Raw genomic sequence first — 144,179 nt, 5'->3', positions numbered from 1 at the left:
GTCGTTAATTAGAACGTCCTGATAGCACAAATGATGGTGCTTTAGTATGCTTAAGAGTCATCGTCAGTTTTTATGACATGAAACAGGGTGACATTAAATATTACCTGGTGTCCATTATTCCAGGCATAAAGTGCTCGATCTCTGGCATTGTAGTCGAGCATGGAGATATGAAAGTACTGGTTGTGGAAAGGAATGTCTATGTACTCATAGGTGGAAGTCTTGGTGGAATAGGCGTAGTAAACCTTTGCTCCGGACAGGTGAGAGTTAGTGATATAAAGCGTGCCACAGATCATGAATGATTCCCCTGCATTCCTTTTGGAGTATTCTGTGTTCCATGTCTTCAGGACCTGCAGGGTGTCGGGGTCAATCTGGGAGATGACAACATTTCCAGCATTTTGATTTGTGGCGTAAACGACCCACATTCCCAGTTCGTCAGCCATGACATCCATGTCAGAGTAGCCCCCCCATGTGTATGGGTACATGTTGTGAAAGCCGGCAAACTCCAAAGCCCGCTGGGCCAGAACACTGCCCGTCTCAAAGCTGTACTTGACGATGATGTTACTCTGGTACTTGTTGTAGTACAGAGATCCATTGTAGACAATGTGATTTGTTCCCTCCCACTTAAACGGGAGACTGTAGGTTCTGGAAACCACTCCTGCTACGAAATCGTCCACTGTCTTGTACTCACGCACGATCTTGCTGTTGGTGTAGCTGTCCATGTACCAGACCTACAACAGGGAAGATGAGCAACCGGCACAGATGATGTATTATATTCATTATGCAAGTCTTGGAAAGCTCTCCCCTGCTCCATAACTCACCCTGTTGTTTCTTGTGGATGCTAGAGGATCAGTCATCCATGCCCCAAACCGGGTTCCAGATGTCTTTATTGTCACAGGTCCAGTGATTTTCATTAATTTCCCACACGCTGTTAATAAAGAAATGCAGCGATAAGATGTGCCTTGGTGGTTCTTGTTCCTAACTAGATTTCCCAAGCCAATTTCATGCCTGCATGTGCCATCAGAGAATGTGCACTTGGTGCATACTAAAAACAGCACTTTATTTATTTCAAAACATACTGGTGCAACTGACTTAATTTGTGATCTCTGGCTTTGAAACAAAACAATATCGGTTCAGACTATCTTCCATCTCAGTGATGAGTCACTGACAATTTATGACGCTATGCAAATACTATAAGGTGATACCAGTGTTCGACAGTATACAACATATTTACACATGTACTTACTTAGTTTGCCCATGCAGCTGCGAAGCCTACTGTCCAGACGCAGGACTCGCTGAAAGAGCTCATCATAGTCGTAGGCCCCGAGCTCCTCCTGGATGCCGGTCAGCACTGCAGACAGGTTCCGAATTTCCTCCTTGAACTGGGAAATGAGTGCAGCATCCATCTTGTACTGTTCCAGCACAGGGATCAATGGCTTCAGCTCATCCATTTTCTCCTTAAGCTCCTGCAGGAGTGATAACGACAGCAGCAGGAATGGAGAAGAAAGAGAAGTACAAGACAAGGAACAAACAAAATTACAGTTTGTTTCATACACAATCAGTATCTTAATTGTGACAGAAAAGCAAACCCAGCTTCAGTGCAGGTTTGTATTCTGAGGCTGGACTGCCAGTAGATGATAAGGAATAATGCATTATTTCCTTTTTTTCTTCTTAACATGCTAGGGTTTGATCCACAGTTATTCTTGCAAAATGAATCCGCACATGCCAAGTGCAGAATCAAAGCACGAAAGCACATCCCAGGTATGCAGGTAAAATATTTTGCAGTATATTAATTCTTTATTTCAGGCAAAAGGTCTACACACCAATAAAGAATGCACATGGTTCGGGTCTTAGACACGCTTTTCTCAAAACTTTGCTCCAGTCAATGGGACGAGACCCCATTTGCTGGTTGCCTATGGCTGCATGGAATGGAAACTTGGGAGTCCTGATGCTGACATATTAACCTCTGCCGAGGCGAGGCGGAGGTTATGTAATCGCTAGCGTTCATCTGTCTGTCTGTCCGTCCCGTTAGCAAGATAACTCAAAAGGTTCTGGAGGACTCTTGATGACATTTTCAGGAAATGTCGGGAATCTTACCAGGAACAGATGATAACATTTTGGTGATGATCCAGGAGAGATCCTGGATTATGGATTAGTTTGAAATTTTCAGTAACATTGCAGTCCATGGAACTTCAAAATTTGTTCCTCAATATCTCGGTTGATTATTGACCAATGTTTATGGAATTTGACACAGTCATGTAGGGCGGGGACCTCTATCTCACCACCGAATTTCATCTGGATCGGATCCAGAATAACGTTAGGAAAAAATATTACATTTCATTCATTCATTTTTCTGACAGCTTTGTCCGTTGCCGGGTCGCGGGTTGCGCTGGAGCTTATCCCAGCAGTTGACGGGCGAGAGGTGGGGCCCACCCTGGACAAGCTGCAAGTTCATCGCAGGGCCACGCAAAGGCAGACAATCATGCACACCTGTGTGCAATTTAGCATAACCAGTCACCTAATTTGCATGTTTTTGGTGGTGGTAGGAAGCTGGAGAACCTGGAGAGAACCGACACAGACACGGGGAGAACATACAAACTCCTCACAGAAAGGCTGCAAGCCAGATTCAAACCTGTGAACTTCTTGCTGTGAGGCAACCGCGTTTAACACTGGGCCTCCGTGCAGCCAAATATTACATTTTAACATTGAAAAGCCCATTTATGGATCGAAAAATCTGTTAAAAATTCACACCGACTCGGATTCACCTTTACATTTCATGGTTGGTGTACAAAGACACCAAGACAAATTTGTGTTTGTGTTTTCTTTGTATTTTCTTTTGCTTTCATGCCCTGCCTTAATGTGTTGCATTATAATCTATGTTCTGTGTCTGACCTCTTTTCCCTCTCGTTGTCACACCTGCTCTGATTGTCACACCTGCTCCTCATTCCCTTCGTCACCCCCGCTACTTATCCCTCCCTCTGTCTTCAGTCCTCTGCCAGTTCATCGAACCCCACAGTCACATTTAGATCACCACCATTAGGGCCAGTATGAACCGTGAAAACCTAAACTTCACTTCACTGAATTGCATGACATTTGAGAAGGAATGGCTACATGAATGTATTTCAGGTTTACAGAAAAATAAAAATCATTTACCATTGTGTTAAATTAGAATATGATTTAACAATGGTCAAGATTACCTGGAAATTTCTGGCCATGATGGATTTCCTATCATCATCAATCTGCCTGAACTTGGTCCTCAGGCCCTTCATCTGGTTCTCCATCTTCATGACATATTGGAAATCCCTCTGAGTTCTCAGGTTCAGCACCTCAATGGACTGGGACATGTTCTGCACCTAGAATAAAGCAATGCCTAATTAACAAGAGGAGCACTCAGAGTGCAGATCTTGGTCAAGTCCAAATCCTCTAAGAGAGAGGGAGAGAGAGAGAGAGGACAAAATAGGCTGCTGAGCAAGATACTGACTGAAGAGCTACTATATAAAGCTATACATGCTAATGCTAGCGATATGGACATCAGTGTTGAGGGCCACAGGTCCAGGTTCTGCAGCGCCACGGACAGAAGGACCTGCAGACAGAGACAGAAAGAAGGAACAACCAGAGGGAGAGAGAGCACAAGACTACGGGGAAGAGAGAGGGATTACTGAATAATCAGATAGAGAAGGAGGAGCTCAGTGTGTCTTAGGAGGTTATGCCACCAGTCTTGGGCTATGACAGCATATTGATTATTGTATTGATTAACTATAAGCTTTGTTAAAAAGGAAAGTCTTTAGTCTACTCTTGAACATAGAGATGGTGACTGTCTCACGAACCAATCGGGGAGCTGATTCCACAATAAAGGCGCCTGATACCTGAGAGCCCCCCCCACACACACACAATCTCCTCTTGGACATTTTTTGGAACCAAGAGCAGGCCAGCATTTTGGGACTGCAGGGTTCTAGTGGGGCAATAATGAGCTCTGTAAGGTAAGGGGGGGCCTTACGGTGCAGAGTGATGCTGAATGTGGAAAGGAAGTGAAGAATCGTGTGCAGGCAGGCTGGAACGGGTGGAGGAAAGTCAGGTGTGCTCTCTGATAGGAGAGTGTCAGCGAGGATGAAGGGAAAGGTCTACAAGACAGTGGGGAGGACAGCCATGATGGACGGCTTAGAGACGGTGTCTTTGAGGAAACGTTATTTGCACATATTAGGAGTAAGGAGTATCACTCTGCTCACAACAAAGTGAAGATTGTGGAGCGTTGTTCTCTCTCGCCACGGTTAACAGGGAAAGTGTGTTTGCTTGTTTGTGCTGCATGCTGCATTGGGGCGGTAAAAAGAAATCCATAACTAAGATCTTACCTTCTCCAGTAGCTGGCGAAGCTGTCTGCTTTTGGCATCTCTGGAGCAGAGACTCTGTTCTGGTGCCACCACTGTGCAGATACAGCGCCCATCAGCATCCTGGGCTGAGCTGTACACCTGCCAGCCCTCCTTTGGACCAATAGTCTGCAAGTGGAAATGCATAATTTAATATATTAAGGCAACTGATTTCATGTCAGTGGGACATTGGTTCATCACTTCAAAGCATAGGCTCATCCTTGTACCACTTTGTTTTTTTGTTTGTTGGACTTCTTCTTCGCGCTCATGCCGTTCCTCCAGCATCACGACCACGCCTCTGGTAACATCCCACCAGGCCTCTCTGCTCTTGGCATGTTTTCTCGCATGATGGAGGGGAGTCAATCCTTCATGATGGATGATTGAGAGGTCAAATCAATGCAGTCAATCCAATGCTGGCTCGAACGACCTCTGGGTCTCTTCCAACAAAGCGTTTTTGGGATAAGGTCAATCAGTTTTCATGGCGAGGAGCTGGCTGGCATTCTGATAATGTGACCAAACTATTGGAACCTTCTTTTTGCAAGAAGGGCGGAAGCAAGAGGTTGTTATGGGAAATATAGTTTCGGTTTTCGAACAGAATTACGGAATGAATTGTCGAGAACCGATGTTCCACTGTATATATATTGTGTGTGTATATATAATAACTTGTTAATAACTTACAGCAGAGAAATAAAAGAATCATGTCTAATCTTTTATGGTGTCACAATATTTTACTGATGAGAGTGTTTTGCTGATAAGGCAAAGACAGATTTTTCTATATTTTACATCTCTCATCATTTGATAGAAGATCAGGCTTCAAGGCTATAATGGTTTCAGAGACCTGCGCACCAAAGTCTAGTCATTAATCATCCTCACAAAAGAGCATGCCAGGGCTCACTGCTCTCCCCAGCCGCACAGCAGAGGTTTTCTATACAAAGGCAAAATCAAACACACATGCAATATGTACTGCGTGCACACGAGCGCCCGCACACACACACACACACACACACACAATATGTTTGCCAAGACAAATTCATGTATCCTCTGTAGTTCTTAGTCTTGATCTTTGCCAAGGTTTTTTTTTTATATACATCAATGGCAAAATTTTGAGTATAAAATATTTTGTGCCAGTATTCAATACATTTATATATATAAACAGATTTACTTCACATTTTTGCCAAAAGCAGATATTGACACATTTTTTTAAAACTGCAGCAATGCCACTCTGAATCTCCACAAACATGCCCTAACTCTTTTAAAACAAAAAAAATACTAATCTCATAATAAATTATGCACACCTGCCTTGGTTTAGGGCATATTATCCTTTGTATTTCTGGATTATTTGCTCTCTATCCGTATCAAACTGGAGCAAACAAAGAAGCAGACTCAGAAGCAGAACAGGGTTTAGTGTACAAAACACCAGTCCAGAAACACAAACATCAGTATCCTAGGGGGTTAGCCGAAAACAGCGACAAGCTGTAAATCTGGTGACGTGTACTCACTAAAAAACACAAAGGGCAGCACACGGCTTAAATACACAAGGCATTAAAGTGATACCTATCAGGGTGGGGCAGGTAATCTCACAAGAGGAGAAACGCATGGGGGCAAAAAGCAATGTGTCTGAAACGAGAGATGAGCGTGATTACCAAAATAAAAGAGGAAACGCTGACATGAACTGAAAACAAACACGACCATAATGAAGCCTCAAGGTGTGACAATCAGTACCCTACTGATTGAATGAACAACCAACCATAGGTTTAGCACATTTAACTTTTAAAGGTAGAAGTGTATTATCTAGTAGATGCAGAAAAGTACAAAAAACCTGTAAAATACAACTCTAAAAACGTCACCACAATAACAGACTGCAACACTTCTATTGCATTATATCAATCTAGCTTTGGATTTGATCTATAACAAAACTTCATTTTTCAATGGTATAAAAAGTAAGACTTCATGAGTACCGGTAATAACTTATATTACTGTACCTCTAAAAATTGTTTGTTTACCTGGTTTATTACTTGACTGTCATTCTGTCTATTGAATAAAAACAGCAAGTCTGTATCTCCGTCAATGCATTTCTGTAAATATTAGAGGTTCTCATCATAAAAATAATCTTAAACAATTAGAAAGTTATTTCTTACTAATTTTGTTTTCTCGTGATAACCATTTTCAACATTTTTTAGAATGTCATTCCAATTATTATAATGTATAATATTTATAATAAATGTATGCTTGACAAAAACAAACTACTACCGGTAATATACTGACACAAAAATATCATGATTTAAGTCCTGCAAAATAACCAGACCATTTTTCCTTCCTCTGTACAAAAGTCTCCTCCAAGATTGTTTTTGTTTTTAGCATCTTGTGCAACAGTTTTATGGCATCAACCCAACATCAGTGGTGGCCTGTTAAATACAATTTAGTGAATCAAGGATTATCTGACAGTCCCGTGGCCACTAATAATGAATGATTGTGACTTAATTACTTTTTATAGCTGCACAAGGTCAGCCTCACTTCTTGTGCTGAGGAATACAGGACTTTTATGAGGGACCTGGTTGAACTCTGAATTAGTTTCATGCTTCAGTGAAGCCAGGGCTGACGACTGCAGTACTTTATATCTGGCGTCTGGTCAGTGGAGTAGGGCTTATACAGATGACACAAAAGGACTGGAGGTATTGTTAATGTGAAGTGACATAAAATGCTTGATTTTATTCATATCATTTCGTTGCCAGTCACAACTTTATTCATCTATTTATTCAACCATATTTCTGTTGTTTTTATTGCTTAGCATAATGTTGCAAAAGGTTACCCTTGTTATGATGCGCTTTATAAAATCTAGCATTTATTGGTTTATATGAAGCTCCCCTTGCTTGCTGTTAAATCCAGCATAGCCTCGAGCTGCTTGGTTCTACAGTGTCAACGTCACCACTTTGGTTCAGACACAATATCACAGATAAAATTAACTGACTGTCAACCACAAAATGAAATGAAGGCTTTGGTCATTCCTGATCTACCATAAAGAGGCACCAGTGGGTCAAAGTCGTTCACAATATTGCATGACATTATGAGTATACACCTGAATAACACAATTGTAGGTGCTCATGATACCTGTGCCTCAATTCCAAATAACTTTTGCATAAAGAACAGTGAATAATTTCTTTTTTTTTTAAACTTTCAATTTAATTTGGTAAAGGTACTGAAAAGTTCTTTTGGACTAGCTTATCTAAGTGATATGACAGCTAAAATTATACAGGATAATTAGGGCATCATGAAAACAGTAGGATCTTCAACATACCTATTAACATGAATGGAAGTATTGCGATTGAACGTGACTTTCAATGGAAACAAGACCACAAGGGCTTTTTTGAAATGCTCCCCTTAGACAGGATGTTTGACTGTATTTGTACTGTAATACATGCTACTGTGTGACTGTACTTGTACGCTAACATTCTATCTAATAAATATATTCATCATCATCATCACTGTCTTTATCCATACAGTATGGTGTGGTGAATAACTAGCCCTAACCCTCTACACACCTCTGGAACTAAATGCTTCCATTCACATGACGAGTGTATTGAATGAGCAAAAGGTGCATGAATCAAATTCCGTATTGGTGGTATCATATCTCTGCGGAGGTTCATAGATCAGTTTGTGTGTGCGTGTTTACTGTCGGAAAATTGAGTTACGAATTGTTAGATGGTGTCCTATAAAAACACAAGTCGTGTCAAGAGGTCACCGGGCATAAACTTTAATGGTAGTGAATCCCTCCCTGTGGAAGATAGGCTTCACGCTCCTCACAGTAGACGGGTATCCTGTCAATTACACGCCTCATTAAACCTTTTCCTTTTTATTCTGCCATCAAAGTGCATTTTGTTTTGACTACTTTATACTTTCCATTAACTTTGTCCTCATCAACCTTTTGTGTGATTGAGGGACAGATGTAGGGGATTGATGAGTGAGTCCGAGTGAATGGATCGGTTAATACGGATGATTTGGTTAAAACTCACTTGGTAAATTATGTCAGCTGGTGATTGTCATCAGATCCCAATCACTTCCTTAACCCTGATCCATGTGTGTTCCTTCATGATTACAGGTTGAAGAATAAGAAGAATATTTCCGAGTGGATTTGTTTTAGCCATGAGATTATTTGGCCATACAGTGAAGCTGACTACGAATCGAATCTCCACTCCACTGTGGCCTTAATCTTGTGATGCAATTTATTTTGCCAGTCTCATGATGATGGCTGATTCCATTTCCAGAGCTGCAGTGACGTGAGTTTGGCAATGTGAGGAACTCCCAAAAGGGATACACAGATGTATCCCTTTTCGGTGCCGAAAAGTTAAGATCATCGATGGCAACAACAAATCTCTCATACGGTCTAGATATCTAAGGCAAGAGGGAAGCAACTCCCTCCCTCCAGTTGTATTGGTATTGTTAAATGTCGATGATTTATGTACGGACTTTCAATGGAAACAAGACCGCAAGGGCTTTTTTGAAATGCTCCTCTTAGACAGGATGTTTGACTGTACTTGTACTGTAATACATGCTACTGTTTGGCTGTACTTGTACTCTAACATTCTTTGTAATAAATATATTCATCATCATCCACAGCTCCAGCTAAAGTTGGAAAGAGGAACCAAATGGAAACTGATAAGTTGCCGTTGTCATGGCGTGCTTGCTATGAAATAAGGTTAATTATTTGTTGGTCTTCAGCCACACCTACTACAAACCCAGCAGAACAATGTTAGGTAAGGTGATAGACTGGACACATCAATAACTCAAAGGTTATGCATTCTGTTACTGCTCTATCATTATATGTGTGTATTATAACACAATGGCCCCAAATTTTCTCCTTTTAGAAGACCCCTGAAATCACGTAGATTTGCCCAGAAACCCACAGTTGCCACAATTTAGTAATATATTTCCCCTTCGTATAAGAATTTTGCTTATAGAAGATTAATTAAAATCAAGGATAGAATAAAAATGAAAATAAATGTTTCCCATTTACTAGGATTTCAGGGACCCCTGAAACCCCCAAGTTAATTGAAGCCCCGATGATGCATTGAGAAACAAATCCATGCCAGTAAAGCTAAATCTCATATCATAGCAATGCTGTGGTCCTGCCTGCCACAACACAGAGACCTAAACAGATGCCATCTATCCAGCCATCTATCAACCTGTCTAAACAAAAAGCACCTCTGCGGCATTGGAAAGAAGTGAAGTGGGAATGCGCGTGTCACTACTGTAACTGTAACGGATGATCATCCTGCTTAAACGAGTTTACATTTTTAGCTCGGATACCAGAGGAAGATGAACTTGCATGGGCAGACGGCCCTGTAACCCGACTAATGCAGACATCTAAGACAGAAATGACAAATGGCAACAGCGCGACAGCAACAGCAGCAGCGGCTGCAGCGGCAATCCTGAGACCAGAAAGGCTCCAGTAAAACAGTAAAAAGATGCTGCATGCCTCAAATGGGCAACGGGGAGGGAAAGTATTCACGAAAAACAGTCATCTTTTCACTCAGATGTGACTGTGATGAAAGATGTGTGATTAATTTCTGACAGACAAGCCTTTTTGACTCCATTGAGGAAGAGATTGAATAGATAATGCTGCAGGAACTCTGCGTATCTTGTCCCAGACAGGCTTACAAATGAATTTAGGCATTATCTTGTTCACAACCCACTGTGCTTCTTCTCTGGGCTGTGCTTCAATGCCTTTTTGAATGAACAAGACAACATAAGCACAATGAGGGATGATAATGAAATAGCAATCAAGCATTATCAGCCAACTAAAGTCAGTGGCTGGCTCCAGGCCACTCTGAGTGACACGTGCGTCAAATGGCAGAATGCAAAGTAGCTATGCTGCAAATAGAATAAATCCTTGCAGCTAAATCTGGGACAAAAAGGAACAGTGTGTTCATGAAGTCAGACTCTACAGGTAGTCGTTGACTTGCGACCTCGCTGGTCTGTTGTTTTTCCGTCTGTTTACGACATACCAGAAAGTGAGCGAGCAAATCGAGTGCGCGGCAGTTTCTGCGGTCTCACCCAAGATGTCTACCGAGAAGACATTGTCTCTTTCTACTCCTCAATTACCGTATCATGACGCAGCATAATATACTTACGGTAATTTAGCATGGTTCGACTTGTCGACAAGTCGGCTTAGGACAAAACCCTCGGAACCAAATGTGGGTGGAAGTCGACGACCCCCTGTAAATGGAAGCTTTACATATTATGTTGGAACGCAGCCTACCTCAACATAAAACCCATTAACTCATTGAGTGCCAGCCATTTTCAACTCGGCTATATGCTGAGTGCCCCAGTTTTCACTCATGTTGCCCGATGTTCCAAGCTGCTTATGCTGCAATCAGAGCACTTACATGAGGAAAAGGGGGAGAGGGTAGAAACTATGCCCCTGGTAGTTTCAACCTCACGTCTCAAATCCTGTAATTATCCTTATAATTATTTTAACATAAGATGCGCTTGACATAAAGAGTGAAAAATTGCTTAAAATTGATAATCATTATATTTGGAGCTACTACAAATTGAAGCATTTTATAATTATTTCTACTTGGTTAGGCCCGCCATTTCTTAGCTCTTTAAGATGAAAACATAATTATATCAGCCACATACAATAAGGAAGCTGTAATGGGATTTCAAAGAAAACAAACAAAACATCTGGAAGAAAAATCCTTCAGCTCCATTTCTAATTTCAAACAACATTGTATGTTTCCATTGTGATCAACAGCATGTCGTATCAGTGAGAGGGCAGAACATTGTCCCAGAAGGATTTAGCAAAACGTTGCAGTTGTGAGCTCATTTCATATTTTTCAAGTGTGATCTATTCACACGCGATCAAAACTCCTTTCAACCTTTTCACAGAAGGTAAGGCTAAACCGAAATCTTAAAGTCACATTTGCATCACAAGTAGATTATAAATGTTTAGTGTGACTGCATCTATCTGGGTGTGCATTTGCTTGCATGCAACATTCTCATGCAGACACCTAATGCACTTGCAATTCTAAAAAAACAACAACTATTAGTAGCATCCAAAGTATGGCATCTCATTTGTACACTATAGGGACATCTAAGGTGAAAAATCTTAACTTTCTGCATTTTGATGCCACTCATTCATGCACCTTTCCACATATTATCTACAAGAGGAGCATCCTAGAGAGACGTTTACTATGTTAATGAATGTCAACCTCATCAGATGATCCCCTGTAAGATCCCCTGCATCGAGGCTGCTTTCATGCAAATTGGATTTAAAGTGTCCCTTAATGTCACAAACCTCTAATGCAGACACTTTCACCGCTCAAGAACTAATGTAATGGGCAGAATTTACCTGAATAATACCCCTCCAAACATTTCTACCCATTCAGGAAGGACTATCTGACCAAATTCTGTCACAGATGCACACATTTTATTTGTATTTTTAAAGGGGTCCTGTTGTTTCCCTTTGCTACTCTTACTGTATGAAGAAAAATATCTTTTGTGTTTTTCACTCACAATTTTATGATGAATAAGTTTGAAAGGAATGTTTGCATCTCTAAAAAAGCAAATGTTCCATTGGGAAACTTAAATGTGTTCCACATGGGTTGACATGGATGCATCCATTGATTAATCATCAACGGCATGTGTGATGAATATACAAATACATACAGAAAAAGATGCCATAATATCACATTTTGTGCAGTGTCAGTTCACGAATGAGGGAAATTGCTCTCATTGGCTTCAGGTCGTTTCTGCCACGAGAAGGGAGCTGTATCATAAAGATAAATTTGTCATGTTTTCATCATGAGAAAGGAAGCAGAGAGGTAACTTTTTCATGTTTTCTCCACTGGAGCAGCAACATAGAGGGTACTTGAAAAGTCTCTCTACTGTCACAGCATTACCGAGGGTAATGTATCTTATTTTCTCTACTTGTGTTGCATGACAGAGGGTAATTTATCCTGTTTTCTCCTCCAATGGAGAGGACGCATAAAAGGTACATTAACATGTTTCAGCAAGTGGAAGGGCACCATGGGAGGTAATTTAGCATGTTTTCAATACTGAAGTGCCATCATAGAGGGTAATTTATGATATTTTCTCCACTGGAGAGAGAAAATGGTAATCTGCCATGCTATCTCCACTCAAATTCATGGAGTGATACCATCTTTTCTTCTTCGATTGGAAGTGTGCATACTTAAAATCAGCATTGTTCAAGGTAAAATAAAAAGTAAACCAATTTAGTCACTAACTTTGACAATGTTGGAAAGAAAACAGTTGAATTTAAAGTGGTCAGTTGAATTCCGACATGGTTCTGACATCAGTCTCTCTTGCCCGTCCAAATGCTATGTCCTGTAGGTGTAGCATATGATGTGTAATGATAGAACATAAATTCTAGTCATCATTTTGATCATGATGAGAGTAGCACAGTGCAATTATCTGGCTGGCATAGACAATAAGGGAAAACTACACAGTGCAAATATTTGATTTTCTCTCGAAGGCTCATTGGGGATTCACTGTGTACACTGCAGAGGTAATATCTGCCGAACAGAATACCACACCACGACAAAGGGAAAATCTATAAAATTAAGGACTGTCTTTGGCCACTTTATCCTGAGTAGATCTGGACTGTAACGAATCATTTTAAAGTTATGAACTGAAACATATGGGAAAAATAAATCATAAAATAAGGTCAGACTGACGCATAAACCTGAAAGCCAAAAGGTAGAGACAGCCAACTCATACTAAGATGAACAAAGCCATGTGCACAAAGCCTGACTGGCTGTGAGTGACAGCTTAATAATTTCCAGCTTAGTGCAATACGGTTCGCCTTTCCATATCATTCTGAAACACTGATGCAATTTGCATGCAGCTCTTGCTCCAGCAATATCTCATATTCCTCAATGACAATGGTTTATTCATTAATTTAATCAGAAACGGATGACAGCCCGAACCCGATGTGGTAAACAGAGGTGACGGCGCAAAATCATATATCGAAAATATCAAGAAACTGAGCTGTCTGTGAACATTATGAGGAACACCTGCAGACCACGCATGCGTAGTCCTACCATCTTGCTTTAATTGTGGATTAATCTATAATTATTTCTAACTGGAGAGCTCAACATAAAGGGCATTTCAAATGGCAAAAAGAAAAGCAACAAATTGCTTTTTTTGTACAACAAAGACATTTGAAACTAGCTTGCCCTCGTGATCAGACATATAGGATTCCTGCATGATAAATACTTCAATTTAACAAATGCATAAATGCATTTTCTGGGTTAACAGATTAACAACCTGATTGTTTGACAAGGACAGAATAAGGGATTCCAGCTCCATATCATGGCTGCCATTGAATGCGCTCTCATCCCCATCCTTAGGCTCTCCTCTAAAAGCATGCATATGAAATCATGGCCATCATTTTTGTTGGATTGCTGCATTGCCAGAGTTTGTGTGGTGATCTTTCAGCACTCAGCCTTTATGATGATGAATGATGAATATATTTATTAGATGGAATGTTAGCGTACAAGTACAGTCACACAGTAGCATGTATTACAGTACAAATAACGTCAAACATCCTGTCTAAGAGGAGCATTTCAAAAAAGCCCTTGCGGGCTTGTTTCCGTTGAAAGTCCTTCGTACATAAATCATCCACAAATAACAATACAAATAAAAATAAAACCAATATTAAATTACGCAATTGATGCAACGTAACATTAGAAAGACAAAAATAAAATGTTATTACACCGCCAGTGCAAACTAACACTCTCTGTACCACATTGATTTAGCCATTAAACACCATTCAAGTTGTCAGCTTTTGATGCCTACATTACAGCTTTCACAGTGCACAGCCAGGTGCAATTCAATTTTCCACAAATTTACTCAATGTAAAGCGCATAGATAGTCTCAATATTGACAGAAACGGGAGCATTAAGTGAAGAAGGGGACGGCAGCCCTTGGTGAGGGACATACAGTATATGCTGCTATACTGAACTATAGTCCATTGGGGCCTTGGGGCACGAATGAAATCATATTTGTGTTAAGCTTCACCATGCATTATTAGACTGAGGCCAATCAATAGCCTCAGATGAGATGGCTAAGGTTCTCGCACCCACAATTATTATAGACCCATTTATCTGTTAAGCAGTAGAAGATCCACAAGTGGGTGTGCAAAAGAAAAAGGGAGGTAAGAGACACAATCAAAAGCTGTTTTACAGCATCAGCGCGATTGGACTGCATGGAATGCGTTTCTGGGTAAATGAGAGAGATGCTTCATTATTTTTATTTTTTTTATTGTGCACATCTTGATGAATATGAATCATCGTTACCTATGGCAGGAAAACACATTACCCATGAAACAATAACACGTAGAATCATCCAACGTTTGCTTTAAAAGGAATCCAACCTTTTGTGAGGAGCTCACTGATTATTCCCAAATGCATTGTTGTGGGCGCACGGTGCATTAAAAACACCGAAGTGGAGCGCTTTGAGCGCATTTCTGAAGCTCCCCGTGCGGTTCCACGGCAAAATATGACAAAAATACGACGTCTGAGTGAAGTTTGTTTTGACAGCGTCCAAATGAAAGCCGAGGAGGAGAGGGGAACTGCGCGAGATCCTCTCTAAAGTGTATAACGCGCATAGCTGTGAAATGTGAGCAAATAATAAAACGGATGAAGAAGAGGAAGAAACTCACCATAGAGGGATACAATCCGAAGATGCTGAGGGAGAGGACGGGGTAAAGCACGCTCAACAGGAGCCGCATGTTTACGGCTCCGGGCAGCCACCTGGCTCCAAGGCGCAGTCCGTTATCAGAGCTCCAGCAGCGCGGGTCGCCTAACGCGTCTCTACTGCTGGCCAACCGCAGGCAGAGCGCTCCGACGGCGGCACAGCGACCACGCGTCCAACACCCAGCGCTCCCCAGACCCCAGCGCCCCATCCGAGGCGCAGCATAAAAAAAAAAAAGTTTAGAGTGAGGAGGAAATATTCTAAAATGTCAGTCCCAGGAGAATGCAGAGGAGGCGCTATCATCCATCCATCCATCAAGTGTGCTTGAAATGGCTGGTGAATATTTGACACTAAGGTTCCAATGAATTTGATCGATTAATTGATGATTTTGTGCATTTTGTTATGTATAGATTAAAAAATAATAATTCATATTTGCCCAAAAGATCTTTTACTGCACAACTGACATATAGTAATTCTGGTCTGTGCAGGATCAAAGCGGGTTTTGCAGAATTTCACACACTAATTTTCCCACTTTATTGGGATTTATTTGGGATCTCAACACAATCTTGCTTGCCTTCACATGTCATGAAGCTATTCACTGGTGGAGTATTTTCTTCAAAGGATGGCTGTATTTGCAGAATCCATGGATGGATTGATTTTGGCTGGGGTTCTCTTTGATGATGCTGCAGCATCGACTATATATTAGAACAGTGGTGCCCACACTTTTTTGGTTTGAGAGCTCAAGTCAAAAGAAAATGATAAACATATACTTTTTATGACACAATACAATGCTGCACATTTTTGGGAATTACATACTCTGATGATAAACAATAGCTTAACAGCAAACAAAGTGCAAATTAAAGAAATGTCAATATCATAAAGATGAGCAACAGAAGAAGAACACAGGGGTTTTCCAATCCTGTAGATTAGAACATTTACTCAGTGGAAAAAATTGATCAAAGAGAAGAGAGACCAGAGCAGAACCCGGCAGTGGTCGATATCTACAATCAGCACCTAGTAGAGAAAAAAAATCAAAGCACATGACCCATTTTTTAAAGATTATTTGATTTTTATCAAGAAATCCATCAATTCTGTTTCGGATTAGGGTTAGCTAAAAGTTGAAATAAAGTCCCATCACAGTCTGCACCCCGTATGTTGCAACATTAGAGAAAGTGAATGTAAAATCCAAATCAGGCCCTCTATCTTGATCTGCCTGGGTCCTCGCCTCCCACCTCGTTTCATGAATAACATAACCCCCTTGGGTTTAGACTTCGTGACTTCATGCATGCCGAGGGGGCTGTGACACCTCTTGAGGCAGGCAATATAAAAAAAGCATCAATAGATTAAAGTGTGACGCAGTCATGCTGCAAAGAGAGCTGGTGTGGACAAACATGAGGCACAGCTGAATGGGGGTGGAGGTGATGAAATGCCATCTCTGGTCATAAAGCCCGATTTTACTGCGGTTTATCAGCAAACTGCACCCGCGGACTGGAGTCTCTGTTAACAGTGGCAAACAGACATATTGATCTGTTGGTATAGCTGGAACAGGTCCACGTTATATATCTTCTATGAAACACCTCAATGCGCTGAATTGTTATAAACTATAATGATCATGGGTCATATTTCTTACTGAGGTGCTTCATCTCCATCAGTTTTCATGAGTTCTATGTATTTTGTGTATTTCTAGTTCGATGGTGCTGTTGTGTGAAACCTTATGAAAGAATGAGCATATTAAAGTAATTGTTGCATGTATGTAATATACCAGTACATTACAGACAGACTATGCAACATTTAGAAAGTTAGTCATTTCTCCTATGTTCTCCATGTAATCTTCACTGAACCCTTGCGTAAAGTAGGTCTAGGAAATGTTCTAAATACTTAAATCATCAGGATTATATTATCTGCATTTCCCTATGACTTTGCTTGTTTAATCTGGATCAGGTGGAATGCTACCTTCGGACTGCAGTGTTCATTGTGGCAGGGAAAGTCTCCTGACAGAAAGCAACATGGAATGAAGGAACCTGCTTAAACGCTGTTGTCCATTAATCTAAGGTCTCTTCTGTCCTATTTATGTGACACTGAAAAAAAGAAATATACCTACATTCATGTTTACATACTAATTAGAGGAGTGTGGTTGTATTTGGGTGAAATATTGAAATAATTATCGGAAAAAACGAGTCATGTAATGTCTGTTGACACCACTGTAATGGCGTTTTAACAGAGCAGCGCTACTTGAAGTTACTTAAAATTAAATAGACCCTCTCTTCATTCCCTCAGAAGAAGATGACATCTGCGCTGGCTCCTTTTGTCAGGTGTAATTCCCTTAACACATATCTTTGCTAATGCTTGTGCATTATGCACCAGCGCATTAGAAGGTATTTAATAGAGGGTGCTTTTTGTTTTCCAAATTAAAAGCATCCATTTACTCTCTCTCCTTTTACACCCCGGAACAGCTCAAAAACCCTCTTTAATCTTCTTTTACATTTTTCCTGGTGTCACTGAGGGCAGTCAGATTATTCAGTTTTTTTTTTTTTTATCAAAGACTGTGCAATATGGACAGAACCGGAGTGATTAATGTATCAAATATTCATACAGACCATGTCCTGTTCGCACTTATTGAAATGTTTGAACATCTGTCTGAGTGTTCAACAGCTTATCAGACGTGAGCTGCCGGTTAAAGGTTAATGCTACGCTAAGGAATTGACGAGTTTGCATGTATATATGTGTGCGTGGGTTTGCGTGCGTTCATTTGTCAAGGGGTCATCTAATGAGTCATCTGGGGAGTCTATGCGTGTCACTGGGTGGTCAGTCCGATTTATCCACCGCTCCAAAGGCTTTGATCTGAACTGTAGAACTCCCTGTAGCATTAGCTAAGTGTAATAGTAATGCACTTTCATAACTGCAGGAATAAATCTGTTTATGCAGTAAGATGTGATGTTTTGATAATGATAATTATTGCTGATGCAGAATTATCTTTGTGATTCTGTCGAATTCCCCACTGAGGGTAAAATTAGCGAGTGCATCTTTCCTACAAATATTAAATGAATAAACTCTTGAAATATTGATTAAGGGAAGTCATTTCTGTTTTGATGGGTTTTGGTTTCACAGTGTTAGATTTTGTTATTTATTATTTTTCATGTATTTGCTAATGTATTTTGTCACGATAACAGTCATAACGATCACAAAATAAATGTCTTAATAATCTTTAATTCTTGAATGTGAAAAATGCCTATAGGAACTGCTGTTCTTCCTCTGCTGAGTCATTAGCAGAGGTAATCAGGACTCAGTTGATCGTGTGAGCAAATGTCCAGGCAACAGAAAAGGCTGTGACCATAAATAGCGGGTTTAGCTTTTAGCAGCATTCAGTTAACGAACAGAAGGAGAAAATCAATTGGGAGACGGCAGCAGTTCCTCACTCTGAGGATAATTAAGATTGCCATATAACTAATAAATATCATACAATATGTTTGCTGTTGACGTGTTAGTTTGCCATTTAAAAAGGACTGCTTGATTTACACATCAAGAACATCAAACTAAATGCTGACTTTGTTCGAGACAGAGCAAGAGACAATTATTTTTTTATCTTTACAGTCCAGACTCCATTAAAAAAAAAAAAAAAAAAGCTGTAAATGTAGATTTTTTTCAGGTAAAAAAAACAAAACAGAATCTCACAATTTCAAGTAAATAAAAGGAAAGGTGAAAAAACATCATTTCCAACAGAAGAGACAATAGAGGTTGAAGTAAATAAGATTTACTGCATCAAATGATATGAGATCATTCGAAAGTGGTTGATATCAGAAGATCTTTGGAGCTGAGGCCATTAATGGGAAGGATATCGAAAGGCATTTGTCCTGAGGAGCAGCAATATATTTATCCCCCTGCCCTTGGAGACTGGAATCTCTTGGTGGTGGTGGTGGTGGTGATCTGCTTTATCGGTTTCTCATTGCCAAACAAAAACTATGAACAACAAATAAATCATACAAATACACACAGAAACACGTTATACCCACATATTGTGTTAATTGCTCGCTCAATTAACCACAGTATTTTCAAACAATTATTCACAAAGTCAATTATGCAGCTACGGACCACAAGTCCATAATACCCACCACTCTGCTTTTAATGCACCCACACACGGCAGCTGGTGGTTTGGACTAAAGCCATTTGAATTCTTAAAGGGATGTCTTTAAGCTGCTGTTTTTGGAGGGCGCAGTTCTTCACCATCATCCCTTTTGCCCACATTATTAATTGAATATGAGTACAGAGATCATCTCCTCCTCTTGTTGCTCCTTCACTCGCTGCCATTTTCTTTTTCTTTAGATCTACTCTTCCACTTTCAAGTTGAGAAAAGTTTTTAAAATGTTTTCACAGCCCTCGTCCTTGGCTGGCAAATATACCGTACAATCTTCACGCTTGTCCCTTACCGGCTATTTAGAAAGCGCAGTGGCTCAAAGACTCTTTGGATGTCAACTAGAACTTATTGGTAGTGAGGTCCGGAAGCCTGTGGCCCTTTTTGGGATTCATCACCACACACAGTTATAATACTTTATGTGCAGGGTGGGAGTGCGCAGGACTCATTTGAACTTATTACAATGAGAGCACGTCTTTGAAGCTCTACATGTGGTGAGCTTTGTCATGGGCCCCAGTGATTCTGCTGTTGACGCGCTCTCGGGTTTTCTAACGAGGGGAGCCTTGACATGTGCCTTAGGGCTCGTTCACAATCACTCGGTGTGCCTCTCTGATCATGCCCTCCATTTCTCTGTCTCTCCTTAAAATCCTCACGGGGATTTTGAAAGACAATCCCAGAACAAGGCCGTATTCAGCAGGTACTGGCTCAGGGCTGCAGCAGAGTGTAATTTTGGTTCCACTGAATCTTTAATAGCTGTCTGAGGATTTTAAGCCGGCAGTGACTGATGCCTGGGGTCCATTCTGACCGCTACGATGGATGCCCCTTTCCTTACGGTCACTATCGCTCACTTTCACTGCATGGACCAGCATATTAATATTAATACTTGATGATATAGCGTAGGAAGAAATGATAGCAATGATTAATACTCAGAGGGCCATTATGGTTTAAGTATAGTAAGATGTATGCCTGTGGCTTTCATCTTTAAGGAATAATTCATCACAGGGAATTAAGCTGATGTCTGCCTTGAGAGGTGATTAAAAGACCGACATCACTCCATGTCTGCTACACTGGAGGTGCTGTTACAAGGCATTTGGTTAGTTCCTCATTGTCATAGTTTAAAATGAGATTGTTTGTTTGTAAATGGGAATCAAGATCATAATTTTCATGGGACCATGTTTGTGATGAAATTGCTGCCATACTGTACTGTGTCTTTGATGTAACGTGTCATACTATTGTCTTTGATGTTAGTTGGGGGGCGGGGATCATCAAGCGCTGCAACACCTATGACCTGCAAGGCGTGGGGGGGCCGGGGGGGGTACAGGATGCGGGGCCGTGAATGGTTGCCTGTGTGGCCCCGCGATCCGCTGGCGACATGTTCAGGGTGCACCCCGCCGCTCGCCCGTAGCCGGCTGTGATAGGCGCTGCAACACCTATGACCTGCATGGCGTGGGGGGGCCGGGGGGGGGGGGGGGGGGGTACACGATGCGGGGCCGTGAATGGTTGCCTGCGTGGCCCCGCGATCCGCTGGCGACATGTTCAGGGTGCACCCCGCCGCTCGCCCATAGCCATTCACGGCCCTACATACTGTATTGACAATTTAGTGTGATAAAATTTGCAAACATAAAAATGAATTATTGAATAAAAATTTGAAAATGTCTATTATATTGATGGTGTAAATATTTACATGACTCTCAAGATGACCGTTAGTTTTTATTCCACTGGGGTTTCTGAAAGTGGGAAAAATATTATTTTATAAAATGACAACGCAGTTTCCTCCTGACCTGAAGCACATTCGTGCTCGACCTCATAGATTAAGGCATTGTATTTTGATAAGTCAACATTTTTGACGCGCCATGGCTGCTAATGAACTGATTAACCTGCTAAACTACAACACGCTCCTTTAGCTCCTCCAGGAGACGTGCACGTGGTTTCCTTCCACTTCCTGCAGGACTACTGACTTAAACCTGCCGATCAGCAAATCCTTTGATCGACTTAGTCAGCACAGTCTTATGCTTGTCAATGTATTTATTTTTCCTATCTGCAGAGAGCATCCACAGCTGTGTGTGTGTGTGTGTGTGTCTGTGTGTGTGTGTGTGTGTGTGTGTGGTTTGCTTTTCAAATGTGTAAAATATGCCACATGCCACCCTGCACCAAACGGGCCAGCTGGTCATTTCCTTATGGAGTGATTTGTGCGTCTGCTGCGGAATACTTTTCACTTGTATATATTTTAGGCTTTAAAAACAAAGTGAATTAAGAACTTGGAAACGCTGCCAGATTTGTTTGAAATGAAATGAACTTGATTTATTTTTATTTTATAGAGGAACTTTGCAAGAGTTTGCATTTTGTAACAATGACTTGAAATCATGTTCACTGAAGTCTTGAGTTTCTATATGACTTGCAGCATGGGGGTTATTCTGCTTCAGTGCAGATTCAGTTTTAATGAAACACCAAAGGGCCATTGACAGAAAATACCTTGATCAAAATAAATAATTAAATAGAATGTCAAGCTTAACGTACGAGTCCATCTGATTTTATTCAACACCGAGCTCTACCATGACCTGGATGACTGAGAATCTTGTCAACATGGGCATGAATTATTGTCTCTCTCTCTGTGGCTGGATGGATGGACGGATGGATGAGAAGTACCGGTAATGAGCAATTCAAGAGAACACATTCACTGTCTGAAACATATAAATCAGAAGGTTCATAAATTGTGCAAATTTTTCAAATGTTTTTTTGTGTTGACTGTAGTATATAAGTTATTTTTCCAACTGAATCTCTGAACAGGGACAAACAGCCAGAGGAATATGGCTGCCAAATAAAATTGAATCTAAATTATCAACATATTAGTTATTGTGTTACACCAAAGTTGTATTACATTGAATGTAATACATTCTGTCTATACTCCATGGACTGGCAAGCTCCTCCACAGCTTCTGTCAGCACCAGCCTTTAGATTATAAATGATTCAAGTCTCGGCTGGACTTATTGAGACACCCTGGCCAGTCGTTTGCCTTTGCCTCATCAGCAATTATGAGAAAAATATACTTCAAATTCAAATCATATGAATGGGTTTTTGCATCCAGATCTATAATGTAATTTTCACATTATGACAGCAGAGACTCCAAAAGGTTAACTTGACCAGCCAAGAAATAGCCTGATGAAACTGCCCGAAAAATTCTGTGCTTTGTTTTCCTCAAAAGTGTCTTTTTTGCCTTCTGGTATGCTGGAAGTTTGAGAATGAAGAGCAGCAGAGAAGATTTTGTCTTTCTGCAGTAGAGACAGCATCATTGCTTTTCCTAATGGGCTCAAGCATACACAGATCGATTGTCTACAGGAGAGAGCCAAACAAAGCAAAGCACTTTACATTCAGGATTTATGCAGTGAGGATGTTATATAGGGGCCATCAAATAACGCCAGCCCGTCAGTAGACACACAGTTTGTGTACAATACATTACCCTATTACCCTATAAGTAAGTAAGTATTAAAGTTTTAAATCATGAAGCTTTTTTTTCCAGATATTCCTTCCAAGTACCTAATTACTCAATCTTAATGTTCCTCAGTTTGTTTAATGAGGTACATATTTCTAGTTGTATTGATTACAACAATACATAATTACAAGTCACTAAAGCATGATTAAACTGGTTTTGGTCTTCATTTTCATGTCATGTCAACGTCGCTAGCTTTAAATAACCCAGTTTGTCCTGACAGTAGGTTTGCTGCTCTTTTGTAAAGTAACTTGCCCAACACGGGCCTCAAAGTGACGATGAGTTTGATCATTGCTGGCTGGACACAACTGGTGGACAGCCAGCCAACTGTCAATGATGAGTGTCTCATCTGTACTTAAGCCCACTGTGACTATCAGATCTTATTGGGTAATGCCTTCACATCTTCTGAGCCACAGGAAAAGTTGAATAGTGGTAAATGGATTTCCTCTCATCTATGTTGGGAGTGTTACTGAAGATTAAACGGATCATAGGATTTATGTTTTTGTAATTATGCATGCTCATTAAATACCAACAGCTGCTGGCTGTAGCCTTCACCGGAGTACCTTTGACACAATGTTTACACAATGTTTACACGATGTGCATAACCATGCAGGATAGTCCTGACTCACCAGTCACTGCATCATCTCATTGGTAACCATTAAAGATCCAGTGTGTGGGACTGGTGGCCTCTAGCGGTGGGGTTGTTCATTAATTTACAATATTAAAGTATATTTAATATCATAATTTGGCTCATTACCTGCGCCGAGGAGGTTGTGTTTTTGACGGCGTGTGTCTGTTTGTTGGCAGGATTATGGAAAAACTGCTGGAGGGATTTTGATGGAAAACATCTGCTGGGTCTTGGTCTATTGTAGATCCTATTAAATATTGAGAGCAAAATAATAATCTGGATTTTCCCATTTAATTATAATGGAGGTTTGAAAAATATGTATTCAATTCACTCATCAAAAATCACAGTCATAAAGGGGTCCGATATGCACTGTCATGCAAAATGTCTTCTGGATCTGATCCAGAAATACCTGAATGAACAATCTTGAAGATATAAAAAGACATTAAACAGATCAATAGAATCAATCTAATGATACAAAGGCAATGTCTGCAAAAGAACTCAGAAGTAAGTAGAGAGTAACATTAGCATGAAGCTGAAGCAACATTGTTTTCCATGTGCGGTTCCATAAGTGTATTCTCTTTGGTTGCTCTTCTCCAAAGAACCAGAGTCCAAAGAAAGACGGGTAAAAAAAAAATAAACTACACAAGCATTTATTTTGCTGCCTATAATGCCAACTCGCCAGTTGTTATTATGTGGATTCTTTCAGCACTCCCTGAGAGGAAAATAAAAGGTGCAGCGGCGGTGAATCCTTTGAAGTGGCACAGGCGATCGCTGACATTTGTTTCAAGGAGAAAGAGGAGGAGCGAATACTAATTAGGTTTCAAGGAGAGAAGAGGATTGGTAGGATTTATCTGGCAGAAACATTTGTTCTAGAATCATAATTAGTAATAAAAATTAAAGGCCAGAAGTCAAACTCAAAGCAGCAGCTGGATATCTTGGAAATACCCCCATCCGCTTCCTTGACACGACGAAATGACTGATACACTTTACTGTTAGTGTGCATCTAATCTTATTTTAGCATAAAGACAGGAAATAACTTTAGAAATGCTTGTTAAATGATTGTGACATGTAGAAAGACCCAGCCCAGCTGCTAGCTGAGCTAAATAGGAGCTTTTAAAATACACATATTTTTTTCATTCTAGTCCTTTCACCCTTGGATTAACTCTGCTCAAAAAAAATGTCCACAGTTGTTCCATTTGTGATTCAACTGAATCTTGACCTCTTTGTCGCTCCTTAAAAATTAAAGGGAAAGAGAAATTGCCATGACAACATCATGCTTTTATTTTTATTTTTTTGATGCAATCGTTGTAGCCCTACTTTCATTTCAGCCCTTACCACTTCTGCATTCATCCCACTCCCTTCACCTGCGTGCCCCTCCCTGTCCATCTCCTCATTTGCAGCCAATTATATTGTCGCCCTCTCAGTAATCAAACAGACCCAGGTTCACTCATCCTCAGCCGCATTGCCCTGTAATTTATGGGGGCTCCTTGCTGTGTTGTGTATTCTGTGCTGCGTGGCTCTCCTTGTTCTTTTGTTTGATCTGCCACTTTTGATTTTGCCTCTTACAGGACCTGTTGGACAGATTTCCTGGTGTTTGACCTGGGACTGAATAATTCTGAATTCTTTTTTTTTTAAACAAAACTACTTGATTGCAGCTAATAGTGTTGCTTTTAGATTCAATCAGCTTTCAGTCTTTACACAAAAGTAATCTGTTGTCTTTCTGGGCCACCTTAAAATTAATGCTTGCAATGCCCGAATGCATGTGAAAAATGGTCTAATATAAAAACGCATAAAAAAAAATCCAACTGATAAAATAAATAAAAAGTTAATAATCATACCGCTGTTCCTGCGCTTTGCTGGAGAGAATGACTCTTTCTAACGCCAAGATAAATAAAATTGTCACATACAATTTCATGGTTCACTCACCCAGAAGTAGCACAAACACTTGCTTTTTCCACAAAGATCTGCAGGTAATTTAAAGATAAAGAATAAAAAAAAAAAAGAAAGATAAAGAAGATTCCCATATATTTCTTACATAGCCCAAACTAATATTAAGCTTTGGAAACTATTCTATTCACTGTCAGTTGTGTAAAACATGGGCATGTGCTAAAACCCTTCTACACTACTTTGTGTAAAATGAGACTTCACTCTCGATGCAAAAATACTTATCCAGTTGAGTAGCATGCGTTTCTGTGCCTCTTGAATAGAGGAATAAAAGTTAAATCCATAGCTAATCCTCCTCAGAGGCATTTAGAAATGAGCAGCAAATATTTACATAACCGTTTAATCTTCCATTCTTCACATGAAAAATTGAAACGTCTTATTCTTGTTTGCTGGATGCGTGCAGAAAAAAAAGGAAATTAGTGTTAAAGGGTGCTTTAATGGCTTCAAAATGAGATGGCGTCGCACCAGCCCAGACTCATCTGACAGTAGGCCCAAAGTCATCTTACACAAATCACTGACACATTTAGCTCACCGTTGTTTAGAATCCAGTTTTTAATATTTAAATGAACTATAAAAAGCACATTAAAACATTTTCTCATTTTAGTTACAAAAATGGGTCACCTAGAGGATTTCTCATTGCATTCACAGAAGGATTTGAACAGTGGATGTCTAACAGTTATTGTATTTCTCTCTTTTAAAAAACAAACAAAACAAAACGCATCCCCACCCAAAATACATCAACTTAATTGTTTAACCAAGGTATATACAGGGCATTACATCCTTGCATCTCTCAGGCTATTAAAAAGGTTTGAGGTATACAACCAAAATAAGTCAGCAGAAATAAAACAACAAATGGATTTAAATAGGGGGGAAATGAATGATGTCATTGCTTCCTACAGGCACAGGATCACAACATTAGTGGGAGATGTTGGCGTGCACGTGTTCAAGCGATGCTTCCGGTCGTTCTGGTCAGAAGGGCAAATCATCAAAGAACCTCAGGCTTTGGACTGTCAGTATATATACAAAGGGTGTACAGTCTAATTTAGCAATAACTGAGAATTGTTCAAATGCTTGCTTTATTTGCTTCATGACAGGTACACAGAATTATAAATTCATTTGATTGAATGACCTTTAATTTACATGTAAATTTAACCAACACTGCAGAATCTGATACACATGCAAGTTTTGAAGTGGATTCAGAAATAACAATATTGTACAAAATAATTAAAAAGAAATTTAATTCTCAAAATACACGGTCTTTCTAAGCTCCTCTTTATATGTTTTTGTTTGAAAAAAAGTTTTTTTTTTTTTAACAAGCACCATTGTAGTCGTTTTTATACAGCACCTGGAGAATCCAGAGAGGAGGTCTGTGTCCCCTGATGTTGCCTGACCTCCTCTCTTGGGATCCTCTAATTCACCCTCCGTTGTCATGCCTTCACATGTCCTTCACCTTTCCTCCATAACGTGATTAAGTCATGTGGTTCGAGCCCTACAAGGGCAACAAGTATTTTCCTGGGTTACACGTACATACATGGAAAGACATGTTTGCTTACACCATCTCTTATTCAAAACTTGCATGTGGCATAGAAAAAGTTGGAGGGGCGAAAAATGGGCTTTGGTGGTACCCAAAACGTCTCAACTTGACTTTCATTGCTGGCCCCAAGTCCTTTGTTTGCTTTGCTTTTGTTTAGCCAAGGAAGCAGACGGGCCCAACTTCAAACCCAAATTTCTGGTTTGGGTCCCCAAAGTCAGTCAACATGACATCGATGATTGGAACCTGATCGATTTTTGGAGTATTTATCTCCATCACAGTCTTTCCATAGCCCTTCCTCGTCTGGAACAAACAAGACACAAACACAGAGGGAGCCAATTACATTAAATGAATATCAGCAAAAGAAATCCAAACTGGTCAATCATTTTCTTTTTGAGCTATAAGGAAAACTTTGCTAATGTGTATCTGAGAGTTTTGCAGTCATCAGCTCAAATCACAGCCTTCCACTCCTCCCTGTTTCACCACTAATGTCATTTCATTTCAGAAGTATAATAGTTCTGTTCAGCAGGTGCCAAATGAATGAGAAACTGATTACACCCTTTCATAATGGCTCTGCTGCTTCTATTGGAAGCCAGACAGGCGTGAATCACCTCCTGCTGTGGTTCACTGAGGTAACCCAGAAAATCTTGCATGAAAGACAAATTTTAAAAGCAAACAGTGAAAGTGGGAACGCATTGTGTGTTATTATGAGCGAGGCCAGGCGATGGGCAGCGCTTACCGCACATCCGTCCGAGAGGGCCTTGATGTAAGGGTTATTGTCAAAGGACATCTCCTCATCGTTGGCACCCAGGAAACGCAGAGCCCTGTCATAATTGTCGCCGGAGGCGTCGTGCCACGCCACCGACTGGTGGCAGCTGTAGGTGAAGTTTTGCCTGGCTGAGGCCGTCAGTAGTCTGAGGAAGGTCATCTGAACCGTGTTTATTGAGTTTCCAGCTGTGTCGACGTAAGAAAGCTGCCGATGGGAGATGGAGAGAAAAGAGAAGTCAAGGTCATGAAGACAAATACAAAGAAACTGGGAAAGAAACATTTTGTTGAAATGAACAGAGCTTGTTTCTGCCACAAGGATGATCCTTTCTACTCTGTCTCTTTACATTCGGTGGGTGGGTGAGTCAAGGCCCAAATAGACCATATTTCATTTTGGTGTGGATTTAGTTTCTTTTAAAACTTCCTTTATCCTCAGATTTTCTTGCAATTTATCAAGAAATAATGGGTGGTTCTGGAAAAAAATCTATAAAAAAATAAATCACATGTCTTTTTCTTCTTCTTCTGTGTTTCTGGTGCAGATCCAAATAAAAGTCCAGATACACAAGATATAAAGAATTTCCTACGCAAAATCCAGTAACCTTAACATCTGTTTCCAGGGCTAAGAGTTTAATTGGGAAAGCTATGTTGAATTAAAGGTCCCATTCTTGTTTTTGTAAATACGTGGATAAAGAGGATCTATGAATCATTTAATATGTGTAAATTAAAAGAAAAGAAAAACGAACTGAAATTGAAGCAGTGGATTAAGCAATTCTCTTTTATATCGATGGAGACAATGTGCTGACCCAAATCACACTGGAACAAGTAGAATAAAATATTACAAATTATACTGTGACAATACCTAGAGTAATTAGAGGATATAAAACTGACACTGAATAGCCACTGTTATCGGTTCACCCTTCTAATTCATGGCGGTGGCTAATGGGAGGAGGGTAGTGTTAACATAACAGGTCATCACGCTTTCAAGAGGAGCAAGTTTCGGTGACTGTTTCATAACTTCATTGGTGCTCCTATTTTCAAGCTGTGAGACTGTAGAGAGGAGAAAGTAAGAAACTATATTAAAGATGGAACAATCGGCCGAGTACAGAAAACTTACCATTTTACCACGCTTGAACTCACTGAACCATGATCCAGGGATCTCTTTGGGCCATGAAGATATTCTGACCTGTGGAAAAAATAAATAAAAATCATATTAGAATGCTTGTATTGATTTTGTTACAGATTGTTCAGTGAATCTACTAAAAAAAAGGGTTTTCCATGAAGAACAAAATAAAGGGTCCCACCAGGAGGTAATGATAAACCTGTCTGTAATTTCAATATCCTTGAAATGTTGTTTTATAATGGTTATGTGGTCAAATAATCCTTTTTGGTTGTTTTTCTTTCGTTTGGGCAACAGTGCTAACATTGCCCTGAAGCATCTCAAACGGCTTCTTAGACAACTTCAGGTTAGTGCTCTGCCAGTCCTTGATGCCTTGGTTTCCAAGGCATGAAGTGATGAATCACATGTGTGCAGACTAAAAGTCACTCACTCCATTAGACTTCTTATCTGGGTAGATGCAGGTTTCGCCCCCGGCAGTAAAGTTACAGTAGACTTTGAGCGAATCCCCGGAGCAGCCTTGGTTCGGATCAATCCAGTATTCGCCTGAGGAAAACCAAGCAAACTCAAACATCCTTATCAAACAATTGCCCAGAGAAAATGGCTCAAAGCTTCTTTTCAAAATTAAGCAAGCCAGAATCAATGATCCTTTCAGAAATTCTGCTTTGGAGCGATTTTCCGGTCATTTTCAAGGCTTATTCACTGCTGGATAAAATATTATGCCTGAAGTAATTTAGACTCATCATTCTTCCTCAACTCAATTCAAATGGGGAAGGACAAACCTAAAACGATCCATACTTTTTTTTTGTCTTATTGCTCCACTTTACGTGTTGATGTCCTCTAATCATCCAGAAGTCGTGTGAAAAGCCTCAACTGATCTGCTCAAGCATCGGCTTGTCAAATATCAACAGCAAAACAACCACCAGCTTACCATCGGGGAACTCTGGGTGGCAGAGCTGCAGATCTTTGCACGTCCTGGCTGGGTTGTTCTGTGTGCCCATGGGGTATTTCATGCGCTCAATATCCTGCTTGAGGTTGTTAAGAGAGCCGAAGATGTCCTCCATTCCCTCGCCGTAGTCCATGATGGCTGCATCTGACTGCATACCGCTGGAGCGTTTCGTCTTCCTGGGTGATCGAATTGGTAAGGGCTCGATAACTTCGCCTGGTGGGCCCTGCAGGGTAAGGTGGATGAAAACTTTTTCAGAGTTCACACCAGAAGGCAGTGCTACAGTTCTGTAATAAGAAACGGTAACAGGAAGCATTAAGGGTCTTAAATACTTACAGGAGGTCCAGGAAGACCGAGCAAACCAGTGTCTCCTTTAGGACCCGCAGGACCCTGGAATAAAAACGTGGGATTGAAAGATATTATCCGAGACTCACCCAGTGACAACATGCCTGCCTTTTAAAACATTTGCAGTACTCACACTTGAACCCTTCGCACCCTTTGGACCTTGAGGACCCTGCGTGAAAGAAAAAAAATAAGCAATTTATCATTAAATTCTCAGCAGAAATAAATGCATGAATGGATAGGCAAAAACTTACGGGGAGACCAGGGGCACCTGGAGGACCGAGAGGACCAGAAGATCCAGAGACACCCTGATCAGATGAGATGACAGTAGATACACAGGATATTAAACAACATGCGAGATTGAACAGCTCAAAATAATGTGACAAAAAAGCGATGTATGAGGCAATCCCACGGAAATTTGAGGTTTCTGTTACATCAAACAGTTAAAGGGTTAAACCGAGTGAGAACCTTCCAAAGTCCTTGTGCTTTGACAAAAGGGAACATTACAATTTAATTAAGCTTAGTCTCCAGGTACTTAATCCGACCAACCACCTCAAATCAATAAACCAGGGAGGGCGAGGGCTACAGAATAGGATTCTGCACCGTTTATTGAATATAGATGAAGGTGATCATCAAATCTTTACTGAGACTTTAACCTCCATCCAAGCTTGTGGAATGTTCTGTGCATTCCATGTTACAGAATGTTACATAGCGAAAGCTCAAGTCTGATCAACAGAAAGTGACCACAAGAGAAATCCAAGGAGGTCAAGGATGCTTAATGGAAATGTGTTCAACCAGTCCTCAGACATTTGTTAATTAATGCTAAAATAGTGAAAAACTAAATGGATTTATGTCTTTTCAGACCAAAAGCTTCCGGGAAGTGCAAATTCTTTATTGTTAAGATGCCTCAAAGTCACTTATTTTTGTACATCCTTGAGGAATATGAATGAGTAATCCTGACAACCTAGACCCAGCAGAATGTGGATTTAGTGTGGATATGGTGGGTGAAGAGAAACGCGGGGCTGAGCTCCACTGCGGCGCCATTTTACCATCCCTTTTAATAAAAGGCACTAACTGTAGCGACAGCAGGAAGGCAAAGGTACTGGGTGGAGGGCAAATAGCTCTGAGGAACAGTGCGGGAATGGAGTCATAAATTACTTACACCGTCACCCTTGCCACCGGGAGAACCTTGGGGTCCCGGAAAACCTCTGTCTCCTTTCTCTCCTTGCTCACCAGGGGGTCCGATCAGGCCGATCAAGCCTGGGTGACCCTGCAGGTTAGAGACACGGTGCCCACACAGAGAACAATTTACAACAGTGTCCTTCTATTAATACAATTCTATCGCTTGTTTGCAAGCATTTGTTTTGAGGGTGTAAAGACAGCAGCACAATAGTACAGTAGAAAAACACAATGCCTCTACTGTGTGCTTGAAACCTCCTATCAAACCATCAGTGGGCGGGAGTCAAATTAGATAGTCAGCTGTCTGAATATCCTTTGCCGATTTATTACACCAGAAAATATAACAATGGCAGCACAGAAAGGACAAAGATTAAACAGATTAGAGTGATAGATCACACTGAGCAGTATTTTCAACCCTGCTAGTGGGATTCTCTTCGAGCAGCGACAGCAAAAAAAAAAACTCTAATTTTATCTCTCAAATAATCATCTAGCTTTCTACCTGCTCCAATGTAATGGGAGCTTTGTGAAAATGTTGAGCATCCCTGACAGAAGTCTGGACACGCTGTGCAATGATTCCTTTTGCTGATCCGAGAGGATATTTCAGCCCAGTGTCGTCAGAAGCAAGAAAATGAGCTCAAACTCACCTTTTCACCTTTAGATCCGGGGTCACCTTTCAGACCAGGAAGTCCAGGAGGGCCCTACACAACAACAGAAAAATTCAGAAATCGATTTGACAGACTTCAGATTAAAGATGAAAACAAAGTTGGGACAGGGAAAGAAAAAAAAAACACACACACACATACAAAAAGAAACACCAAGACAAACAACCTGGAGCAGAAATTGAACCAAGACGAACAAAGAAACTTGAAAGAGACTAAAGAAAAGCAGAGAAAAGATGAAAGCCTTCCATATTCTATGTCTTTCAGGGCTAGTCCAGCATTTGGGAAATAACAAAAACAGGTGATAGTGGAAATTTCATCTGAGTTCAGAACAGTGAAACTGCAGGATTGGAATAAGTTTGATTTGAATGAACTCAAACAATGAAAACATAACTTAAGATAAAAAGCAAAAAGGAGCAAGAGAAAGCTTCATTGTGTGCACTAACCATGGGTCCAGGTGGACCGTCTTGTCCTGCGGAGCCGGGCAGACCTTGTTCACCCTGTGAAAAACCAGTCAATTGTATTGAGCATTACAGCCTGCTTTATTTCCTCTGGCCTGCTATTGATTTTTGTATTTTATTTTTTGTGCTCAGCACAATGATTAATGGCCCAAACAGGTGGGGAAAGTGTGCTGGAAAAAAACAAGCAAAAGTAAAGTATGAGCCAAATGGATGTATTGATTATTCCATGAAGTCCACAATCATGCCATACAGTTGCTTAGTGTGTGTGTGATCTGTGGGTGTGTATCTGTTCTGTGCATGCATGTCGGTACAATGTACAGTATATACAGTGTTTCACAATGCAAGATTGCTGCTGTAGTTTGGACTTACGACGGGGCCAGGGATTCCACGCAGACCCTCTGGACCAGGCTTTCCTGCAGGTCCTTGTGGTCCAACCGGTCCTGTTTTACCCGCTGGACCTTCAGCACCTGCCTCACCCTGTATGCAGATATACATGCCTGAAGAACTTGAGCTTGCCACACCTGGGTGAAAGTTGGGTCCAGCTAATGTCAAATGTTTCTCTGTTTGTTTAAACCTGCCACACATTCCAATTTGAATCTATTTATTTAGAGGGAGTAAAATGCATCAGGGCGCAGTGGTAAGCACTGTTGCCTCACAGCGAGATGGTCGCATGTTTGTCTCCGACTTGTGGCCATTCTGTGAGGAGTTTGCATGTTCTCCCTGTGTATGCGTGGGTTCTCTCTGGGTTCTCCGGCTTCCTCCCACCGCCAAAAACATGCAGCCTAGGCTGATTGGTGACACTAAATTGCCCGTAGGTGTGAGTGTGTGTGTGTGGCTGATTGTCTGTCTCTGTGTTGCCCTGCGATGGACTGGCGGCTTGTCCAGGGTGTACCCCGCCTCACGCCCATTGACTGCTGGGATTGGCTCCAGCTTGGCCCGCGACCCGATGATGGAATAAGCGGTTGGCAAATGAATGAATGAATAAAATGCATCAGACATTATTGAATTTATATTCAGAATAGAACAAGAACTTGAGTTGTTTGTTGTGTACATTGTTCTGAGGTAACTGGCCAAAAACAGTGGTTTATAAAAACACAAATAATGAGATCATTTGACAACTTGTGGAAGTTGCAACAACGCTTGCATTTCAGAGGTGGGCTCTTTTTAACATTAGGTTATGTTTCGACTGTGTGCAGGCTGGATAAATGGGGACAAATAGACAACATGTGTTTCCTGTTCACAAACAAAGACAACAACAACAACAGGCTACCGGTATATTCATTTTGAGGCCAAGAGAAAATCATCTTCGCCTAACGATTACATTTAAAGTGTTCCAAAGTTGTCCAACTGTAATTTGATAAGCATCAATATGCACACTATTTTCATTGAGCTGGAAGGTATTACAGGTTGATTGGAGACAGTGATGCCAAATTTATTATGACTGCAGTTCTTTCTTTGCACGGATGCACAGTCAAGAATAATAAAACCTGTATTTCATTAAGATGATCACCATTAATCTGCATTATTATAATAATATAATATGATATAAGGACAATAGGAGATTCTTATAAAAGACATAGCAGAGGACTTCACTGGTTGATTCTCACTAATGAGAGAAGCTTGATTGATGTTTAGAGGCGTCGCCATAAAAAGCTTCTACTCCTTTTGAAAATAAGCCACAGCCCACTGTGGGAAACAAGCGAATCGCAGCTTCACTCACCTGGCTGCGTCCATAAATTAAATTACCACTGTGTTATTGTGCTTTTAATTTAAGATGGATCACAATGTGGGTAAATTGTGGGGGCTGCGAGGTTGTCAGATGAGGGACTTGCTGAGAAGGCTCGACTGTGTGATGGATGAATTGATTTTGTTACCTTGGCTCCTTTCTCTCCTTGCCTGCCCTCTGCACCAGTAGCCCCAGCAGGTCCCTGGCGAGGATGACAGGACACACCTTTAGCATTTCAACAAGGCATTAACACTCAAACTGTTCCGTAAGCCTGAAATAAACGAGTGTGAATGCTCACCATTTAACACTTGTCACACTATTTTCAAGGCTTTTCAGATCAGTCAGCAAACACAAGACAGTATTTGTTTGCGTGTGGCATAATTTGTTTTATTGCATGAAGGGAATGCGCTAGAATAAAAAATGATTCCCACTACCAGACATGTCCATGGGGTCATCTGAGCCTCGTGGGAGAATATTCAGTTTCATATTGAACAGCTCTCTTTCCTGATTAATACTTGAAAGGCGCCGTCTACGCGCAGGAATAATAATCCATTGCCCTTGAACGTGCACTACTTTGGTTACATCAAGATCGCCCTGACTGAGTTGGACGTGCCTTTTTCTACCCGCAATAGTTCAGTCCTGCAGGAATACACACAGGAAACACACAGTCTTTTTCAATCCCGTTGAAAGGTGGCAGATCTTTACTTTCCTGTGAGGAGCACCTTTAGACCCGCAATGATTTCTTTCAACTCTACCTCCAGTCTTACCTCTTCAGAAACACTCTTCATCTAAATTCCACTCTCATTTGGCCGACTGAGGCCCGGGTGCTATTGACTGAGAGCTTTTAATGCGAGTTTGTGCCCTGTCTTGGGGCTTTCATCTTCCCTTGGTGTGTACCTCTTACTGGTACTGAAGAGGCAGGCTCTTGACCAGAATAAAAAGCTGCTTCAATTATAGCACAGCATACAGCGACCTCAGTCAGCGTAGGAGTGGGTTCCTCTCACTGGGCTGCATTTTTATTACCTCTGCAGAATTTGGTGTATTAGACTAGACACGCATTAGTTATGTAACTGTTATCAACTGAATAAAATGACCACTAGTTAGTAAGAAAGGACAACTGGAGGAAATGAGGAGTAACCTGAACCCTAACAGTGAACCAGTTGAATGTAGAACGATGTTAAAGACATTTTAACATTTTATTTTCAATTTCCAAGAAGACAGGTAGCGAAGCGTAAGGAAAATGAGATGAAGCCCAACTTGCTGCTATATGAAATCAAATCTGACAGTAGCAGAGAAAAAAACCAACAGCTCTGAAATGACTTTCGCTTGGGAATTACATATTCATAGGAGCGAGCTGTTGCGTGACAGAAGGGATCATCTGAAGCCCCCTTTTAAGAGGGAATAAAGACCTGTGTGTGATAAAACAGGCCGATGCCTTATATAAATCCCTGAAGCAGTTATGTGCAGAATATGCTGATACCATGCTAAATACTTAGAATGTGAATTTGACTGGGCACGTTTGAGAAGCAATCAATCCAGGTTTAAAAATGCATAATGTTTAAAAAAATAATAATATATATATATAGGTTAAGCCTTGAAATGCAGTCACTTGAGATTGAGACTGTCTTTCAAATTCAGGAGAATAGAGCCTCATTTTCATGTGGACATTGCACTCTTCACTTTATTGGAAATATGTTAATTTCTGGATGTGTGTATTCATAAAGTGTCTTACTGGTTCCCAGCTCTCATATCCCAACCTCACACTATGGGATGCATGAAAAAAGATATTCTTATTGGATAGAGGAAAATACACATCATCCTAACATCATATTTTAATTTGGTAAAATCTGCTGCAATTAAAAAAATGGAGACTTCGTTCCTTCAGCAAAGATCTCAGCGGTTGCAATCCCAACACAATGAATTAAAGATTTTATTTTATTTTTTAAATTTAATTGATTGATGCTACTCCAGTCCAAAGCTTCTCCTCTGATTAAAAAAACAACAACTTCCACCATGTCTGTATTATGCTTTTGTTTTGGTCTGGCTGTCAATTATCCACAGATCAATAATGTGTCAGACTCGCTATCTCACTCTCACTTCCATCCCACTGCGACAAGGACGTAAACGAATTCGTTTGCAGCTATTTTTTGGCAAGCTGTTTCAATTTGTCACAAAGAAGGAAAATTGCGTCTTGCAATTCATTTCTCAAGAAGCCTTCAAGGGGATTTCTTTGCCGAGAGTACAAATCCTAGATCCCTTAAATCTCCCACTTTGTTTTCCCAACTCCACTTTTAATGAAAATGAATCTCTCCTGCTTTAAGGCCAAAACCGAACTGCTGAGGAAAAGAGGCTCCAAAATTAGGTGGAATACTGGTGTCCTGGAACTGGATCGCAATGCCGGACACGCTCCTGTCATCTACTTGGTAGATGTTTCAGGCTAGTTGAATCATGGTTTTAACAATAATGAAGGTCTTAGCAAGACACGTCATATCAAAGGTGTCCATTGTGCAATAAAAAAATGCGAGAAGATTGCTGGATTAGTGCCCAAAGGCTTTCAGAAATGCATGCACAGATAAAAGTATATATAAAAAAGAAAATCAACTTTTCAATCTAATTGCATGACCAAAGTCTTACTCTCTTGCCAGGTGGTCCCGGTGGGCCGGATTCTCCTGATGGACCTGGAGGTCCCTGAAGAGAAGAAAGAAATAAGAGATTAGGCAAAAAATTAAAAGCAATCAAACAAGTATTCATGTGTACTGTTCTCATGAATTCTAATGATAATGGTTCATTAAATCACTTTTTAAGAGTGTACATGGCAAAATAACACAGAGTACTTTGACATTAAATGAAAACTCTATCCCAGGATGATGCAGATGAGTTAAGAGTTTTCTAAACTGATGCATCCCTGAGACACGTTCATCCAGTTATCTCTGACTGAATTGCAAGCAATTAAACCATGCTGCCATCATTTGCATTGGTTAATATTTTACAGTGCTGAAAAATCGGAGAGGAATATTAAAGTTTTCAGTACACTGTGACAAAAATATCTGTTTGTCCCCTTCTCCAGAAAGATTGAGTTAATCTCACATTCTTATGGTATAACTAGTTTTCTTTAACTCATCTTAAATCAAATCAACTTTATTTATAAAGCACTTTAAAACAACCGTATAGCTGCAAAGATCAAATATATAAGATGTGTGAAGTAAATCAATGTCACTAAATGATAGAATGTGATTTTCTTTGGCAATGATTCGACTCATTCCAAAGCATAAATATGAATAGGAGCTGTTGAACTCTACTCGCCACCAGCACATCAGCGCTTAGCTCTGATTTCTACTACTCTAATATTTAAATACCATAATCGAGAAATATTCATGCTTATTTATACACAGTCACAGTTCAGATAACAATTATATTCTGAAGTTATAAAATACCTCATAAGTAAAACAAATACAGTATATGATACATAATGGAGCCATTTTTAAACACTCTGAAATGATAACTTACTGACTGGCCGGCCTCACCATCCTCTCCCTTCTCTCCTCCTTCTCCGTCGGTACCCTGTAAACCAGACGCGGAGATAAATACCGCTATTCAAAGTACGTACAGTATAAACTACCACCATACAACTGATTCATTTGTGGATTCAGCAGGCAAATATGGGGAAATATTGCTTAAAAATCTCATACTTACAGCAACACCTGCTTCTCCGGGAGGGCCTGGGTCTCCGGGGAATCCAACAGGACCCTTTGATGGGGAGGAATGGCATGTATTTGTATTTCAGAATAATACTGAGGTGCTGCTTAAATAATGGTTCCTTTTCAAGGAGATATTTAGCAGCATTTTTGCCATGTTGCAACCACTTAATGGATTTAATGATGATGATGCAAATCAATGAAAGTAGTTATTTCATTTCCTTGAATTAAAAGGCTCTTTAGCTCTTGACTGACAATCTGGCAGACTTACAGGGTTACCCTTTGGACCATCATCTCCAGGGGGACCCTTGGCACCAGCGGGTCCGGCAGCTCCAGGTGGGCCAGCCTCACCCTTATCTCCTCGCTCGCCTTTAGGTCCCTACAGCAGTGGGGTGGGGGGGGGTGGCAGGAGGAGGGTATTTATTACGTGTTTCTATTGTCAACACTGCATTGAATGGAGCCCAGAACGCGATGCGTAGTCAGAGGCTGCTGAAGGAAATTGAATCCAAAGGTGGTCACAGTGTCAGTAACAGGGAAGAACAGGCGTTGATGGCATACACCGTCGGTGTGAAAGGAGTCTGCATGCTTTCAGCACCATGAGCTCATAGATATGATGTTACTGTGCCCCTGTTGTCCAGATAACTCAGTTATCTCCAAGGTACAAAGTGTGGCATTTCCAGCATCAATAGAAACACCACACACCTAAATGATAAGGGATATGAAGAAGCGCATTGCTGCCTTTAAACCCCTGCAGCAGCTTTCATCAATCTTTTTCAAGAATTTTCCGATGCTCACTCTGAGTAAAACCATGGTCACTTCACATTATGCATTTGCATAAAGCATGTACAGAGCTTAAAAATGTTTACATGAATTTTGATATATTTATTGTCCCCACTCAAACGGATGGATGAGGAAAATGATCATTCAGGTATATAAAATATTCAATATTGTCCAGATTAGTTAAAAAAAGAAATCAGTAAACTAACTAATTAAAACATTCTCAGCACCATTTCTTTTGTCCGTATAAACTAATATCTAGAAATGACTATAAATTATATTGTATCCATGGCAAGTGAATATCAGTGTAATAAATCAGTAATAAACGTAACACGTTGATGAAAAAGGACAATTTTATGAGGAGGACTTGAGCTGCAGAGTGACTTTGGAAATGTCAATGACACCAGCAGTGTGATGGGGAATTTGGAGGAGACATTATGGATAAGCATGATGCTCTGATGCTGCCTCTAGAGAAAGGCCATCTTTTTAATCTGCTGTTCCTAATGACGAATGGGCCAGTGGAACTAATGGAGCCGTCAACAAAGGCTGCTACGCAAGAGTAAGACGGAATAAATTCTAAATCTCTGACTCGGAATAACAGAGCTAAATAAATAATTATGGTAAATAAACATTCACAAAACAATAAAGTTCACCTCAAGTAGTCTGATTAGAAATGTTTGCAATGAAAACAGGTTGATTAACCTGGGGAAGTCGACTACAGCCATATTGTAGCAGACAAACAACTGTGACCATTCTGCTCTGAAAGGAGCTGAACGGTGTTAAAATACTGACTTATTTCCTGGTCAATCCAATCATTATTCCTCAAGTCGGAAGCACCTGGGATATTCTCCTGGTAATTCAGAGTCTAGGAAGAGACTCGATTTTGGAAGGTTATGTGGAGCAATACTAAGCTGAATTACTCAACTGACCGTGATGAATAATGACTGTGTGGTGAACACACCGGCTCTCTGAAGAGGAACACTTCCTGATTTTTTTTGTTTTTACATATATTTGCTGAACACTTTCTATTAAGCAGCTTTTATTCCTGAGGTTATATCTGAGAATATATGTTGCTAATAATGCTGATACTATACAATAAAAAATATTGATTAGTTCAAGCCATTCCTGCAGGACATATTTTGTTCAAATCAGAATCAGAGCTCACTTACTCCAGTTCCAGCCTCTCCAGATGGTCCTGGGTTTCCAGCCTCACCTTGTTCACCCTGTGGGTAAATAAATCAGAGTTCAACATCGCCATCACATAAAAGTCAGTCACAGTAAAGCAGTTCTCACATATTAAAAATGATGTTAAGATAAAAAAGGCAGGCATTTCATTTCATTTCAGCTGGTCAAAGTGCAGTCCTCCTCCGTTTTATATTCTGGGGCCGTTTTAACGGCTGTGGTGGAGCATTAAGTATTTATGGTGCAGCCACCTGACAAATGGCTCTAAAATGGACAACTCTTCTTAGAAATGTTGCAAAATAGACATTAATAGTGTCAAAGCATTAACTCAAGCAAAAAGCCAGAGTGTATGAAATGAATAAACTGTTGGGGAGTCTGAGGATGGCATGATGGGGTGGGTCAACAGGATTTAGTCCAATACCTTCTCACCAACAGATCCCACAGGTCCCACTCCACCGGGAGGACCTTGTGGACCCTGCAACAGGAAATAAAGAAAGTGAGTCATCATCCATCACCATGGCAGAGGACAAGTGATGATATCCAGGCAGTCTGATGAAAATAAGTGGCTATGCTAAGGAAGATGTAGTTACGGTCTTACATGGAACAAATCCTTTTTAAAATGCTTGTTATATAAGTTTATTTGCACATTGTTAGCTAATAGTCATACGCACATCTGCTCCACTAGGACCTTGAGGACCTCTGGGGCCAGGGGGACCAGGGGGGCCCTGTAGAAAAGAAAGAAAGCATCATTAAAGTGTACAAAACTCTTAGTAAGTGTGCTTACAAGGATCAGTTGCTTCTCTTACCATGGGGCCAACATCACCGTTCTCTCCCTTCTCACCAGGAGGTCCAGGAAGACCCTAAAAACAAACAAACAAAAAACATTACAGGAAAAGGAAAGTACAAAAAAAAAGACAATAAATAAAAGCTGTCCTCTACAGGGGTAAGGTTCAAACAGCTGCTATCTAGGTCTTCTATTTCATGAAATATTTAGTGGATGGAAACTGTGCAAGGTCAAGAGCAAGTTTACTATGAGATTAACTATTGATGAAGTTGTGCAGACAAACCGGGAGAAAACAAAAGCAGTGCTGCAATTTAGTGATCACAGTATTCCTTAAACCTAAAAGCAAATATGTCTTCAGCAGCAGAGTAAGACGTGAAATGGAAAAGGATTAAAACATGCTCGAGTTCAATGTATGAAGGAAGCTGCATTTAGCAGTGTGTCTAAAATATGTTGGCAGGGGAAAAAATAAATTATCTATCTGCATAGATGAAGATGACATTTATTGATCCCACAATGTGGAAAGCTCGATATTCCAGTTACTGAGCATGTGTGAGAAATGACTGAGTAAGAAGCGTGGTCAATACCTGTGAGTTTGATCCCTGACATTTCTACGAGTAATTTCTGTGATTAAAGTGTAATTTGCTGCTTCACATCTGTAAGTATCCATTCTTGATTCAGGTGGTGGGTCATAAGTCTCATGGTTTCAATGGAGGAGATCAAACACTGACTACCGGTACTTCTACATGGTTTACACCACCCACAATTACAACCAATGAAAAAAATAACTGGTCAGGATCGCTGTACTTGTGCATCAAACATCATCTGTGAATTTGTATTCCTGTTTGTGAGCGTTCCGTTGGTGTGCTAGAAAGCCTTTGTAGCTGCAAAGTGATCCAAATAAAGATCTCTGCGAGTTTAATATCGTAAGCGCTGCTACTAATCATGCAGCATGTGCTCGATGAGGAGATGACGATGTGAGCAGGTCAGTCGATGCGATTAATGGAATCGCAATAGGAAGTGAATTACTCCCAATTAAAGATCCATCGAAGGCAATTCTGCAGAGATAGGATCGCACATTGGAATGATGATCGGTAGTCTGTGTAATTTCATCAAGACAATGACCCCAATCTCTGCAGTGCACACTAAACGTGCTTTCAGAAGAGAATACATTAGGATAAAACTGCTAATCACTAACAAAGGGGCCACTTCTACAGCTCCTACATCATTAGATTATTATCGTAGGGATAAAAAACATCATTAGACATAATTGTAGTGTAAAGTGTTTTAGTCTGCTTTATAAATGACTGTAATTTTTTTAATCTGGCTTTAACAACATTGTTTCTTCTTTCCATCTCTCACACATCCACACCTGTACACCTGTGTCTCTGACTGCACATAGAGGCCCGCCCCCATTCCCTATCTGATTCCATGAGGAGGATAGTCATCATAAAGTCACCAAAACACACTTTGTAAATACACTTTTATGTATAAACTGCGTGTGTTTGCAGAGTAAGCTTGTTGATGACATTAACAAAATTACCTGAAACCAAACCGAATCATGTGGCGTGTTTTTAGAAGGGCTGCCGGTCCACATAAATATATATTAAAGCTGCTTCACCAGATGAGTCTAATTTAACGACCTCCACATATGCAGAACAATGATTATGCATGTTACAGCATAGTATACATGCAGATGTCAGCGAGGCAGATGAATAACAATTTTCATCTATTGTGCTTAGAAATTAATATAATAAAGACATCTGACAATATATACAGTGAAGGAAAGAAAATGGGTAATATATTTGATGTGGGTCATGGCATTTATTCATTTGCATTTTTCCTTCCCACCACTTGTGCACACTTAATCATAATCATGTAATCATAGTGGAGTGTTGGTGAACAAAAGCAGAAAATTAAGTGACCCTGGAAACTCAAGTATGGCTTTAGAAAAACCAGTTATAACCAGACTAGCAATCAGTGGATCCCACCGCAGTCCTACTCATGTCACTGCTTCTCTTGAAATGAGGAGAAAATTAAGATGGAAGAGGTGACTTTAAATACTGCAGGTCACAAATACTTGACGTAGTCGATGACATACTGAGTTGTACTCTTAACTAGACATATTTCTGACTGTTAGAACAGCTGTACTTTAATTATTTATCTTTCATCCATCAGGATAATCTGCGCCACACTTTAAAACAGAGCTTGTTCAACAGTGGACTTTTGAAGGAAAATTTGAAGAATTTAAAAAGTCGTGTCAGGAAAATACAAATAGATGTGAAGGCTCGGGGGGGATAAAGCTAGCAAAAATAAATCAAAAGGTGACATGCCTCACCTGATGAGTGAGTTATAAATTTCTCATCAATGAAATGTGAGAATCTGTAGGTCGTAGAGAGCGGCGTGTTTTTAATCCCACAGTGATGAGATTCACCTAATCCACAGAGACAGCTACAAGACCCCAGAAGCCGAACTGTCACCACCTGACTAGTGAAACAGTCGAGGCAGAATGGCAGCAGAAGGGAAGCAAGCCTAAGTCAGAGGGACAGGACAGTCTGTAATATGAATAGATGAGGTTGTGGAGGCAGGATTGGAAATTGTTCTGCCTTCATTTGTAATTTATTGTCAAAGATATGAGTAGTGTTGCTTGTGTTCATATGCCTTTGATGTCTATTTGAAAACTGAGTAGCACAATAACTTCATAATATACATTATTTTTACTCACTGGGGGGGTCCGGTTGCATTTTTCTATCAGCAAAGTAAACATAGCTATTGCATTTAGCATGTTCGAGTTGCAATAGTGAACTAGAATGCTGTATTTTCACGCTACATGGCTCATTGTATATCTTTGCAGTAATGTTCAGTATATATTTGGAGCATGCGCTGTACATAGATGCATGGATGAATGGTACTGACCTGCAGACCGATGGGACCAGGGGGTCCAGGGAAACCTCTGGCGCCTTCATCTCCCTTTTGTCCAAACATACCCTGTTGCCCTCTGGGACCTGACTCTCCATCAGCTCCCTGTGAGAAAAAAACACACTCACTTTTATTTGATTGGTCATTTTTGTATAAACTGGGATCTACTTCTGTTACAAGTACGACTCAAGAACACATGTACATACACTTCATACAGTAAACAATAATATACAACATTAGCAAGACGAGAACAATGTGGCCTCTTCTCTCATCTATAACTGTTGGCTTCTTCCTGTTATACTTTTAAATGTTGGTGCAAATGTGTGCATTGTTTCCTGATGTAACAGTGGAGACCTCAACGGAGGGCTTTAATTTAAGTTTGATATTCTAGATATGAAGGGAAGGTCCTCAGATTCATTGAAAATTAATAGTTTTAAGGGACTTAGATGCCAATATTCTGATCAATTTCATCAGCAGAGCATTTATATATACTGTCTTTCTGTTAAAGACAACACCTATTTTCATGGGGTCACGTGCTTCACCCATGTGTTGCTTTAGGGCTCTACTTACAGCAGGACCTGGGGCACCTATTGGACCTTGGAGACCAGCTGGACCAGGAGGACCCTGAACACAAACAGAAAGTTTCTACCTAACATAACATCCTGCAAAAGCAAGTACCGGTATCGCCGTGTGAACATGGAAATGTGCCATCCTGTAAATGCACCTGTTCTCCCTTGTCAGCTTTGCTTCCCTTCTGACCAGGCTCTCCAACTTCTCCCTGAAAAAAGAGAATTAACCACATGGTCAAACATCTGAGCTGAGCATAAAGTCTTCTCTAAATGTTAACAATTAATAGAAGAAAATCATTCAAACCCCTACGGTTAACACAAACAACAGTATTTACACACATGATATTTAAAAAGCACCCTATGAATGAACCGAAGTTCTGAATTTAATGCCCAGCATATGTTTCCAGCGAAATTTGTAACCTCAAAGGGCACATTGAATGCAGGAGTTGAAAGAAGCAACTGTATTTCCTTTTACATCTCCTCAAATTGTGTTTACTGGCACATGTGGTTGTGAAGATGGACGGCCATATTTTCTATGCAGATGGCCTCTGTGGGAACATGGTGAGAAATATTTATTTGCCATCTGGTTGAGTCTCCTCAGTTTAAGAGCAGACTAAGTGTAACTGGGCCAAGAGAAAACTAATGGGTGGTGGAGGGACTTGGTTACTGACCTTGTCTCCATCTTCTCCGGGTGGACCTTGAGGTCCAGCAGGTCCAGGAAGACCAACAGGACCCTGAACACCATCGCGACCAGATGGACCTTGAGGCCCTTTCTCACCCTATGAGAAGAATTTGTTCAAATAAAATGTTCAAAACTACAAATGGTGGACAGAAACAGTTTAGTACCGACCGCTGCAGGAAAGCAAAACCATACTTACAGGTGCTCCTTTCTCTCCAGCAGGACCTGGAGGACCCTGAGGACCAGGTCGACCAGACAGGCCGATTGGTCCGGCTGCACCAGCAGAACCTCTCTCACCGGGAGAACCCTGTTAGATTGAGAGAGAAAGATGATGAGTGAAAAAATAAAAGACAGGGGCCATGGCCTGTTTATTCTGGAGGGGAAAGGAAGTGTGTTTTGTAGCTTGATTGATATGATTAAAGATAACCACTCTTTTCTCTGGGTGGCCCTTTAATTGGTCTCCAAATCAAGGCCTGGGGATGGACCATAGCCCTTTTTTTTTGTCATTTCGCTCACTATATGAGCAAACTGACAATTACCTCGTTTCAGATCTGTCTATAAAAATAATAAACGGTGAAGTGTACTCCTTCAGAAGAGTTTAATAAGAGCTCAGCAGACTTAAAACATCGGGACGCAACCTCCAGGACGGATGCAGGATGTGCCGAAGCAACGCTGGCGATGACTGCACTGTGACTCATGTGGAGGCTTTCCAGGCTGTATTACAGTACTATTCTGTGTGTTTGTTTACTACGAGCTGTCTCTGAGCGCTAGGAGGAAGACCGACTTGATAGCCAGCTCCTCTACCTGCATGGATGCTCCTGTGACAAATCGCTGCGTGTTGAGGATGAGATTAAATTTGGTCACGCGTTCACGGGAAAATTAATAAACGAAGCGCCGATGACATTACTGTGAGTTTCATCGTATTACACATACACTTAAAAATGAATTTTATGTTTGAGATCCAATCTATCTTTTCAGCTAGTAATTGTATTAACCTTCAGTTGATTACTAAAGGCCATGTTGTCCTTTCTCTGAAGCTGCAGCTAGCCCAGCTGTTGCTGTAGCAGATGCACACACTGGACAGCACTGGCCAAATGTGTGATAAATTCATAAAAAAAAACAGAAAAAGAACAGCAACTTAAACTTAAATAAATAAATAGTAACTGTCGCTCAAAGTTTGTACAGTACTGCCCAAACTCCATGTCTCTACGTTGAATCAAAGTTAAGCAGGCCCAGAGAAGTCTGTGCAGCTACCAAAAATATATTTGAGACTTTAAAAAATATATATTTTCTTGTCCAAATGATGCAAAACGCCCTCTGGTGCTTGGCTAAAACATGAAATATTCTGTACAAGCCTCCACACTAATCAACGACACAAAATCGAACAGAGAGAAGAAAGAGGCAGGTCTGTTTACCCAAAAGGATCTTAGATCACAGGATAAAGAATACTTACAACTGGACCAGGTGGACCTTGGGGGCCCTCTCCTCCTTTCAGCCCTGCTGTGCCCTGTGGGGCAAAGAAGAAGAAACAAATATGTGAGGACTTTGTGAATATGCGCACAGCTTTAAATCAGTCTCAAGTCTCTAAATCAGATTCAACTCAAGTTAGATTCCATCATTTCTTTAACTAATTTCAGGCAAAACATCTCAGAAGTCCTTACTTCTAGCTGCTCTTGTAACACTGTGTAGACTTTTGTCATGCTTTTGTTGCCTATATCGTAGGATATGTGTTCTTATTTTGTTTTACTTGTATTGCGTTTTCTTATTTATACATGTACAATTCAATGTGTAACTTTGCTGCCTTCTTGGCCAGGTTGCAATTGTAAAAGAGATTATTAATCTAAATTGTTTATCTGGTAAAATAAATGTTAAAAGAAAAAAAAAAAAACCTTATATAAGCTTTAACAGCTCCATCATCAGGTATCAGCCAGCCAGGAATGCCTGCCTTCATTTACTGATTTGTCACTTCAGCTAGATAACACAAGAAGTGTCATTGTTATTGACAATTCCATCTGGGTAGACCAAAGCGAAAGCCTCAGTGTGTAGGAGAAAGAATCCAATATCCATAACAGGTAACTCAGTGACTCATAGCAAATCCAATGGCATCATTCCCTTCAGAATCATGCTCTTATGGGTACTGCACCTAGAGGATTTTCTTGCAAATATATTGACTTTTAGTCCAGACAGTACTGTGTGTAAATGCATGTGTGCAATATTTGCTTGGCACATGTTTTGGAACAGTGTGTGTAAAAGGTTGCACATGCATGTGTGCTTTCACATGTTGGTCAATGCTCACAATGTGTTTGTGGGCAGGTCCCTGGCGGGCTACAAAGGAGCACATGGTAGTATGGGTAATGAGTCTCTGTCGGCTCTGCCTGTGTGCTACAGTAAATTACAACTGCAGCAAACAATCAGCAGTGCTGCTGGCCGGCAGAGCTTCACTGACCTTGAGGTTGCAGGAAGTAAAACACTTTCTCTCCCCCCATAGAATATAAATTCCCACCTCCCACAGTCTAATTGGCAACATTTTTCACTAAATTATTTATTGAGTCAGCAATGCATATAGAGAAAAGCACATAAGGTTAGAAATGCTCCCAAAAAACCCAAAAACAAAACCAAGCAACACTGAAATATTATAAACAATTCAAGGCCTTGAGCTAAACCTAAGAAAGATCTCACAAATGGATCCCTATCTAACAATTTTCTGCTTCCATATTACAAAACAGAATTGCACGGGCGGCAAAGCGATGCAGAAGCACCGCCTGTTCATTTGTAAGACGTCGCTTTGGATTTCCTCTGCGTGGGATTGATAGCTGACACTGAATTTCAGGGTTAGTGTCTCTAATACAGTGAATGGCTCTAGATGCTGATTCATTTATCATCTTGCAAAGTTCTGTCACATTCTACAAGCAAATATACGTAAGGTGCAGGTGAAGCACTCACGGTGGCGCCAGGAAGACCTCTTTCTCCAGGAAAACCTCGAAGGCCGGGCGGACCGTCTTTACCGGAGGTCCCCTGCGGTCCAGGATCTCCCTATACACACAGTCCCACGTGATGGTGTCAGAATAACAGTGGCTTCATTCATTCATCAGTGTACAAATGATCAATAAAGTAATACTTATCTATTTCAAACAACAATTTGCTTCATGATAAATTCTATTTAAAGAACATGACGACTTTTATTTTCTACTGATGAAATGAGAAGAAACAAGGAAAACATCTTTATCAACTAAATTATCAGACACGAGCAAGAAATCAAAGTGTTACCAGTATCAGATGGGCAGATAACACATTAAAGTACTCCCTGCGTTAACACTTCTTTACATCTTAACTGAAGTGTCAGATAGATGAAGCAAAGATTCCAGACTGCAATGACTGTTATTACAAACACACAGAATTACGTCGCAATCTTGCAACAACAAGCTGTGGATTTAGAACTGGGAACTATTTTAACAGTTTCTAATTTAAAATTAAGCTACGGGCATACCTAATGGGACTTTATCAACTGTGACGTGTTGCATTGTTGTTGGCAAGGTGTCGGCATTGCTTCGAGGACATGGCGGGTTTGATACGTGCCTGAGGAGAGATCTGATAATCTGAGACGGATGTCAAGCCGTCTCCTTAAAGCTACTTAGCACCTTCTTCCCTGTGAGCCTTCTGAGGGTATCTGTGCATGTAGTTTGACATTGCATGAAGCAGCTCCACGCTTTGCACACGGCTTGCAGGTAAGCGAGAGAACGCTGCCACCATAGCTGGCGTGCAGATGCACTAATGGCTTTTCTCAACCCACAAAGAACTTAAGCGTGCTTGTTTTGTAGCCAACATCAATTTTAATGGGCCATTACCGACAATGATTTTAAAGCACGTATGTTGTGGTGGGTTCATCAACGCTGTCATCCAGCGGTAAAATACTTTACGCCCTCGCATAATCAGTCACAATAGGAATCACAAAGATTTCAGACTAAAATGTTGTTTGCAACACGCTACAGGGAAGGAAATAAAAATTCACAGAGAACCATTTCTTTGCCAACAATGAAATGAAAACATAATTGATTCCTGGTCGATTTTGTGCGTCGCATTGAAACAATTAATTCTGGTTTCATTGTCTTTTTTTTGTAATGGCAGCCCGACTTGATCTGTTCACAGGGAAGCACAGAGGAGTGGGCTTGAGAGGTATGAGAGGATTTATCTCGGTGGCGAAGACTTTCACACACTGCCCCCCCCCCCCCCCCGGCATACTGATGCACGAGGCTGAACGGGGTGAGGATGGAAGTGGGGCCGGGAGTGGAGAAGGGTTTGGAGTCTGATTAAACTGTCTGCTCAGGGAAGATGGAAAAAAGTCAAGCAGGAGACATGGGGGGGGGGGGGGGGGGTTGAAGGAGACGACCGGAGGCAGGGGAGGATGAGTGGTTCTGGAAGTCGGGGAGTCTGAAGGAGCCCATACTTCTACAAAATGGCTCCTGTCTGCTCCTAATAGATACTCAGAGTAGACAGGGAGAGAGTCGAAGGAAGAAGCCCCCCCCCCCTAGAGCAGAGTAATGGGGAGGCTTTGGTTTTGGTTGCTTTTATAATGAATTAATCATTTTGGATTATTAATTTCTGCTTTTCCTCAGTTGTTGTAAAGTAATCTAGTAGTTTACGGAGTATTGCATGCCCTGCAGAAATATAACTGCTTGTTAATGTTCTATTCCAGTTCTCAGTTAACTTCTATAACGCCAATCTCTTACCAGTGTAACCAACACAAAATCAGAGCCCGTATATAATCAATAACAACAATAATAATAATTTTCATAATAATATTTTTTATAAGTTCTTTCATACACAAAATGATCCTCAGTGCTTTGCTACAAATTATTTAAATGCAGAAATAGGTACAAAAGTGGTGAAAATTTTGAAAAAAAGTTAAAATAGGGATGGAAATAAAATAAAGAATAAATGTTCAAATTAAGCTTCGGATATAATTTATCTGATGAAATCAGATAAATTATAAACTATTAAATGTATTGCAAGACGCAGAGTTTGGTGTAACAGCTAGCTGAGGGCTAATGATAGGAAGATACGTCTTTAGCTTACAATTAGAAACAAGTGTATTAACCACCACAGAAGGGCAAAACTTCTCCGGTGGTTATGAAACTTTTCTAGCATATTGTGCTACCACATAAAAACATCTATCATCCATCACTAGGAATACTAGGAATGTCCCTTTCAGGGCTGTATTCTCACCTTCGCTCCCTCCTTGCCAGCAGCGCCTGGAAGGCCCTGCTCTCCGGGTGGGCCTGGGGGACCCGGGTGGCCTCTCTCACCAACAGGACCTGTCTCTCCAGTTGGTCCCTAACGTGACACCATGCAGTAAATGCAGTCATGAAATTTATGGGATGGATTATTAAAGGCCTTTTTCGTTAACATAAGATCATCAGCGAGTGGTGGACAAAAATCCAAATAAATAAATCTGTTTCCAAAACAAAAGCAAAAAAATTAACTCCACCAACATGGTTTTTTTTATATATTATTTATCTTCCTACTATGATACTAAACGGTAAGTACAGTGGTCAACAATATCACAGACATACATAAAAGTATAATCTTTATATTGTATACATTTATGCTTTATTAAATCATTTATATTACCTGGGGCCCGACAACACCTCCTGGGCCTGGGGGACCTGTTTTTCCTTGGAAACCCTGAAATTGATTGCAAATCCTTCAATTTGGAGTTGATAAATGTAGTAAACATGTTGCTAACAAGTAGAGAAGCATTTCTGATTTAACTTCCCAGAATTATGATATCAGATAAGACAAATGCTTATTTGGTATTTCCTTGAGGTAGAAATAAAATAAAATAAAATTGTAATCAGAATCAAGTCAATTATAATACAGGGCTATGATATCTACCAAAAAAAAATTATTCATTAAATAGTTGTGGATGTAATTTGAAGGCTTTCAGTCAGAATGGGATGGAACAGTAAAACAAGAGACCTGCTCTAAAAGTCTCTCGTCTCTAACACGAACTCAACCAGGCTTTCAGTCACTGGTTAATTTTGTTGCTGACAAATGAGAAAAGAGAGAAATACTCTGAGAGATGATGATTGAAACGACACAAAGACGAAGATGAAGCAAGGCAGGGGACGTCTGCTGAAGGCTTGATTATGTCTGATCACATCAGCCAATGGCTGCCCTTCATTTGGTGTGTCTGGGAGTAAATATGTATTTTACATTTAGACAACAATTTTAAGTTTAAAGATTCAAGAAAGATGAGAGGAAAAGCCAAATATTCCAGAAGTCAACATCTCAAGCGTCGATGCCAAAGCCACAGAATGGCCTTCTGTGTTTGTTTTTTTTGCCACAGCCTGATTTCGCTTCCAAATAATCTGAATAATCTGTGTAAACAAATTATTTCCAGACATGGTCATACAGTGTTTTAAAGCAGGAAAGGCATAGGTGAACGAGTAAAATCTATTCATGCATAAAGTGAACCACATGGAGCAAAGATATCAAACTGTAAAGTCAGTGCTGGTTTTCATTCTGATTGATCCATGACTCTTCACCCGATCTCTGAATCATCAGCCTCCACACTGAACTGACTCTCGCTAAATCACTGCACACATAGAACACTAAACTAGTTCTAACCTGTTATCCCAACTAAACTTTTCCAACCCAAGACTGGGGCCTATTGATCACTGTTGTGGTTAATGGTGATGTATTATTCCATGAACCCCCCCCCAAGCAATTATCTTACAGAATCAGGATACTGATTCTTTATTTTCACTTCCTCCAATTGGTGAGGCGAGGCTTCTACGTGTGTCTTTATTGGTGTGATCTGTTATCATAGTGGAGCCTCTTTATCGGCACATAAATCTAGAGCAATAACATTTTAATGAAGATTCAATCTTTCACTTGAGCAGCAGCAAAAGCACGGAAGCACGCGTGTGTGTGTGTGTGTGTGGTGTTTATTGCGTTATCTACGGGAAAGAGACAGGCAGGAAGGGAAGCGTTAATGACAGAGGCGATGATCTGTCAGGATCTTAGTGATATTTATGGCCCTCCAAGCCCCCGTCAAATCAAGGCGCGCTGATGCATACCAACAGAGGAACGACTGAGAACAGGGAAGTGCGGCGCCATCAGCTTTGCTGTTTGTCTTTCTTCGTCGGCAAACAAATGTCTCAAACAATATGCCATCTGTGCATCTTCCCAACGCAACACAGAACAGCAATTTCAGTCGTGCTGCTTTTTATCTTATGATTCCTGAACTATTTAATTGCAGAAAATGCTGTGCAATGACAGCTGGCAAATGAGCGGTCTATGTGTGTGTGTGTGTGTGTGCGTGTGTGTCTATGTTTGTCTGACTGGAGCCAAAGCAGACAGACTACATATACAAGGGATTTGTCTCCGGGTTTTGCTTTAAGACAAGCGTCTGCCCCTTTGGCATTGCCCTGAGATGTTGCATCACTGATTGTAATCCCCTGCACACAAGGGCAATTGAGATCAGATGAGGATTTGGACTAGAGAGGAGATTCAATTGGAGTCCACCTCACTGATTGAGGGATCAGACCTGTCCTGAAACCAAAGAGATAATGTGAGGGCGCAGCTAAAAAGTTCCTAATGACAGCATTACTTTGAAAGAGTAGCACAAACTCCCAACCATGACGCAGCGACACTGTTTCTGGTTGGATTAAATAAAAGGCTGAGCAGTGAGAGTGGAAAAAACATGCATTGACATTGAAACTTCATGACTCACCGTCTCCCCACGCTGACCGGGGTGTCCGGGCAGACCATCCTTTCCAGGAGGTCCCTGGTTAGGAGAAAAAAAACACATTTATCACCATCACATCCAAATGAATAAGATGGCGGATTTCATGATTGCTGTATTATAATATCTGTATTGCAAGTACAATTTCCAGAATAGCACACTGGTAGCTGGACTACAGCAACACTCATAAGAAAATAACAAGTTATGTTTAATGTGACAGGAGCAACATGATCAGCTGAGGGCCGGGAGCGAGCAATGCATCTAGCTGAATCAATAACGTGAAATTACCACCTGACTGGGGAGTGAGAAAATGGGTTCTGCTTCAGTAACACTTAGTCTAATGCTCAGGATTTCAGGTAGTGCTATGTGTTACTTTACCCCATGAACTGCTCAAATTTAATCAATCAATATTTATGATTTTGGCCAATTGGGCCTAATTGGACCTTGATCTTATTTATATCGCGCAGAATCAGAACAAATGTTATCTCAAGGAAGTAATTGTTTCCGTGAAGAGCCGCTCAAGACCTCGTTCTTGACTTTATAGAGGAGTCAAAGTCGAACAAGCGACAGCGTGAAACGGAAAATGGGCTCCTGAAATCACTGAGAGGTGTACAGGAGTAAGAAGGAAGTACTTACAGGAGGACCCTTCGGTCCAGAGAAGCCCACGGGTCCCTGAGGTCCTTGGGGCCCCTGCAAGAGAAAATAATAAACTAACAGTCAGTGTTAGAAGCAATAATAATAAAAACAAAATCAAGTTTAGAAGCCTCAGGAAGACAGATTATTTTTTCCCCTTCAATTTGGGAATTTGCTCATAAATAGTTCTGAAAGGAATAGTCTAATTTAAGTAAATTAAGCATGCAACTATCATTGCAATGAATGATTACAGTGTATTTGTTTTTCTACTTTGTCATCGTTGCATCCTAATATCAACCAGCAAACATCCTAATATCAAATGTGCTCATCATTATTCTGAGTAGTGCATGAAGTACAAAATAGGCTGGGGAAACGTTTGTTGTCGTCCCCTTCTTTCTCCAGCAGCGAGCGTGGAACTTTCAGCTCATCTCACTTGTTATCAGAGATCATTTTCTGGCTCACTGTTAGAATTGAATGGCAGTTCTAAAATAAATGTAAATCCTGCTAAATGCCAAATGGCGATCCATAACACAGGGTAGTAATAATAGACGCGACTGTTGGGAGAAACTGTTCTCGTTCCACGTTGAGCTGAAGTCAGTAGATGACAGAAAGTAATTCGACTTTATCAAACGGACATTTCATGAAAAATTAAACAAATACTTTAAATCCGTATATCCATATGCACCCCAAAACGTGCATATGTGGTGCATCCATGAGGTGTCAGACAAATGCGAAATATAAATTCTCAAGTTCAAAATGTATGTGTTCAAACAGTACAAAACCGTCTCACTGCCAGACGCAGGAACGCGGCAGAGGAAAGTAAATATGTTGACACAGTGAAAATGTGCATTTGTTTAACATTTTATGTTGATATTTCTTCTACATTTTAATATTGAAAAAATAACCCAACATATCTCTGTAAATCACACACATCAGGGCATGTTAGGGCATGTTTGAAATCAAGTAAATCACAGGATGTGGAGCAGGACAGCTTCTGCAGTTGGTCCATGGGGGTCAACTGTGAATCTTTCAAAATTTAATTCCACCCACACAGTCATGAATTTCAGCTAGAGCTGCCAATCAGCATCTTCAACATTCCTGAAGAGTTTTGAGACAGCCCACAAAAAAAAAAATCCAGATCGTATTTCATTCCAGATATTTATTCCAGATTTAAGAAAATAAATTAATAGAATTAAAACGCTAGTAGAACTAACTAAAACTAGGTGGCGAGTGCTGGAAGCCTTTGGCTGAGCAGCACAGGTTTAGCCCTGTATAGCTACCCAGGGCTGGTAGGACGTTATTAACGTCTGTAAATGTAGTTTTGAATAAATTCCTCTTTTTTTTTTAGTGCATCATAAAAAGAAGAGAAAAAATAAAAGCAAAAATGAAAATGCAGTTAGACGCAAGTAGGAGTACCAACGAATACAGACTATGATTGTTTTATAACAGGACATCAAAGCACATTACATTTTACCAGCAGCGAGTGACAGATTTAAACAACTGAGTCTATAAATTCTTTGTTGTTTCCATTTTACTTTCATTTTATTCTTTCTTTTTTATCAGAAAGTCCGTCAGTAAATTTCAATATTTTTTAGTGGCCAGTCAGAAACGGTAGCAAACGCTGGTGAATGTCTCAAGGACATTTCTTAATGTACAGAAAACTGATCAGCGGACACAAAGCTACAACTGTCTCTCTGTGTGTGTGTGTGTGTGTTCACATGCGTTACAACTATCCCACTCTTCAAGTGTTGTGACCTACTCTCTCTCCAGGTGGGCCTGGAGGGCCATCATGGCCCGACGTGCCCTGCAACACACAACAACAAATTGTTTATTATTTTCAAAGAGCATCTTTGGCCTGCATGTGTTTGACATGGGCTCTACCTTTGAGCCTGGCTTCCCAGTTGGACCTCTGGCTCCACGACCCCCACGGGGACCCTAGGGAGGAACAAAAACTACAATCAAACCAAGCATCGAAAGTTGAATCAAGCTGATTTATTTGAATTATTATTATTTTTTTTAAATATGGAAATCACATAGCGATACTTACTGTTGGACCTCTTTGACCTCTTGGGCCGACTTTTCCTGCAACACCCTGTTAGATAATTAAAGAACAACATATTTTCTAGTTGTTGTGCAACGTCTAACGACACCTCAAGGCTCCTCAGTGCTGACAAACCTTAGTCACTAGTTGCTTTTCGTTTTATTAATAATAATAAAAAGTAAACTGTAGCAGTTAACTACCTTTTAACTTTTGTATATCCTAGCAAATTTGTACACATTTACTCGGGGGGGATTACGGTAAAAGTTAAAATGGCAAATTAGAATACAGAATGATAACTAATATCTTATTCTTAGAGCAAACAAAGGGTCATATATCAATCGCTAAACAAAAAGGGTTTGCAGGTCCATCTTTATGGCACAAGATGCACATTTTGATTGACAGCAAACTCTGTTCTTTGTCCTCTGGCTGGCTGAAGCAGCAGAAATTGCCTGCCAACAAATGCAGTGAAAATACTTGTAGACCAGGCATGGGCAAACCCAGGCCCGGGGGCCATATGCGCCCCGTTGGTCTTTTTAATCCGGCCCGCCAAACTTGTCCAAATTATATCATTAAATAAAATTGTATTATAATTAAACCTCATTCATTTGACCTAATCCCTGTAATGCTACCTGTAAAAGGCCAAATCCTTTAATGCAATAGCTTTCATGTGTCATTTATATTAGCTCACACAAATACTTTGTCCATCTGTTCTTGGTCCAGTCCCTCTGTCAAATTTTAGAACCTATTGTGGCCCGCGAGTCAAAAACTTTGCCCACCCCTGTTGTAGACTCACAGGAATTGGTTTTCTGGCTCTAATTCAACCGTGGACAAAATTCTACTTCATTTTACTAAACCATGTTTAATTTTGGAAGATAGCCTCTGACTTTATAGTGGGATGCTGTAGCAAGTGTCCTAAGTGTCCATTCAATGATTCTGAAGGACCCAACAAAGGAAACAGCACAACTTATTTCCTGCTATGCTTAAAAACATTTAAGTTTGAATGAATCAATACTTTTGTCAACTTGAATTAAAGTGAATCAAGAATAGTTAGCTATTGTACACAAAAGTGTAAAATTAAACCTGTACTTCAAAGAGTGAAACTCATTTGTGCAGCCCAGAGAGTGTAGCTCAGTGAAAGCTTAATTGTTTCCAGCCCCCCCCCACCAGAGAAGCCTTTATAATAGGAATCAATTTCCCTTTGTCCTGGGATATGATGTTGTGGTGATTTCCATACACAAACAGACACAGTGTGTGTTTTCAATAACAGTGTGCTTTCTTACCCTGGCTCCTTTCTCACCATTGGCTCCATGGAACCCGGGGAAGCCACTTGAGCCCTGACAATATGTGAGAGAGAGAAATGATAAAGCAGAATGAAAGAAACAAGGAAGACTCTGTGGGTCAAGGCACGCATGCTAATGAGGGCTCATCATATATTCATCTGCTACTCCTCCTGGATACAATCTGCCGTGCGGCTTCACAATGTTAACACAACCAGGGAAACGGTAACACAGGTAGTTTGAAATAAATTGAGCCAAGACATGTTGATCCGTCCTGATTTTTTTGTAATGTTATTTTTTCAAAGAAAAGAAATGTGTGTTAGATTGAGCATCATTATTGAACACAATGAGCATGAAAAAAAAAACACCTTTACAATTGTGTATAGTGGAAGTTTAACATAAACAGCTTTTCCTGCCTTCGCAAGAGAAAAGATCAAATTCAGAAACTTTTCCTGTTCCAGAATCTGAACAGTTTATCAAGATGGCAGAAGATTTTTTCTTAGACAAATGATGTAAAGCTGCATATGAAAAACACACACACACACACACACACACACACACCACACGATGCTTCTTGTTAGGCCACTGCATTATGAGACAGTGATTCATTAGCAGGGAGTCTAAATCCTCAATCTCATTTCGATGGCCGAAACGCAAAACCTCCTATCTGCAAAATTATCCAGAAAAAGTAGTGGAAAACGTTCTCTGTGCACTTTGCAAGGCATCAATACTGAGTCGGTATTGTTTACACATGATACAGTAATAAAGTCTGAGATCAGTGGATTATCCTTAAATAATAGCATTCTGCAAGAAAACAACACGTTTTTTTTACTTTTCTCAAAAAAGAGGATTTTGCAGATAGGTTTTGCATTTTGGCGATCGATTTGCTGATAATCGAACAGGAATTGGTGAGAGACATTTTTATTGGTGCCAATTAAAGCCTTTTCAATTAGAAAATATGTAAAAAAGATGAAAAAAACCAAATGTCACACTAGAGGGGGAAAATCACAAACCAAAAGGATTTCTTTTCAAGTTGGACACCAAAAAAAAGCTATTCTTAGCAATGAAATGTAAATCATTTATAAATCATGAAATGTTTAGCCTTTAATAACTGAAAGCCTCTTTCCAATCTACGGTGCTAAACATCTATTGTACCAAAGATAACAAATACTGTTATCGTACCCACAGTCAAATCTGTTTCGACTGTCAGCTGGTCTGCTTTGTTTATCATAAAAAACCTGGTTTCAATATGAAAGGCACAGAGCGATTCTTGATATGCTAAATCTATTTGCATGACATGATCACGTCGTCCGGCGTGAATGGTTTTGTGCGTTTTGTTGTGCCCGGGCACTCTGATAAGCATGGAGCCTTGACGGTTGTGATAACAGGCAACTGTTATCACAACTGTCAAGGCCTCCGGTGCAGATTCAGTCAGACGTTACAAAAGAAAACATCCCTCACCACACTGCCAGTGGCGATAGCTTACCTTAGGTCCTTGTCTTCCTGGGTAACCTGGCAACCCCGGAACGCCCAGTTTACCCTGTCAGACATGGATATAACAAGCTGTCAGCACAGCATCGCAACAGAAGTGAGGCGAAAATAAAGAAGCAAGTGAGATGGAAACTTGGCCAAATAGGATTCATGCATTTGAGTCGTCGTACCTTTTCTCCAGCAGCACCAATGGGACCAAGCTCTCCGTTGGGGCCACTTCTGCCTTTGGGACCCTCGGGGCCATCCTCTCCAAGAGGCCCAGCCAAACCAAGCTCACCCTGTGAACCAAACAGAGGTGTATAGAAACCATCTGCATTTAAAGACAAGGAGCTGGACATGTTGATGATGGTTCAGGAAGGACCCTCACCCGATCTCCTTTGATTCCCATGTCTCCCTTGAAACCTGGAAAACCATCCTCACCCTAAAAATAAGGAAGAATCATGTTTGTTTATTTCATTATAATGTATAAAGCGTTCATTCATGGACTAATTTCTACATCTGATTCTGATTCTGTTTCGTTCAAGACATTTGTTGCTTTTCTGCTAACAGGATTGACGCTGCCATCTGCTGACCAAATAATGGAATAGCATATGGAAAGAACAGGGAAGATGTTGGATGGTGAGACGCATTGTTTTTAATCTGTGAACTGTGGACTGATTTTTAGACCTTTATGATTCTGTATTATTTATGTATTACTCAAATATAAGACGTTTAAAAAAAAATACAAATCAAATAGATATCGAGGGATACTGCATTACCGACTACTCGTTTCTTTGAAACTGTGTTTCCAGTCTGTCACCCATGGCCGTTTCTCAGCCGTTTCTGATGCATTATAAATCAATGAACATGTCTCTTGCCCGACATCCATAAATACCACGTACACAACAACACACAGGCCGCGAGCAAACCTTTTATCCACAAGGTTTGGCTTTGGAATCGCTCTCTATAAATAATTCAATAAGAAGACTGATATGAATCGCTGCATTTCAGAAAGAACAATGCCACTCATGGGGACCATGCGTTTAATTCAGGATCTGTGCGGATCTTGGATAAATGTCATGCATATTAATAAGCAGCTCAGTTTGAAACCGACATGATGACACAAGGCTGAACATTTCAAAAGTATTTGAGATGGATTGCAGCATTCTTTGAAACCAAAGACTCGAGGACGACAACTTTAAATTCAGCCGCCAATTGAGGGTCACATCAAGAAAGTAGTCACTAAGGAAAGCTATCGACTGCTGCCCAATGGGACACATATCATCGACATCAGTACATCCTGCTATATTTCAAAACTACATTATATCCTATAATATAGTATGTCCTAAAAGACACGTTTATACCTTCTCTCCCTTTGAACCCTTGAGACCACGGACACCATCAGCACCCTGTCGGACAGGAAAGACAAGAGTCACAGTCGTTGCAGATGTAAGAGAAGAAAAATAACATTTTGAAAAGTAGAATAACAAGTATCCGCATGAAATCAAAGTGTACCTTGACACCACGAGGACCGGGATAACCAATAGGACCCTGTGGACCTGATGGACCCTGGAAGAGAGAGACAAACACATGGTTACTGTACAATTTGCAGTCGTAGGAGTGAACGTCTTCAAGCGTAGATATCAAGCTATCAGATGCTATATGGTGTAACTGTAACTGAAGTAACTGATTACACTTAACAGGTTTAATGCAAATACTTCAACTATCTGGTCACTTCATTACAAAAACAACACTCATTAAACTACCTGTAATATTAAATGCAAGTAATGCATCCATGCTGGAATCAACTGACTGAAATGTATTTAAATTACAATCAGGCAATAGAAAGATGCATGTTACTCTTAAAACCCCATTAATTAAAGGGAATTTATATTGTAAATAAATCAGTCTTCATTGGTGCTATTCACAGTGGCTGTGAAGAGACGATTTTAGATTTTAGATTGTCTTGCCTACAAGGAAGGAACTGGATGGATGGATGGTGCTGTTTAAATTCATGTTTGGAGTTCATTACGACAGAGCCCTTTTAGGATTTGATGTGCACATAAAGTCCTCGTTTAACTAACTTGAGTTCCTTTTCAAGCACATACCTGGCCTCCCTTCTCTCCAGTTGGACCTTCCTTACCAGGATGTCCCTGTCAAAAGGGAACATTCAGAATGTCACGTCAATCACTAAACACAGAAAATAATGAGACTTAAGGAATAGAAGAAAAACTGTCAAATGAAATAGTTTCATCAGTTTTAGAACCCAAAGCTGATCTGGGTTTAATCCGTTTTATGATTCGCCAGGATTTTCCATTTTAATGTGTGAAAGCCATGCAAGTGTTTTTTTCTACTGCACTGATTTAGTCTAATAATAATCACTATAATAAATAATGTACCGTCTCAGAGAAATGCCTGACAAGTCTTTATATATTTGAGCGACTACTGAAGCCATCAAAGGAGGAAAATGCAGTAAGTGGGATCGTTCCTGTTATACAAGTTTTAAAAAATAGACTTCCTTAGGAGCAGATTGGGGCTGATTACCAGACAGTTGTGTGGATCTGCTGGATGTCAGAGAGATGGGGCAGGCAGACGTGCCGATGCATACGGTTTGATAAACACCATCCACACACATATGAGACTTTTGCCTGCAAACACCTGGCACTTCCAATTTCAGGTGGGGGGCTGAGGCAGAAGGCTGTAAATCACTAGGCTCTGGGGCCCGAGGGCAATTAAGGGCTGCCTGCTTCCTGAACTTACACACCTCCTTTAGCAAGGGCAGAGGATGAGGGATGACATGAAGTCTAGAGCAGCTAAATTTAAAGGCACATTATTATTATTTCTGCTGATGACAAGCACTGTGAAAGATTTCTGCGAAACATCCCTGCAATATTTCACATAAAGCCTTGGAAATAAAGAAGCCGCCCATCAAAACCCAGCGTATCTAGTTCATACATCCCACCGCAGAACCTGCTTGTATTCTGGGAATATTTTATATATCAAGATCTTATATTAAAATGACAAATCAATAAAAACAAACAATTGCATCTTCAATCTGAGGATAAAGTACTCATTCATGTGATTGTACTAGTGATGTACTGCATGTATTATATGTATACGGGTGATAGGAGGGACATACAGGAGGACCGTCAGCTCCAGGCAACCCAGACAACCCTGACCTGCCGTGAGGTCCCTGGAAGAGGAAGGGGAAAAGAGCGAGGTTGGAGATAAGAAACGACTTTCAGAAAAAAGATGGCGCAATCAGGAGTTTATTCAGAGTTATAAGGCTTTAAAGAAGAACATTTAACATTCATCACCCTGACCCTGCCAGCTGGCATTAAATTAAAGTGAGTTGAAAAAGGTAGTAATTGGACTTCAAGTGTTAATTTTAAGTTATAAAAATACATTTAAAAAAGTTCAAATTAATGATCTCTTTTAATTTTAAAGTTTAAGACAAGCATTAAATTCTTAGAATTTACAGTTAATATAAGTTGAACGGTAGCATACGCATTAGATACAATAGCTTTGTTGCAATACAATCACAAAATTGAAATTAAAATGAAATAAAAAATAAAACCTAAATAGCAATGATGGTGTAATTTAAAAATATAGGTTATTAACAATATTTGGATGAAATTGCATCTTTCATGTTATCATCTTTCATTAATGTTCAGGAAGACAAGAAAAGATTCTGTACTTTTGAACCGGGTGGTCCGATGGGCCCTTGAGGACCAGGAAGCCCCTGTGGGATAGAGATGCAGTTAGAAATGAGTCTGTTGCTACAGCAACAACAAACATTCTCAAACACACGCACACACACACACACAAAATGGATGAACCGATGAGTTTGACGGTGCTGTAAATAGTTGAGCTGGCAAAGGAATGTTAAGCTTGTGATGTGTGTGTGTGTGTGTGCAGTGAAAAGATTCAGCTCTCATACTGTATTAGCACACAGCATGTTTGTGGTGTTGCCGAAGTACAAATATTTGTGCACGTGTTGCTATTAATGGGTTTCTAGGTCCTGATGTGGACCTGTGTGTGAGTGTGTGTGTTTTGCTGCAAGGCAATTTGAGGCCCTGAACTTGCTCAGACAGGTGTGGAGGCTGTGCAGGCATTCCAACATCAAGAATAAGGTGCTTTCAATTGGACCAACCCGAAAACATTCCTTTACCCAAGATAAATCTCTAATTTAGAAAAAAAAAAATGTGTGTAGGGTGCGTGTACGTATGTGTGTACTTTTCAGTTCTCCCAGGAGAGATGGGTGGAATAGAGGATAGTGGGTGGAAAGCCGGAGTAGGAAATTATTATTATTTTTTTTAAATAAAGATCTCCTGATCATGTTTTTCGGGGCCATCTGTTACAATCATAATGATAATCGTCTCTCCGTGTCTGAACGAAGCTATTCATGTACACATAATCATTTACGCCTGCATGCGACGGAAGATGGAGACAGCAACAACGTCTTTGGACATGCGTCTTTGGACATGCGTCTTTGGACATGATGGCTGTTTGTCTTTGGTCTCCTTATGCGTGTGCGATTGATTTACTCACCTGTGTTCCTGGGATTCCCTGCTGCCCGGGTGGGCCTGGCTCTCCTTGTGGGCCCTGAATGAATGACAGGTTGTCAAAGAGAGACACTAAACACCTGTAAATAGTGCAGGTGGATTCCATCGGACCTCTTGCTCTTTGACAGTAGGAACGGCCTACTCTGGGATTAAAACACATCTAAGAGTTAATTCTGGCTTTACAGCTGCACATGATAGGCGACATAGATTTAGATAGAATCAGAACTCCTGTGTAAATGTGAAACTTTTATTTTTAATGTTGTACATTACAAAATATACATACAGTATATTCATAGTGTTACACAGCTGGTTAGGAATATAATTAATGGTTAGTGTATTTACCCTGCCTCATCCACACCTCTCAGGTATGCTGTGAACCTACTTTACACAAAACATGTCAGATTCACCTCGGATATTTCATTCTTGGAATGCAGAGTAAAATCTTCAACTCAGAAGCCTTTGCTCTCTGGCTACTATTAATTAAATGCCTTCAGGCCCCACAGATCCAATGTTCGACCATAAATCAGCTTTCAGAGTTTATTTTTCCTCTTGCATTTAATTACTGTACCTATCAATTAACATCCACAGAAAGACTCCACCGCAATTGATCTGATCTATGTAACCTAGTCAGGAGACAACTCCCCATCTCTGGTCCTCTGAGGGGAAAGAACCGATCTCTGGCACCCACGCGTGGATCCTAACTACTAAAAACACTCAGCTCAAGACACGTTTCGGTCAATATACTGGGCGAAAGCTGTGATCTTACCATGTTTCCTTTGGAACCGTGAGGCCCATCAACTCCAGCAAAGCCCTGCCAATGCAAGCCAGACAACTCAAGCACATGTGTGAGTTACAAAATGTGACGGCGTAGCAGAGGATGCTGTAAGTACTGTACATACTGGAGATCCGGGGGGTCCTGGAGAACCACGAGGTCCCAGCAAACCTCTTGGACCCTATAAAGAATCAATCAGAGGTTGGTGACTTAAAGGAGGGTGACAAAGCCAAGCTGCTGTTTTGTCAAAGAAGCTTCATTCAGACAATAGAAACTTCTACATGTTGCAGTCCCATATGATTGGGATTGCTTGATGAATGCAATAGCAGATTGATAAGCTTACACTCTCCCCTGCTAATCCCCTGGGCCCGATCTCTCCATCATCGCCCTGAGTGGGGAAAAAAAAAGAAGAAGATAAAAAGCCATCACTGAACTGGCCATTCACACGCTCGGATTTCAACTGATGAAATCTCAAGTAAGCATCTTCGAGTGAAAGTTAAATATTCACTGTCACCGCTATGCATGTGAAAGCTCAATAGTTGGGATGAAAACAAAGTTTTTTGGGAGGGGAATTTCTCCTCCTCCACCATTCACCGTCGCCGACGTCGCCCTGTTGGGCCACAGATGATGTGCCAGGATGTCGCTCACCTTAGTGGGGTGCAATGTTTGAAGTGGAAACACTTACTCTCTGTCCATCCTCTCCAACAGAACCTGGGGGTCCCATTGGTCCCAGTTCCCCCTGAGATCCAGACAGGAAGAAAAAGACTCACTAATCCTGAATAAGATTCCTAAATATACGTCCATACTGGACACATTCTGTGTCATATTGCCTTTGATGCTGCTTCATTGTATTATTTTATTTTATTATTATACATACATACGTCTGCAGGAGCTCTTTCTCTCGTGAAACAACACTCATGAGGACGAATTCATTTGACGAACTGAACTTGTGAAACTCACCCTGTGGCCCTTTTCACCAGGCAGTCCGGGGAGACCATCAAAGCCTCTGTCACCCTGCGTGGACACACAGCAGAGAACGTCGCACAATAGCACAACACAACATCACCACATACGCTGCAGTTCTTCATGTGTAATTGGAAGGTGTTGTGGTGGCACCTTGCCGCCTGACTCTCCGGGCATTCCACGGGCCCCATCGGCCCCAGCACGGCCCTAAAAGACACCAGCAGAAAATGATGAACATACTATAAATACCGGTAAAGTAAAGATGTTGATGATGCAGGGGGCAGGTATTAAGATGATCTTAAGGCCAATTATAACTGTAGCTGTAGCCTGTAGTTGATTTTGGAGATGCCTCTGCTGTCATATAATGACATCTAATAATGCAACTGCGACTTTTTGCATATTTGACTCCATGGAAACAGCATCTTTCTCTGGGGTCTGGGTGGTTTGTTGAATAATGATTTGCCTTAAAGATTTTTAGGAGACGAGCTAATAGGTAATAAGAGTATTTGAACCTGTGATAGATAGAAATAAATAAAGTAAAACTGTCAGTAAAAATTATAGAAAGTTCTGCTCTCATAAATACTCAAAAGAGATACAGTCATGGAAATCAAAACTGTATTTCTTATGTTCATGCTGCAGTGAAGTTTCATCAAGCTTTTTAAAAGTTCTTACCTTCTGAAACATTTTCCTGTCCAACATGCTTAAAGATAAGTAGTTTATGCATTGCTTATCTGACCCATGAACCAAACTTGCATTACTAATCTGCCTGTGACTGGATTATGTATATTAGTAGCCAATTACGTCAAGCCATTTGGCCCTGGGTGGGATACACCCATATCCACAGCCTTTTTTTTTTTTTTTTTCTATTTTGGCATTTTCAGACGGATTATCTAAGCCGAGCATTGATCCGAGGTTTGGAGGCAGCACAGTAATTAAAGAACATATCACACCATTGTTTTGTTGGACTGGAAGCGTGCCAGTGAGCAATGAGCAGCCACAAGTACAAACAATCACACAGCAACAAACAGAGCGCAGCGCATGCACTGCGAGGAGCCGGTGGACAAGGACACTGTGGGTTCACTCACTCTCTTGCCAGATTTGCCAGGCTGACCTGCAGGCCCTTGGGTGCCTCGGGGCCCCTGCACAGACACATGAGGGCCACTTAGCAACATACAGTACTAGATAACTGGGAAGCTGTTATAAGTCACTGGTGAGTGATACTTTATGAAAGCATTATTTTATCACTTTTCACTCACCTGAGGACCGTGGTCTCCGCTCTCACCTTTGAGTCCAGTAGGACCATGTAGACCCTGGAGTGAAAGAACATGAAGCAAATAGAAATAAATACTCTGACACAGAAAGGGTGCCTCAGGACAGAAGGGTAAGTTGAATGTATCGCAAACAGCAGGTGGCGATGTTCAGCTTGATACAGATGTTCTGTTTGTTGCGCTCATCTGCAGACAAATGAGTCCACGGCTTTCAACGCAGACAATAACTGCCTCAAAGACAAAGATCCGTTTGATCCTCATGAATTCTATCACTTTATCGTGACTAATTGCAGCCGACTTTCATATTAAGTGACTAAAGCTGATTTAAAAAATGTATGTGAACATCTGCATTTAAAAGACACAGAGTGTCTTTTGGCATGTGTTTTCAAATGCAGTGCTTAATTGTTGGTCTGTGCAGAAATTAGGAGTATATGTTTTAACCTGTCTGGAGGAGAATGCAGTATTTGATTAGGAAGTTAAAGAGAGACATTTCGGAATCAGAAACAGCTTCATATTGAAGCCATGCATTCACTGGTCTTTATGTACCTAATTATCATCATATCAGTCATGATCATTATGTTTGGCATTTAGCTCGAGAGGAGCAGACTTAACATTCTGTGCGTCTTTTTTGCTGTGTTTTTTCCTGCAGATAAACTGTAGATCATGCATCAACAGGCCCGGGGGGGGGGGGGCAACTGAATGAAATTATCCTGACATCATTTAAAACCAACATGCAGTGCAGCTTCCAAGCACTGATGCAACAGCAGCAAGTGACATCGTGCAGTAAGTCTGTTTGACAAAGGCAAACGATATTTAGAAGATATCGTCTTTAGACAGTGTAGAAAGAAAATATAGCTTTGAGGAATTGTGACATTGCCACACGTGCATGCAAGTGCATGTGACAACTTTAAATATTACATGTGTACAAACTATGTAGAATAATAAGTGTTGGGGAAAAAAACAGCAACGACAAAAAAAAGGAAGCAAAACAAAGCAGAAAAGCTCACCACTGGCCCAGATCGTCCTGTCAAACCCATCGGCCCTGGAGATCCTCTCATGGCCAGCTGCACGACAGACACACAGACACACAGGCTCAGATTACACCCTTTGAACAAATAAAAATGTTCTGTGAATCTAATTTTGGGTAAGATGATCTATATATAATAATAATAATATATTCTGCATTATGTGATAAAACCACAAGACAACAATTTCATGGCCTGACCATATATATATCTGTTATTCTTTTGAGCACTATTGTGCTGCAAGTGTTTTACAGCTGTGTTAAAACAAGCTAGCTGAGCTTTTTTTTATTTTTGTACTCCCATCTATCTTTCTCTACTGGGGGGTTCTGCCTGTGAAGTTAACACGAGACAAGGAAGACTTCTGAAAGGAATTAATTGATAAGAATTAATTTTCTTATTGCCCATTTTCCTCCAACTATGCAAAGAAACAAACATTTTCTACACCTGTTGCTTCAGCCCACACACACACAGGTCCCTCCAGCCCACCCCTCCGTCCAAAGTGCTCTCTTTATGTTGTTGCTTCTCCGCCAACTCGGCTTGTCTCCTTTCAGCCTTGCAAGGTCAATGAAGTCCAGTGTTCCCCTCTTACCCTCGAAATCAAAATAATTTCCTCCTACAGGAGTGCGTATGGAGCAGGGTGGGGGTGGGGGTTTGTCCACAGCCGTCATGGCTCCCCAGTAGTCTTTTCTACTTACTCTAGCCTGGGAGAGGATGGCCTGCGCTTGGGCTTCTTGAGCCGACACCACTGGACCCTTCTCACCATCCCCACCAAACCGGAACTGTACAAAACAAACAAAATGATCCCGTTTATGGAATTACATGGTTTAAGCTGGCAGGAATGCTTTGTGATGCATCGGCCGTAGAACTTACTGGTAGCATCAGCATCGTACCGGGAGGCCCGGCGTAACCATCGGCACCAGGCAGACCAGGACGACCAGGAGGACCCTGCAGGACAGAAGAAAGATCGCCTGATTGATAAAATGACAGCTTAATGAGATAAACTGTAAATGTGAGGAATAGAGGAGTGTTGAAACAGGCCAGTGACGGCTGGTTTTTGGATTTCCTTCCATAACGACATGTGATATACACGGATGACATTGTCGTATGTGATAAAGCTGCATCATGTCTATCCTCCTCTGCAGTCTTTGTCACATTCAGCGTATGCACTGCCGTAGTTTGCATCTGGGTTGCATTTGAATGGCTCATTCATTTGTTTTATTGTGCCACTAAACACGCTGTAACAGTGGCAGCGATGTGGAAGGAGACAAACACGATCGCACGCTTTCATCACACAGACGGAGGAGTTAGAGTTTGAGGTGGGCTGTTTGTTGGTTTGATTAGCATGTATTCCTCCTCCTCCTCCTCCTGCATCACACTTTGAGCAGTGCTGTGCTTCTACAAACTGCACTGCTGTCTGAAGTCCAAAGACAACATCCTTTGCCATGAATTCTGGTGCACGTTTGTGTGCGTGTCGGAAATCTAAGGACTGAAGCGTTAAATATAGATACTTCCTGCCAACGGAAGGTTTAGACGAAATATCGTTTATCAACCTTTAACCTTCAGAATTTGTCAGATTTTAATTATTGACCTGTTTAAACTAACTAGACCCACATTTAGGGTCTTACCATATTCAGAAAGTATTACTAGCAAAATGTGTTTATAATCAATCTAAGCAAGAAATGGAATATATGGCGAACATAATATGTGTGCAAATTTGTTTAATCAAATGCTCAAACAAGTGTCTAATCAGGCATCACTAATTATTATGAATTAACATTTACAAGAATTGATTTTTATGACATAAGTGATAACTCACCCTCTCGCCAGGATCTCCGCTCGTACCTGGCGGTCCTTGTAGACCAGAGGGCCCTGGAAGGCCCTAAAAAGAAAGAGCAAAGTCAGCAGAGCACCAACAGCAAGCTAATTCAATTATGACAATGCTTTACGCTTATTTTTAACAGTACAATACTGAATTTCCTTTGAAACAATCTACTCACAGCTGGCCCATGAGATCCTGGTGGTCCTTCAATCAGCATGCCCTTAAAAAAGAAAAGAAAAGAAGCAAATACAGTGTTTTGCACCAAAAAAAAAACCTGTCCTGAGAGACTGCAGCACAGCAGACTGGTTGTGGGAATATTCTGCTGCTGAAGCATTGTTATAAAAAGGATCTAACTATTTCACCCAGTATTAAATAATTTATGAGAACCGTTTTTATTTCATCTAAAATGATACGATCAACATTAACATTGTCTTACGGGTTCAATAACAGCCGGTTCTCCTTTTTCTCCCTTCTGGCCAAAGACTCCTGCAGCACCGGCAACCTGCAGTTCCAAAGCAGAAGCAGAGGTGACATTCTTTGCACAGCAACAACAGTCCACAGGTAAATGAGAGGCGACGACGAGCGGCGGCGACTGGAGAGGCTCTTCAGCCAGCGAAAAGAACGCGTGTTAGTGTTTGAACAAATCTGAATCAATCAATCAATATTATCAACTCTATTATAGTTGCAGCTACTTATATCAGAGCCAAAGGGTGAATCAAGACTAACACAATGTGAATCATGGAACAAAAAAAACATGTTAGTTGTAAAGAGGAAGAGCTTGACATGGAGCAATGCTGTCACTGCACTGCCAGCGTTCAGCGTGGCTAATGGTGACCAACATTCCTTGATACAGGTTGTTGTCATGCAAACCTGACCAAATAACACAAACAGATATAAGGAGACACAGCAAGACAGACGTCAGCCCTCTGGGTTACTTACACAGCTACCTTTCTAACGTCCACGCACCATGACTAAGGCTTTCTATTCTATTCTATTCTCTCGCAGCTACGATGTCAGATGCAAAATGAATGTTTGTGCCTTTTTAGGGTGAAGCCGGACAAGGTGAGGAGGGTCTGTAAGTCCTTTGTAAAGGCCTTGTCAGATCTAAAATGCAACTCAAGACCACACAACCTGCACCGGTGCCAAAATGGTTCAATATGATGAATACATCGATAAATGATAGGCCATTAAAATCAGTGTAATAACTACCAGTAGATTATAGGTGACTGATTGACTGATGGAGATGGAGAGAGAGGTGAAAGTGAATAAAGAAGGAAACAATGTGTGAGTGACAATTCCTGTAGCTTAAAACCAGCTCTGCTACACAAAGAACTGCTTCAATCCATTCTTGTTTAGGTCGCACAGATGCAAGCAAGACTCCACACTCAACAGGTCAATGACACATTGCCAAGCAACCAACTAGGAAGGCGTGCACTGGAAGACAGCGTGAGTCCAGAACAAACCACCGCTCCCCGTGGCATGCTGTTCATGCTCGCACCCCTCGGCCAGCGGGCCAGGGTGCGCCACTTACGGTGTTCTCCGAAACGTCGGTTTCCGCAGCAACCCCAGGCCCCACTTCATCCTCGTGGGTCGCCGTGGGCTCAGAGGGGATCGCTCCGTACTCATCATACGCCCCGTAATCATACAACCTGCTGTCAACCTCCCCCAAGTCGTACTCCTTAAGGTCATAGTCCTTAAAGTCATACACATCCGCACCAGCGTCCAGGTTGTCCGGGACAACGGTGGGCTCCGGAGCGATGGGAATGGCCCCGGTGACATGCGCACCGACAACATCCTCCGCCACAGCCTTTCATGGGTTATCCAAGCAAAGAATGAGGCGGTTATGAGCAAAGAAAGAAGCATTTTAGTTCAGCAACTGAGGCAAATCATCTCATTTAAAATGCTACTGAAGCGGAACATGATTTCAGCACGATATCCGCCTGAGACATGCGTCCTCTGTAGTGGACAAAATGTCCACTACAGAGGACATGTCAACAGGCTAGGTCTCAGGAGGATATGCAGAGAACATTTAAAATCGCAATGGTAACAGTTTATTTATTCCAAGTATAATATTCTTGTATTATCTTTGAGGAACTAAAAACACATGTGACACTTATTATCTATGGTGTTGTGTGACTCAAATTGTTATTTGAATAGCAAATGTATTCACTGAAAAGGTACTTAAAACAAAAAGGGTAAAAACTAAATATTTTTTTTATGTTTTAATTATGTGCCTGCATTATAAATACTAAAACTGGTATTAAATGTTTTCAAATAATATACAGTACAGGTGTACATAATACAATGTAATAAATAAAGTGCTACCATAATTAGTGAATAAATCACTAATTGTTAACTATACATTTCCAGACAGGCTTTATTCTAGCCAGGCTTCTTTTCATTCTCATCATATGACCAGATATGATTCAGACAGTAAAGAAAGGCTGGAGTAGACGTCTGAAATGACTACAGAAAATACTGCGCAGAAATACAGAGTGCATTGAAATATATACAATAAATTTAAATTTGTTAGCAAACAAATTCCGATCCACTAGGCACTTTGCATTTGGCAGACTTGACACAATCGCAATCATTCTGCAAAGGTTTTATTATAAGTTCCATCCACAGTGGGCTTCAGCTTTAGCAAGCGATACATTGGATGCAATGACACTGTTATTATTGCCAAATAATACTTTTAAAATTGAATCCACGGTATCAAACACTGTGGCAAATGACAAATGACACAGCGATTCATCTGAGTCTTTGTGTCTTTGTCTTTTCATACCATGTACTTCCTCGGGTAAAATCCTCCCAGGGCACATTTACCAAAACACCAAACACCGCGGGTTTTACAAAGTGTGTTGAGAATGAAGATGAACATTACCTCATCGGGTCCGCTCGTGGCAAAGGGAGACTGAGTTTGAGAATCATCAATAGTGCCGTAGTCAATGTCTGTATTGTAATCTCCTTCTACAATGTTTGGCTGAGTCATGTTGGAAAGAGGACAGAAATATAAAGCGACGGTTAACACAAAGGCTCAGCCCAGAGGTTATTTGCTAGGGGTCCTTTCAAGCTGGTCACAGACTCTGCTACGTCTATACAGAAGAGGTTAGGGAACTCGAAGTCCGCCATCATAGATTTTCCTCTCAAGGCAAGAAGATCTTGATGGGGTGTGGTCTTCTATTTACAGGATCGTTTACCCTAAAATTGCCTCTTGGTCGCGCTGGCGCTGTGGCCTGGTAGCCAGGCATCTGCCGCTTCTTCTTAGCGGCAAACTTTTTAGCTGGTGATTTTTTGGAAACCAAGAAGTATATGGGCTTGGCCTTAGTTTTACTGAGCGACTTTCTGCTCCTCTTCTTTTTCATGGAGACACTACGTTTCTTTCTCTGGAAGAAGTGTCGGCGACAAAGAGCACCAAGACAAACATGGAACATTCAGAAGTGGCAATTATTTTTTTAAAAGGCACAATCCACAACAGTTGTACAGAATCTTTTCCAACCTGACAATCAAACGTTGCATGCTCCATTTCCAACGTGCAAACCTTCTTTGCAGTAGCTGATTCATGAAAATCAAAATATTGACCGCATGCACCAACGACAAAAGCTAGAGCTCTTTGGGAAGAAAAGTTGCTGCACAAAAATGGAGGATTGGGCCTTTCATGTGAGAGTTTAGGCCACATTTACAGGTCGGTATTTAATTTGGACAGATGCAAAAATAAACAAAGGATTTGACTTTCAGCAAAACTTTAGAGCTATTGCAGCAATAAAATAGCTGGAGCAACTGGATTGCCTCCCCTTCCATTGCTTAAATATAACGGTAAAATGTTGCATATGCACACAATAGTTTTAAAGACATGCTGGAATGCAAAACACATTTAATGCAGATGGAATTTTTACAGTCAGGGAAGACAGCATCCCTGTGAAACAGACACAAGGAGGGCTGGCACACAGTGGGCTTATGTGCACACTCAAACCTCCGAGGTCATAATCAGAGTGGTCTGAACCAGGTCAGGATATCCAGATTATTACTCACTGGGGCAACACAGCACTTCTGTCTGGGAGGATTAGAGAAGCATCTCGTCAAAATATTATAATGGAGCTGATAACTCCCATTTAGTGGAGTATTGGTGTGCACATAAACACTACATCGAGAGACACAGATGAAACACAGGAGGGGTGGATGACTCAGAGAAATTACAAGAATCACATCTGTTTTTTTGGTTTCCTTTTTTCATTTACCTGTGGTTCAGAATATTCATCGGTTGGAACTTTGTCTGTGGCTCCCTCGGAGTAATCATAGATCTGAGAGTAATCTAAATCATCAGTAGTGTACTGGAGAGAGAGAGAGAGAGAGAGCAAGAGAGGTATCAGTGTTAGTATTAGCATCAAAGTTGCACACTTTCTGTAAGAACCTTACTGTTATTATAATAATTTTTTTACATCGTTGTTCATGCATTGCAATATGAATGTGCAATAACAATAAGATCATTAAGATGTTTCTTTATTCTCCATTGTCTATGTGCATTTCATGAGTGCTACTGAAGGTTGAAATAATCAATCCTAAATGTCACTAATTAGGCTGCATGTAATGACCTTGATGTATTTGACAAATTGATAAATAAATGATGAATCTAGCCATGAGGGTTTTAACAGACAAAAGCAGCAGCAGATGGACTCATAAAACAAAGAAAAACAAAAGAGAAACTTTCAGCAAAAATACCAGCTGCATCTCAACGATAGAGTAATGGAACATTCTCATTGCAAGCAGGTAAATGCCATGCGTCAGGCCCGCTAACTGCAGATGGAATAAAGGTGTCTACTTCAAAACGGGGACCTCCTCCTTTAGTTCTATTCTCCAGCAGTGTCTTATCATGGAGGCAAAAATGAAACTATGCAATGTTTCATAATAATAATATCGATATGAAGATCAAGTGAAGTCTGAATGAAAACATTTTTAGCACTTCATGCTGAAACTTAGAAGAAAATAACATAAATACTTGAGAGATTGTGGTTATGGCATTTGGATGTGTCTTTTTTATGCAAGTTTAATATGTGAGAGAACTTAAATAGTGCATATGCTTTATGTTCATGGTTATTATATTACTTCATATTTCTATTTGCACTAAACTCAGTAAACAACCACAATGTCCATATAAGTGGTAATTTATAACAGTGATTATGGTATATAGAGACCGCAGGGCAGCCAGCCGCTGCTAAACTCCTTTCTATGGTATAAAATAATTTCAAGCAAGACTGGATCTTCTCACACCTCCACCAAGGGCATTGCAGTCGCTGTTTTACCTTTGATAGCTGATTGGATACCCTGTTATGACATCACTGGATACGGTATGGCCAGATGTGAACAATGAATTGTTTCTGATGATGAACCAACTCCTGTGTTTTTACATGTCATAGACATCAAGAAATGTTTCAAAAGCCTTGCCTTCTCTATTTTAGAGCATCAACGAAAACATTCCACACTCATTCATTCATTAAATCACTAAACTGTTTCAGAAAACTGAAGTCACTGCAGCTGTGTGTCTGTGTCTGCCTCCAAACTGCTAATCAGGATGTCCCGCCCACCATCCCAGGATGACTGACCTCTTCCTCTGGCTCCTGGGCCTGCAGGGAATCACCATGTGGAGTGTCACAGTCTGGGCTGTAATGTTCACAGTAGTCATATGCTGCTTTGGGATCAGGCACGATCAGGAGCTGTTGGATGTCACCCTGAAAGAATCAGACAGAGAAGCTGGAGTCAGCTCACTATCGTCATACAAGAATAATAATTATTATTATGAAGTATTTATGAAGCTTGATGGAATATAACAAGACAAGACAGAGCTGGCACGACGGTCATGTCACATCTCGCTCATCCACTCACGCATGCTGGGTGAATGCAAATCTTAAATTGCAGATGGGATCACTTTAGGTCCCAAACACTTACAGAGTCTGGCAGACTAAATACTGCCCCCCCCCCGACACCCCCACGTATGATTAAACAGCCAGACACTCACCCCCCACAGCACAAACTCACATGGCGCAGGGAGGAAACTAAGTTCAGATGCTGGGAGAATAATTATTATTATCAGCAGCTCGGTTTATCTCAAATCAAATAAACATGCATGATCAAGGCAACACCTGGCATGGCCGCGTGTGCACGTCAGTAGTAAGTACAGCGTGGGACGACTTCAATGACTTTCAAGAGAACATGGATTTTTTTAGGGGAAATACACATAAGTCCTTTTTTCCAAAACAGGTTTTTACATTTTTATATTGCTTTAATTTGAATTTACATTTTATTGAGGTTTGCTTATTAACATTCACAGTTTGAGCACTTTGCTTTATGCAAATTATATGTAGATATAGGAACAATTTGTAACATTGTTGTAAGTCTTCATTGTTTGTTGAAATTCATTGGATTTTGTTCAAATTCATGTAAAAATATTTTTTTTTATCTCTTTCCATAATTGCTTGAGTTCCTGCAGGCTGGTTTGTGGGCCTTTATACACATTGCAAGGAGCGTTGATGAGGGGGTTCTTGGAAGGCGGATGAAGAGGCATGTCTTTGGCTTCGGTGTTTGGCAGCTGAATACAAAGTCCCGTTGCGCTCGTGTCAGCAGAGGAACCGACTGTCGAGGAGCAAAGCAGGCAATTGCCAGTGAGGAGCAGGAGAAACCAAGCAGGCTGGGACTTGTCAGGAGAATGTGTGTGCGTGTGTGTGTGTGTGTCCGTCCTGTGTTAAAGCTGGAGCTATGGATCCTTAACATGTGCCTTCGTATAAACAGCCATGTGCTAAGACTTGTCCTTTGGGGAAAAAAGGCAGTGCTCCTTCAAACGCTCACTGTGCAACCATCCATCAACATGTGACAACACAGCTTCGCTTTGACAGTCCACAGATTGCTCTCAGGGTTCTTCTCAGGTGGCTGAATGATGTGACGCTGCACATGTGTGACAGCGCATATCCGTCATACTTCAAAAACTTACAAACATTTACATCTGGCTCAAGTCATTTACTTCAGTCACCGTAAACTTCAACAACAAGCAGGCATGGGTAGAGTCAACTTATGGTTGCCATGTCTGGAACCACCTCGCTTGAGGGTCTGCATTATATATGTGTTTGGGAAAGAAAGAGAGATCAAGCCTCAACCTGAGTCAGGATGACATGTATTACCTCAAGTGTCACCCTAAGACCAACAGTGAATGCTTGAACGCAGCCTAGAGTCAGCTCTAATTAGTCCAAGTCTGAGCGCCACCGGTCTGCACACAAACAGAATGTGGAGACGCGGTGCCTGACCCTGAGCCCGAATCGGCACGACTAGGAAAGCTTGGACTGTTTCATATAGAAGAACATCTCATCAGTTAACATCTTCACACCGCGTGGAGGGCGTGTGATATTTATTTACAATAAGGACCATTTTTTGATAGAAATGCCAATCTTGTGGGAAGAGTTCCTCCTTAAATTGTGCAGTATCATTCCAGAAGAAAAATAGATTCCAATCAAGTCGCATATCAAACGAGTCATCTCACCAATCCAAGGTAAAGTACAGTACATATACAAACTGATGTCAGGTAAGGGATGCAGCAACATGCAGAGGGGTATTTTGAGCGAGCAGCTGGGATGTTAAAAGATGCTTTGTGCTGTCAAACATCTGGGGAGAGTTATGCTGAGGTTACGGTCCTGTCATCCATCGTGGACCGCTGTGATAAAAGACCCTGGCCAGAACTCAGAAATATGCCCCTCCTGAATGCAAGCACAGTGCCGCTCAAAAACCAATTCTATCGCAAGGCTGCATGTTATGTACCAGTCTGTCAGAGGGCAGCAAGAGAGCGATTGAGCAGGAGGAGGGAGGGGGTCAAGAGCAATATTTGCATCCTTGAATACATTTTGTCTCATTATATGCGCTGTTCAGCATAGGCAGAGTTTGTGAAGATGATGTGTGTCATCTTTATAGATGACACACATCGATAAAGAATGAGACAATGAAAAAGGCCTGCAGTCTTATGGGGGTGCCGTGTGTGCATGATGGGATGTGCAGTACGTATTTAGCTGCATGATTCCGCAAGACTTCGACAATTTCATTTTAAGAGCCAGTCAACCACTAATGCAGAGCTGTGACGGCACAGAAACCTTTCTCTATAAGCACTGCAATGCACCATGTAAATACACACACAGGGGTAAAAGGTTAACACAGTTCCCAGCGGTTGACACCCTGACCTGAGGAGTATCCTCATCGTCAGGTTGCGGCAATATTAATGTTTGGTTGCTTCTGTTAACGCTTTTATTTTATTTCTACTGAAATGTGCATCATGCTGTGATTAGAGGGTGAGTGGAGGGCCTCAAAGAACAAGTAGTCATCACCGCTGGCCCTTTGACATACAGTACGTCTGCCCAGCATATTAGAGAATAGACAAGTACTGTCAGGCAGACGTGAATACAGGGTCTCATGGCTTCGAGGTGGGTAGGGTGGGGATGGAGAAAGAGGTGGTGGGCAGGGAAGAATATGCAGTGAAGGGAGGAGATGGGGAAATGAGGAAAGCTTGAGGGGCCAGTGAAAGGCTCCCATTCATCCAAACCAGTGGTCGCCCAGTGGTCGCCTCCAACCTGAGGCAGGTATGCTATGAATAGAGGTTTATGAAAAATGGAGTTCAGCTTGCAAAAACACATCTTGAGTCTGATTATTATTATTTTGACATGAAGAAAATATTTTATTATTAGAGAATTTATAAGGAGATAGATCTACCTCACAGCTTGTTAACTTCGCTGCTATATTACCTCATATATAAACTATAGTGTAATTCAATCTAAATAAAACAACAATAGGTCTGTAGGAGAGTTTGCATACCTTTGACTAGTTTCACCATCTAGTTTATTCTCATTACCTTCTGAATATAGCTTTCATGCAGATGGGATATATTTCCCCTTATATCCCAGCATGCATCGGATCTCTGAGGGGGGATTCGGGACAAAGAACAGACAGGAGACCTGTTCCAAAAATCACACAGAGAAGACCCTGTTAACCTGCTTAAGGTTCATATTTTCTGCCTTTCCACTGGCCAATGTCTGAGTGGGCACGCTGTTTCATACAAAAGTTGGCTTTAATGCCCTCTCGTGAATCTAATCAATACGAAACGCAAATATGTTTATAAATCATTCTACCCAAAAAAATCACTAGATCCTTTGTACTGAGTAAAATAACACAGTAATCACCGTCAGGGTCCCAGTCCAATCAGATAGCGGCAACAGCCACACAACAAACTGATATGAAGATTGAAATAAAACCTGAGTATATTTCAAAATAAGGCTAAAATAATCTTTATGTCCTCCATACTGACATAATGAAGAATTATTTTTTTCAAAAAACAAAAAATGTCATCAAATAATGTAGAAAACGTCCCTAAAACTCATTGTGTTACCTAATTCTTCTTCAGTCAACAACTGCATCTAATGAATGACCTCAGTGTCGCACATGGAGGAAACAATGCAAGAGAGAGAAAAAGCAAAGATATAACAAGCAGCAAAAAAGCTAAATGGCCCCAAAACATGCATCCATGACGAGCCATGTAGTTAGACTGATCTTTGGACAGGAGTAGCGGCATCACTCATACAAACAATGCAACACAATAATCCCTCATCCTTCTTTCAGCTCATGAACAAACCAGCGCTTCAGTGGCATTTAAAGACCTTCTACAGAAGGAGGCAACATGAATCCCAGGCACCAATCATTATAACAAAGCATAAAGCTAAAAGGTGTGGATTTGCATAAATTCATTATATCCATTACGCTGTGTTTAATAACATTGGAAATTGTGACTTACATTGCGTTTCGGGCCTTGAATCATTTTATGTCTACCGGTAAATGCACCATGCTGTGCATGTGGCACGGGTTTATGCAGGACACAAACTCTGCAATATCCTGGAGCTGCATCTTGATCTTTGACCTGATGTCAAAACTTAATCATATCTTTCCCATTCTCGGAGAACATTTTCAGCAGAATGCTCTTAAAATCTACTAAAGCCTTTTGATACGTTCTGCAAAAATCATATAATATATATAAATCATTTGCAGAAGACTTAATGCATAATTGCCTCCGGCTGTACCTCGGTAAACAAGGTGCCAGGATTGCTTATTCCCTAGAGATCACATCACAACACACAGTATTTAAATGACGTGTGTTTAAAGCACTCTCTTTAAGCAAACCATCAGAAAAGCAATCAAACCAATAGGATATTTGAACAAGACATTTTCTTTTCTTTTTTTTTTAAACCTAAACATGTGAGATTCCTGTGGCACTTAAGTATATCTAATTACAAGCTAAAGAGAAGCTTTGACAAAGGATCAGAGAAGGATGAGAGCATATCAAAAGAAGCCACGTGTGCTTCACAGACACACGCGAGTCGCCTGGCTGAGGTCAACCTCAAAATGCCACCGAGTATACAGTCACCAGCTATTGTTATTTCTTATACATAAAGTAACAAGACAGTAAGAGCAGTAGTAAATAACACACACCAAAACATCCCAATCACATCGTATAAGAGTTCAACACGAGAAAAGCTCAAAGCTCTTAAGGCTCTTCTACATTGTAATATAAAACACTTGAATGTAAACATGCCCATGCATCAAAACAACAAAACAATATTATTTCTGTCATATCCATATGTCTTTATGGCTACAGCTAATGTCTGGATGCCCAATTTAACACGACCAAAACTAAAACTGACTTGAGGAAAGTACTTCAGGCATTTGAAACCTGGACATTTAGTATTGATGCTTGCTAAATTAATTTATTCTCAGTATGCCAACATGTAGCCAAGTAAAAGCACCAGTATGTCATGCAAGCAGCCTAATTACTAGTTCAGAGCTTTACCTGGAAGACCTCCTCATCCAGGATTCTGGTGCCAAACACAGTGATGCCGTCGGTGCTGATGGAAGCCTGGTCGCCCCTGAGGAGAGGCTTGGTGATCTTCTTCTTACAGTCTAAGATGATGGTGACTGTCTTCTTCTCCACGCTGATGGCCACGCGGTGCCACCTGGACAAGGGCACAGCAAGGACAACTGAAAGGTTAAAGATGTTGATAATACATTTTTAGACTTATAAAGCATGAAAAGAAACATTAATATTTTATGGGGGGAAGTCAACATTGTGTACAATGTGTGGTCTAATAAGAATCACATTATATAATCCAGTTTTAGACAACAAAACGTATCTAAAACACAAATGAGGTCTCTGTTAGGATGGGATCCATCACAGAAATAAAAAGGCCCAAATAAAAACAAGGACTTCAGAGTTTTATTTTATTTTTTGCTGTGATGGTCAGCACCCTAATATGCAGAGGGTTAACCATGGTCACACGTGAGTCTGACACCACCTTCGCCACCGGCCCATTTTGCTACTGCACTTAAGGGCTATTGCATTCCAGGCAGTGGTGGACCACATTCTTGCCCCCACACTCTGGCCCTGTTTAACACGGGATTACACTCATTAAACTCAAAACTTAATCCTCCTTCTTGGTTACTCGGCATGACAGACATGGTGAACATTGTGGAAAGTGTGTGTCGGGATCCAGGAAGGCCTGCCCTGGCAGCGCAGGAGACACAGTCATAACATTGTTTTGAGGTGGAAGATGAGAACTGGCACCACCGTCGGCAGTGTAAGAAATATGGGAAGCGGAACTTCGATCATCATAACAGTCCGTGACAATTTAACATCTAACATAATGTTTGATTCTCATTGGAAGGCACAATTGGAAGGCACAGGGTTCTGCAGTAGCGATTAGGACGAAAATAAATGCTCTACACTCACTGGGTTCAGGAGCACATTAGGGAGGATTCCTTGCCACCTTGCATGAAGGTTTAAACAATGTTGAGGTGCATTATAATATAAGCAGTGATAAGGTGCAAGGAAAAGCACAATTATCAAAATCTCACATAATATAAAGCAGGCAGTATAAAACATCACTAAAGATTCTCCCATTCAGTGGATAATACTCTTCTTCACCTAATAAATAATCATCAGTGTGCTTCTCTTTTCAAGCTCAGCGTGTGCTTCTGGTGAGGATGAATACATCCACAGGGATTGCAGACTATACTCAGCCTGGGCGTCAGGGAGCGAAGATTTAGACGAGGCCTGCAGCTGGAATGCATTCAGGCCGAGAAGAGTTAAAAATCTTCTACAGGGAACACCGCTTATTAGACAACAAGACCAAAACAAAGCTGGCTTTGTTACAACGTGCACATGAGACTAGAGTTATTGGAGTTATTGCTGACATGAGACCCTTGAAGGATTTTGAAAGCCTCCTTTCATAACTGTGTACATAATAGATCTCATTAATCAAGTTTCTGCCATAAAAGTGTTTCCAGAAAACCGCAGAAAACACACTATTATCATATAGCAGGCCCAACAAGAGCAATACTAAATCAAATACTATTTCACACGATGACGTTTATCTGGACTACGTCTTATGATTTATTCCCCTGCACATTGGTTCATGCCAGGTGAAGCTCTCAGTGGGTAAAGTGGGATTTCTGAACCTGGGTCCAGATAATCAGGTTTATGTGAAAAGGTTAGGACAGCTGTTTCTGGTTGGGTGAGGTAATCCAAAGGGGTAAAGAGGAAGTTTTGGTGACCCCTTTAACTCCTCCTTCCACCCCTGCCTCTCTAAAATAACAGAGCCAGTGAGTTCGTGGATGAGGTCAGATTGCCCATAGCAGTCCCCGCTGTGCCCCAATAGTCCAGTGTCTCCCTGTCTCTGTGCCCAAAGACCCCCTGATGAGCGGGATAATCCTGTCATGAGCGCCTGTGGTGCAACAATGGAAAGAGCTGGGCTGTTTTCTGGTTTTCATCCAGAAGAATCACAGTTTCATTACAATCAATTTGGTACTGAATCCACCGCAACTAGAAAATACATACGATATAAATATAAAGAAAAACTCTTCAGCATAGATGAATAATGCATTAGGCAATAACGTGGAAAAAAAGCCAGCGTGATAAAACCATTGATTTTCCTGAAGGAACTGACTGTATCAGCCTGAGGTACAATTTGAATGCTGTACAGCTTTGCATCCAGTTTTGTCAGGGCTATCAATTTGTTTAGCCTTGCGTCATTCGTTTGAACCCAGACCCTAAGTCACTTTCTGCAGCTTACCTCCCCTCTCCTCTCTGCATGCCACACAATTTGTCCAAGCCAGCTTGAGTCTGAGGGTGCATGGGTGTTGTTTGTTTTGTGCTATATGATGTGAGTGGATGTTTCAGAGCTGACGTACTTTCCATCGGCAAGGTTGAGAGTATGGAACAGAGGGTAATCTTCCGGTGCTGGCTTGCCGGTTTGATCCTCATACAAGAAGACAGGTGAGCGTCCCACTTCCACGCCGAGCTGCTGGACTCCCTGTTCATTGTAAATGGACAGCAAGAAAGACTGGAGGCCAGACTTTGGGCGCACTGTGGTCAGAATGGAGAAGTCCTCGGGAAAAACACCGCCTGCGAGACCAAAAGGTGAATGCAAGCAGATCATTAACGGCATCGCGACAGAGGACATCATAATATTTTTAAGATATTACAATTACTACCCACAAATCTCAATGCAACAAGGCCCCATCTTACAATTTTAAACCACAATCCATTGCTAATTTATTTATTTTAAATGCTTCTCGATCAAATTCTATATGTTCTATATAAGAACACAATGACAAGTCCAAAACTTCATGGAGTAAGAACAAATAAGGACCATGATGGTTGAAAGAGGGTAAAGGTAGCAAAATAAAAACTTACCAGGGAATAACTGCTTGGTGGGGGCACTGATCTGGATCTGATTGTCAACTCTATAAGCTGAGTCCGGCTTTGAAGCTCTTCGGTTTGTGCAAAATCCTGATGTTTTCCTCACTCCTTCTGGGTAACTTTGAAATTCTAATGCTTTTAGCACATCCACTGGTTCTGCTGATTGGGAGAGTAGATGAGACAACAGTGAGGTCACAATATTGGTAATGATCTACAGCAATCAATCGATACATGAATGATAGATAACTAACATGGACAACATGGACATTTGCCACAGCCTCATTGAAACACGGGGCAACTTCAAAATACTCAGAAAACCAAAAATGTCTGACCAGCAGGTCACCAGATTAACCATAATCAGATACTTCCGCACCTTACAGAGATACCATTGGATTGGATTGACAACCATCAATGGCCTCATATGGCTGCACTTATTTTGCTATGTGCAGAATTATACTACCCGCAGATTATTTTCATCATCCATCCATCCATCCAGAATTTAACATAGGATTGATAGACAACATGAACATGTCATGGGTTCATCTGCTGCCAAAGCTAAACTCATAGAACTACCAGTACTGTGAGAATAGTTTATCTTACAGCCAACCGAAAAAGGTGAGCAAAATAACTTGAAAGGTGTAATGCAGAAGAAAGGAAGCATTCAAAAGCAAGAATACCAAAAACCAAAAAAATACTCGACAGAGCCACGACGCCGCCACGCTAGAGCCAGAAAGGTAGGTCCATTTAGGGAGGCACTCGTCTATGACTGGGGGTTTCAGTCGACAGTCTAAATATAAATGGAACAGTGCCAATAAAGGGAAATGATTATTCGTGTGTTTGTATAATTACCCTATGATTAGACCTAAACTATAATGATAGGATAAAATGAGACTAAAGTTTAATGAATCGTGACATTCTTGATCTTATCTGAAAACAAAGCAAAAATGATTTAGGAGAGATTTCGTTCATGATTTATTTTAGATCATGTGTGTTTCATTTTCATGGAGTGTGTTTTATAAGACTGAATAAAGCAAAATGTTCTTCTTTGTTTGAACAAAGAGAGAGACGTCAGAGATCTAAGACCTAATGAGAGTCTGTGAAAGTCTGGCCATCAGATAGCACTTCAGGGAATAATCAATCAAATTAGACCTTTCACTAACAATGAAATAACATTCACTCAGTAAAACCCTCACCATTAAACAACACTTCTCTGAAGAGTCCAGTTAGGTGACACTGTCTTCTTGAGGAAGTGTCTCTGTCAAGGCCAGTCCAAGACCAAATACCTGGATAGGTTTACCTGGATCAGAAACACTCTCTCCACTATGATGGGCTTCACACATAAAGGAGCCTGTGTGGCTCGAGTTTGCCCGTGGGAAAGGCATTATAATTCATTCATTCATCTTCTTGTCTTCAGCAGCTTATCAGAATCCGGGTCACAGGCTGCACTCTGGAACCTATTCCAGCTGACGACAGGTGAGAGCCGGGGTAAACCCTTGACAAGTCGCCAGTTCGTCGCAGAGCCACACAGAAAGACAGACACCCCACTCACGCTCACACTTAGGCAAAGAGTGACCAAATCACCTAAGTTGAATGTTTTCGGAGGTGGGAGGAAGCCGGAGAACCTGGAGAGAACCCACACAGCCACAAGGAGAACATGCAAACTCCACGCAGAAAGGAAACAAACCCGGAAACCTTCTTGCTTGTGAGGCAACAGTACTACCCACTGTGCCACCATGCTGCACAGCACTATAATTATGCCTCTTTATCAAAACAGCCTCAGTATAAAACCATAACTATGTGAGTATGATGGGGAGAGACTTAAGCGCTGCAGTGTAAAGACTCTTTGTTAGGTGAGTTATTTGTAGCTGCGATATGTTTTAGTATATAGGGTCCAAAGAGAGAATAAATTTGTACAAAATGCAACACAACAACCTACATTCGTCTAACAAAATCCATACCCAACAGCTTGCTTTAATGGTTCAATGGGCATGTAGAAAGTAGACATTACAACTTCTCATAGGAGAGTGCCTAAAAGAGGCAGAAATAAGGAGCACAAATGGAAAAACACTCTGACAATCAGTTATTGTTGGGTAAATAAGCATTTGAAGGCGTCTTAAAGCCTCGTCTGGCACCTCTAAAGCCACTGTTTGGGTTAACATGTAGAGGTCAAATCCCCCAGGAAGTTTATTCAGCTACTTGATTCAGAAAAGTGTGATGTCTCTCAAGGCTCTCTGGTTGTCTTCCAGCTGTGGAATTACTTTCTGTTTGGGGACGACAATTGATTTATAAACTGAAAACACCGCAAGCATAGCAGAAATAGTTCATCAGACAGTCTATGCCGATTCCATGGCTCGATGATTTTGGCCTTGTCGGAAACAATGGAGGGCAAGCGACAGAAAATATTGAAAAAGTCTGACTGGAAAAAACACATACAAAAAAAACTAATATATAGTTTTACTCTCGCAAAGGCAGCCTGAACTTGATCTGAAATCACAGGGACGTGAACAAGGATCATCATCAAATAACTCGTCAGCACTGTACTTAGAAGGACAAAAACTGTATGTCTATATAAGGGAATGTCATGCTGGATTACTGTGGGTGTCCTTAGTGTCCACGGACTGTCCCGCAATCAAATTCACTGGCCTGTTTCAACAGGATGTAAAGGAAAGATAATGCATATTTATAACAAAAAAAATCAGGAGAAAAAGAAAAGTTCAGGGCAAAATCAGCAAACCGCCCGTAGGAATGTCCATTGCAGAGGACAACTCTGCCCCTTTTCTAGCTTGAGAGGATGAGGATGAACCACCTACTTACTTTGGACACTGAACTGAGGACCTCATTGTGAGTTCCTGCAGAGATGCTTTCAGTTCAAACTCCGGGACTCACATGTTCCAGATGCGGCAATTTGGACAGGCAACGACCTTTGCACAGAGGTGCCAAGAAAACATCAACAGTGACCAATCCATTAAGGTGGGAAGATGAGTGCGCACGGTGTGACTTTGCCCTCGGGGCTGGTTAAACAGGCCACAAAGCTCCAGGCAGAAGTTGCCATGAAGCTGAGCTAGAGACTTAAATCGGGCCAGAGAGTTTCCATCGCTCATATTATTGAGCCCTCTGAACATCTTTATGCAAGCTACATAAACAAAGTGGGATGAGAAGGGAGGAGGATGAAGGGCGACCTTCAGGTACAGAGATATTCCATCTCCTTCATGCCCGCAGGTGTTCCACGAGCTAACGCGACATCCTTCTCTGGCCACAAGCCAAGAAGTTCTGACTCAACTCATCCTCTGCTGCATAATATGAAGGACCTGAACATAAGGACAGCATAACCTGGTCCTGTCCCACCATGTCATCTTCACTCCTTGCATCTTTACAGTGAGGTGAAATTGGTCGGTAAATGGAGGAGGGCCTTTTCACCTGCAGCACCCTGAGACTCTAATAATATCGTCAGCCAGAATTTCTATCTCTATATACCCCCCTCCGACTCCCTCCCACTCGCTCTCTCACTCCTTCCTTAAAATTTTACCATGCTGCCGGCTAAAACAAGACAGCTTTATACTGGTGTCATACCAGAGAAACTTCACTGAGACCTACCCAGATCCCCCCCCCCCTTTGCTCTTCCCCTTCAACCTTTCCTTATTACTTTTAGCTTCTGCTTCCACGAATATCAGCACAGTTTATCATGTAGTGCGGTGCCTATTTTAATCCAAACGGGCCATGCAATTGAAAAAGCGATCTCTCATAAGCCATTGTGATCATCCAGATTTGAAAAAGCTTGTCTCCGAATGATCCAGGGACACAAATCAAGCAAGGAGCTGATTAGCTGATGTTCCTGTTGAGCACATTAGGGAGAGGGCGCTGAAAATTCTAGCTTTGTTGCTGGAATGCACATCTGAGCCTGTGCCCCGGGGGCTGAGAAAACGTGTCTGTACACTGCTAGATGGAGAAGGCACCCTGCAGAAACAGCTTTGACTGGAGACAGTGGAACACTGAGCCTGTAGCAGAATATTTTACTTCTTTAAAAAAAAAAAGAGATGGTATGTTCAGTAATTAATTATATAATAATTAATTATATAATTATATAATAATTAATTATTATAATTCCACTAGCAGGAAACAACAGGCTATAGAATGAACTTAAAGCAAGCAAACGAGTGAAAAGAGGTATCATCTGATTTGTGCATGATAAAGTAAAATACCACTGACACTCCATGAACAAACATCACATGATTTCTTACTTTAACTTGATTAATAGAAAGGATTCATCATCCTTTGGTCCACAAAGCCTTTTTAAAAACTCACAGCAGGCGGAATATCCATTTGGGAAAATCGGCAAAGCTTGTTTGGGCCAATAAATCTGTAGAGAGCTATCTCGAATAGGTCAAAGCGTGAGGCCTGTGTAACCCTGAGCCCTGTGACTTGTGGCTATTATGGCTACAGGTTAGGCCAATATGCAAGCCAAACTCTTTGAAGGCTCTGAAATCATAGGGAAGTGCAACAAGCACCATCATCAAACAACTGCTCAGTACTTAGAGGGGAAGCATTCCCGCCGCTCACACAACAGAGCCTTGTCCTGCATTTGACCAGACATCTAAGTGCAAGATCGAGGGGATGCGGTGGCCACCAGGGAGGTTGCACAAGCCAGGTTTTGGGCTTCAGTGTGGACCAGGGCAGTGTGGAGAAAGGGTGAACCTCCCTGACCACCGAGCCCCCTGCAGATCAGCAGGGGTCCCTGCACTCTGATGTGACAGGCCTGAGATTTATTGAGGCCTTGGTAAACTGCGGTTCCGCAATAAATATATCATCACACGAATCCATGAAGTGACAGAACATCCGAAAAGATATGTGTCACAGAGAATTTAATTTGTCATCTACCCCAGTTAATATGACAAAAGACGATACCCCATCAGCCTGGCAAGAAATGCAAGATTACAATGAGTCATTTAGGTTTATCTGGTATTTTGTACAATTAAACATTTGTTAGTTGTGTTATTAAAGTCCCGATGTGACCATTGTCCAGTGTCCCCAGGCTGAGGAAGTCCACCCTGCTAACCATGTCAACATCCACCCAGTGGACCACGCTCCAAACACAGACCTTCCTTTCAACCAGAAAATAATAATAATAAAACACAGTACCAGGAACCCCGATGTGTTTCTGCTGAGCGCGGACCAGCAGTGTAGGATGAATTTAATTAGGCGGAGTGTCTCATGTCCGGCGTGGACGCGCGCCATTCATGCGTAAAAGTTACTCCCAGCAAACGTTGCGTTCATGAACGCTTTTTGGCCAATAAAATAATCACCTCACGCAATTAGCCATGAGAACACGCGATGTCTAAAGCAGGCTCTAATCACCTGAAGCAGTGCGCAGGGAACAGCTTTGCTGTTAACTAACTTTGTGTTCGTGCGTAATCGAACAAACATTGGCGTGAAACGCGCGGCGCCACTGTGTCCAGGTAAATATATTAACGCACCAATCTGCGCCAGCTTTCCCTGCGGGTCGCACCTCCGTCCCCTTTCAGTCAGATCAAAGTTTACCACAGACGTTTGGTCCCTAATAATCTTACCTGCTCCGATACTCGTAGCGTCGAGAAGCAGGATTAAAGTGATGAACGCCGTTACAGTGGAATCCATAAACCACCTTTTCGTTTTCCACCTTGTGGACCACCTTTGCATCTCCATGGTCGGGGCGCCCCACAAGTGAATACAACTTTTGGGCGACTTCAGGTGCTTTTTTTTTTTTAATGACGTCCCTTCCACAATCCCAAAAATGATGACGGTAACTGTCCTACAGGAAAGCCATAAGGAGTTCAGCCTCTTCTTGCAGCTCCACCGAGGCCCCCGGTCCTCCTCCCCAGTGCCCAGCCTTCACAGTGAAGGGAGTCGGGCTTTAACCAAAAGCGCACGAAGTGCAGTCGATACACTTGGTGCGTCCGCGGACAAGAGGGCTGGGCGAGCGCCACAAACCGGAGCCACGATTACAGGGACGTGACAGGAGAACCAGCCCCCGATTAGCAAATCACGGGGCTTGAAAGTCTCCTTCGAGTCCTCCCATCAGCTTTCTGAGGAAACCAAAGTCTCTCTCGAGTGCGCCTGAAGAGAGACGAGAAGCAGGTTGAACAGCGACAGAGCTGGCAACGACCTCTTAATAATGAAGTATAAGAAATGCACATGCAGGGCTGTTTATTACCTTATAATATCATTTTGCGAATAACATTTGAGTAGAAACCTGATTTAATTAGCTGCAAGAAAACAGCATTTTATTTGTATATGAACTCTTAACGCATAGCAACGTGTTCTAATAACTGTACTTGAATAAATTAATAAAAAACATAAAAATATGTATGTTAATAATTATATTATTAAGGTATATTAAGATATTGTGTTAAGGCTCACAAACACAGCATCAAATGAATGTGCATTGTACTGGACAGAAATGAAAGCATTTTAATTGTGCGGGGTATTGAAATGAAAGGAAACTCTAGAGCTGCTCGATGCATAAATCAAAACACGAGACAAGGGAAGATCTTTTGAAATACTGTGATGCTTTCATCACACACTTTCAGGGATGTGCAGAACGTCTTGGTGAACTAAAGCCTATTGAGTTCTCTTTATCCGATTGCCCACAGGAACTGGATGGAAATCAGTGATATATAATGTGTTAATGTTATACATTTTGACTATATATCAATTAGCCATGTAATAAAATTTCCATAACCTGCTTTATTTTATAAGCCTAGATAGAGTCCACACAGTCCATGATGATATTCGGCATCTGTCATGTCTCTAGTGAGGGCGTGGACCCTGAGCGGACTCTCTCTGTTATCCAACTTTTCCTTCTTACCCAGACATAACACTTAACTAAACTTACTTCCAGCCAAACTGGATCAGATGCTCCACCCTGAAGCCCAGTGCCACTAAACAGAGCCATTTTTCAGTAAAAAAAAAAAAAAAGAAGTCTGCCTGTGCAGTTTCGTCTTCCATTTTAGTCTCATGTCTGACTGAGCTGGGGCGGTCATTCGCAGAGTGGGCTCGAGTATCTCGCATGGGTTCCTGTGGAGGTCTGAGCAGTTCAGATTAAAGTTAGCAAATTGCTTATTTACGTCTTGGTTTATGAGAAATTAATACAATCAACGAAGGCGTGCATCGCACAGCCTTGCTATTGTGAGATTCTAGGAGGTTCCCCTCTGTTTACGATTATCTTCCAGGCACCAATCCGTAGAATAATTCATCAAATAATGAAAAGAGCCTTGTTATGCAGCCTCTTGTTACAGCATCTATTGGGCAGTTAAAATGTGCTACAGTGGCAGATGGCAGCCTCGGGGTTAGTATAGCACGATTTGAAGTTTGCTGGTTTGATTTCCTGTCAGATGGGGAAAATATGGACAATGAGGAAAGTCACATTCCCCTGTCATTCTGGAATGCTGCCAGTAAACTCACCATCAAACAAGCCACAACGTCTGTGTGAGAGGTTCACTGGGACCAAAAGTAGAAAACTGCAGTATTTCATACAGTACCAGGAAGATTTCTGGACGTTACATGCACCCCAAAAGACAAACTGCTAATTTACTTGAGTATGTAAAGTAACTGTACATTAATTTTTGGAGCCGGAGCAACTGCTGCTATACCATGTAACACAGGAGACTTTAAGACAGATGAATATAATTTTATTATATTTGAAATATTTATTTTAGCAGAGCTTCAGGTTTGTGACATTTAGACAGGTTTGATTAGTTGGTTCTAATCCTTAAAGCATTATATATAATTAAAAATGTGTGTCTAAAAGCTCAATTCTGCCAGACAAGTGGTAAACAATCAGTTTTTTTTACTCACTTACTGTAAAATACCTTGTTTTGTTTAAATCCTACATCAAAATATAAGTTGCTGCGCAACTGAGGGAGAGGACATTTTTACCTATAAAGAATATACAGAACCAACTCTTCTTAATTCATGAAGAAGAAATCCCAACATGTGTCTCGAGGATTAATAAACACAGATCGATCTAATAAAAGGTAGATGCGAGGAATGTGTCAAATCCTGTCGGATGAGGTAATGTATAAACTCAATGAGGCTATTATCAAATTATATAATCCTTGCTGTCGGAGGTGGAATATCATTAAACACCTTGCAATAAATAATCGGAAGAATCTAAAATAGTTGCAGCGAAACAACACTGGGAGGACAACGACATTTTTAAAGTAAAAAGGGAGCTTTGAGAAGATCCCAAATACTGTATAACCTGTATGTGCATTTTTGCAAGTTTGCTGTATAAATGTTAAAATAAGACAAGTATTTCTATTTTGTCTGAGTTTTACCCGACATGTTATCAAAATAAAAACTCTTCGCAGGCACACTCGAGCCAGCCACCCGCCACAGTCGCTGTTTGCACACCGCACAGAGGCGAGTATAAAGAGCTCTTTCTCTGCAGTAGCTCCACTCCTCTGTCTAGCAGAAGCAAGAAAACCTTCCTTCACTTCACCAACATCTTTTTGAGACCACATCATTTCATAAGGAAATAAAAACACACACTTTATAACCTTATATCAAAGGACAAGTCCTAATAGGGCTGAAAGGTTTTCAATGGAAGCCTAATCTGATTTTTAGTAACTTGAGCTCATGCGTTTCATTTGTTTGGAGTATTTTAGGTTTTCTTTGCTGTGTTTTGCATTTTTTGATTCTACATTGTCAAAGATAGCCCCGTGTCAGTGGCAACCATCTATTACGTGGTCTACCATGTAGCACACCAGAAATAAAAGCAAAATAATCTATTTTCACATTTCACATGCAAACTAAAAACGTACAACTTTGCGGATATGGTTTTTGTCACTTGTTTTCCTCAGACAAACACACAATTTTGTTATAAACATGTGCATTGGCTGCAGAACTGATACAGAGGACTGGGATCTCTTGGGATTTCAGACTGCCATATTAAATTTAAAAAAGGCACTTCAGTTTGCGTCTCAGGCCGATGAAGATGCTGCAATCCGTTACCATAAAACATGTACGGTCTTGTTGAATCTTCAAATCGATTAATGATTTAAGCGTTGATAATTGTGCTCTGATGCTTCTACATACAGTAAAGCTGCTCCTAGCATGTTGCTCACAGTGACTATTACTAAACACACAGATCTGTCTCAATGAGGAACAATCGGCATTGTGAACTGAAGTCTGGGATGTGCTGCAGGTGTTTATAATGGGACACAGCCTGGTTCTGATTCACATTAGAGAAGGGAAACCGTGATCTTACAGCCAGGCATGCAACAAGCTGTTCATGCCCCCAGAATGTCCTTCTATCTGAGCACATTGCAGCTCAAGGTCATCTCTCAGCTGATGTTCCAGTGCAAGATAAGATAATACATACCCTTTTACTGGTTTGAAACACTGTCTGCCATATTGCTGAAGAGCACAGCAGAATATCTCTGTTTGCTAGCTCCATGGGCATTTTGATTGCTGCATCAATTTCTCCACTTTATCAATAATGCATCACTTGAGCGGTTGGGACTGAGGATTAGAGACTTGGTAACTGAGCTCTACTGTGTGTGCCATCATTATCAACCTCTGGTCTACCCAGCATCCACACCACACCTCTAGTCTGGAAGCATTGTTTAGCAGAAATGACTTTGATTCACTCCCAAAAGTTATTTTATGTACTTAAGGATTATGAAAAACAAAAAAACAACAACAACAACAACACATCAGCAGCCAGTAATAGCTATTGTACAACATACATTCTAGTAAGTGTTACATGAGCATCTTAACACATACCAGATGGCCTGTATGCAGCACTTCTGTCACCAGGTGTTGGTTGACATAGAAAATATATGGACTGTTAACTTGCATTGCTGAGAATGGGATTGGTTGAGTTTTTAGGTGGGGCATTTGTACCTTACTGTAATTGGAGTTGGAGTTCTTTAATTGAGATGATGCTTGCACTATTACTGGTTCAGTTATAACATATTTATTACATATTCAGTTATTACATATTTGCAGCTTGTTAATCTTGTCTTCTAACTGGCTCAATGAAAGCGCAATCACAGCCTTTGCCAGCGTCGAAATGTTCAGGTTAACCTTTGTTAATTGGTACTGTATGAAAACACAATAGGGTAAGATTATCCACAAAATACTGTGAATGTTCAAACGTATGATTGGTCCAAACTTAAACAATTAAAAACTACTGGAGTGTCACAACATTTTGACTTTTGGTGGTGAACATGAGGTGGACATTTAGTGTTAAGAGAAAAATATATTTTGAATAGATTGCTGGGATGTTTTTAAAGAGATCCCTGAAAATGATTTAAGTCATAGTCTGACCATTCATTATGTCAGATCTTCAATTTGTTTGCTGTTAGTGTTTGTGTCCAAATACAAGCTAAACCTTGTTATCTGACAAATCCACCAAAGGCAGTAACTACTAAACTACAGTTTGATAGCGCTCAAATGAAAGTGGGCGTGACTTTGCCTTATAGATTAGATTTTGGGTTATGTGCAGTTTATTCTGTGATTGATTCATAATTGGTAGATCTACCGGAAAGTTGTCTTCCACTTATAGTTTGTAAATCCTGACAACTTTATATGGAGTGCAACCAATAAAAAGAGTAAATAATAATGAGAATAAAGCTCAATTTTCAAGAGTGTTTCTGGATTTGCACAAGTCACTGTCGGCACCAGATTACTGCATATAAACATAAATAATCCATTCAAACTATTAGCTTTGCTTGCATGCTTCTGTAATCAGGCCCAGGCTGAAGGATCCCTGAAGGTGGGGCAGTCACTCGGTTCTGGCATTCCACACCGAAGCGACAGTGTGGCTTCGTCAAACACACACAGACAGGCTGACTCTTCTTGACGCTGCTAATAGCAGTGATATTACAGATAAATGAGTTGTATTTTCTTGCCAATTGGAATTAGATGAGTGGACTGATACCCTATCCATTGTCTGTTGGTTCAGTTTGGGGCTATGTACTTTACCATACCATAGTACACACCAGCACCTGCAGACAATGTCACAAATAACCCCCCAGTAAGCCCAGGACTGTTTTTCACTTAAAATCTCATACATGGAGACACAATGGAGGAGGAAGAAGAGGTATGAACCTGTGTTTTGCTCATTTGCTCTTTCTGTGCCGTCGACTCACATCCTCTCTCCTCTCGTGCCCTTCAGGTGCGGCTCAGAACGAACCGACAAGATTCCAACGAGCCACACCTGAAAGCCTTTACCAGTCATCAACAGCTGCTCCTTCCAACCTGGCTCCACGTTCCGCTCCCCGCCAGATGGTTGACGCTCCAACACGCATGCAGACCCGTTCCTTGGCCTTCTCTGATCTCCCGTGTTGCTCCAGGCGCCGTTGCAGTCTCTGCTGGTTCGTTTTCAGCGTGTGTTGCCGTACTTACTGCTGTTTTTCACATTGTTAGTTCTAGGCTGTGTATTTATGTGTGGGTTTTTTTGTATCTTGGACTCCAGCCGGTCCCTTCGTTTTTTGTTAAGTATTTTGTGACGCCTGCCCATCCGGTTTCCCTTAGTGTTGTATTTTGCCTTATTATTTTATCCCAGCACAGTTTTGTTAAACCCTTTCTTTTGGTCTATGTCTCTGCATGTTGGGGTCCACTCTCTCGTAAGCCATCACAAGAAGCTTGTAGGACCTCCACTTTGCTATTCACTTTCCATGTAGACTGCTAGAAATACACACTAGCGGACCGCGGAGCCCCTCACGTCCCCGTCCCCCCAACCATGAAAGGGTCCATTTAAAGCCTGGGCATGAGCTGAGGTGCATTAGCCTTCCCTCTGTGGCCATCGGGGGGAACGTGCAGGATCGAGGCACTGTAGGGCCCTGTTAAAGGAGATCCTTTAAACCCCTCAAAGACTATATTGTGCCTTAAATGCCTGATATTGTTCAGTGCGTGTTATTTTGTCTCCGAACGTGTAAACAATTATAACTTTATTGGGTTTGGTTCATTCTGCATTCACTCAAAAGTACCAACCGAACAAGATTTGACATCATTTATGATTAGTAAATTCCTCACAAACAAGACAGCATGTGTCTCCTCTGAGGCTGGAAAAAGAAGGTTCTGTGGAGAACCGCAAAGATGACAAGAACTGGCAGTAGAATTTTAGTGTTGGCCTTGTTTATAAGTCGACCAGTTTCAACAAACAACATCTGCAAGCTTCCCACTAATAGCCAAAGTTTTTTTGCATGTGTGTGCATAAGGCCCTAAAACAGAGTCCGGAGTCCGGACAAGTGCTGCAAATTAGCTTCAGCTATAAGCGCTATAATGCAGGCATCAGATACTTGTGCTACATGTGTCTATGTTTTGTCTTTGTCCACATTCAAATAAACCAGAAATAAATAAATAAATAAATTCATAAATGTAATTCTGTAATTTATCGTTTTACATCCCAAGACTTCATTCATAATGGGAAAGGACCAGGCTACATTTCTAACTTCTTTGTTCACTCCTTGCCTCCCAGAATGATGCGATCATCTGCTGCTTGTTTATGTTCCCGGAAACAATCAAAGGCAAATTGGGAATGCAGCTTTTGGTAATTGTGGCCTTAAACTATGTAAAACAGTCATCTCTTCACTTTAGTGTTGAGGCGGTAGTTACTCACTTTACCGAGTTTTTCATATCTACTCTGCAATACTACTTTTTAAAACTGTTGCACTTAAATAAATATTCTGCACTTTAATTACTGTATCTTATATTTTATTTATATTGTCTCTGTTTCCTGCATCTGCGGATTTACTATCATTACCTGGTTTACATTATTCATCTGACATGTTCTTTCTATCATTTTTTATTGGTGAGATCTGAAGCCCTTTGAGCTGCATTTCTTGTGTGGCAGGGGCTCTAGAAATAAATTGTGTTCTAATTCTAATTAATTCTCATTCTCTGTATTTTTGTTCTTATAGTTATATTCCTATCGGTTGTTGTTGGTGAATTAGTGGCAACCAGTAAATAGAGAGACGGCACACTTCTCCGGTGGACAGACGATGACTGCAGATAACTGCTTCTTGTCTGCTGTCTGCATCAGTTCAATCAAAATTGCCCGCAAATAATTTCTCATCCGGACCTATGGCTTACTTATTCTACTCTCTCACTGACTGAGATCATTTTTTACCACTGTATTTTTATTTCCACGGTACAAGCAGTGTGATGATGAAGCTGAGATTAGATTGCGAGGCGGGTTCAGATCAAGACGCATGCATCAGTATGTCAGCGAAGAACAGTTATAATGTTGACATGAGATTTTAACTGTTTTTTAATTCTAGCTGTGAGACAGTACTGCACATTATGTGTATATTTGTCTCTGTAATCTTCTCTTGGGAATTGTATTTCGTTCCTCCATGGAGTCTTATTCTGTTATTTAATATTATGCTTACTTCCCTCTCCCCCATTTTATTGTTGATTTGTAAATTGGAAATGAAAATTGGTGCTTTGTGATCTGTTTTATCACATATTCATATCATATACGTATTTTTCAAGGGTGGTTTCAGGACCATTGCAGAAGAGAGGTTGATTTTCAAAAATTTATCCCAAAGGTTACGTGTTTGTTTGGAAAACCTAAATAAAAAGAAAAGGGAGGCTAATTATACTACATATTTGTTTGATTAGAAGGACTCTTGTATGATTGTAACTCATTAGTCCAATCCAGGCTAAACCCCTACCAACCACACATGAACGCTGTCCACCATGTCCTTTCAGAGGCCTTGGAGTGATTTCAGAATGATCCATGTTCTTCAGCAGACAATTGAGACTTTAATATGAGTGGTTTACACCCAGCTAGGCAAAAGATTCTGTTTCCATGGAAATGAATGTCACATCCCCAAAGGTTTGCACCTGATTGAATCATGTCGTTTAACATTCTGTGTCATTCTCTCAGCTGCTAGTTTTTAAGTTTATATTTATAGTCTTATCCCACTTAAATATAACCCCCCCCCCCCACCCCTGCATCACACACAGCTCATTTGCCCCCTTTATTTCCCCAGCAACCACATTCCCAATCAGCATCTACCTCTGCCCCCCCCCCCCCCCCCCCTTTCCTTCAGTCTAATGTTTTACGTTGACGGGAGGAAGGAGGATCAAGTGTCTACCGTTCCTCCCATCACCTGTGAAATCCAGAGGCAGGCCATGCTGAAAGGGGGCATTGTGTCCCCCTGATGAGGAATGCCCTTGCATCGCTCGTCAAAGAAAAGGTTTCATTTGCACAGGAATTTGGAGGAATCTCGAGAAACGAGATTTGCTCGGGGGATGGGGCAAAAAGCTGAAGGCCTTCATAAATCTGGACAGGAGCGGGGCAGGCCCCAGCAAATTATTGTATGCTTGCTCTCTGATAAATTCATTCACCCTGCAGAAAATCACCTCGAGGTGGCTATATGATTTAACACCCTAAATTAAACACGGAGGACATTTTAACCAGTCATAAATATTGATGCCACACTTTATGTATTAAGTAATTCTCATTTATAATACATTTTGGCTGAAGAGGGAAAAGTTTTTTTTGTTTTTAGCTGTAAGGTGATTGGAAATGTCACGTCTTTCCTGCCTGAGCTGGTGTTTTATGTGAAGAGCCTGACACCTACTGGTGAAATACTGCAAGTGACATAAAACTTGTTGGAATATAGTGACGTTGGGTGATAGTCCTAGAAAGACGAGGAAGTTGTGGAAAAACATCTAGTTATTTTCAACAGATGTGGAAAAAAGTCAGAGATGCTTAATGTTTTAGCTCACAAGCTTCATTGATTTTGGTAAATATATGCATAATATTCAGGATCAGGCGCAACAAATCGACCTATTTTATTATCCTTTATTTAACCAGGAAATATCCCTCTTTTAGAAGGGAGTCCTTGCCAACAGCAAATACAACACAGTTACAGGACTACACATGAAAATACATATAACAGACATGCAACAATAAACAGTTGGTAAAAAATAATATTTACCATCAGATTAAGAAAAGGAAGTTAAGAAGGTTTACTGCCAAATGGATATTTTTGTACTGTCTTTTGTCTGTTCAAACAGATAGAAAACAGTTTGTCTGCAAGTATTTCTAATCAGTCTTTAATTTTACATAATCTCATCGAGCACAGCAAAATAAAAAGTGTCAGATTTTGTCCATAGTAAAATTAAAAAGTAAAGACAGTACACACAGCAGTGCTGGTCAATGTAACCACTGATCTATAGTGTTCAATTTCATCAGCAGAAGGAACGGTGAGTCACTGTGATGATCACAGTTTTTCAGTTTTGAAAGGTATTCAGTCTAAGCAACGTAAACCAAAAATATTTCGACTGTGGCTTTGAGTTTGGTGCAACATATTTATTATTGTGTATACAAAATGATATTAACATTATTAACATGACGAGTGCCTATTTTATTATCATTTAAAATTCCTATGAAAAAGTCTGCGATTGTCTGCGATCAGATACTCCGGTACAGGAGGGGGCAGTAATGTGCGCTGCGAGATTTATAGACCAAAACCACAGAAGAAGAACGAAAGGCGGAAGTTAGTATTTTAGTACTACCGGTAGCTACATGCTGGTGTGTTATGATAAATATCGCTTTAATTGAAATTAGGTTTTTTTGGTCTCCTCGAATTTTTATTTGCTTATGCTTTTGACTGCATTATATGTGTTGGAGTCCAAAAGAATTTGAAATTGGTAACCGAAAAAAGGGAAAAGGCTACTTGCGAATTTGCTCCATGCTAGCTTCGTTCAAGAAGCTATTATTTAATCGGTAGCGGTGGGACCTTTCTGCCCGGTGTCCTGCAAGGAAATGGACAGAAATGCGGAAACGTCAGACGTTAACGGATGCAAAACATTGCTTATCCGCCACTTACCAGCTGAGCTCAGCCAGGATGAGAAAGAAGACTTCTTAAAATATTTTGGAGCCGAGTCAGTGAGGAGCTTCTCCAACACTGGTCGCATGGTAGGCTGCTTCTCACTGCAAAATGATTACTACTTGAGTAAAGTAGTAGTACTACTTCAGTAAAATATTTGTCCATTCTTAACAAGCGTTTGCATTTCCACAGAAACATGCAGCGTTTGCAACATTTCGAGGTGGGAAGTCAGCAGAAAATGTGAGTTATTTTTTTAATAATGTTTTTAATTTTATCGAATTATATTTGTATTGATCACAATCTACAGTTGGAGGCAAAATTATTCAACTCAAATTCTGTATTCGGTGTATCATTGGAATGGAACAGATGACCCCTTTCCACATTCAGCACGAAATGCTACTTTTACTGTCGACTGCAATCTCAGCATTATTCGTACCTTTGAGAAGCATCCCTGGAAGCGTATGAGTGCACATTTGCAAATCAGATGCAAACCTTAAATTATTTATCTGTGCATCTTCGCAGTTATCCAGGTCGAGGTAAATCAAGGAGAGGCAAAATGACGAATCAACTGGGCTTGTTCAAATTTGGTTGAAGACGATTCACCTCTCATCCAAGAGGCTTTTTAAAACCTTCCAAATGAGACGCACACATTTTGGCATGCTGTTCTGTTTTCGGACATATGGATCAGCGGTTTGTTTGGAGGATGAAGAATGAAGCTGAAATGAGCATTCCTGAATGCTACCTGCGTGGTGGTGACTCAGTGATGCTCCGAGGGCTTCTTTGCTTCCTCACTGGAAACCGTCAGCATGTAATGTGTAAAATGGATTCCATCCAGAATCAGGAAATTGTAGAAGAAAATGACTCAATCTGTGAGTTTGAGGGATCAATCCTCACTAAGGGTTAAATCATTTTGAGACAGTAGTGTTCCGTAAAAGTAGCATTTGGTTTTTTAGACGTGATTAAAAACAAGAACATATTTTAGTTGTATTGAGCTATTTAAATATTAAATTTGTTGAAAACAAAAGATAAATATATATTTTGCCAGTGAGCCCATTATACAAACAGCAAAGGAGATTATTTGATTCTTTTTCCTTTCAGCTTTGGGTAAATCTAACAATGACTTGTAGTCTAATGTTTTTCTTAAACTGACCTGTATGACATTAAATCCATCTCACACCTGCTTTAGGCTCTTGCCAGACTACATCAGTTAGAGATTCTTGATCATACGCTTGTTGTGGAGTTTGCAAAAGGTCAAGATCATGTGACAGAATTAAAGGATCCACCCGTGTCACAAAGGTAATTTGTTTTCATTGTGTAAATTAAAAAGATACTGATTAGTTATTAAAGAAGTAGCTGCTGTACCTCGGTGTGAGGAAGTCAGGCGGTGTCTGGATTAAGTTCCTCTCCAAAGTCTCTCAGGCCAGATATGATTTTTTTGTGCTGCAATGAAACTATCTTTGTTATTATAACTCATTAAAATGACTTACTATCACAGATGTAATATAATATAAGATTCAATATATAGTTCAAAATGGAGTATAGTCAAGGCTGAACGCTGTATTTGAATCTTTTTTGTTTACTTTTGTCGCCCAGCAGGAAAAATGTCCCGAAAGAGCAGAATAAACCAGAGACCAAAGCAGTAAATATTCCCCTCATACAAACCGGCGTTGCACCGAGCCTTGGGTGAGTATTTTTACACACAAGCCAAAGCGATTCAAGACCAGGAAAATTATTGAGTTATTATACACAGATGTACAAACAGATGGATTAGTATTCTCAAGTATTTGTCCTTGCCTGGGATTTGAATTGACTGCATAATTTACAAGATATGATGAAAAAAAAAGCCTCCATAAGTAAATTGGAAAATCCAGATTATTTTGTATTGCGACAGTATCCACAATCCAGATCTGATCCGGAAGAAATGATGGTGACATAGAGGCCCCTACCCTACATGACTGTATCAAATTCCATAAACATCGGTCAATAATCAACCGAGATATTGACAAACACATTTTGAAGCTCCATTGACTGCAATGTTACCGAAAAAGTCAAAATGATCCAGAATCCAGGATCTCTTCTGGATCATCACCACCATTTAATCCAGGCATGTAAGCGCCGGATCGTGTTCTATAAAAGTGTAAGTGTTCCGTCTCTGTTTCCTCATTCTGCACAGCACTGATGAAACGGTGGTTATTCCTCTAACAGTGCCAGCCCTAACTAACCTAATCTAGTTCTAGTATGTAATACGGAATTGGTTCATCAAGACAAAGCAGAGATTTTAGCATTCTTTCGATCCCTCCTTAAAATTAAACGTGGCAGCTGCAAGATTTACCCATGAGTCCCTCATTAACAAACTAATGCCCCAGATATTGAAAATTAGGAGTCTCCTGGGATGTCACTGCAGCTACATGTGATTATGTAGAAAAGTGAATATCAGTGAGAATAAAATGTGCAATTAAAATGAGATCAGAACAATTCATTAAAATTACATGCATGATGGGCTTCCTCGTTTTCCTTTAATTCTGCTTCAGGATTGCGTTGAGATTGTTATACCATGTTATTTTATTTATCTATTCAATTGCCAGGATTATTTCTCAAAGCATAACTTCTTAGGCATTGAAAGGGTTCAGGATGGGTCCACTCGTTAAGTTCAACTAATTGACCTCTGAACAATAGTTTTGATGATCCTGCGAACATATTTCTTCATCTAAGTGGCAGATTAAGTTCTGTGCCCGGTAACTAAGCCGTTGTTTGTTTGGTCTGAGCGGGTTTGTTCTCTGCAGCCATGCTGAGTCTTTGTTTACGAAAGCTATTATTACACGAGGACCAGCTTGGTGCTGACAGTGCATGTTGGTTTTAATGTCCCTTAATGGCGAGAATGAGCAACCGAGCTGAAGCTCAGAGGCCGGGCCACTGACATATATATGAAGTGGGTTTTGCATTGGGGGGGGAAGTGTTTTTAAGGCAGTCTATTGCAGCTTCCCTTTCAAGTATTTTTGTCTTCTCGCTCTCTCTCTGCCCTACAGGTTGAAATACCAATCGAATCCTACTTTGAAATATTTATACCCTCCACCTTCTCATGGCATTCTGACAAACATAACGCACGCCCTCATAAGTGTGCCAAAGTTTTATGTTCAAGTGAGTAAATCTGGCTTCCTTTTAGATCATTGCGTTTTTCATCCGGTGCCTGCATGTCTTTGATATGCAGATGTTGGTCATCTGAGTGTGTGTGTGTGTGTGTGTGTGTGTAAGTGTGTCTTTTCATGCTGCCCCTGTGTTCACACTTTCTTTTCTTTTTTTTTTTTAGCAAGTGTGAAGTCTCAAAAAATAAAATGCAAATGTGACAGCCTTTTCAGTCTTCGGATTTATTCTGGCAAAAAACAAACAAACAAGAAATATGTTTCTCAGAGGTATTGAACTGCATCCAACCTCTTAAAGATCAAACGGCAAACATTTGCCTTTTAAATTTCAATTTGGAGAGCTAGTATTAATAATAAACCATAAGTGGGAGGCATGAGTTATGGGTTTAACATTTCCCCGGGAGCCCTGCTGCCTGGATGTTCACTGCTGCTATTTCCGGCGTCGGCATCTTGGTGGCGCTGGCGTGCTGTCGAGGTGCTTGGCGTCGCCGCTGGTATCTCACCTTTGTCTCAGCCTCAGTCTCACCTTTATTCCTGGGTTTTAAATGAAACGGCAAAAGGCTCGCAATCTGTGTTGCATATGGAGCCCGAGTTACAGGCTGCCTGTGTGGGAGCAGCAGTGTGTTCCTATTGGCAGCTTCCACACGGCTCACAGTTTGACTCTTTAAATATACTTTCGCTGCTTTAATGCTCGTGTCTCCTCCACCTCTGCAGGTGCTACATCTGATGAACAAGATGAATTTACCATGTCCCTTTGGCCCCGTCACTGTCAGACCCCCTATGGTGAGCTTCTACACAGTATCATTGGATGGAGAAGAACGAGCGGACAACTTTTATAATATTTCAATGAATATTACTTGTTTAATATTAAATGAGAAAATAGCTGGACAGTATTCAAATGAAAAGAAAATGGTTTATATAGATGCTCTTTGGCTTAGTGGTAGAGCATGCAGACGTTGGTGGTTCAATCCCAGCCCTGCGTGTCAGTTCCTTCAAATCGTTCCCAAGGGCTGTTCCACCGGTGTTTGAGGGATGGGAAGGGTTTCTGCTCCTGGTACGAATGCCACCGCTGTATGAATGTTGGTGTGTGAAAAGGTGAATACTGGCTGGTATTGTTAAGCGCTTTGAACAGTCAGACTAGAAAGGTTCTATATAAATACAGTCCATTTAAAGCTGCATATTCAAGATGTAGAAGTGTTTCCCCAGGTTTGCAAAAAACAAAACAAAAAAAAACTTTGGATTCAGTGTCTACCAGACTTTGTGATGAGGTGAGGCATCTGCTAGATATCGAATTGCTCAGCCATGGCAGAAGTATGTGCCCCGCTGAGTTTTGTAGGGTGTCATAATGATTTAGTTAGAAGGTTGAAAAAGAAGCATTGAAGCATGAGTCTATTAAATTCTAACGATAATAATAATGTTATAGAAATAATATTATTGTTGGATGTTTAATTTTAGTTAGTGATTTTAATGCATAAAAGCGCACAATTGTCTAGTTCCAGCTCTCATTCTGGTCTGTCAGAGGGAAATGAGCCTCTTGAGCGTTTCCACTAGTTTTCTGACAAAACAAGCCTGTAGAAAATCTAACCTGAGCTCTTATCATTGGTCTTTTTCAGTATTTTCTAGCAGTTTATTCATTCATTTAAAGAAATCACCAGCTGCAGCCTCCTAAACTGCTCATATTTATATTATGGTATCATGATGGTTGACATTTGCTTTAGTCTCACAATGTTTGAATTTAATTTGACAACAGTCAAGCCTTATGCAAGTAAACAGTCGGCAACTTTCATCCTCAGATTTAAAACATTTATTTCCTGGCATCTTGGCAAAGATGCTCATGAAGTGTTTTCATCAAACCCAGAGGCGTTCGTTCATAAATTGATCCATATTGTTTTGTTTCCAGCCGTTTGAGTTCCTTCCTCCTCCACCCATCCCCATGCCTCCCCCCTTCCCTCCCGACTACCCACCTTTGCCAGAGGAGGAGATGGAGCTGTCCAGTGGAGAAGAATCGGAGTACGAGAGCGGGGACGACGAAGACAAAGAGAGGTGAGGAGGAGATACTTTGCACGAGGAAGGAATTGTTTGCTTTGATTTGTGTCCTTGCTGGTTCCAGTCGATCCAGCATGTTCTCATTTAATCCAGAAGTAATAATGACTCAAAACACAAAAGCTTTAAAGGGAAATGTCTGTGAATTCCACTGGGTAGACGTTTCTTCTTCCTTTTCCCCCCTTATTCCCTATGCTTACTTTATTTTAGGATCGCTCGTCTGATGGGTCTGGTCAACCAAGCATGCAAGAGACCCCTGAGACCAAAACCAGCTTCCAAGAAAAAGAAGCCCAAGATCAAGGATCTACTCTTTGCTCCCAAGCTAGACTCTCAGAGGTACAGCAGAGGCACTCGTGCATGTCACATCCCATACGCATAACTCATCACCAGATAGGACGCACAGGCAGCTAAAACAGAGTAGAAAAGCCCCCGACGGTAAGTCTTCATAAAGACAGCCTCGTGTGACTTTGTGTTTCAGTACCACACAGGCAGACGCTCCCTTAACTGTGACTATAAATACACGCTCACCCACAGTGCCTCTCGGTTTCATCTTTGGAGACTGGGAAATATCGGCGGTTGACCAGAACAAAGACTCCCAAACCTCAGGCTGCTCAGAACCAGGCTTATTGTGGCTGTTTTTCAAGCCAGTGGTGATTGTCTGTGCTGTCCCCAGTGCTCCAGCGCTGCAGCCTTCCGACGTATTTGAGCAGCCCCTTCCCGCCGGCCAGAGGAAAATTGAATTCCACATTTCGGTTCCAGAGGTGGCGGCCACAGCGGAAGGAAGTGCGCCAGGTCAGTGCAATGATGAAAACCGAGGCAAAGACTTCCTGCAATTTTTATTTCGTCTCATCGTGAAGTTCAACAGAAATATTACGTTTAGAATTGGTGCAGAAACCAAGAAAAGCACTAGTTCCTCACATTTGTACGCCCCATTAGAAAAGTTAAATATCAGAACATCTCGTCCTTTTGCTTGATTATCCTCCATGACCGACAAACTGTGGCTGGAGATGAAAGAATGGGTTCCTTCTGTCCATTATAACCCAAAAACTGTTCTACCAGTAATGTGAAAGTACTGCAAGCAAGGATGGCCTTTTATTCTTTATGAATCTTTATATACGTTTTGTTTCTAATGGTTACAGGTTGATTTTTACGCTCATTCTCTGAGTGGATTTTTCCTGGATGGTGGTTTCTGGGGCACGACTTAGTTTATTAACTTTGTGTACACATTGGTCACGTACAGGCGGGAATGCCTCTTGATATTTTTGGGGTATCTTAAACATTTATTATTGTTTATTATAAGGCACCAGTGGAATCACAAGTAACACAGTGGTGGTCACAAGCAAAATGAAGTTCTACAGGTTATAGGTTTTTTCCAATTTGCTAAATATAAATAATAGTGATAGTCATACATTGGGAGAATATGAATCGAATGTGGACTCCCTGCTCTTAATCTATTTATTTGATGTTTTTGAGAGACATTTAAGACTCTATTGTAGTTTGATATTACTGTAGAGCACGTTAATCAACACATTGAGGCAGGACGCAATGTAAGGCTCCTAGTGACGGGGGTTAAGGTCAGAGCGGAGTCCCGTACAACAGCAGAAAGGTTTTACTTTATCTGTCTGAGCAAATGTCATTGGGGGCGCTGTCTGTTGCTCGACAGCCGTCTTATCTCCCTTCTCTTTAGTTACAACTTCACTGCCTGGCAAGTCCTGCGAAGTCAAACCGATCTCAAAGTCAAACACAAAAAGATTACCCACAGATAGGAGGAGATAAACTATGGCAGCTGGCCTTTTGGATTAGTCTTGTTTTGAGGAAGTCGGGGGAGGGCTCTGATAAACAAGCTATTTGAATGAAAAGATGAGGAGGATAATTTTGAAAGCAGCGATCTAGTTCTCTGCCGAGTGTATCAGAAAAGCTGCCCGACACTTCTTGCTTCAGCGCACACACGGGCTCGCACCGTAATTGGTTGACAAGCTTGTTTATTTTTTTCTGTCATTGGATTTGTATCGGGTGGCCAACTACTCATAGTAATTCCGTTCATAGTGTGTGTGCAGGTGTGTGTGTGTGCCAGACTTCTCCTTCCCACCACCCATGAGTTATTTTATCAAACAGGAATGCGTGTAGATTTGATTACAGTTTTTATAGACTGGTGTTATGGCTGACTGTTGACACTGTCAACAATTATCAGCAATTATTTCTAACAAAGAATAACATTCAATATAAGCCGTTAATGTGAAATCCTTATAACACTGCTAGCTGGTGATGAAGCTGAGTCTTCCACCCTGAGCTTTCTTTTTTTTTTTTTGTGCAAAGAATAAACATGTAGGAAGTGATTGTTTCACCATCTGCTATTTGATTGGTGCTGTGAAAACGTCCATCTGTGTTTATACTGGCTGTGGAGAGTCTCCCTCCTGCTATCTAGCATAAAGCGAGCCAGCAGATCCGTCCTGGTGGTACATGGTGAACTGCAGTGTGACCTTTGCCGGTGGTTTTACCAGACTGAATGCAGTAGCAGCTTAACCCGCTGATGATGACGTTCTGTGTCTGAAGCAGAACTCACCCCCAGCAGCGTCCAGGAGGCCGATGGTTTTGGGAAGCTTTACCCCAGCGCTCAGCCGTCACAGCCGCAAGACGACCACAGCGACGAGGAGCAGGACCTTACCTCCGATGTCATCTCTAGGAAGGAGCTGGAGAAAGGGCGACTGTCAAGAGACGGTAACCAAGATGTTTATAAAAGCCAGGGTAGTTTCATAGCAATGCCGTCCCTTCATAGGAAGGAAGGTGCTGGATCCAGACTGCCAGGCTATTTATGTGTGAAGGTTACATGCATATCTGATATCATGGAAGTGACAATTACACATCCAAATTTAAATCCATCCCAGATTATCTAACTACAAGAGTCTCTTTCTGTCCGACTTTGCTCTTAAAATCTCAGGAACCATTCATCTGAGGTACCTCACATAGGTCATGTGGACCCAAGGATACGCTGTCCTCAATTTGGATGCACGACATATTAAATGCACATGAAATATTAACGCACTTTGATTATTCAAGTGGATGGCACTTTACTGCAGAAGTAGGAAGGGTCTTGGGGCTGGACTCAACTCAGTGACACAGAGATGAGACGGCAGGGGTCGAACAGAGAAATAGGGCGAGTAATATTGCTAATGGTGGCTAATAACCAGTTTACTAAGGAGAAGCAGCAAGAGTGTTCTAAAGAGTGAATTGCTCCGTATTTACCTTTTTAATATAGTAGGTTCTAACATGCTTTTATATTTTCAGTTTTTACCAGCTATTAGTTTTCTTCTATCCTAGAGATCTGCTTTTCGAGAAGTTTCTTTAAAATGCATTTCAGAAATATTTGGTTGTTAAGTTTGAGTAGTTTGTCTGGATTGATAAAAGATTAGTAATTAAATTCAGTCTACAACCGAACTGGTTAAAAAGCTATAACAAAAGCTAAACGAATGACTGACACTTATAGTATACCTTATAAACAGAATAAACAGAGTATGGGCAGTGCTAGAAGTATAAATGCACTATTCACACAGTAGAAGCTGTGGAATACGTATCTATTTGTAAGTGTAATCATAAATACTTCAGCCAGCAGAGTTGGCAGCAAACCAGTGACGTGTGGTGAGGTTCATGGCTGGTGAGGCACTGACTTCATCACAATCAGATTTACCAAGAGCAGCTTATTCACAATTTGATTGATTGATTACAAAGAGACAGCAATACAATCTCACTGCTAGCATGTAGCACAGCTAGCTCAGTGATTGATCAATCCATGGTGAGGCTCAGCTGGCTGCTGCCTCACCCACACGTCTCTTCTCAGTATTTGAAGGGTAAATGTAAAAAAGCTAAATGGAGAATAACTTTTTCGTACAAATCACTGGATAAATGGAACAAAATATTTTTTTTATGTTCCATTGCTGAAAACTACAATCAAATCGCCCTATAACACCAGAAACCCAAATGAAAACCGAATACTGGGCTGCGATGGCTTGGACACATTTTCCATTCAGATTCAGCTCACAGCAGCTGAGATGCTATACGTCACATCTAAAATGAACTGGCTGCACGGTGTGGGCATCAAACACGGGATCATTCCTGTAATGCCCCTGCACATCATAGTCTATTCTTCAGGCCTGGCAGTCTGAAATTAAACGTAGAGTGGATGGTATTGAGTTGAAAGGAATTTCCCTATTATGCATGTGCAGACGGCACTAGGAAGCTTTGTACCACATTTTGAAACAGATCTTCTCCGCTCCTCTCTTTGAAAACAGAGATAAAAAGGATGTCTGTGTTTAAAAGTTATGAACCGGGAGAGCCGACCTGCAGACTGTACGTGAAGAACATCGCGAAGCAGGCGGAGGAGAAGGTGGGTGCATTTATAGCACGTAACCTGGTGTTGTCATTTATTCCTCGTGTTGTTTTTTGTGCTATTAAATGAGGTGTGAATCAACTTACCCCACATGTATTCTGCAGAAACAATAGAATGAATAAAGCATTCTTATACTGACTGTTTTTCCTGATATTCTTTACTTCCACGTTTTCCAGGATCTGAAGTACATCTATAAGAGATACATCAACCTTTCGTCACAGGCAGAGAGAAACATGTACGTACATCTGAATCCACATGAGCTTGGCTTTTGGACTTATTGACGGGGCTTGCGTGTCGCATCGCCCCTCATCCTATCTCCAAAAGCTATTTCTGACTCGCAATTTGTCGCTTTCCCCTGAGAGTTTTTAGTAATTCGTGCTGACTGTGTTTTGCTATTAATAATTATCCAACCACAATCCACATGGTGATCATGAGGGACATTTTATGTTTGTTTTTTGCATCAGCAGTATTTCGAATGAATATTGCACTTGAGTCATCAAAACAAGCTTATGGCGAGATGCAGCTCTGCCAGAGACAGTGAATTCCTTTTTTAGGGTTACTGCAGTTCATGCCCATCCATTTATTTAACCTGATCTAACCCCTGTTACCATATCTCAACTCAAATGTCTGCACATTTTCATTCCAGCTAAATGCAACAGCAGACCTCACTGAACTGGTGAAGCAGTGCAGTAGCTCAGTATATTTTACATCCAGAATGAGTATGTCCACATTTAGCCAATTAAATTGCACCTTTTTTTTTTTTTTCTTTGACCAATCTGCCCAGACTTCACCTGCTGAAGGAACCCAAAATGTCTGCATAGCTCTTGAGGGGGGGGGGGGGGGGGGGGTGCTTGTGTTGCATCGAGCCATTGTACAGATCGCTCATTTTAAATCTCAATATGGTAAAACACACAGCTGCTCTCATTGCCGTGTGTCTGTGTTGATTTTACTACGAAACAACAAAATAAATCAATGGTAAAAAAAGAAAAGATTTTAGACTTCCTGTTAGAAATGCAGAAGTGGAAAATAATGGAAATAACCTGATATTAAATTAAGAAAGCAGACACAGGTGGGGCGTCACACTCTTCATGTACCGGTATTTATAAAAAATGTACCGGTGATCTCGTCTAACGACGTTGTTCTTGATTCGTGTAGCTCAGTCCATAGCAGTCCTCCTTTAGCTTCTGCTTCTTATCTTGGGTCTCAGTGACACATCAGTGTTTCCCCGACTCTGACAATACAACTGGGACAATGAACAACCGTGCAAGCAGGTTTCCATGACTATTAGTCAGAAGGGATCCAGTGATGGGATTGTCCATCAAGACACTTAATAGGGGGCAGATGGCATTGCTTTCTCAGGTGGATAAATAATAAAATAAAAATCGCCACAGCAAATGAACGTTCTACACTTCACCCTGTCCTTTGCATCGTCCTCCCCAACACCAGCCACTCATGTCCTTCCTCACTACGTCCATGTATCTTCTCCTGGGTCGACCTCTAGTCCTGTTCTCTGGCAGTTCCATCCACCAGCGCTCCAGCTTTTCCTGTCGTCGTCCCTACTCTCAATCCTAAACTCTTCCATTCCCTCTTCTCTTGCTGTTGAGGCACCCGTCTTCCTCCTCTTCTTCATCTCTGGCTTTCATAATTGAAGTTGATTGCATGGTTTTACGCCGTTCCTGACGTCACCCTCTGCATTTATCCGGGCTTGGGGTGGGCTCGAGGGAGAAACTGGCAATGCTACATTAGCTCCTGCTAACCACACTGCACGTGCTACCCATGAGGCTGCATTACAATAAAATTGCTTGTAATGGCCGTTAAATATTATTAGGTGTTGCCTGAGGGTCCGCTCAAGGGAAGTCTGTATATGAAATGCATGATGTGTTTCTGAGATGGGTATGAAAATTCTGCTTGGGATTTACAGCCGCTGTTTCACATGACCACAGAAGTAGATAACATTTGTTGTGTGACACTGATCAGCTTTACACTCACACCCCAGTGATAATGACGTTCCCTTGTCTATTTCCCCCCCCCCCTCCCCTCAGGTTTGACATTGTGTTAATGAAGGAGGGACGGATGAAAGGGCAGGCCTTCATCGGACTCCCCAGTGAGCAGAGCGCGGAGAAGGCCCTGCGGGACACCAACGGCTACGTCCTGTACGACAAACCCCTTGTTGTTGTATCCTTTCATCTGCTTTCACAAGATATGAGACAAGGCTGCACGGAAGAGGAAATCCAGGCAATTAATGGCTATTGAGTTTGGTTTGGTTATTTGGGATGCAGAGCTGAGCACAAATATGCAGAAATAGAAGATGTCAGTTCGGTTTATGTCAGATCTACTTGTTTTATTAGCCAAAGCATTAGCTGTTAGCAGTGACACCTTTGAGTAAGAGAAGTTATGGAACAATTGATGGAAATGAAAAATAAACATTTAGATGACTTATAAGCTAAAGCGTAGGATCAAATCTCACTACACAGAAGTACTTGAAGAAGTGAGAGGATTATTTCGGGACACCTTCAATCACAGATGAGCTGCTGGTGCGTTGAGGAAGATGAGGACTAATTTGTGGCAGCCTCACACCACCTTTTCCCCCTGAACCCACACATCAACTTCTGAACTTGTCTAATGGAGCAAGGTTATTGATTTTAATGGTATTTTGATGAGTTCAAAGGTCGGACAGCGACGGCTGCAGTGTAATTTATGTCCTCTGTAGACAGCGATCTGTTGTGCATTATATTAAATCCTATAAAAAGTAGTGGCATGAAAGAGAACAAAAACAGGAGTACCAGTAGTTAAAAGTGAAATGTTTAATACTATATTATAATAATAATATTTACAGTAGTATAAATGCGCTTAAGGGACCAGATGGAGTAGTTACTGTTAATGTAGGAATGGATTTGTTTGATTTAAACATCTTTGTTTATATCTAGTCTGGCGGTAGGTATTGAACCTTTTCCTGTTTGATGAAACGGTGTGCTGCCCACAGGCCTTAACTCTAAATCCACAGCAATTTGCCAGATCTGCAAGACCAAAAGCAGAAAACACAGACCCCAAAAGAGGACCAAAACAATGATACTCAGGTGAGTGAGATGCTAAAGCATTTAGCGATCTGTAAGGATGATGTTAAAATAGTTTTTATTACGACATAATGTATCTGTTTTCTTTGAATAAAACAAACATCATTATTCCTGTAATGGTGTTTTCCTTTACATTTGTTTTTAAACTGTATTTATTCAAGATACCAAGGCTTGATATTGTGGCCCAGCTGAACCATTTGTATCCTTATTCTGGCGCATATCCTTTGGAAAAAAAAAAAAAGAAAACTCTTAGTAGTTATTACTTATGCAATTAGAATCTTTTGTCCCTGAAATTAAAAGTTCTGTGCTTTCTAATTTCTTGTTTTAGCTCATATCGGAAGTAATTTGCTCAGGTTAGACTGTAATCTTGTTCTAGTTTTGAAATCTCAATCGTCTTTACCTCTGATTGATTTTCAGGTGATGGTCTTCTTCAGATGTCATCGTCTTATTTTATTGCTAAATAAAAATATTTAGTTAATCACGTTTTGTCCCGCTTTCTTCCTATCCGAGACTCAAACATATGTCACGTTGGTTGGGTACACTTCAGTAAAAAAAATATGATCTTTATTCCTAAACTTTAAGTCTTGACAGTCGAGTAAAAACAGACTTGAAGGGTATAAGAGACCTGGGGTGGCTCCGCAGCAGATGGTAGGCTGTCAACAAAACAGAATACCCGTCGTCCTGAAGAGACGGCAAACAAACCACACTGCAGTCTGTGGGAAATTGCTGGGCCTGGGTTCGCTTACCTTTACAAGCCCTGGCTGGCCCCATCTGTGTGATTATAGAGCATAAACCTTAGAAGGAAAGGGTGAACTTCTCCCCCTGGAAGCCATCATAACTGGAAATCAAATTTGTTCTGTGTAAGTAATACTGCTAAAGCGTAGGGGCATGTCAATCACAGCTGCAGTTTAGTCTGTCTGATCTTTAAGACATGAAAACACTGGTGGTTAACAGCTCTCCGTGTGGAGTGATATGGTATTATAGTTGTATTATTAACATGGTCACAAAAAGTGCAATAGGGGAACATCCGGTCTATTCTCAGTTAATTTCTGATTGTGTACAAATTCACTTTGCTTATATTCTTTGGTGTTTTACATAATTGCAGTTTTTTTTCTATTGGTTAAATTGAGGTAATAATTCAAAGTTAATAATTCACAAATGGTGGGTGTCATTTCCATACAACACAACCAAAACCCGGTACATTTATAATCCCTTCAGTGCAGTTTGCACCTGCATTTATAACAGAGTATAAGCTGCAGCCCGATCACTGCAGCTGATGCGAGATGCTTTTTCATTTTGTGGATGTTTTCAGAAATGCAATAAGTAAGAGCAAATCAAAAGCAATGCATGATATAAATGGCTGCAGGATATGCATGTAGTCACTTTGGTGCAACAAGTTTCGAGGCATATTTATTACCTTATTGTCATATCATGATGCTCCTCAGACTTTGATAATAAAGGAGTCGACTGATAAGTAAGCCGTGATTATTTAACTGGGTAAGATAATGAGATCATGTTAAGTTGACCTTAATTAAGAACCAGTCATAAAATGTATAAAATACAATATAAAACAATTACAATGTCTTTGCATCTGCAGTACAAAGTGTTGGGCAACACGATAGCACTCGCCTCACAGCAAGAAGGTTGCAGGTTCAAATCCAACTTGGGGTTTGAGTTTGCATGTTTCCCCCGTGTCTGCGTGGGTGCTCTCCGGCTTCCTTCCAAAAATATGCAACTTACGGTAAGTAAATTGGCAACACTACAATTACCTGTAGGTTTGAGTCTGTGTGGCCCTGCGATGAACTGGCGGCTTGTCCAGGGTGTACCCTGCCTCTTATTTAATTTAATGAGCGACTGCAAAGTGAGGTGGTTTATTTTCACTCTTTATCATCTCATTATGCCTCCATCGGACTTCAGCGCCTCTGAACCATGCAGGCGTGTTTCAGCTCAGTGATCCCATTGTTCTAAAACCAAACTAACATCTGTGCTTTAAGAAGATTCAAAATGGAAGGGCTTCACTGTGGATCCCCGTCAGAATATTTGAATGATATTAGTCCTAATTATAATAATTCAAAAGCAGCTACAATGATATAAACCACTTTAAATGAACCCCCAGGCCAGAAGGTGCATCTTGCAGCCCTTGCCTACTGATGATTTAACATCCAAGCAAACTGTCTAAATAGTCGTCCTCTATGATGCAGATCTTTCACTACCAAGGCATGTGCTCAGAAGAGTATCCAGAGGGCATAAACAAAACTCAGTGTCTCATTGCAATTTGTTAACTACTGTTGAACCCGCTTTGATTTGGCCCGGGGGTAGATTTTAGATCTTAGAGCATATGTAACTTCAAAAGCATTGCATTCATACAGATTTTATTTTGATGGAACTTTTGACACAAAATCTGTTCCGGTATATTAAGTCTCAGACCCTGCTCATGACTTTCAGCCTCTCTGGTTAAGATCAAGGCACTCGGGCTTATCAATCACCTGTGCTCATCTGGTTTAACCTGAAGCTCATACTTCAACGCCAGAGTGAAGGAGGAGTTCCCATCTGTGCCCTACTCTGCCCGCCATCTCAACGATGACAAATGTGCCACCCGCAGTGGAAATATTGAGAGTTACCAGGACATTTATCAGGTAACATTTGAGCACATATGAGAGATAACCTTTTGTAAGTGGACACAGATAAAGATGTATGCTCTGTCTCCTCGCTGCATGGGATCTGTCTCTGGTTAATAGTGAAGCTACCCAGAAGTATCACTGTGATAATATGTTTCTTATTTTGGGTTCAACCAGGTGTGAAGTCTATTTGCAGGATGGATCGTCCTGGTTAGCTGGATTCATGTACATGGAGTCAGATGTGAAATGTTTGGCTGTAGGTCATAAGGATAGTTATTTTTTCCGGTTAATTTCCACCCTGCACATTACTTGCAGTGCAATATTTACTCGTGATCTATAGTGTTCTGCAATGTTAAAGAAAATGCCGGGAACACTCAAGGCAGCATCAAAATGCCCTAGGCTGTGCGGTTTCCCCATGAATTTACCAACGGCTTCTGTGCGGTATTGTCAAGGCTTTGTCACGGCTGGTGTCGTTCAAGTTTCTGTTTTCACCAAAGTGAATCGAACACAAGTTAGTATAAATCACGGTGTCATTCAGTTAATTCTGCTGCAGTAGTCCTGAAGCCCAGAGACGCTTCACATGAGGGAATTGGACAGCAGCAAGTGGCAAAACAGATTTGGTGAAAAAAAAGAAAATACAAAATTCTGCTCCAAAGCATTTCTGAAAGAATCTAAGCAATAATGGTCTTCTCGGAAAACAAAATCCCTCCCTTAAACATGCACGAAACACACATGGAATATCTGCCTCTAAAGTTGGAATCTAAATGGAACTGATGACACCCACTGAGCAAGAATAATTTAATCAGAAAACTTACAATTCTCTTGCTTGTCCTGCTGTTGGCACGCAGGATGACAGCTAAAATGTATTCATGAAAATAACAGGGTAATCAAATGGCAAATAATTAAAGAGACCAACCTTAAACTAATAGGCCTGCGTTTTTAAAATATACATTTTTATCCTGAATTATAATTTTAACCATGAATATTTCTGTGAGAAATTCAAATTTTCTTTGAAATTATGACATTACGAATGATGAGTCATCAATATTAGATTGATACACCAAACGTATATTAATCAGTCGTAATGCTTAACAAGAGCATTTTTTAAATGTGTTTAAATTGAAGCATTAATATTATATAGTTGCTTGTCTTGACGTTAGAATTCTGCTGCCTGAACTTAAATATTTTTTTCGAAATGACAATTTCTTCTATTGCATTTATAAAAAAATGACAGTGAATTTACATTATATATTTTAAAAAGTCATGCAAATTTTGTTCATTTTTAATAAGTAGCATGCAAACAAAATGTTTTCAAAGCCTCACTGAGGTGTAATTTAGCTCTGACACTGATTATTGTTACCTGATTATTTTGTGTACAAACATTTACATTATGTTTTTTTTATTTCCTGGTTTGATGCCCAGTTTAATAGACTCAGTTTGCCAAGTAGAAAAAGATTAGAATTGTATTTTTAAAACCTGAATTGTGAGGTTTTAACTGTGGAACACTTGGATACTTGCATCCTTGAGCCTTTTGTCAACACTGAAACGTGAAGCACATAATAATCAATTAGAGAGCAGATTACAGATATTTTTCAGAATATCATATAAACCGGTGAGGAGCGCCCCCACCCTGAACTGACTGAAGCATGTCAAATGAATGAGTCGGCATACTGTGTGTCTACCTTCTGTGGACTGAAATATGTATTTTTAAAAAAAGCAAAAGAAAGTCCATTTTCTTAATGAGGCCAAAACCAACAGCTCCTTACTTTTGATCATCGTGGATTAAAGATGGGAAACTAAAGCACCATGGTTGAATAATATGTGCTGACACTTTAATTTAAATGCATTTGGTACAAAGAGAATGCACACTGAATGTTAGCATATTGTTAATTGGAAAATAGCTGTTGATTTCATTAAAACTGATACTGATCCGATGCTACCAGGGGTCGCTGCCCTGAGTGAATCAATGTCAGTGATTAATGCAGCGAGGATAGTTCACATGCAGCGAGCAGGAGCTGTCGGGGAACCCGGGCTTCTCGTGGGTCACAGCTTGATTTGCATTCCTATCTAAGCAAGCGCAGGAAAGAGGAAATGTTCTTGTTCACTTTTGTTATACAGCCATATGTTATGATTCTTTTTTTTCTTAAAAAGAAAACTGGTTTCTCTTTTATAAATCTGTTTTTCAAAATCCAAATTTATCTGATTATAAACCTTATTCAACTTGTAAATTTTGTTAAGCCACTTTCAATTTCAGGATAAGTCACTGATCAAATTAATGCGAGAGGACGGAGAGTACGAAAAGAGTCTCAGTTCTATATTTAGGTAGCAACAGTCCAAAATATCTCCAGGCTGCCTTGTAAAATCTGCAACAATTAAAACTAGAAAATGGGTGTCCAAGGATACAGACACCCATAAAACGTACATAAAACAGACAAATATAAAAACAAGCAAACTGGAGCAAATCAAAAAAGCGGGTTTGATAGTTCACTGATTTGTCCGGTGTCGATTTCAAGATGGGGGTTCAATGTACGGCCATAAAGACAGAACGGGGCGACCCTTTGGTGGGGACATTAAAATAGATGGTGAAAGCATGAAGAGAATGTGTTTAGCTGTCTCCTAGTTGCTTGTCCTCTTTTATACCATCAGTGTGGACATTAAATTAATGAATGCTACCAAACCTACAGTGAATTAAGGGTCTCGTATCAGGGTCAGTGTTTCAGGTTAAAAAAAAACATGCTCCAGCTCTTTTTAATTATTTTGTACTTCCTTCTGATGTCGCCTATTCCGGCAGCGGCACGGTTACCTTCCACAGCTCAGGTTTTTATAATAATTACCTTATGTTTTAGATGAACAACATGACAGTAACCGTCATTGTATCGTGCAACATTTGCATGTTGTGCAGTGTATTATCTCCGTCCCCAACCCTTGTGCAGCCGTTAATGTACAGTAAAAATACACCAGAATCAGAGAATGTGGTAGAAGTAGTTATAAATATGCTGATTTGCACCCCCCCCCCCCCCCCCCATCATCACCACGGCTTATACTCAGCAGTGTGAAGGAGCAACTCTCCTACCAGCACCTTTTAACTCGCTAATTAGAATGAAAATGTTCGAAAGCAATCCAATCTATATGCTCTATCATGGCTGTAGCTTCATAGCTATGAGAGATAAATTGATTGTCTTATCTAACGCTCAAAAAGAAAGAGAACAATTTCAACCTCTAGTGAAAGAATCGACTATCGTAACAGTCTGATGTCCTGCAGATCCCAGGTAAACAGATTACATCACATTCTGACAGGCGTAGATCTCAACCAGAGTCGCCGTTAACCCTTAAATGATAATTGCTCAGTGCATGTCACTACATTTAGATGGACCATAATCTGTATTCATCAATAATGATATTAAAGCACAAATCTCTCCAGCTTGATAGCCTGCTGAGACATTTATTGGAAAATCCTTTGTTCCAATTGTTAATGCAGTTCATCAGGTTTTTGGTCTCAAAGAGACCAAATTAAATCTGAGCAGGTACAACATGCTGTCTGCCAGGACAAATCAGATCATTGCATATGCAGGCGCTCTCTCTGAAACAATCACTTTGTCCCTCTGGTTGACCCCAATTTGAACCCAAACCAGTATAAACAATTGATGTCCCTCGTTGAATTGTCTTCCTGCTTCAACTTAACTTAACTTTGCTGACTTTGACAGAGCAAATAGCGCGGAAACGCCGCGGTGCTTAGTCAGCTCGGTAATGCGTGCATGGTCTTCAGTCCAAACTCGTCTTTCCAAAAGCGAACGTGTCAATTCGAAGGTGTGCTTATTCATTATAAAGAGAGTGATGGCTCGCCTGTGCATATTTGATGTTTTTAAACCTTGCAACTTTTATGAAGTTGTCTGAATAAGAAGCATTTAAAGCCGGAGTGAAGTAATGTGCTTGAATAATTAATCTGTGAAGTCTTTGATGAGAATTAAAACCAAGGTCATCAGTTTTATTGAAGACAGAATCTTTATTTTTTCATCTTAATCACATATTTAGCTTGTTCATGCTCAGGACCTTATGGATGGAGTGTCTGAGGTGCATATAGAGTAACAGAAAAATGTAATCTCGTTCTCCCACTTGAGCTCTTAATGGTCCAGCTTTGTCGGAGGATGATGCGAATGTAAATGTACACCCGTCTTTCCTATAAAGTGCTCATCCCCAGTGCCCCCCCCCACGTCTGACATTACACCTCCTATCTCATTGCTCTGCCTTGTACTGTCCGAGTTACCAACTAAATCTTAGCCTCATCTTGTCCGCCGTAACCTTGTTTATTCCCAACAGTAGCATTAACAAAGCTGTAAAAGTATTTATGGGGGGGTACAAATTTGGGACAGCCAATCTAAGGCAAATCTATAAATCCTGGCTGCTGATTTCTCAAGGCCAGGAGGTGCCGGCCCGGTGATCAGTAGCGGTAGAAAGTATCCCCCCAGGTGACGCCATGTGACTAACGCTCAGAGGCTGAGCAGCATGCCAAGCAGCGCTACGGCGACATTGTTGTGCTTATAATATGGCCGAGCTGGCCTTCGCCTCTGAAGTGAGGCATCGCCTGGCTATCCATCCACCGTGAGCTGGTATCATTAGCTGAAACCCAGCGGGGACCTGACTCAGCAATCGGTGTATAGGTCTGTGTGCATGCGCATCACATTTTGCACCCTGTCCTTGGATTGTTTTGAGCACCGTATTTATATTATAAATTAGTGCAAGTTTGCAATTCTAAAAAAAATAAAAATAAAAGATCTAAGGAGAATTCTTGGAGGCAGTCCCTCCAAGAATTCTCCCAACAATTAGTGCAAATTTGACCAACCCCCTCAAAGTCAGTGCAATGTTCCAATTATATCCAGATGCCACAACTTTGGAACTTTTTTTTTTAAATCATGGTCATTTTCCAAGTTGCACCAGTTGTAGCAGTCTCCCACGCCGAGCCATACTTGTACATCACAATCGCACCGCTTTCATTATGGCTGTGAATGTTTCACATTTACCAACACAAATTAACACATAAGACAGTCACGTTGAAGATAGCAGGATTTAACTGTCTGAAATGACTCCACCTTTAATTGGAATCTCCCCTTGTGGGACTAAAGGAATATCTGATCTGAACCATTTGCTGTATGTCTGTCTGTCGCCTCTTCAGCTGTCTCAATCTAATAAAGCCCCCCCCCCCCAAAAAAAAAGATTTACATTTGTACCAGGCATTTTGTACAGCGATGGCGCATAGACACAATTTTTTATTATTTTTGCCTTTTGAAAGTTTTGAATTTTCATCTTGGATGAGAAATTCAAATGAAAGCTTATCAGCGATGAGATTCCCGAGACATCACAAGTCGGGTGGGTAACATTCACCAACATCTGAGTGCTTCTGGATAATGTTGTGAAGACCAACACAGACAAGCTTATAATCCTAAATTAGTAGTTTCATTTGTGTCGTGTTAATGAGGCCTTCGGACGCCCGGGAGCTTCGTCCAAATGTGTCCTAATAGGCTCCTGTGTGAACAATTCCACAGAACAAAGAGAGACGAGGGACTGAAGTAGTCTGCGTTTTTGTGTGTGCAACATTTTTGAGTTTAACCACCCGAGTGAGGTTGTCATATCTGCCTATTGCCTACCTCCTTACAGCAGAAGGAAGTTGAAGACCCAGAGATCTTTTCAGAACTCAGTTGAACTTTCCTCCTTTAACCTCGCACTAGTCTCAGGATTGTGCAGGGAAGGAGTTTTCATCTGCGTCCATCTCTAATAAGATTTGCAGAGCGTATAGGGGAGAGCGGGATCATATGTCCTGGGAAGCTCCACCCTCAATATTGGCAAGAAACTCAATGCGATGAGCAAACCTGGTGGCACAGTTTGCAATCAACTGTTAGGCCAAAAGTAATCACTGAATTAAAATAATCCTGGACGGTTTCCCCACTGTTGCACAGTCAGTAACAAAGAAGCCATCCGGGTTTATGCTTTGAATTAGATATTAATCCTTGTATCAAGGATCATTTCTAGAGGGTTCAGAAGCCCGACCTTGCAGCGACAGCCGTGCTTTTTTTGGGCTGGACTTTCAATGCTTGGTTCCTGAACGTTAATCTCTCAGTCACATAATTCTCAGTTTTACAATATGTTTTCTCACCGCCTAATTCTCCTTAGTGAACAGCCCCTCAGCAGGCAGGAAGTTCTCCAGCAACAATTTCTCACTTGTTTACATTAATCCCATCCAGATTACTCCCTGATTCCCACATCAGATCTTTGTAATTCTGCTCTATTGTGGTTGCTTTGATAGACAGTCGGCCCGACACTACTTAATTAGCTGTGAATAATAGCTTTGAGGGGCTCTGGAAATTCTCTTCTAATGGACCATAATGGGAGTCAGGTAATGTGTTAATACTTCTTGGGCTGACTGAAAAGGCCGTGCATGTAAGCTTTCCCATAAATCCATGTTTCTGTGCTGTTTTATTCATTAGGAGCAACCTTTTAGCCAGCGGAGACTCGCTGTGGCGAGGACCAGTTGCACATTGCTTCAGGGACTTGATGAGCCGCCTGCTGCCGTTCTCAAACCTGTCTCGGTTTGGAGGGTATGAGATTCTACAGCAAAGTCTGTCTGCCAGTTAACTGTCAGACAGCGAGGTCAGGTCTCCGTCAAAGCTCCAATCATTTTAGTTTATGAGAGAACAAGTGGAGGAGGCTGGAGAGCAGCCCGACTTGTCTGCTCCCAGTTTAATTGCCGTTTATTTTGCAGTGCTAAAGCCCCTTCTCAGAGGCACCATGTTATGAAACCGTTAAGTCTCCATGTATTTAATTTCTGTGTCAAAATGCTTTCCTAATGTGATTTATTTAATACCGCTACTCCAAAAGAAAAAAGAAAAACCTTCTCGGCAGATTTCCATGAAACTGACAGGGAGGAAGAAGAACCTCTACATTTTGGAAAGGAAAGGAGGGAATTTATTTTCCTATTTCTTTAATGTTGTGTCACCTGGGTGTTCTGAGCTATTTTTTTTTAAATCAATTACACATGGATTACCGTGATACTGGGTGGATGAGTGAAGCATGTGACATGGAGTTAGAGCCTGGAGAAAACTACCATGAATGAAATATAATATTTCTTGAATTGCCCTCAAATCAATAATGATATCAGTGATAGTGAAGAGTTTATATTACAAGGTCTTATCTGTGATGGCCCTATTCATTTTAGGTGCACTTTTTCATGATGAGGAAAATCTGCCTCAAAAGGTTGTTGCGCTTCAATTACATTTGTTTTGTTTTATTTAAGAATTCTAAAAATAATGTAATTATGTATTTTCCTGCTGTGAGGCAACAGCGCTAACTAGTGCGCCACCGTGTTTATTCTGTGCAGCCTCATATGCATGCTAATAAACATGACTTTTCTGGAAAGCAGTTAAATACATAATTTTTTTTTCATGTTGAATGAAGAGTAAATGTACAATTCTGATAATCACTATTATATAAAACTAACATGTATTTGATTGTGTACTATTGTGTGCGATTCTCTCTCCACGGCATTATAAATATTTGATTTCCAGCTGACACTGTTCTTACCTGCAGTGTAAAATCTGTGTATGAACACATGTAGTTCACAATATACTTAAATAAAAGAGAAACCCTAAGCAGGAGGCTCTTTCTCTAAGTCACAAGAGGCAGTTGGAGTGTGTGAGTCACCAATTACTCAGAAAGTGTTGAAACAATGAATGGAAAACAGCACGCCGTTAGAATAGCTTCTATTTGCTAAAGAGGTTTCGAAATTACCGGGGCTAATACAGACTTAAAATGACTTGAATAACTGACATCACTGTAGCTGCACGTGGGTTTGTTAAGGAAAGGCAAACGCCTTGTGCCAGTGCTCACAGGCTACACACTATGATGTTGTGCAGTCAGTAGCGCACCATGAGTTGACAGCACGTCTCCTTGCAAAGCCTGTTTTCAAATGCCAGCTCGCAACTGTGAAGGGAAACGCCGAACAGCAGAGCCGGAGCGTAGGTGCCGTTTCCTTAAATATGTCAAAGAAAAGTATTATACCATTTGGAACAAAGGGAAAGTTTGCACAGTAACAGCAGCATCACCGCACAGCTTCAAATTAAAGCATCCCAGGTTATATATTATATATATATATGCATTGTACGATTTTATTCCTGTTAGATGTATCCATCTAGAACTACAACATTTCTATTTTCACTCTCAGTTGACCAGCAGCAGAATCTGTCTGTGTGTTCCTGTTGTTAATGATAACAGCAGTGCAATAAGCGATGATCTTTCCTTGTAACTGACAAAGACGTCCCACCTTCCCTCTTCTTCCACACTGACACAAGATTCCTGTTAGTCAAATGGAGGCTTCAGGTCTTTCCCTTTAACGTCTTTGCCATTGCTCACAGCTTGAACATGCAAGCGTGGATCCTCTCCTCGACTCTGAGTCTGTAGTGAAGCAGTAATGACCACGGAGAGCCTGGGGTGGGAGATCTGTCAGGTCTATGGCTAAACCCCCGGCACGTCATATGAGCATGCGAGTGCGTATTATGTGTGGACTTACATGGTGGGTCGCGCTACATGGGGTTCTCTGCGGTGGGTCCCAGTGCGGAGCGCCATAATGACCTGTCGGAAATCCAGGCATCTGAATACAGGGATAATCTGCAGAGGTTATCTGACTGAATTAATTCTAACAGGCGCCGCGGCGACCCCCCTGAGCCCCCCCTGAAAAGCATAATCTATTCCACGGGTCTCTTATCAGGCTTGGCAGGAAAAAGAACCAAAATAGAACAGGCTTTGCTTGAAGAGAGGGATTTCTGTCCTAAATGGTACTGTTGTTTAGGACATGATAATTATGCTTTCATATATAATAATGATGCCTGCTTGGATACTTGCTCATGGATACTTCACTGACATTGTGGTTCAGGACTTTTACTCTGAGCAAGCCTCATTAGCTTGAAGATTTTGTGCATGCCTGTGGTATTAACCCGCCTAAATCTCATCAAGATGGCACAGAAGGCCATTTTTTACAGTTAATGTGTTGGTATTAAACTGAATTTGAGGATACCACCACAGGACATTTTTTATTTTATTTTTTAAAGTTATGGCTCATTGTAGATGTTTAAACCGTTTTCACATCAGGTCTTGTTGAAACCATTTTTAAGGTGCTGTTTGTGTTCACAATAAATGATTAAAATTTAAGCTGCAAATGGCAAAAATCAGCATTAATGAAAAAGAGGGACTGCTTAAGTGAAGAACATCACACCCTGACAAGGATGGCTGTTACCGTGGGTAACAAAGTCATTCACATGTTCCAGGGTTTTACTTTCTCGCTGCTAATGACTGTTAAATGCTTTAGAAATACTCTTTCCTTACTGTGTACTATAAATATTGCTGTGTCTTCTTGGATTGTGATGATGTACTCTGCGTCAAAATCCCAAGAAGACACAGCAATGTTTATAGTTCTCGTTATCATCTTATCATAGATGTGCCAAGAGGGAAAAGGATATTGACATCCCCCTTCTAGTCATAATTACAAGTTAGATGTATGGGACTTTGCTTGTGGGAGATAATGTATTGCAAAACTGTGACTGCAGAAGCAATAAAAAAACAGTCGTGCCTTCAGCAGCTCTGGCAAATAAAGTTAGCGGTTAAGTCCGAATTATCAGTGATGTGTTCACAAATGCAAACAACGTCTCTGTTCATCCATTAGTTTTGAACAGAAGTGTGGACATTTTAGCACTCAGCGAGCGCAGACCTCCGCCAAGCAGCTCATTCCCCCCATCAGTAGATTTACACTATGAAGTTAAATGATTCCTGAGCCCATGCTAAATCCCCTTTGAGCTGGATATTGTCTTTGCGACACGTTCCTCAGTGCCAAAGGTCCTTCACTGTCAGATATAAGCCACATTGATTCTCAACCCTCAGTCAGTCAAAATTACCTTCTTGATGGAATATTCAACCTATAATAATGCAATTAAATCAAATATCATCTCTCCTTATAGCTTAGAGCACAGAGTGAGCCTTTACTGTCAGCATTCAATTAGGCAGAGCTTTTGAACTTCCCTCGGCACAGCTTGTCGGGCTGAATAAAACAGACGTCACCCCCTGAAGGTGAAAAGCATCTCCTGCGTCGACGGACGCCTATTGTCTGGTGGATTGACAAGGGTTGATGCAACAGGGTAAAGTGAGTTAAGGCCTTCACACATACACATTGACACGCTCCTTTCTCCTCATCCTTTTCATTCATCCTCACTCCATCCCCAGGGAAGGCATTTTTCATGCATTCGAACCTCCCAGCAATGACAAGCCTCTGACAGCCCCTGCTTACTATGACACCTTTGTGGGTCCAGAGGAGGTTATTCAGCACAGCGCCTCCTTTGACGGGCATTCTGGAGAGAAAACACGCATTATTCTGCCATAAAGCCCAATTTGATTGATTGGCATAGTCAAACTTTAAGGAGTGATTGATGGCACTGGAGACTTTGACACAGTCTGCTACCTCACAAAACTTTTATTTGCCATTGCAATATCCATTACCATTTTGAAATTATTTAGTGTCAACATGAAAAAAAAAAGAATATAATCAATATTTGAAATATTGTCTCTGAATCCTAACAATGGCATCCATAAAACTACTTCCAATAGGAAGGATGCTTTAGAGATACCCAATTGTGCCTGAATGGAACATTTCTGACCGAAAATAGCTTCAAAATGCTGCCCAACAACACTTTCCTCTTCATGCTGTTACTGTTATCCAGCTTGTAGCCACTAACATTGTTGTGTTCAGACACTGGCAGTATTTTGTGAAGATAAAGAAAACCTAATGATGGCTATCGTGTTGAACCAAATAAAAGAGCAGAGTGATTATAAAACGATCTTCTTCTTCCAACAGTCGAACGTGTTTTTTCCCCAACACTGAGAAACAGACTATTTGAAGATGAGAAACACTTTCCCATTAGTCCTGTTGCAGGAGTTTCATCATCCTGGAAGAGGTTCGAATAATAATGATGGTGACGGACGTGCTTGGAAAGACCTGCGTTTTAAACAGGGTTGCAAGCATTTATTACGGACCCACTCAAAACAAAATTAACCAAGAAAAATTTTCCTTGCAAACAGCCCATAATGCAACACTCTCTGCAGTGTCAGTTCTCTCTTGTTGAAGAGAATCACACTCGGCACGCATTACAGTACATTCCTCCACCATCACAGTGATCTTTTTAGGTTGCCTGGCTCAAACTCCAACCCGGAAGTATTTCAGAAAATGAGTTTATTATTCATTTTTGTGTTAATCAGAGAAGATTTGGGGAAGAAAATGCAAATATTGAAATGCTAAAGAATCTGAAAAGGAAATCCCAGATCTGTCCCTTCATCCAGATCCATTATTAAACCATTCGTCTGTTTGTTTCTTTAGGTGGTGACAATCCTCATCTGGATCTGGGAATTTTTAAAAGCATTTTTTTTAAACATTGTGAGATAATAATACATGTGGCAGGCTTGCTGGAGGTTCGTACTCTTGTTGGGATATTTCCTGACTCCTGCCCCAACTTTCCACCAAGCTTTGAAGAAATCCTTCTTGCAGTATTGATGCAACCCTTCCAACAATCCAGCCAAGCAACAAATAAATGGATACAGCAAAAAAAACACATCTTCACTGCAGTAATTCAGCAGTCTATGCAGAACAGCGAGGCCGTATAGGACATGTGGGACATCTACAACGATATGCTCAAATAGCGTAATGAGGTTATGAGTGAGTTCTTAAAAGTTAATATAACTTCTTCTTATTTCACTGGTTTTATTTAGATATTTTTTTCTTACTGTTTTCCTGGGCACTGCGTCTTTGAGCGCTATAAGCCATGCCCTATCCGTGCATGTCCCTGTAGCAGTACAGTTTGGAGTTGTTTTTGGCAGAGGGCAGCGCCTCGCCTTCACAAAGAGGCCACATCGGTTTCAGCCGACTGCAACTGTGGCACTTGCCATGTGTGGCTGAGGATGCCGGTTACCTGCTGCACAATATTTTGCTCTCTGGATCTATCACGGCTTCTTCTTAAACCCACCGCAGGGACAGCCTCCCAAAGTTAATCGCACAAACATGCTGCATCGACTCTCCCTACACCCACAGTTGACAACCTCTATTGCGAAATCAGAAACCAGCATAGACGTTAAATCGTCGTTTTGCATGAGGTGAGGTGAGGGTGAAATGCCCGCATGGCATGACAATTTGTTGTCACGGAAAACTGGAGGGTTGATAGCAAACCTGGAAGCAGAAGTACGAAAGTCAAATCTGAAAGAAGATTAAAGCCTTATGTATAATAATCTGTTTTTCCAAGGTATGGCATGAAGAGCTTGTGTGGTGGAGCGCCAGAGGAATAAAAAGGAAGACAATAAAGAGAAGCTGCTGACGACAGCTTATACCTTTTGGGAAATCAAGTCGAAGGAAGAATATTTTGGAACGTGAGACAAGCATTGTGACTTTTTCCCCAAGCAAACATTTGCTGACTTTTAGCCAAAGGACGGGACACTGCAGACATTTTAGGTGAGTTCCCCCCCCCCCCCTACTCAACCTCCACCGCCATTCCTCAACATATTGCACCTGTTCAATTATTTAACCACTACTCTGTGGTTTGGTCTTGAGCTGCAGTGAGAGCTGTACCTGCCGATTAGAGCAGAGCATGTCACCGCAGCTGGCCAGGTATATTTGCCTTTTCTTCATCGCCTAGGAGAGAGAGAGAGAGAGATGCCTTCGACAACATTACGCTGGCGGTAATGTCATTACCTCATTGTAGACTTGTAATTTCCAGTCTTTGGACTCCCTGGGGGGGGGGGGGGGGGGGGGGGGGGACGACTTGAATGCATATGAATGTGCGTATGTAAAACAGCCATCTAGTGCATATGTATAAGGCCTTCATAAAGGTGGAGAGGTTGTTGAAGGTAAAACTTGCACATTTGAATAAATCTCAACATATCTAAATGATGAATCAAAGAGAACATTCCTCTGGATTTTGGGGGGAACTAAGGATTGAGGTAGTACATCAAATTCATCACAATTAACTGGTATAATCACGTATTGTCCAAGTGAGTTTCATCCATCAAATAGAGAGCCTGCAAAATCAAACATAGACCAGACAAGCTCCACTTCATGTGATTCAAATACATTTTTATTTTAGGGACGGGACCCAAAACAACCTAATGAGTCCCAGTTTATCTCTTTAACAAAAAGCTTTCTTTTTTTAGCCTGTTTGACGTGATGATTATCTACAGATTACAATCTTCTGATGGCAGATGAAGAAGAAATTAAGATGAGACCATCTATCCTTCCACTAGGGGGCAGTGTTGTTGCAAATACAAGCTCATAAAACCTAATATCTCCCTATTGTCCAGGGTTTAAAAAAAACAAAAAAAAAATCTCTGCCTTGGTTATTTGGGGGGGTTGCATCTTCTTAAACCACTGTTTGCACCAGGAACTGCTGGAGTAGCAAGGTCTCCACTTTCCCAGCCCTTCTGTGACTGGCAGGGGCCAAAGGCTTAGGTAAAGCATTGGAGACAGAGTTAGAAGATACAGTGCATGCTTTGTCTGAGGGGGTGCATGTAATCTAACCACAGGCTATGGCCATTGCTCTTCCTGTACATCCCTTGTCCCATCAAAACCAAATTGGGCAGTTTGTTTCTTACTTACTGGACATCTAATGTCAGTTAGTTCTCCATCTAATGGCGTAGATATGCAAATCCCAATATAGTTATTAATCTAAGTGTCACATGGATTGTACAAATGAATAAAAAAAATGAGAAAAAGAGAGTAGATGCCAGTAAACCCAATATTCACAAGAGGGAGATAGTTTGAAGACAGTATTGGATCATTGCTGTGATCATCGTCCCCTTGTTCTGGGTTGATTCAAACATTCCAAGTCCAAAGGTCATCTTTATGTTGGAAGATATCCAACGCTGAAGGACTTGACCCCATCAGTAGCTCTGCCAAGATTATTTTTCTGCCGCAGATCTAGAAATGACAGCTTGTGCTGTTAATATAATGTTAATATTGACATTATATTTCAACATAAATGCACAAACGGAAAATGGATGCCAACCATTTACATCTGGACAAAAAGAACGTACTTTAGTGCTGCATCCTGTCAGAAAAAAACATTTGCACTCACCTCTCAAGTTTAATCAACTTGCGTGCTGAGAGAAGAGAGAGCAAATGTTTACAAATGATACTTTGTCTAAAATCTTTCAAAATGTCTAGCAGGAAATTGAAACGATGAGACACTGGTAATCAATCCAAACAAACTGCAGATTGCTCTATCAACATAAGATGAAACGTTGTTACAGAGCCCATTCATAAATATTCTTCTAATGCCATTAGTATTAGCAGATGTGTCACTATTGCCATGGATCTAGTTGACGTTATGAGTCTCTCTTTTTTGAGGCGCATTTTAGCATCCATGAGCTAAACGTTTTGGTTTGCTGTCCAATGTATTGCTTTGGCTTTACTGCTGTGCCAGCTACATAGCAGTTGACTAATAACGGTAGCCAAATCAGTCAAACCCCGGGTTTATACAGAACATACTTACAACATGATAGCAATTGCCATGTAATTTCCCAGGGTCCCCATCGCTAACATTTAAGGTTATTTGACCCAAACACAATATGAGTGTGTTGTTAATGTAAATGGGAGCATAGGATGCTTCAAAAATAGAAATGGTAAAAGTAGCCACTGAACAAATAGACTGGAAAAAAAGCTGTGAAATATATGGAAATACCGGTGATACTGGAGTCAAGCTTGTGTTTTTGTGTTTAAGATACTATTGTAAGTAGTCAAATATAGGAAAATATAATAATGTAACTAGAAACAGAATGTGATGATTAGCATCATGTTATGCTGTCTTTATTTAATTTTTACACATCCAATGCTTTTTTGGAAATTGGTTCACATATTCACATATTTTCTCACAAATCATATTTCTGTACGCTGGACAGGGTCAGACGTGGACGACGGGTCAACACTTGAACAGCTCTTTGCTTTCCCGTCATGTTAAGAGCATCTATCATCCATCAATTTTCTTCCGCTTTTCCACTTTGCGGGTCACGGGTCTGCCTGAGCCTGCAGCTTACTATGCCCGAAAATTCTAATTTTGTGGCGATGCGTTTGGCCCTAAGCTTGTAAATCGTATATTGTATGTATGTTTTTCACAGGTTGCCACAAAGATTTCTGCTATTGAAGACCACCACTCCTCCCTAAAGCCTGTTTCAACTTGTCCTTAATCTACCTGTGTGACTTCACAGATTGGAAATAGATGACATGAGAAAATCTCAGTACCTGGACTGATTCTTTCCCACTCTTGGTGAACGGATATTGGCAGGCTTTGAGGGCTCTGGCGCGAAAAGTCAGCGCACGCGTTTCTGTAGATGACTGTGAGGCAAGGAAAGATTGAAATCTCCCTCCCTTCTGTCCGTGTGTGGTGGTGGTGGTGGGGGGGCGGAAATGGGTGAGTCTCCTAGAAATAGGCAGTGATAGATGAGGTACATGGAAGAAGACAGCAACCCCTGCTCTACAGCCTGGCTGAATCAGGAATCTGTCTGCCAACTAAATGCCTCTCTCACACTCTCATTAGAATTTCCTCTCTTTTCTTTTGCCTTCGTATCTCCTCTGCTTGCAAATCAATCGTTTTGTTAGTGCTTACCTGACAACAGATCTTCAGTCATTATGAGATTGAGCTTTATTTCTCTCCTTAAAGAGCACTACTCCCACTGCAAGCATTCCTGTCAGTGATAGCCAATGGCCAAAATGCCGTTTGTATCAGTGTACTTGTATGTATCAATATATATACACTGGTAATGATGGGTGAAGAGTGGATTCTTTGGTATAGGTTTTGCAAAGCTCTCCAACAGATCTGCTGTCATAGAAAGAGTCCCTGTAAATCATTGTTTGTGTTCTCTTACAAAGGAATACTTCCAGGTCCATTGAGCTGAGCTGAAAGCCCAGTAATGACAGGTACAGATCATCTTTGTCCTTTGACCTTTAAAAAGGTTCCTTATTCAAACCCACTTGTCCAAAGTAAATGTAGCTTTTTTTTTTTTTTTGCCTTTTCGGTTGTGGCTTTGCTCTTTTTCTAGCCTTTGGGTGCGTCTTTATTCATTGCTTGGATAAATGTACATGACCCCTTAAAATAACAAGAGCTGCCCCAGAGGGCACACTTGAGCGATGTGACATTCCAGCTAACCTGAGATGACTTTTAAAGAAAGGATGATGGAAGGACAGCAGGAGATTTCAGGGAAACGCGGATCAGGCGGAGGGATGGCAGAATGGATGAAATCAAATCAGCGTAAGCGGATAGGTTAAGCAGAAAAGGTTAGAGACCAAATATGAGAGAAAAAACAACAACAACAAAACTGCCTCTTTCTTGGTCTGGAAGAAGCATTGACTATCACCTGTGTGCTACTCATTAGTCCTTAAAGATCTTTATACAGTCATTGATCCACATTTGACTGCTCATTGTTGTGTGAAACACCTACATGTGCTATTTAAGGTCTTCTCAACACTCATAATGCTGATATATCAGTTGTACTGCAGACGGGTGGACATCCTGACTTTGCTTCCTGTTTAGTATACTATACTACGTGTATATATATTTTCAAATGCCGAATAACTTGCAGTTGATCTAAGCTGCAAAAGGTTCCCATCTCCCCCACCTGCCAGTTATCACTGCTGCCCTGCTTGCGGGTTGCTGCTGCATTTGCTACCTGTGGGTTCAAGAAATTAGCTCATCACTCCCTGGCATCTGTAATGGAGCTATTGGGGCGTGATGAGCTTAGAGCCAACATGCCAGTTAAACATGTCAGAATCATGAGTTGTCTATCTGAAACATGCATACAGCAGGCTTTCTCCAGAAGCATGGGCTCGATGAGATTTGATGACACAGAAGTTTAAAATTGGAACACAAGTTCCTGCTTTGCCATTGCAACAGTCCCTTCACATTTTATACACACACACACACACACACACACACTGCTTTTACACACTGGTAACACAAAAGACCCACTTAATGCTACGCCAAGGATATTTATCAGCACTTGTCGCTGACCAACACCACCATTACGATGCTGCTGATAATCAATCTTAAATCAATTAGTCTGTAATTGCTGAGTCAATGGGGTGGGCTGGTTAAATATTGATACGTTTCTAAAAGGCCCATCAGACACTATCGACGGCTCGGGGGAAACAGACAGCCCTGCTTCAGCGAGGAGAGGGAAGTGATGGAGATGTGGCCCAGGGGCTTGGGTCATGTTCTGAACTCAGGTCGGCCGTGCGACTGATCAATGCAAACCTCACTGTGACTGTCTGTAAACTCCGCCCATAGCCTCTGCATTATTGCTGGAATTAGTTGCCCTCAGGCCGCGAGGAGAAGAACCTCTTCAAGACATGACTCTGGGCATTATTTACAGCCATGGAACCATGAACACAACTGGAAAGTCCAAGACATATGCATTCCAGTGGCAAGATAATGGGGAAAATTGAAAACAACATGAAGGCAAGCTATCCTTTGATTTACATATTGTGCATAATGAATGCAGTTGCAAAACAAAGGCACATTCTATGCAATTACATGGATGTTCTTGAAGAACCCAGTTCCCAATGGAACAGAGTTCCTCTGTGTAGCCAAAGTTGGAATTATGATGCATACAATGTACATACAATGATGTATTTATCTGTTAGTTCTGCATTAAAAATTCATAACATGCATAAAAATAAATAAATCATGGTAGCTACTTTCATTTGTTTACATGCCGCTGTGCATACTACTGTGTGATGATGTGGTATTGGCTGCTAGAGCACAGTGCATAGTGCTGTAGCCGCTTATCGTTTTTCAATGCGCTGCGCTAATTGATCAGCACACAGTGAAGGCGTTCTTGATTGCTCACCTTTCGGAAGGAGGTATAGCTTTAGTCAGCCATAAAATATTCTTACCTTGAGTAGAATTGATGTACAATTCATAAACTCTAACACCGGAGATCTAATCTGACGATGCAATGATATTGAAGACCTGGGCTAATTATTAATCATATTGTTATTGTATGAATGTTAGACTCTTAGAAATATTCTTTCTCATTCACGAAATTGTCTCTTTCTTCATACGGTTAAATTACGGATTAGGGACTCCTTTAGTATGCCTGGTTGTTTACAGCAACTTCATATTAAGATACTTAAGTTTGGCAGGCAGCCTCTTTATGTAGAGGATCCTTTCCTGAAACAGAACTCCTTCTTGCATGAGGAAAAAACTAACATCCAAGTATTTGTATTGTGGTGGATGATGACGTATGCTGCTGTCACTCATACCCTAAAAGGAGATATGATCCTCTGACAATGCCGGAGAAATCATGTAGTTCTCATTTGGCAGCGTAAAAGTGCTCGAGATATTAATTTAGTCGATGCTGGCACAGCGATCAGGGTTCTCCGTTTTACTCTCTCTGTTATGTGCAGAAGCTCCACAGTCTTCATCATTTGCAGTTGGCTTTAATCCATAGCTTAAGAAAGGACTGGAGCAAGGACTTTGCCCTAATTATCACGCTGGCTTGTTAAATAGCTTTTTCAACAGGTGCGTCTCCTGGCTGCTTATAGCAGCTACTTCCTGACACTCCCAATCACTTTGATTGATTTGCTCCTACAGCCACTCCCTAACTCTGATTGGCAGTTTAACGACGAGGAGGGGGGAGGAGGCTAACTAATTCAAAGCAAGTTTCTGAAGATGTATGTGTGCAAGTGCCTCAGTTGTTGGCCCAAAATAAAGGCAGCATTGGAGAAATATTCATCCTTAATAATCTTTCTGGACTCTGGATCTATCTATCGAGATTAGCCGGCTGCTGGAGTCCAATTGGCCCGTAAAATGCATCCGTCTCACTGAATGCCTGCGACAACTGATGCCGACTGTCCAAGTGAATTTTGAAATAACCAGCTCATACCAAAGCCACTGTAGATATGTGATCTATCTTCAGACGGCAGTACTCACAGTTATGCTAGCATCTATCTGCATTTGTTTCTCACCGGCCGTTCAATATCATAAGCCCTTTGAGAAGGGGCCATTAGCCTGTGATGTGATAGAAATGCTTTCCTTCTAACCGTTATAAATCAAGACAGGGTTCAGTGTTTCTAATGTGATGCTGACCCTTCCTTTGTGTCCTTGTCTTGAAGCAGCGGCGTTTAGATGCCGTCCGCTTCCATTACGATTCCCACATGAGACGCGTGCGTCCACACAGCAAAGTAGCCACAAAGCCGTTTATAATGGACATTGAATCTTTGATATAGAGTCTTCTCTCATGTCCTTTGCCGAATCTCCCGCTTTACTAACAGTCTTGATTGAATCCTTTTAATCATAGATATTTTTTGACAGTGCACTTTGCCAGCTCTCATTTTCGTTTATTCTAAAAAATGCCATTTCGAATTTGATTTAAGTGATAAATATTACTTGTCTGAGTAACTGTTTCAACTGAATGCATTGAAACAGTGTTTAATCTCAAGAGGTACATCTTGTGGAAAGGCTTGGATGAACATAACCTGAAGGCATTAAAGATGCAGATTGTGGTTGCGATAAAACATTCCTGTAGAACACCCGCCCGGCATTGGCACATCCAACGGAGACTCATAGTGTAAAGGAAATCTTCTCTTTGAATATCTGACTTTTACTTAAGAGGCTTTGCAAGAAATTTCACGCCTGTTCCCAGTCCCAATCCACAGTATTTATATTACTACTTTGCTGTTGCTATGCCTAATACGACTGCTAAATAATTAATTTGCTAAAGAAATCCCTTTTGCAATTGGCTGGTCATTGATGTCCAATAGTATTCAGCAGAAGGGAGTTGCCATGAATAAAAAGTTTGTTTTTTTTAATGAAAAATGGATTGTAAGATTACAAACATCAATAAACTCAGCAGTATTCTTTTAGTAATTAAATCAAAAAATAAAATCAATTAAATTAAGGCTTTTGAAACTGGACAACTGATGAAATTGCTATTACGCAGAGTAGGTTGATTTCTCAAAGACCGACCATTGGTAAAATTCTAATTAACCCATCACGTCTGTGCGACTGGAGTTAATACAACAGAGTTCACACAAACCGACTTGGCAGAGAACACCATTCAATCGATGTCGTGGATAACATTTGCACCTATCATGACAATTTCCATGTTAACCTGAAGGTGACAGTACTTTTCCTTCCAAACGCTCTCCGCTGTTTTCTACTAAATTAAATTAAAATCAAACATAAAGTGAAGCGAGTATTATCACTGGCAGCTCAGGATGGGACGAGAAAGACAGACAATGGAATAAAACAAACAAACAAAAAACCCAGCAGACAATATTTAACTCAAAACCCTCACAGTTTTGGAGATCTGTCAGGCCTGAATTTCTAGATGTGAGTGACTTTCATTCAGAGCCAGAAGACAGACATCCAAGACTTTGATCCGGGATGACGCCACGGTGTACAAGCAGTCCATTGATGATTAATGAGGGGCTGCTTTTGTGTGGCTCATATGCGAATCAATACTTTCTGAATTTGGAAACAGGGGATGTGTTTGTATTTGTACATCATCATCATCTTCAAAAACTGTTGTTTTGACATGACTGTACAAGGAAGGACTTCACATATTTTCCACTCTGGGGAACAGCATTGATGTATAGCTTTCTTCTCCACACAGTGTCCCAGAACAGCAGAAAAGCCACTCTGACTCGTCAGTGCTACAGATTGATATGGGCTGACTTGCCGATATTTGAGCCCTTTTTAGGGACTGATTTATCTCATGTCCCTCTAATGCTGCTAAAGGAGCAGATTTGATTTTTATTGATGACTTAGTATATTGAAGAAAACATTGTAACTTCACTTTTAAAGTTCTCCCATTTATCAGTTAAATCTGAAGAAGAATCAAGCAATGTGCTGCTTTGAGAGCCATAAATCCTGTTGTGTGATAAATGCCTCTCCGGTGTTAGTTAATCACTGACTGGTGAGAAGCACAGCCTTTTGGGTGCCTTGATATTATTTTTACAGTTGCAGATTATATTATATCATCACCTTTTTTAATGTGTGGAAAATGCAGATGACATCCCTGAAATATCCTCTTGGTGATCGGGGGGAACTAGGCATCCCAGATTACCTCATGCTCTGTCATAGAAGCCAGAGTGTGGCTCATATGTTGTGCGCAGGGAAGGAAAATATTCATCTGAAGGGTGGTGGGATGGCACGTGATAGTAGGGAGCTATTTTAATCAAACAGAACCTCCAGCTGTTATCCACCAGGTAGTTTGCAAAGTGTCTCCTTCTGACTCATACGTGGGAAGGAGACACTGATCCTCGCGTGCCGACTGTTCTTAATTCTGGCTTGCAGTTGTTTTGGGCTTTAACAAGGCTGCAGACAAAGCAATGCACATAAATTGGCCTGCGTAAATGCAGCATTATGCAGTCATGGGAGCTGAGAGAGGGCTTTTTTCTTTTTTGGTCATGCTGCACATGCATGCAGGCAACCATACCAGAATGGCAGGATGGATTTGCATGATATCCTGCATGAAGCACAGCCAAACAGAAGTCAAGCATGTGTCTGAGAACACTGTAACCATCAGTAATTGTTGGCATCATTAAAATGATGTAAAATAACAAGCAACTTTAATAGAAGTAGAAGCTGCAGATTATGGTGAAACATGAAACCAAACAGTCATTGTTGTTGAGAGCAAAGACAACATGTGGTAAACATGGAAGGAAAAGACATGGGCCAGCCATGAATATTAATATTTGCAATTGATTTGAGTCTTGTGGTCTCATTTCAATGGCATGCTGTTGTGATTGACAGACAGATAGCAATGGTACGCCAATCATTCAACCACTTGAAGGAACAGTCTTCCCAGCACCATATGCTACCTGTGTAGGACACTGCCTCTTTGATTTGAACGACTAACAAGACTCACCAAGTGGATACTTGTAGAAAGGCTGAATATTCAGTGAAATGTTAATGTGCCATTTTATGGAAATTAGGCACTAAGCCAAGAAGCAGCAGATTCACAAACACCTGTTTAGTTTTTGATGTTCCGCCGCAAACCCACAGCTATTTCAGTCTGCAATTTAAGTGAAGACTTTAGCTCCAAGTATTTGAAGTATAACTCAAACTCAGTTAAGTTAACACATCTATAAGGAGGATATAATGATTAACCGATATATTCAAACATCTTTATGGAAGGAAATTATACAGTCGGAGCATGGGGCATTCAAAAGGCAAGATCTCCTTCTTTATCGCTCTTAATGGATCATAGATGATTCCTAATTCCAGGAATGCATTATTTTCACCCCAGACTTAGATAATGAGAAGAAGATGAATAAAATATTTAGCTTGTATTCTTAGTGGTAGTGGCAGGGTGGGTGTGTGTGTCAGGGTGGGTCTGCAGCCATCAATAACTAGTCAGTTACAACTAAACTTTTAAGACAGAAGAGTGAGAAACACAACAATTCTTAGAATTTCACTGCACAGTTCTCAGAACGTCTGTACCCAGCGCAGGCATTCAGTGAGTCTCACGGGGATGATTGAAGGGGTTCCCCCAGAGATTTAAGTTACAATTCTGAGAACAAGTCTGAATGAAATTTTTAATTCAAATGTAATTTCATGGATTTATCAACAAAAACATTATTCGACATAACTCTTTATTGTTTCTTCTTTATGCTGCAATAATAAAAAAAAAAAATTCCTGTTAACGTGTTACATATGTGGGAAAAAAACGTCATTCATTCATGCATTCATTTTCATGTCTGCTTTATCCCCCTTGTGGGTCACGGGTTTTGCTGGAGCCTATACCAGCTTTTCTATGGGTGAGATGCGGGCTACACCATGGATGCGTCGCCAGTGCATCGCGGGGTTAACGCCTGTGATATTTTTTATGCACCCGTTTGAAATCCAATGAATTCGTTTTTTTTTACATAAATATACATAACAAATTTTAAAAAAAATCCCAAAGCTATAGTGCCAATATCAAACAGCGATTTTAAATTTGCATAGATTTTACTTACCGGAAATGAGGAAAATGTCCATGATACAGGACATACACCTGAGACATTTGTGTAATATGTGGCCCCTTTGTGTCATCAAAGTTGGAAAACTTCTACATCCCCACCTGGACTCCACTGTGTGACTTTAAGTTTTCTAAACATCGGGCTTTGCGGGTTTAAGACACCAGTAATTACCTTTCATTAAAATGGATGACTTCACAATTTATTTTCATCCTTATGAGCCACTTGGATATTGTGGGCTTTAAGATGCATTTGTGGGAAGTGACATATCAGAATAAGATGATTAATTTAAGACCAGCTAATTTAGATGTTGTTTAATTATTCAGATAAAGGCATTATGGTCCTTTTATAATCACTAGTTGGAATTAATATAATAGAAAAATAGGTTTCTGACGTATGGACAATCAAAGCGATACTAAGCTGCCAGTTGTCATTTACATTCCATTTACAAGCATGTGTTTAATAACAGGCCAACTAAAATGTGTGATTCCTCAGTGTGCAGTTTTATCTCAAACTGGTGGAGCTGCTCACATTTTATTCTGTTCCTGTTTCATTGCTCTGCACCGTAAATGTATTGTTAGTCCAGATATTGTGGTCAAGGTTAAAATAGTTATTGTCATTTTGATAAAACTTGAATAATGGAGCGTCTCCTCTCCGCTGCATTTAAACACTTCAGCATAGTCAAATAGCCATAATACAACTATAAAAGTCCTACCTTCTACTTTTCTGCTTCTAAATAAAAAAAAAGGATTTTGGAGGAATTTACCTTTCTTTGTTCAGAAAGACTCAAACCATCGATTGCCATGCCTGCAAATGATGCAGTTCTAAATCTAGTTTTGTAATTCCATGTATTAAAAGGCTTCTTCAGTTTATCATACTGATATCGGGTAATTCAAATGTGGCCACTGTTCTCGGCGTTGAACAATTCTCGAGTCCCGGCAGGATAGACTTAAGGCTGAGCAGGTTTTGTGATTGAGATGAGAAGACCTGCAGGGTGTTTTTTTCTCTCAGTCATTGAGCTCAGATCACCAATGACCATGGAGCTGATGTTTAGAAGTGAAGTTTTACATTTAAATAGCTTCACAGTGAAAGTGTTCCCATACATTGTGTTGCTGTATATAAGCAGCTATCATTTCTGTATGTTTGTATTTTCCTCCTCTCGGGGAAAGGTGACAGTAGTGCAGGTGTACATTACATTTTACAATGGGACATTTTCCATGGGCTGGCCTGCTCTAGTCTGAGCTTCTGTTGCACTGTGTTATAATTACTTTGTTTGCAGATCTCTCCTACTGTTTGTAATTACTTACTACCCGTAATAAATGAGCGTCTCATTACCTACATTTGTGAGGCTGATTTAAATGTAAGAAGCAACAGGAATTGTCCTGCATATAAATATATACCGGCACAAATGTTTTTCTCTGTCATTAGAGGTTTCCTGATATAATGATATTGATTATTTAAAAATGAAATATTATCATGATGACAACAATGCACAGAGATATGATGATATCAAATAAATTAAATGATAAATAAATGACCTCTATATATTAATGATCAGTGAGATACAAAATAAAGATCCTTCGAATAAAGACAACAGGGTGCATAACTGAATATGTGTTTACTTTAAATTTTTTGTTTGATCCATCAGGATGAGGAGGAGGTTTTGTATGATCAAGGTGTTTTATTATGTCATTTCTGCATATACTGTATAGTACACACACACACACACACACACACACAGACTCGTCAGTATGCAATATTAAGAATCATAGTTTTTCTATTTTGGACCACAAAAGTTCATTTACAGGCTAGCTTGTATATTAGACAGCTGCCTATGTTTAATTAACACCCTGCAGCATGGCTCCGTCCGCCACCCAGAGAGAGCTGCTTGTTAATTTTAAGGCACACTCTGGAGACGTTATCTGGCGTTCTGGATGGATACACAGCATATAGATAGATAGATTATTGATACTTGGTAGAGGTGTTTTCATAAAATTTTCTTAATCGAGGAGTTCAGTCAGATAGATGCCACCTCTGTACAGAACGAAGGTCCAAGATCAGCACTGCTGCCAAGCTTATAGGCCACAACCCTGTGTTAATCAGAGGGGTTTAACCAAAACACATTTGAATTCGCTTTCATTGCTGTAATATCTGCTCGTCTCAAAAAACACAAACCCGAGAGTGGACGTAAACCCTGCACACACACCTTTCTTTTTTTTAAACAACCTTGTGTATAAACATCAATTCCCTTAAAGAATGAGACAGATAAAGCTGTGTGCATGCATGCATACACAGACGCAAACATATTGTAGATACATTGCAACCCTGTTGTGGTTAATTCTCCTGCTACAGAGTTAGCCTCGCTAATGTGAAGGGTCACACTGCAATTTAGAAGCAATTAAAAGGTAATGAATGTGTTTCTGAAAGGCATTTACTCTGTATGGTAGAGATGCTATATTTCTGTGTGCGTATGTGTGGGCAGAGTAAAACATAAAAGTGGCTTTAAATATGACAGTGATCATTACATTTCAATATTAAAGCAATGTTTGAATCTATTTAGTTTAGAGTTGGTGCACTTACAGAAGCACCGTGTGTGTGTGTGTGTGTGCACACCAAAATTATCATCAACATTTATTCCGCGCCATCCATCCCATTAGAAATAGGTAACATTGGCATGAAATTGAGCGCCTTGGTGGCTCAACAGTTACTGCCCCTCTTTATTCCCTCATCTTGTCATGCACAGAGGACTGCACTCAGAGGACAAATTCATTTCCAGTGAATTAACATTTCAAGTTGAACGGTTTATAGCCTCAACTATCAATTAAGGAGTTGCTGAAATTCGTTTTGCTTCTCACCGAGTCGAATTGTTTTAGGGCCAGTTCAGTGCGTAACAAGAGCTTCAGCTCTTCACCCATCAGTGAACACAAAGAGTTGAGATGGTGACATAAATAAGAATATTTATACCAGCCATTATTATTATTTTGGTTTTGTCCCTTAATTGACAAATCATATATTTGTGTGTGTCCATTCGTGACCAAAACGTCGGAGCATTCCTCAAACGACTTTGGCCAAATAAAAATGCCTCACTGATTTTTGTAAATATATGCTTCTTTTAAATTCTAATTTCACATAAGGACCAAAAAGATTACTGAAATATTCCCAAACCACCCGATTGGACCATTCCCAGGTAAACTGGTGATCGGTAGATAACTAGTAAGTGTGTGTGTGTGTGTGGGGGGGGGGGGGGGGGGGGTTCACCAATGAGACACGATTGGATAACGGATATTATTACATAGGCCTTGGAGCACCGTGTAAAACTAATGTCATTAAACACACTTCATTTGCTATTTAGCACAATCTGCTTTTATTACATATTAGCTGGAGTTTTGTACTTCAGTGTTTAAACTGGAATATATGCTGTGTGCTGAATCCATTGGCCTCTGCAGGAGGACATTGTTCCTGTCATGCTTCGCTTACAAGGCTGCCTTTCTAGAGAGAAACCCAGAGCTGCATTGTTTGGGGCCTGGGATTTCCCTAACCCTACTAACCCATCCAGGTATTACTTCCTAACCGCTCTCCTAGGTGTTTTTAATTAGTGAGGAATCCTCGTTATGTGAGACAGATGGCACAATCCTCTGTCTTTTCTTAGTCACCCTCATTAGAGTTCTTCCAGAAGATGTGCCCAACCAGAATCCTTAACAAGCGAGTCTGTTAAGCCAAGTAATAAGACACCTAATAGCTTCTTGACAGTGTTCACCTTGATATTAAAAAAAGGAAGAATAATATTTCCGCGCAAACCTTTTGTCAGTGCTTTCCGTATGCTGGATAATCACAATTACGGATAATGTGGTTAAAACTACCCTTTTTAAAACATTTAAGATTTTCCCAACTTCGAACCGTTTAGCTTTTTGGCTGCCGATTCCAAGTCCAATCGGTACAAACAGGTTTATGCAGGTAAAAACACACGTGAAAACAGATTGGTGTTCGCTGACAGGAGGTGTTAAACAACAGTTGAGTCAGAGACGGAAAGCAGCACGCGAGAATGTCTGCTGGCTTTGGAGTGAGTGGAAACCGATTTGCACATCAAACGCGCCCCACATGTCAGTTTTCTCTGGGCCTTCCAGCTTTTTGAAGGCAGGACTTTAAGAAAGATTTGTAGATGCTCTCATATGAGTCCAGATATCATCTTCTAAACAAGCACAGATGGCAAATTAAGGCAAATATGGCCCCAAATGAATGTAAATGAATTTTGGCTCCCTCCACTAAATATTCCCAGAGAAGACAATTCTGGCACCGGGTTTTGTCATTCTAAAACATTATCATTCATAGTTTGTCTTCAGGAAATGAAGTTAACCGGTTTTAATTGCCATTAAAATCACTAACACTGTTTTAGTAATATTGATAGTAACTCATTAATAACATTTCATAGAGCAAGCTGCTTGTTGCTCCATACTCGTGACAATACGGGAAATGCAGGGACAGATTTTATGTGTTTGTGTGAGACATTGTATGTATTATAAATGTTTTTTTATTGAAAGCATTTTGCAGTGGTGAACATAAATTAAGTTCATTGTAAATTTTTGTATCCGTGTGGGTTCTCTCCAGGTTCTCCGGTTTCCTCCCACCTCCAAAAAACTTAAGTGAATTGGCCACTGTAAATTGTGAGTGCATGGTTGTCTATGTGCAGCCCTGCAGTGACCTGGCGTCTCGTCTGGGGTGTACCCTGCCTCTCGCCCACAGTCAGCTGGGATAGGATCGTCTCGTCTTCAAGAAGATGAATGAATATATGATGGTTATCTTAATCATCATTAAACCGTTATACAAAGAAGGTTGTTATGAGAGTCTGTTTCAAGGTCTCCTCACACACATTCATTCAAAACATGTAGATAATAGAAAAACATACATTTACTGTCCTTCAGACCAATCAAAAGGCTCCTAAATATGATATTTGATACCATTTTGCACTCTTTGAGATCTATTTTTCCAACTTCACTGTTAAAAAGTTAACTTTCTTTCATCTGACTTGCGACCACTTGTAAACACTCGTGTGTGTGGACTTCTGCAAATTCTCGTAGACTACGAAGCAAGAGATTTGCTTTTTAGTTCTCTGTTTACAAGCCTCTTCTTCAACCATCTTCTACTTCTAAAAGGCAATAATAAATAAATCACAAAAGTACAGAATTTGCCATTGTCTTCTTACCTTGAAGATGGAAAGCTTTGGATGTTCCCAGTGTGCGGTCAATAATGGTTCAATAACTCCTCGTCACACGTGCACTAATGGCCAAATCTGACTTCTACAGAAAGGCCGTGCTGAGGGAGCTGACTAGAGTCTGCGCTTCTTTCTGCAGTTATGTGACATTATTCATACAACAAAGAGTTGGAAAGACAAAGACATCTGCCATGTGGTGAGGTCACAGTGCATTGTGCTCTCCATCACTTTCATGTAGCATCAGTCAGACTACTATGGACATCATAATTGCAGCGAATAATCTGCCACTTAATTCAATTTGCGTTTTAAGATGGAATTCATAATAGGAAGGGTGAATAGAATTTTCGTCTCAATCATTTTCATGAATCTTAATAATGAAGTTGCCCCTAGTTCAGTCTTGTTGGCTCTAAATGTCACACCTTGAACTGGGAAAAATCTTGCCTTTCTCCCAAACCAATTAATCTTTTGAATGAACCCGCTCCCCTTTTTTTTTTTACAAACATGAGCTCTCCCTTGTTGACGACTGTCTTTCAAACAAAGTTTTTTTTATGTCTTGTCTATGATACTATTGTAATCTTACAAGATGATGTGTAGTACATCTATCTGCCTGTAGTTCATGCAGACAACCCCCCACCCCTGCCACAGTTACTGTTACTGTTATATATCACAATTTAAAAGGACATTATCTCCACAGTATAATAATGAAATCAAATTAATGGTCCTTTTCAAGAGAACCCCCTACATAAAGGCTTATTGTGGTTACTACAAGCTGTATGAGTCAGTAGGTTAATGCTTCACCAAATCATCACTAAACCTGACCTTACTGTTGTTACTGTTACATGTAGCACGACTTCACAGAGAAACATTCCTAGTCTGTGAACCCTCATTGACAATGGCATTAAAGACCTTCTGATTCTGATTAAATCACTGATGGAGTTAAACTTCCTCAAAAAAAGGATGGGCAAATGTCAACACATCTGTATTTTTCAAATGCATCACTAGGACACTTGCTACCACCCAACCTGCTGCTATCCAACCAGAACTAGCTGCTACCAGTGGTGAGGATGCTAATGGCTCCTCAGATGCTGAGGGAAGCTAAACCTGTCTGCAACCACAAACAAGCATGCTTAGACTCATCACATGAAAGCTCCTCCTGGCTGTAAAAGACAGTTAGAGTTAACGTTTAGTGAGACTATATATATATATAAAAACAAAAAGATTCAATTACCGGTAATTACACCATACTTCAATTGGAATTGGAATACAAGGCAACAGCTGCACCAAATGTCCAGAATGATGGTGATAATTAACTGATGTGTATGTGATGCAATTAATTCAATGTACAATAGCCTGCTTGTTCACTGAAAATATATATTAGCATAATAATTTCTAATCTAATCGTATAATCATATGTATGTACTCCATTTTGATAGTAGTCCCCCATCAAACTATCCACCCCCCAACAAATAAATCTACAGGGGAATTACTTTCCCCTGGCAAACCATCCCAGTAATGTTTAGTGTTATTTTTATGTTGCACATACTCAAACCTTTTTTAATCATTTGCATCATTTTCAAGTCTCTTTTCGCTCCATTAATCTACATTTGTATTTGGACATACTGATAGACTGGAATCTCCTGCACCGGATGAGTACTCTCTCGATCTCACAAACCTAGCTGCCTCACAAGGTCAATTATGCAGCCATTTAGAGCTGCATATCTTTACTTGCAAAGGAGGTGGGGGGGGGGGGGGGGGGGAGGAAATGTAGTGATGCACCTCAAGACCGTGATTTTGTCCTCAGAACAAACTAAATGCAATAGCAGGAGTAAAATGCAGAACCTTCCTTTTCCTCGTATCAGCCACAATAAATAGCCCAGGCTCCCACCACATTCATTATATTGATTTTTCTTTAATGATATGCACAAGAAAGTAATTTCCTTGTCTCTGCATTGTCAGTGGTGACTAATCAGACTTTCCAGAGACAACCAATTCCATAGCTCAAGGAAATGCTTGGCTACAGATACTGGCCATCCAAGTGACACAGACATCACCCAACAGCTTGTACAGGGGCAATCTCTGCCCCGATGCAGGCCTGGAATACAAAGTGTGTACTGTGTGTACCATGTCCTTGATCTTTTTTTTTTTTTTACAGCAACATGGGCACCCTAGGCATTATAAACCCAGATATGATGTAACAAAAGTACCCACTAATACAATAATTAATAATAATAATAATAATGCTTTATTTGGAAATAAATACAATATTTTCTTATTCAAGAAAAGTGTGAATGTTCTCAAAAGGGAAGACTGCAAAACGTTTTAAGGTTTACACTTCCCTTAAGTACAAATTAGATAGATGACTGCCTTAGGGTCTTAGTTCATTACAGCACATTTCTCTTTACATCGATCCATCAGCAAGGAGGCTCAAGTCAGTTTATGACATGCTGGTTATTGACCAATAAACAGTTTTAAGGGCGAAAGTGTTGTTTGTGGGATTTTCTAACCCCTGTTTTCAACATTTAACCTTGGCCCAGATACATTTTAATATAAGTCGCAGTAATATTGCCGTATTGAGGCCGAATGCTAATCGCTATCAGCTCATTACTATTTCATTGGGTGGCTCCATTTATGAAACGTCACTCAAAATAGTTTACCCACAAGCCAATCGATGTCAGCCGTCTTTCCGACTGAATGTTTCATTTGCTGTAAATACAGAACCAGGGAGATATGGATTGGGGGCAGGGAGTTTGACGCCCACTTGTGGTTTCCGAGCTGGGTGGGGGCACATTGAAAAGACATTGATCAGTATACTGTTTCCTGGAGGCTTAGTTTAAAGCTTCAACTCGGGCCTACCGGGGCCAAGATGATTGGAGTCAACTCATGACCTCTGAGGTTTGTCTGAGACCATGCTATT

The 144,179-nt window shown here is 40.8% G+C and overlaps 3 protein-coding genes across 4 annotated transcripts; 1 reads left to right on the top strand and 2 right to left on the bottom strand.

Moving 5' to 3' along the window:
- Window positions 1–50: 50 nt before the first annotated feature.
- On the bottom strand, window positions 51–9,003 carry olfm3a (olfactomedin 3a). 2 transcript variants are annotated; one of them, XM_068747735.1, is made up of 6 exons: window positions 8,983–9,003; window positions 4,347–4,490; window positions 3,195–3,350; window positions 1,244–1,463; window positions 819–925; window positions 51–728 (listed from the first exon to the last, which is right to left on the bottom strand). In XM_068747735.1, exons 3-6 carry the CDS (start codon window positions 3,339–3,341, stop codon window positions 51–53), a joined length of 1,152 nt encoding a protein of 383 aa, XP_068603836.1. In that variant the 5' UTR covers window positions 3,342–3,350; window positions 4,347–4,490; window positions 8,983–9,003. The 2 variants fall into 2 exon arrangements, with proteins under 2 accessions (XP_068603836.1, XP_068603835.1); XM_068747734.1 differs by lacking the exon at window positions 8,983–9,003 and having other exon boundaries at window positions 4,347–4,551.
- Window positions 9,004–26,949: 17,946 nt separating this feature from the next.
- col11a1a (collagen, type XI, alpha 1a) lies at window positions 26,950–87,617 on the bottom strand. Its single transcript, XM_068747777.1, has 67 exons — window positions 87,503–87,617; window positions 81,933–82,097; window positions 81,428–81,641; window positions 79,032–79,194; window positions 73,768–73,893; window positions 72,406–72,498; window positions 71,052–71,150; window positions 69,699–69,974; window positions 68,604–68,669; window positions 68,346–68,387; window positions 68,165–68,227; window positions 67,219–67,293; window positions 67,044–67,127; window positions 66,331–66,387; window positions 65,312–65,365; window positions 65,141–65,194; window positions 64,209–64,262; window positions 64,053–64,106; window positions 63,778–63,831; window positions 63,436–63,480; window positions 63,220–63,273; window positions 63,087–63,131; window positions 62,307–62,360; window positions 61,453–61,497; window positions 60,895–60,948; window positions 59,864–59,908; window positions 59,271–59,324; window positions 59,120–59,164; window positions 58,144–58,197; window positions 57,947–58,054; window positions 57,772–57,825; window positions 56,289–56,342; window positions 55,015–55,059; window positions 54,849–54,902; window positions 54,727–54,771; window positions 52,971–53,024; window positions 52,323–52,376; window positions 50,216–50,269; window positions 49,811–49,918; window positions 47,531–47,620; window positions 46,041–46,094; window positions 44,787–44,894; window positions 44,580–44,687; window positions 44,064–44,117; window positions 43,910–43,963; window positions 43,337–43,444; window positions 40,446–40,499; window positions 40,311–40,364; window positions 40,061–40,114; window positions 39,627–39,680; window positions 37,952–38,059; window positions 37,679–37,732; window positions 37,493–37,546; window positions 36,620–36,673; window positions 34,134–34,187; window positions 32,629–32,736; window positions 32,245–32,298; window positions 31,784–31,837; window positions 31,123–31,230; window positions 30,215–30,268; window positions 30,097–30,132; window positions 29,955–30,008; window positions 29,604–29,844; window positions 29,106–29,218; window positions 28,673–28,741; window positions 27,533–27,766; window positions 26,950–27,096 (listed from the first exon to the last, which is right to left on the bottom strand). Exons 1-67 carry the CDS (start codon window positions 87,615–87,617, stop codon window positions 26,950–26,952), a joined length of 5,421 nt encoding a protein of 1,806 aa, XP_068603878.1.
- Window positions 87,618–97,704: 10,087 nt separating this feature from the next.
- rnpc3 (RNA-binding region (RNP1, RRM) containing 3) lies at window positions 97,705–110,405 on the top strand. Its single transcript, XM_068748123.1, has 14 exons — window positions 97,705–97,857; window positions 97,961–98,008; window positions 98,955–99,064; window positions 99,362–99,451; window positions 100,795–100,906; window positions 101,623–101,691; window positions 102,809–102,951; window positions 103,162–103,287; window positions 103,625–103,743; window positions 105,508–105,669; window positions 107,238–107,332; window positions 107,512–107,570; window positions 109,378–109,510; window positions 110,340–110,405. Exons 1-14 carry the CDS (start codon window positions 97,705–97,707, stop codon window positions 110,403–110,405), a joined length of 1,485 nt encoding a protein of 494 aa, XP_068604224.1.
- Window positions 110,406–144,179: the final 33,774 nt, after the last annotated feature.

The sequence above is a fragment of the Brachionichthys hirsutus genome, chromosome 14 (assembly GCF_040956055.1).
Source record: "Brachionichthys hirsutus isolate HB-005 chromosome 14, CSIRO-AGI_Bhir_v1, whole genome shotgun sequence".
NCBI classification, from domain to species: Eukaryota; Metazoa; Chordata; class Actinopteri; order Lophiiformes; family Brachionichthyidae; genus Brachionichthys; species Brachionichthys hirsutus.
Note: the sequence above shows the minus strand (reverse complement) of the source record. Positions and strands in the feature narration are given on the sequence as shown.

Coding starts and splice junctions, on each gene's coding strand:
- olfm3a (XM_068747734.1), bottom strand. CDS start 4,508: ATGCATTTCCACTTGCAGACTATTGGTCCAAAGGAGGGCTGGCAGGTG. Junction 926..1,243: donor CAGCTGCATGGGCAAACTAA/GTAAGTACATGT, acceptor CTTTATTAACAG/CGTGTGGGAAATTAATGAAA. Junction 729..818: donor CATCCACAAGAAACAACAGG/GTGAGTTATGGA, acceptor TCCCTGTTGTAG/GTCTGGTACATGGACAGCTA.
- col11a1a (XM_068747777.1), bottom strand. CDS start 87,617: ATGGAGATGCAAAGGTGGTCCACAAGGTGGAAAACGAAAAGGTGGTTT. Junction 68,670..69,698: donor CCGACGTTTCGGAGAACACC/GTAAGTGGCGCA, acceptor TTGGAACTGCAG/GTTGCCGGTGCTGCAGGAGT. Junction 67,294..68,164: donor GCGGAGATCCTGGCGAGAGG/GTGAGTTATCAC, acceptor TCTGTCCTGCAG/GGTCCTCCTGGTCGTCCTGG.
- rnpc3 (XM_068748123.1), top strand. CDS start 97,705: ATGGACAGAAATGCGGAAACGTCAGACGTTAACGGATGCAAAACATTG. Junction 100,907..101,622: donor TGCCAAAGTTTTATGTTCAA/GTGAGTAAATCT, acceptor CCACCTCTGCAG/GTGCTACATCTGATGAACAA. Junction 101,692..102,808: donor TCACTGTCAGACCCCCTATG/GTGAGCTTCTAC, acceptor TTTTGTTTCCAG/CCGTTTGAGTTCCTTCCTCC.